The 144,179-nt window shown below is 37.9% G+C and overlaps 4 protein-coding genes across 5 annotated transcripts; 1 reads left to right on the top strand and 3 right to left on the bottom strand.

The window, feature by feature from the left end:
- The first annotated feature begins 46,044 nt into the window (after positions 1-46,044).
- Positions 46,045-66,848, top strand: LOC107794919 (vacuolar protein sorting-associated protein 35A). The gene is made up of 22 exons (XM_075249994.1): positions 46,045-46,271; positions 46,352-46,448; positions 46,551-46,674; positions 55,237-55,422; positions 55,593-55,680; positions 55,879-55,935; positions 56,035-56,124; positions 56,218-56,340; positions 56,825-56,899; positions 56,974-57,033; positions 57,709-57,825; positions 58,101-58,340; positions 58,426-58,491; positions 58,638-58,727; positions 64,591-64,680; positions 64,966-65,055; positions 65,230-65,298; positions 65,378-65,458; positions 65,569-65,676; positions 65,768-65,871; positions 66,009-66,122; positions 66,214-66,848. The coding sequence occupies exons 1-22, from the start codon at positions 46,179-46,181 to the stop codon at positions 66,437-66,439; spliced, it is 2,388 nt and encodes a 795-aa protein (XP_075106095.1). The 5' UTR covers positions 46,045-46,178; the 3' UTR covers positions 66,440-66,848.
- A 2,955-nt stretch (positions 66,849-69,803) lies between these two features.
- Positions 69,804-71,272, bottom strand: LOC107787848 (ubiquitin-conjugating enzyme E2 10). Its single transcript, XM_016609457.2, has 4 exons — positions 71,073-71,272; positions 70,630-70,757; positions 70,414-70,518; positions 69,804-70,123 (listed from the first exon to the last, which is right to left on the bottom strand). The coding sequence occupies exons 1-4, from the start codon at positions 71,140-71,142 to the stop codon at positions 69,980-69,982; spliced, it is 447 nt and encodes a 148-aa protein (XP_016464943.1). The 5' UTR covers positions 71,143-71,272; the 3' UTR covers positions 69,804-69,979.
- Positions 71,273-75,592: 4,320 nt separating this feature from the next.
- Positions 75,593-78,460, bottom strand: LOC107787847 (rac-like GTP-binding protein RHO1). 2 transcript variants are annotated; one of them, XM_016609455.2, is made up of 7 exons: positions 77,970-78,460; positions 77,188-77,275; positions 76,931-77,040; positions 76,785-76,848; positions 76,223-76,287; positions 76,054-76,119; positions 75,593-75,962 (listed from the first exon to the last, which is right to left on the bottom strand). In XM_016609455.2, the coding sequence occupies exons 1-7, from the start codon at positions 78,066-78,068 to the stop codon at positions 75,861-75,863; spliced, it is 594 nt and encodes a 197-aa protein (XP_016464941.1). In that variant the 5' UTR covers positions 78,069-78,460; the 3' UTR covers positions 75,593-75,860. The 2 variants fall into 2 exon arrangements, with proteins under 2 accessions (XP_016464941.1, XP_075106094.1); XM_075249993.1 differs by lacking the exon at positions 77,970-78,460 and adding an exon at positions 77,752-77,881.
- A 12,064-nt stretch (positions 78,461-90,524) lies between these two features.
- LOC107787846 (3-dehydroquinate synthase, chloroplastic) lies at positions 90,525-96,127 on the bottom strand. Its single transcript, XM_016609454.2, has 8 exons — positions 95,626-96,127; positions 93,274-93,424; positions 93,017-93,184; positions 92,503-92,729; positions 91,876-91,999; positions 91,434-91,496; positions 91,136-91,279; positions 90,525-91,055 (listed from the first exon to the last, which is right to left on the bottom strand). The coding sequence occupies exons 1-8, from the start codon at positions 95,943-95,945 to the stop codon at positions 90,924-90,926; spliced, it is 1,329 nt and encodes a 442-aa protein (XP_016464940.2). The 5' UTR covers positions 95,946-96,127; the 3' UTR covers positions 90,525-90,923.
- Between the last annotated feature and the right edge of the window lie 48,052 nt (positions 96,128-144,179).

Below are 144,179 nucleotides of genomic sequence, written 5' to 3'. Positions count from 1 at the left end.
TTTAGTCCGAAACACGTCATATGACGTCCATTTTTAGCCAAACTTTACAGATAGTGCTTAACACATATTTAAGACTTGTACCGGGCATCGGAACCAAAATACGAGCCCGATACCTATATTTTCTAACCCCTTTTTAATTTCAAATTTTCATATCAAATTTCAGAAAAATAATTTCTTTCAAAAATTTATTTCTCGGGCTTGGGACCTCAGAATTTGATTCTGGGCACACGCCCAAGTCCCATATTTTTCTATGGACCCTCTGGGACCGTCGAATCACAGGTCCGGGTCCATTTACCCAAAATGTTGACCGAAGTCAACATTATGCATATTAATACCAAAATTCATCAAATGTTTCACATAATTCACATATTCTAACATCAAAACTTTCCGGCTACACGCCCGAACTGTGCACGCCAATCGAGGCAACTAAAAGCGAGGTTTTCAAGGCCTCGAAAGTGCGGAACAAGGAAGAACTACGGTGATGACCTTTCGGGTCGTCACAATTTGAAATTTCTAAACTGAATGATCTATAACTTATTCCAAACTCAAGCTTAACGAACACATATTTTTTCTCTCTTTTGGAAACAAATACTCTATGGGAATTATTAAGGGAAAATCGTAGAAGAGAAAAATATTTTTTTTTATTCTGGTTTTTAGGAAGAAAATCTAAAGAATAAACCACAGAAAAATATTTTGAATTTTCATTTGATATCTTGACGCAAGATTTCGAAACAAGCAAAAAAAATATTTTTGATTTCAATTTTGATTGCCTAAAAGAGAAACTCCGAAAATAAATCAAAGGTAAAGTATGTTGTCTTTTTTTCTCTTCTATGTACAATATCCTAAAGAAAATAAAAAAATAAAAAAAATCATTTTTCTCTAATTTCCCAAAGAAACTTCTCAAAAGAAAATCTTTTTAGATTTTGAATTAACACCTTAAATAAAGCTTTTAAAGAAGTACTAAAAGAAAATTCTCTTCCTTTTTTTTTTTGAATTTTGATCCTACTATACTTAAAGGAAACATAAAAACAATTCATTTTAACTCCTAGATATTTATTGCCTAAAGAAAAACAACCTCAGAAATTTTTCTTTTTTTTCATTTCTAGAATTAGTAATCTAAAGAAAACTTATAACGGAAATATAAAACGCAATATCTCTTTTTTTTGGACTTGAGTTACAAAAAATAGTAGCTTAAGTCTGAAAAATGTTCTCATCATTCCTAATATAAAAAAATATTTACTCTCTGTTGGACAATTGACTCATGATAACCCTTGTTCGGTTGAATTATTTGCTGATATTTTTTTGGTTAAGTCTCAACGGGGCAGGATACTTGTTAAAGGATGCAAAAAGAGAGGACTTTATGCTCTTGGAGAAATAAATGAACAAGCTCTCCTCGCCTTTAAGAATAAAGCTTCGCAAAATATTTGGCACCAAAGGATTTCAAATATAAAGAAGAAAATACAATAACAAAAGACTTGACATTACTGTACAAAACTAGAAAGTAAACGACGACATAAAATGAAGAACAGACTCAAAACATAAAAATAAAACAAATCTCCTTAAGCAACTCCTAATTGAGTGATCCTGGCTGGATGGTCACGGGGTGTCAGTCATGCTCAAACTCCGGTAAATAAATCCACACCTTTATGAGAAAATTTTAAACCAACACTATGTGAGACAATAACACTCCCTACTGGACACATGCAAGACATGATTGAGGTTATTTTTGCAAAATGGCTTATTTGGCCAAAAGGTGGCTAGAAGTGCAAAATTTGGCTAAGACCACGCAAAGCCAAGAACATAATATTTACTAGTAAGACCAGACCCTATGTGGGTTGCCTACGTATCCCGCCCCGAGAGACGAGAATCAGGTTCGTGTAGTTCGGGCAGATTGGATACGGGCGAGAAACAACTAATTTAAGGAAAATAATTAATTTTTTTTGTTTTTTCTTGAAAAATGATGAAACATGGAAAATCATTTATTTTTTTTTTGGATTTTCTTTTTCCCTTTTTTTGATTTTCTTTTTTTTTTTTTTTGAAAAATGATAAAAAGTGCAAAATCTTTTGAAGTTTCCATGCTCTTTTTTTTCCTTAATAAAATGTAACAAAAATATAATTGGGTCCTACTCGCTTCATCCTCATACTTCAGCCTCTTTTTTTTCTTTTTCATCTGCCCTCAACTATCATTGGTCCACCAAATGACCTTTTTACCCTTGAATAAATGCAACATGTAGCACATAGGATGCATCAAGATGGTCTGTTATTTCGAGTGCACCTGTCCTAGACGGACCCAACCCCTGTGTTGAGTCCCCAAAGTCAAAATGCACATGATGCAAGCAAGCCCTCCTACTAGGGATCCGGCATGAGGTCTTGTTATACTAGGTTTAAAACCTAGGTTTATTTGTTCTAGACCTGGCTTACCCGAACGGACAACTCGAGCTGGAGGGGGGCTGCGTACCGGTAACCAAAAGATCATCCGATTTTGCAACTTGTCTGAACCTCGTTCTATTTGGAATAGGACACTAATAGAAAGAAGTCACGACCAGCGTGCACTCCTCAAGAGAGAGAAGAGAGGGATTTCGTAGCAGTTTATATATACAGTTCAGATAATATCAAAGCGGTAAAAGCAACATTTAGCACATTAGGCCCAAACATGTAATAAAATCAGATAATAAATAAAGCCAGATATAACAATTATTATAAGCTCGAATTCTGAACCCTGAACCAAAAGTTCTGGGTTCTTATCCCCAGCAGAGTCGCCAGAGCTGTCACACCTCCTTTTTACCTACACCCGAAGGTGATATAAGAGAGTTTTTCCAATTAAAGGACAATCGAAAGGAGATTTATTATTAAAGATTTAGAGTCGCCACTTGGGAGATTTATGGTGTCCCAAGTCACCGGTTGAATCCCGAATCGAGGAAAAGATTTGACTCTGTATTACAGTCCGCGAACCAGAAATCTGAGTAATGAATTTTGTTAACCCGGGAGAAGGTGTTAGGCATTCCCGAGTTCTGTGGTTCTAGCACAGTCGCTCAACTGTTATATTTGGCTTAAATTATCTGATTTTAACAATTATGAACCTATGTGCAAATTTTAACCTTAACCGCTTTTATTCATTTTTAAAGAAAATTGCAACGTCATTAAAACAAGTCTTGAACCACGTCACATAAATGCACCCATGGTTTTTGGACATACTTTAACATCGTTGGGATTTGGATTTGGGTCACATAAATGTGCACCCGAGTTTAGGGAGGTAATGTTATTAAAATACGCGCCTAAAGAGACTAACGCGTTATTATTTTGGGGAAGGCCTGAAATTCGCTAAACGGCCCGTCCCGAAATCTAAGTATTTTAATATATACAATTATCGAGGGCCCCGCAATCTAGGTGCTTTATTTGGCGAGGCTCATCTCGTTCATTATTTAAAGGGCAAACCTAAGAGCAACTATGATTTTCTACTTTATTTGTCTCTAAAATAAAAGAAAGAGTCCTAGTTAATTATGTATTGAATTATAATACATTGAACTATGAATTGAATTCTTCCAGCCAAGTCCAAATAATGAATTTGCTTGTGCACGATTGCAGCAACCCGGCATTTCAGCCACCAGCGTTTGGGCTCAAAGTCGTAGATCAGTTCTAGAGCCCAACGTTCTTTTAATCTCCCCAAGGAGACCTTTCTGTGGGTTGGAAATCTTTGGGCTTGTTTGCCATGCATTCAAGCCCAATCTCCATGGTCCAAAAATTTCAGACTTTAACCAAACGAACTTACACTAATGCCTCAATCCTTTCCTTCAATATGCAATTAGTGGGCGAATCATAATAACTCAATATCGAAGCTAGAAGAGATGCAACTTCTGAACTATGACTACATGATATCCAGGCTAGGGTTATTGACACTAAACAATGAAGTATAAACCATTTCTACTATCTATTATACATGGAATTACTGGTACGAACATAGACATTCTTCCTAACCTTTTAGGCTCCATCATATTCCAGTTTTAATACTTTATAGAACAGGGTGCCATACTTGGACTATACTAAAATTGAATCACACTAAAGTCGATTCTATTGAAAAGAATAGGCATAGGCTAATAGTCCATATACACAATATCTCAAGTATTCAATTAACTTTACATACCACAAATATTCAGATAAGAAAGAAAGAGCAACATGGTTCCCAGAATACACTACTTGTACTAGGATGAAACAGACTAAACTAACTACTTTCACATTATGCTACTGGATTCCAAACAAGTTGTTATTGAAGACTGAAGGCCAAAGATCATTCATTCATCAAGCTTCATGTAATTACAACTTTACATATTTCTGTATCTCATCTTCTATGGATTCAAGGGATACCTGGAAATGGCAATACAATGAGAAGAGAAGGAGGTCAGCAACAGGCTAGTAGCAGTCAATACAACAGCAATACACCAGCAGCAGCGACTCAATCAATACTCCAGAAAAACCCAGAAAGGTTGTAAACCCACAGCAACAGCAAATACCAAGACAAACAGACTCAACAAAGCTTGTAGTAAACCCAAAACTGAACCAGTAGACCACTGAACCACTTAAGCAATCAAAAGGAATGAGAATCACTGTCTAGAATTCGAATTACACCTATGAATACAATGAAACAATATCTTCTTTTGGTTTTCTGTTCTTAAACTCTCTAGCACTCTCTAAAAGAAACTAATTGTTTAAAACTCGCAAAAACTGGCCACAACTCTTCTCAAAGATTCTTTTAAATTTAACCTCTGAAAACTGATCCTAAAAGCCCTCAAATAAAACTGATCTTTTGGACCCTCAAAACTGCTCTCTAAGACTGATCAGAGAGGAACCAAAAGCAGAACCTCTCTCAAACTCCTAAGGTCTCAAAATTCAGAACCTTTTGAACTATTGTAACTCTCTAAAAAAAACTAATCAAAGATTGATCTCCGTTCTCTCAAAATCAGCCCCTAACTATGTCCTAAGTCCCTCCATTTATACCCAAACACTGACCCTGCCAGCTCGTAAGAGCACTCAGGCAGAATTAAGAAACTAATTCTGCCCATGATATTCTTTAGAACTCCACTAAAGTATGTTTTGTTCCCCATTAACCCTTGTCTTTTCTTTATTTAATTCACTTGTTCCCCACTAACCCTTGTCTTTTCTTTATTTAGAGTTTAAGCAGGTATGGGCAACATATTTTAATCAATTCCTTTTAAGCCTCCCCATACCATTATGTTTTGTTCCTCACTAACACATTAGATTAATGGTTAATTAAGTACTTTACTGACATCCCACTTAGCAAGACCATTTGCCAAACTTTTAAACCCCCAAAATACCCCTGAAGACCCTGTGACTGCAGCTATAACCAATTCTCCTAAGTTCTGAATGCAACCTTATAACTCACTACTATCTAATTAACATTATCATACCAACACTGAATTCAAACCAATGTAAGATTCATTTCAGACCCTAAACAATAGGATTCAATTCGTCAAACTCAACAACAGTTTAAGCTTGAACCAAGTTGAATCAAATAGCAACAAAATAAAGGCCAAGGATTTTAATGATTCAGAACACCCTTACATGGAATGACACAGTAGGTTCAGGTGACAACCAAAACAACAGTTCATGTATTTTCAAAGCATTTCAACTAACCAAGCAATTCAAAACAACGTGACGACCGACTAAGCGATTCAAACATTGTGATGAACTAATCCTTAATTTTAGCAAACGGACAAACTTAATTTATCGATTGCAAAATCAGAAATATTCTAACAAATCGACAAATTGACTAGCTTCAACAATTGACTAAAATTAACGAGTCAACACCAATTACCAAACCAAAACAAATTGACGTGACAGGAAATTAATCCGAAAAGACACATATCGAATGAAGCCTAAAAAATGAGATGAAACAGAGAATAGAGAAAAAAAATGAGGAAAATGAAAGCTAAATGACAAACTCCAAATGGAAATGGGAAATACCTAAGATGAACGACCAGCTCGGCTTGAACAAAATCCGACATCTTTTGATTTTGGTCAGAATAGGTCTTAATCACGAGTTCTCAAACGAGAACACACGAATAAAACCTATTTCGGCCTCAAATCTTCAATACAGGCTCTTGATTTGAAAACTCAACGTTCGTTCATTCGAATTAAGATTCGACAAACTCTGGTTTGATTTGAGGGGAACTAGGGGTGGTTTAGGGACGAGGGAAGTCAGGTGTACGTTGGGTGTTAGCCTGGAATCGATTGGATTAGTTAGGATTTTTTGGTCGATCTTTGATTGAAGATTCGAAGGCCCTGATCAGGATTCGAGGGGAATGATTAGAGGGGTTAGGTTTAGGAGGTCGTGGGGAGGCTGGGGTGTGAATTTGGTGGTGAACAGAGCACTGGCCGCCGGGTTTCAGGCGGTGGAGTATGGTGGCGGCTATTAGGGTTTTTGGTTGTTTGGTCTCTCTGAAAGAGACGACTGAACGGGGGGGGGGGGTTTGGAAATGAGAGGGGGTAATGGGTCTGTGGTATTTTGGTATATTAGATTGAAGGGATTAATGTGAGCCGTTGGATTACAAAAAATCCAACGGCTGTGATCAAGCCCAAGCGAAACGGGGTCGTTTTGTTTAAGTGTTGGGGCGGGTTTGGGCTGGATCGGGTACAGGGACGGGATTGGGCTGGATTTGGTGTGTTCTGGTTTGGGCCTAAAGAAATTTGGCCTGGTTCCGATTCCTCCTCTCTTTCTTTCATTTTCTTTTCTTTTATTTCCTTTTTTTTAATTCCTAATTACCAAAAATTCTAAATTAAATTGTAAAACCAAAATAAACTTAAAAATACTAATTAACCCTTAATAATAATTATCATACAAAATTAAATATCAATTAAAAATAAAATCACACAATTTGACATTAAATGCTAAAAATGCAAAGTAAATTATTTTTTTGTGATTTTTTCATTTTTGTAAAACAAACTTGATTACTTCTAATTGTAAAATTAAATCCTAAATACAAATGCGACATATTTTTGTATTTTTTATTAATTTAACGGATAAAACATGCTCAGACAAATGCAAACAATACAAGAAAAATAACACAAAATTCACAAAAATTGCAAACAACACAAAACTATTTTATTTTAAATTTTGGGAGTAATTCTCATATAGGGCAAAAATCACATGCTCACACGAGGTTGTTGCATGAATTAACTTAAATGATATACCGCAAAAGATAGATCTGGTCGAGCATGAGTCAAGTAGTTCAATTTTCCAAGATTCCTCTGATATGAAGTTAGATCCTTTAATAATTCTCGAGACTCTACACTCAATTTGCATGAAGGATCCAAAGGTGATGAAACCATTGAGAGATGACTGTAATTATACCCATTCAAGAGTTCCAAGGTAAACTTTCTCTGACTAACTATCATTCCATGCATTTCTCTGAGTATTTCTAAACCTAAAAAATAATGCAGATCCCTTAGATCTTTGATTTTGAATTCGGAGTCTAGAAACCCCTTTAATTCAGACAATTCCTCAAGATTGTTCCTTGTTAGGATGATATCGTCTACATCGACTATTGCAATAGAAATAGAAGTGCCCGTCCTTTTAAAAAATAATGAATAATCATTCATAGAAAAGATAAAACCTTTGAAGTTCAAAGATGTTGTAAGCCTTATATACCACTGTCATGATGCATGTGTTAGTCCATACAAAGTCTTTTTGAGTTTACATACATGATTTGAACTGGGGCAAGTCATACCTGCATGAAATCTCAGGTAGACCTCTTATTCCAACTCACAATGCAAAAATACATTATTTACATCTAGTTGTGAAATTCTCCAACCTTTTTTGACTGATATTATGAGAATGCATCTAATAGTGGTGATTTTTACCACAAGGCTAATATTTTATTGAAATCAATCTCTTACCTTTGAATGTACCCTCTAATTATTAATTTTGCCTTCAATCCTTATATGCTCCCATCTAACTTATGTTTTACCTTATACACCCACATACAAGGTAAAGCCTTTTTTCCTTTTGGAAAAATTTCACATAAGAACAACTGGACTCCCTACTTTTTAATTTTATAGCCTATATTTCAATTTACAACCAACTAGTCCAAAAATAATAAGCTAATACTCAACAACTCCAATAGGTTCTCAAAATTATTATTTAATTTTTAAAAAATATTGCTCAAGCTTTTAAGTTAACTTTTGAATTAGTACCTATGACTCAAATATTAGTTCAACAAACCAAATCCACTTGGATAGTGAAAATTAGATTTTTAACAAGCTTAAATATATGGGCTTCAATTTCAAATTTGATTTCGTGAGAATTTTGGAGTGGGTATTATTTAAACTTATTAGAAATAATATAAGGAGGTTGTATATAAAATTTAAAGTCATTTAATGGAGATTTGGACTAGTTTTGAACAAGAATTGCAACTGAAAATCATGGAAGAAGTTCTTCTATAGACATTTGTATAAAGGTGTATAAAAGTGTATAATAGTGTATAAGATGTGTTTATACACTCATATACACTATTATACAAGATTATACAAAAAATTGACTTCGTCTTCTTCCTTGCGTTTTTTCTGAAATTCAACTCAAATCTTGCTCAAATATACTCCAAATCACTTCAAGTTTAAATCTTGAACTCCTTTTGATATTTGCAATCAATTGGAACAACACCCAATCCAAACAATTAACAAACTCAAAAATCATATTTTCGAAAACAAAGCTTTGAATGACCTTCAATGGTGGACTTCTACTTTTTAATTTTTTTACATTACAACCAGGTGACACAGGGGGAGAAGCAAAAAATACTCAGCCCCTTGAAGCATATGTAGAATATGTGAGAAGAAGAGAGAGTGAAAGCAATGGTTGTGAGAATACATATTTAACTTCATAGCTTTTAGAAGCAATGATTGTAACAACACAGATTTTAAATTTGCGAGTGCTTTCAAAATATGTACAATATAGGCTAGGTAGGGTAAAACTTAAAAACATAGGCCATTTTTTGTTATGGTGTGAAGTCATGTGTATTTTCTTGTAATTCTTTCTTTTCTTTTACAATTCAACAACCTCCCAAGTCTGATTATCAGTTAGAGCTTGAATTTCAGATTTCATTGTATGTTTCCATCCTGGATGCAAGAATGATTGATAGAAACTAGTTGGTTTAATGATATTAGAAGTGGAGTTTACAACCTATTGGTTGGTAGTTGATAAAGCAGGGAAAGAGTATGTTGGGGGCTAATGGGTTGCCTAAATCAAGAGTCTGTCAAATCAGTAAGATAAAACTGAATTGCATATATAATCATTTAAATATCCTGGCGTTTGTGGCCTTTCTGATCTTCTTAAATTATTTTCATAAACTTGTGTAGGACTCTGTCTGATTGGTGAGACAGGAGAAGAAGAAGGATACGATAGGAGCTATGGACCCTCTTTAGCTGGTGAAATGGGATGAGAAGAATAGTCAGATGTGAGATGAGGGTTTGATATAACTATTGGATGAGAAGGGACATTACTGATGTCTTTGATAATTGAGGGTGTGAATTCAGATTGGTCCGAAATATTTATTTGTTGGTGAAAAAGAATTAGAAAATGGATAAATATCACTGTGTTTTGTAATTTTTTGTTGTCTGAATACAGTCAAATTGAATACGGTGAATTAAATACAATATATAATAGTGAATAATGAATATATGTGAATTGAATATAATGTATATAGTCGAATTAAATAGAACGAAATAGTATACATACTATTTCTTGATTATCTCATTGTATTTATAAATACAATCACGCGAATATATGGAATACAACACAATAGCAACGAAATTTATGTAGAATTGATTTTGTTGAGTTAAATTAGGAGTGATACATGCTAATTGATCCTCTTTCCGTTATTAATCAAAAAAAAGAGAAACTTTCAGAAACCACTATGTTTTAGTGGTTATTAGCTAGTTGTAGCTATCATTTACTATATTACTTCCTATAGCTATGTTTTCAGTTTTTAGAGTGTATTCGATGTATTTAAGCTACTGTATTCATGAATACAGTAGCATTTCTATGCGTGAAATATAGGATTACAGCTAGACAGATTTTTGTATTCGACTGTATTCACGGCGTGAAACGGGGGATTACAACTGTTGTTAAATGGAAAGTGAATCAATTAACATAATAGACTCCTAATATAACTCAACAAACTCAATTATAACACACAAATTTTGTAGTTCCAGTTATAAAAAAGATTCTCAACCGAAAAACACCCCAAAAACATAGCAATCTTCAGAGAAAATATGCTGAATATTTTTCCCAACCGATAAATACAACAAAAACAAAGCAATTTGAATACATATATACATCTAAATACATAAATTATATTAATTGAAACAATATATGAATACATTCATAGAATACAACGAGACAATGAATACAATGAAATACATGGAATACAACGGGATACATTGAAATACAATAAAAAAAAAAGATAATGAATACAATGAAATACATGGAAATACAGCGAGATACATTGAAATATATTAACAGAGTCTTCAAGTTGCTTAGCCCCAAACTCCATCGTTTTTGTTCAAGAACAACCCTAATGTCGTCTCGTCGAGAGGGCCGCGATTCTGACTCGAAATGCCACTATTCCTGTTACCATAATACCCTCACGTGCGCTTGGATATCTCACGTTGCAAAGCCCTAAGAAGGACATGGGGGCTTGACGATGACGGCGACAGTAGAATCTGAAATGAAGTTGCTTTTGGGTCAATTGTATATCCTATTTGAATAGAGACAAACGGTGAAACACAAGAGGTGATAATGTTTGATCAGATTTGTTTCTCTTAATTTTTGAGGGCACAATATTTTATGATTTCGCCTGCTTTTTCTAGTAAGAACTTTAATTTTGCCCATCTTTATCATTGATTCTCCAAAATTCTCGAAGAAAGTGGATGCAAAAAAATTCTTGTTGACTACTCAGAAGAACGATCGACGGAGGAAATGATGAGAGAGAATCAATGAGTTTGTATTCATGGAGAAAATTGGCGTTGAGAGAGATGATTGAGAAAGAGAGGGCAACATATTTTATGAGAGAGAGAGCAACGTATTTTATGGCTTAAGGGTAGGGGTGACCATAAATAGATATTTAGCTATAAAAATCAAAAGGTAGCTATGAAATATTTAAAATAAATAAGGTATCAACCTTTGCTACAGGAGATAAAAATTACTTAAAAAATACCATCCAATGTAAATATTTACTTTCCTGGACGGGTAATAGGTCCATCCAAGCCCTTAGCTTAGTGGGTTTGCACCTTTACCTAAAGGGATTTTTTCCTTCCTATACCATATATGAAACTTTATTACTAAATATGTGCATAGTATCTAAATTACCCGCCTAGTCCACATTTTTCCTACAATTCATGTACCATTCATCTATTATGAATAATTAGGGCAGAATATTCCATAAAAAACGTGCTAAAAATCAGGAAAGAATCTTGGGATAGATTGATTCTACATTAACTTCAAGTTTTGAAAAGGAAAGGAGATTTCGCATCTGCGTAATTTACTCTTAGAATACAATTCGAAAATTTTAAACAAAAAAATACGACCAGCTTCAACAAACTACGAACAGCTTCAACAAACTGAATTCAAATTGTAGAATTCAAATCTTCGAGATTCAACAACTCAACATTGGTATATTCTGTTCTTCGTTCGTTTTCAGAAAACAAATTGGCGATCATAAATCTGTTCTTCATCTTTTTTTCTCTCAATCTAGAAATACAAAAAAACGAAAAAATTTAGAATAATACATCAGCAATCATGTCCAAAATCGCAATCATGCTACAATTGAATGGGAATTGGGATAACTATGGCAGATTTAGAGATTTTGAAGTTGATGCCATTGTGGTAGATGAGAATGCAAGCTACAATATTCTGATTTCTACAATTGCAGAACAACTATCGATTGATACTTCAGAAAAAATTGTAGAAATCAAATACATGGTAAACGACAATTGTCCTCCAATGGAGATTAGGAATGATATGGGGGTTCGTGTGTATATGGAGACCAAAAAGGAGAATAAAAACTTAGGTTCATATCCGTTATGTATAAGTGTACGAGATTTCAATATGGAATTGGCAATCACCAACGATAACACAAGTGCAGGTTTGTATAGTTGTAAATTGCATAGATTTATGTTTTTACGGTATTATCTTCAAATTACTACAACTACCTACAATTAAACTACAAATTTGTTTAATGATATAATAAAGCAATGTTGTTTTCAAAATTACCTACAAAGTTAGTACATTTATAAAACAACATAAACTACAATTATGATTAGAAATTGTTGATTTCAAAATGTTGTCTTCAAATAAAACTACAATTGCAACAGTTATAGTAGAAATTAACTATAATGGCTGACATCCTAAAAATGGATGACTACAAAATTTTCACTATATCTACAAATTCTCTACAAATATTCTACAAAATTATAAGTACACTGTTTATCTTTATTTTGATGCAGGTTCATCTGGATCCATAAAGTTACTTGATATGCCATCATCTCCAGCTATAGAGGAATATCAAAGTGAAATAATAACATAATCTACGCAAACTACTATTGAAGAAGGACAAGTGTATCAGGACAAACAAATTGTAGCTGCTGCAATGAAGCACTTTTCTGTGATGCACAAGTTCTAGTTCAGAGTTAAAAGATCTAGTCGTAGAAGGTATGGAGATATTTGTGGAGAAAAGACCAATAAAAGCAGTGTTATACTCAAGATATGTGTAATGTAAACATTGTAGATAAATTGTAGTTACATTGTAGTTTATATTAGTTTATGTTAAAACAGTCCGTTTGTTGCATCTACATTTATAATCTGTATTAAATATTGTATTTCTTTTTGTAGCTACTGGCTTGTATGCGTTGGTGAAAACTGTAAATGGCACTTCAAGGCAACGTCAATTAATGATTTCTCAATGTTCAAGATAAGGAGTTTCAACCGACAACACACATGCTGCCTAATGGACGAAACATTCATACAACGCAAACATACTGCAGATGTAGTTGGTAGCATGGTAATTCCAAAGTATTGTGATCCTAAGACTGTTTACACACCAAAGGACATACAGACTGACATGTTATCCGAACACGGAATGAACCTAAGCTACATGCAAGCATGGAGAGCAAAGGAAAAGGCTTTACAGTTTTTGAGAGGGAATCCGGCTGACTCCTACAGCAAATTACCCAAATATTTTTATATTCTTGAGGAGACTTATCCTGGTTCGGTTGTTAAATTGAAAAAAAACAGCAGATGAATGCTTCTTATACGCATTTGTTGCTCTTTGTACATCAATAAGTGGTTGGCAACATTGTAGGCCAGTAATAGTAGTTGATGGGACATTCTTAAAGTCAGCCTACAGGGGGGATTATGCTGACAACAAGCACCATGGATGCATCAGGTAAAAAGTGTAAAAATTTTGTAGTCATTTTGTAGGCAGTCTATAAAATGTAGATATATTGTAGTAATTTGTAATTATTTTGTAGCTATTACATGTAATGTAGATAAAATGAATATATTATGAATTTATATTGTAGTTGTTATGTATTTATATTTTTATATAAATTTTCAAAGCTGCCAATTAATATTTTATGAATTAATAATGTAGGAACAATATTGCCCTTGGCATATGTTGTGGTTGACTCTGAAAACGACGCATCTTGGAAGTGGTTCTTTGAGCAATTCAAGCAGGCATATGGTGAAAGACTTTCAATGTGTGTTGTTTCAGATAGGAATGAGAGTATACTGAAGGCAACATCAATTGTCTATCCGGGCATCCCACACTACTCTTGCATGTGGCATATTTGGACAAATACAACAACAACAACAACAACAACAACAACAACAACAACAACAACAACAACGACCCAGTATAATCCCACAAGTGGGGTCTGGGGAAGGTAATATGTACGCAGACCTTACCCCTACCCCGAAGGGTAGAGAGGCTGTTTCCAGGAGACCCTCGGCTCAAAAAAGCAATAGGAGATGATATATTAGTACCATAAAAATGCATAATAAAAATAACAACAATATATAAGAGATATGAAATACAGAATACGAAATACGAAATACGAAATAGATGGCTGGTATAGCACAACTAAAAGGTAAAGCCCTGCATCAATAGACGACCAATGACATTCCTAGTCTAACTCCTAACTGGATAGTCTCACTCTATTGTGCTGTAGAAATATTCACACTCTCCCCTAACCTACAACCTTAATGCTCGACCTCCATAATTCCTTATCAAGGGCCATGTCCTCAGTAATCCTAAGTCGTGCCATGTCCTGTCTGATCACCTCTCCCCAATACTTCTTAGGTCTCCCTCTACCTCTCCGCGTGCCCACTACAGCCAGTCGCTCACACCTCCTCACCGGTGCATCAGTGCTCCTCCTCTGAATGTGCCCAAACCATCTGAGTCTTACTTCCCGCATCTTGTCCTCCATGGGGGCCACACCCACCTTCTCTCGAATATCTTCATTCCTAATCTTATCCATCCTTGTATGCCCGCACATCCACCTCAACATCCTCATCTCCACTACTTTCATCTTCTGGATGTGTGAGTTCTTTACCGGCCAACATTTAGTTCCATATAACATGGCAGGCCTAACCACTGCTCTATAAAACTTACCTTTTAGTAACGGTGGCATTTTCTTGTCACACAAGACCCCCGACGCTAACCTCCATTTCATCCACCCCACCCCTATACGGTGTGTGACATCCTCGTCAATCTCCCCGATCCCCTTAATAACCGATCCAAGGTACTTGAAACTACCTCTCTTGGGAATGACTTGAGAGTCAAGCCTCACTTCAACTCCCGCTTCCGTTGGCTCAACTCCAAATTTGCACTCGAGGTATTCCGTCTTCGTCCTACTCAACTTGAAACCTTTAGACTCAAGAGCATGTCTCCAAATCTCTATCCTCTCGTTGACGCCGCCTCTTGTCTCGTCAATTAGAATAATATCATCAGCAAATTGCATGCAACAGTGAAATCTTTGCTACAGCACGGTCATACACTCTGGATGAATTTAATGAAAGGATGTCGAAGATTGAAGAGGTAGACTCGCGTGTGAAATCTTACCTATATGATATTGGTTATCATAGATGGTCAAGAGTACATGCAACAGTGAATAGAACGTGGACAATGACATCAAATATTGCAGAGTCGTTGAATGCAGTAACAAAAGATGCAAGAGAGCTGTCGATATTTGACCTTTTAGAGTATATGCGGACACTGCTAGAACGTTGGACCAATGAGAAGTTATTGAAGGCGAAGGGTACTTTCACATTTCTTGGGGCCAAATTCAACAAAGAATTAGATGACAACAGAACATTATCTCAGAAACTTAGGGTAAGATCTGTTTATTTGGTGCAGAAAAAATGAATTACTTAATATGCAGTGTTTCCAGATTGTATATAAAATGTAGTCAAAATTGTAGATAATTGTAGATTGTATATAAGGTGTAGAATATTTGTAGATGATTTGTATATAAGTTGTAGATAATAAATTTTTATGATTGAGATAATATTTTTTATGTTTGTTCTGCAATTGTAGGTGAGGGCTTCAACAGATCATATACATACTGTGTTAGATGGTGTGAAGCGGTACATTGTGTGTCTAGAAAACAAGAAATATAGTTGTGGCCAATTCCAACTTGAAGAACTTCCATGTGCGCATGCTTTGGCAGCATTAAGGCACAGGAATAAAACATATGAAAATTATTGCTCTCCGTATTACACAAGGGAGAGCCTTCTGCGTACGTATGAAATGCCAGTAAATCATCTTCCTGATGAAAGCAAATGGAATGTGCCACAACATATTTTGGATGAGGTAGTAAAACCACCGACGGGAGATAGAAGACAGCCAGGGAGACCTCAAAAGGAAAGATATAAAACCTATGATGAAATAAAGTCAAAGAAGTACAAGGTGTCATGTGGAAATTGTAGAGGTGAAGGGCATAACAAAAGATCTTGCAAGAATGCGCCCAAGAAGAAATGAATATCATGTAGTTAGAATAGTTATTCAAAATAACTGTTAGTGAGTTAAAGTTAGCAGATTTTTTGTGTAATAGTTTAAGTTTTTAAATATCATTATGAAGTAGACTAAAATTTGTTTATGTTTGTTTAATATGCTACATTTGTTTTTAAAGGTCAGACATCTAAATTTGTCTTTGATAGAGTGTAATTAAATTTAAATATTTATTATTTACAATACAACTGATATTAAAAAAAAAAACTTTAATGTAAAGTGTTTCCAGATTGTAGGTAAAATATAAGTTAACTGTATTTAAATTGTAGTCTTAGTAATAATTTGTAGATGATTTGTAGATAAATTGTGGGTAATATATTTCTATGATTGGAGTAATTATTTATTCTGTTTGTTGTGTAATTTAACTTCATCTGACAGTTATATACAGATATCACCTAGAACTTGAAGGTGTTTCATAAAAATTATGAACATATACAACTACAAAATTATATACAATTACTACATTGAGTATTGCCAAAATGTAGATATTGTGGAGAATATTTGTAGGCAAATTGTATTCTAAGATGAAAGATAAAATTACAAAACAAAAAGGTATGTTGCAATAAAAAATATTTGTTCATAAAGTAGTGTATTCTCCTTCAACTACAAATTGGCATCAACTAAACTAGGAAAACAGGACACTATTTCTTCTTTCTCTGGACTCTAGTCTTCTCATTCAATGCAGAAGCACCATTCCTCCTTGCTAGCCTGCCTGTAACCTCACTTTCACTGATTGACCCATCTTCTTGCTTCTTTATAGCATAGTCTCATATGAGAGCTTCATAGCGTCTACGGTGTTGGTCGATATCCGAAAGGTCTTTTGAAGGGATTGACAAATCTCCAATACAAACATACTCCGCAAAAGCAGCCACAAATACACCACAATCGCTGCATAAGATAAAAAAATTTAATTATTTAACAAATGATTATAAAAAAAATAATTAAACATCCAGAAAGAGAGAATGGTTTTTTTACAGTGATCCTTCCTTTTGTTGTGGAATCTCTGCAACCATCCACTGTATGTTGAGAGGGTCTGTAACTGGTTTCTCAATGTATGCCTTTGTGGTCTTGAAGTCAATATCTTTACGATTCCCCTAGAAATCAGTGCAAGACAAATACAGAGGGATAATGATTGAAAACTTATCAACACATGATTCAACAGTATTATGATGGTGTGAAGACACCATGTAATCATACACATAAAGTTGCCTGTCCACTATGTCGAAAACGATCAACAGCCAATGGAAATTCTCTACAATGTTCACGGGCATGATGACATAGTCAACTTCATCCCAGGCAACATTAGCAAGGAGTCTATACCCAAGAATATATTCTGCAACATCATCATCAGGTTTAATAACCGAATACTTTTTTTCTAGCGGAGAACTTATGAACTTGTCATAGATTTATACAATCTTTGACTTGAACAAGCAATCGGTTGTTGTAAACCTAGTGTTGTTAGGGTTGGGGCCATATTTGCCTCTTTTTCTCAGGTAATACATAATAACATCAATGTGCTGCAAAATAAAATGAAATCTTGTAACGACCCGACCGGTCGTTTTGAGCTCTAGCGCGTTGTGCAGCCGTTGGAAGTCATGAACAGTTTCATTTCAGGTATATTGACTTGTACGTATGGTCAGAGTTGAATTTCGGGAAATTCAGAGTCAAATTGGAAAGAAACTTTTCATTGCGGCAACCTTAAGTTGAAGAAAATGACTAAGATTGGAATTTTGAGTAAACGACCTCGAAATTGGGATCTGAAAGTTCCAGCATGTTCGTATGATGATTTCGGACTTGGGCGTAAGTCCGGATTTGGTTTTGGATAACCCGTGAGCATTTTAACGTATATTGTGGAAGTTAGTATTTTAGAAGAATTGCATAAATTTGGGTTGGAAGGCATTTCAGTGTTATAGATATCCATTTGGGATTCCGAGTCTGGGAATAGCTCCGTATGGTGATTCTGGAGTTGGGAGCGCGATCGGAAGTGAATTCGGATGTCCGGAGGTCATTTTGAAGTCATTTGGCTAAATATAGAAATTTGAAGGTTTTTGAGAAAATACGACCAGAAGTGAAAATTTTGATATCGGGGTCGGAATGCGGTTCCGAAAGATGGGGCAAGTCCGTAATGTCGAATGTGACTTGTGTGCAAAATTTGAAGTTATTCCGGAATGATTTTGGTAAGGTTTGAGACACTTAGTCTCTTTTAAGGAAGCTTAAGTTAGAAAAGTCAACCGGATATTGACTTATTTGTTAGAGCACTCAAAATGCGAATTTTATGGTTCGGATAGCTTCATTAGGTGATTTGGGACTTAGGAGTGTATCCGGAATATTTTTGTGATGACCGGTGTAGAATTAAGCTTGAATTGGCAAAGTTAGTATTTTGGCGAATTCCAGTTGATATGTGAGATTTTTATCCGAGGGTCGGAATGGAATTCTGAGAGTTGCTATAGCTTTATGTCATTTTGGACTTGTCTGCAAAATTTGAGGTCATTCGGACTAGTTTTGACGTGTTTCGGCATCGGATGTGAAAGTTAGAAGTTTCATTCATAGGCTTGAATCCGAGGTGAATTTAGTATTTTTGCATTGTTTTTTGGTGATTCGAAGGAACAACTAAGTTTGTGTCATATTATGGGACTTGTTAGTATACTTTGTTGGGATCCCATGAGGCTCGGATAAGTTTTGGAAGAGTTTTTGGAAGATTTTTACCGTTTTAAGCATAAGCATGTAATGATCTAAAGGTTCATTTTTAGTTCTAGAGATCCAAATTTGATTTCGAGACTTCCAGAATTTTGATAATGAATTATAGGACTGATCTGGAAATTTTGGTCTAGTTTCATCAAGTCGCGATTGAGTTTTTGACGCGAAACATGAGTTAATTATTTAACGAGCGAAATGGGTATTGAACTGGGAAAACGAGCTTCGAATTGAGTTTCGATTGAAGGACTATGTTCGTATTATTATTTGTGACTCATACGAACAAGAATCATCAAATTCCGAGTTCGTATGATGGAGTTAGAGCCATTTTAATGAAAAATAAAAGTGCTGCAATTTTCTGTGGCTGCTGCTGTATTTTTTTTAGCAGCGTGAACAGTAACCCCGCGCGTGAACAGCAACCGCGCGGGTGAACAGTGACCATGCACGTGAACAGTACCGTATGGGTGAACAGTAATTCCGAAAAATTTGGGCAATGAGTTTATATCCGCGATTTTTGGGTCATTTTCCTCCATCTTTAGCATCTTGAGAGCTTTTTGGGAGCAAATGAAGAGGGTTTCGAAGAGGATTGATTGGAGGTAATATCTTTGAACTTAAAACTCGATTATATTGTGAAATTGGTCTAGAAATTCATGGAAATTAAGCCTAAAATTGATGAACTAGGGCTTGAGTTTTTGATATTTCAAATTGGTATTTGATAGGTCATTTGAGCTCGGATTTGGGAGTTCTTGGTATGTATGGACTCGTCGCGAGACGAGGAATCTGGTAATGTGAGTTTTGTAATTTTTCGAGAAGCGGGCCCGGGGCTCGGGTTTTTGCTAATTTCGAGAATTTTTTGCTATTTCTCGATTGTTTTCGATTGGGTATTGTTCCCTTATCATATTGTGATGTATTCGCTCTAATTTTGGATAGATTCGACGCACGTGGAGGCCGATTTGAAGAGCAAAGGCATCGCGGGCTAGAGATTTCACCGGTTCGAGGTGAGTAATGCTTGTAAATGATATCCTGGGGGTTTGAAACCCCGGAATTTCACATCGTAACGCTATATTGAGGTGACTTGCACGCCGGATAACGGGCATGGGGTAGAGCACCATTGGGGATTGTGACTTAGTCCGTCCCGAGAGATGTTTTTACCGTGTTTTCTACTTGAACTAAATTGAAAATCATCCTTACTTGGATTTAATTGTTACATTTGGGCTTCTTGCCAATTATTTGAATCCTTCATGGATTGACATCACTGTTTTCGCATACATGCATATCATTTGATCTCAGTCCAAGGTTTTAAATACTATTTTGCAAACTCAGTCATCTTTCTAAGATTTGAAAACTTAAATGATATTTCTAAATGATATTTCGGGCTGAGAACTACTGTTTTACAAATGCCCAAGGGGCTTATTATGATTTTTGGACTGAGCATGGATCGGGCTGCACGCCGCAGCAATGATTTGAAATAGTGGTAACAATGACATTGTATGATGTGACTTGAAACAGTGGTAACAATGGCACTGTGTGATATAAATTGGTCAGGTAACAATGACTGACCAGGACTTGATTGATGCCACGAGATGGCTTGTTATTGCGCTTGGGCTATAGGAGCCCCTCCGGAGTCTGTACACACCCCCAGTGAGCGCCGTCGACGATAAATAAATATGGATGGCTTGGGCTGCACGCTGCAGTGGGTACCAGAGGGTACCGTCATATACATTGCATTGCACTCATGCATTTATTCCTCATCTGCATTATCCGCCATAATAATTATGTGCTCTTATTTCATTGACCGGTTGCTTCATACTGTTCTGAGCCAGAGGGGCTGATACTGTTCTGAGATACTGAGCTCGAGGGGCTGATACTTTTCTGAGATACTGAGCTCGAGGGGCTGATATTTTTCTGAGATACTGAGCCCGAGGGGCTGATACTGTTCTGAGATACTGAGCCCGAGGGGTTGATACTATTATGAGATATTGAGCCCGAGGGGCTGATACTGTTCTGAGATACTGAGCCCGAGGGGCAGATTTCTACTTATTATTTTGATACTGAGCCCGAGGGGCAGATTTCTACTTATTATTTTGATGCTGAGCCCGAGGGGAAGATTTCTACTTATTATTTTGATACTGAGCCCGAGGGACAGATTTCTACTTGTTGTTTTGATATTGAGCCCGAGAGGCAGATTTTTACTCGTCATTTTACTGCCAAATTATCTGTTTTTACTGGTTTAAAAGAAATTTCACATGATGTTTCACTGAATTGTTATTTTAAATGATTCCACTGCTTCTGTGTAGAGTGTTGTGTGCCTTAACGTGTTTTCTTACCTTCAGTTATTATTTATATTTATTACTCACTAGGTCGGAGTACTCACATTACTCCTTGCACCATGTGTGCAGGTACAGGTATTCCTGAGGCATAGAGCGAGTTTTCTGCTGTTCAGTTTCATCGGAGTTATCGAGGTAGCTGCATGGCGTTCGCAGACCCGATTTCTCCCTTATTTCTGTATTTATGATATCTTCAGATGTCGTACTTTGTAGAATTTTAGTAAACTCTGTAGTAGCTCATGACTTGTGGCACCCCGGTTAGGGCTGAGTTCGGTTGGATTTCCGTATTTTTATCTATACTTTCCGCTATTGGATATTATTAAACCAAGTTTATACTATAATTGTGTTAATTAATTGTCTTAAAAGGTTGAATTAGGTTGAATGGTTGGCCTTGTCTTCATGAGAGGCGCCATCACGACCATGTTCGGGAATTGGGTCGTGACAAATCTACTGTTAGCTACAATGTAACTACAATTATCAACAAAGTAGCTATACCTTAAAATACAAAGTCAGAATTCAAATAATCTAACAAATAACTACACTTTAACTACTATACACAGCAACACATGGAACAACAACTACCACAAAAGGCCTCAATAATATCTACATGCAAACTAAAGTTAATATTATAAGTCTTCAACTGGCTCTACAATTTTACTACAAATTAACTACAACCATGAAATATAGATATACCAATTCTGTCCAAATTAATAAATATACAATTTTTACATACAATTCATCATCAAATATGATACATAAGGTTCAACCTAAATACAATCACACTATAATAAATAAGAGCATCATTTATAAGAAATGTATACATTATATCTACAATTTATAATAAAGGGCATGGTCATATATATTTCATATCTACAATATAACTACAAAACAGAAGTGAAAATATATCTTGTGAATTTATTCTTATATACTTACTGAGTCATATCTACAATTAAAATGCTGAAATGAAAGTGTCAAATTAAGCATTCATACCTCTTAGATACTTTGTCAGTACGGTGGTATAACCACTTGTTGAACTTATCTAACATATCAGAATCTACATTTTCACCTATAAGAGTTGTGAATGGGTGCTTGAGGTAGAAAAATTTAGGTCCAATAGAGTTGCTGCCTCCAGAACTATATAGCGGTATGAAAGGTGATCGTGCATGTTTCCCCGATTGCCTTGTTCTCCCCAGATGAATAGGGGTTTCTTCATCTGATATGGACTCGCCATACTTAACCAATTGTGTTAAGTTGTCTGGCAACTCAAAGTCATCCAATGTCACACGTTTCTTATCAATGTCTGAACCTTCAGAAACAACTTAATCCACATGATGTACATCTTCACCTTCATTTAGCTATTTCTCAATGACTTGTTCTGTCTGAGCTGCTACAGTCACTCCGTGAATTGGGGACTATGCATTGATATCTTCAATATCTGTTACAAAAAACAATACTTACTTAACAGGGAATGTAAAATTGTATAAAGAACAATTATTTATTCTGAATGACAGTATGATATTATACCTGCTTGTTCTACCTCAGCTGCTTCTTGAAATTCTCCATATAAGTCAACATGTACTGGAACATGTTCTGGACAAACTGCAGCTTCAATTTATAAAAACAAAATAGGTAAAAAATACTAGATAATGCTGCCTTGAAAGTTGCAGATACATGTAGGAAGTTGTAGATAAATTGTGAATAATAAAACTCAGTTCTATAAAGTTTTATAATAAGTGTATATATTTGTATGTATTTTGTAGATACCTGTTTTGCTTGTGCTTGCATGCATTTGATCACCAAGATTGAACGGAAATTGCTGGTGGTTCACTCCTTGTTTTTGGTCATTGTTTTTGGTTGAACTACCAGCAAACTAAAGATTTTATGTTAGTTTGATTATATTTTTTAAAATGTCATAATTTGTTTTGGCATATAAATATACATCAACTCTTACCTTTGCCTCATCCACATCATATCTCCTGTTTATCAAATTCAAAACCCTCTTCATAGAATCATCTATAAACACTCGAAGGTCATGGAGTTCCTTAAATACATCCTTCCTAAAATCCTCTAACTTTCCATCAACCTAAAAGTTAAAAATATAGTTAGTTGGTAATTTTATTCAAATAAATTACAATTTAGTTTAATTATATACGAGGCAGTATTGTTTATACAATTGTCTCCAAATTGATACAGTTATACTACAATTTAACAACAGTGTTATGCAATGTAGATAAATTGTAGCAAATATGTAAATATATTGTAGTTAATAATTTTACTTGCTTAATTCCCTTTTCTAGCTTCCTGAGCTTCATAGCCACAGATTCCTTGTCCTCTTGACAGTCTGTATGTTTGGGTTCCAATGTTGGAGAATCAGCATTTGGAACCTCTGATGATTGTGCACCTTGTTCATCTTCATACTCAATCTTGTTTGGCAGAGTAAGCACTCCAATCTCTTCTCCAGATTCAGTCATGCTTGTGAACTGAATCATGAAAAAAACAGTTAGTTCCACTAAGACAAAAAAATGTAGTCTAAATGTAGATATTATGAAGGTAAATGTAGAAACATACAAAAATGAAAAAAAATACCTTAATCTACTCAGGCTTGATCATCTTCTCTTCAAAAGCAGTTAACCAAATCTGCCCCTTAGTAGCTGACCATCTTAATATGCGAGGTATTGAGTTAGAACACCTCGTAGCAAGCTCTGTGCTGACGGTCGAGCAACACTCATAAAGCCACACTTGCAAGGCTAATGAGCATCCTCATATGAGAGAAGAATGTACACGGGGATTTAGACGATGCCTAACAGATTCCATAACCTGATTGAACGATTTAATACCCCATGGGTATGACTCAAAATTACCAGACTCTACCAAATAGAACCTAAAATGGTCTATAAAAGACACATGATCTTTGTCAGAAGGGCAAACAAAAAATTTCAAAAGATAAAGAATGCACAACTTGACTGCATCCTCATCGTTTACCCAAGATCTATTTGTTACTATGTTTTTCAAATACCACTTCTCTACTCTTTTTTTGTTAGGAAAATAGCTATTCGTTAACTTGCTAACATAACTAGAAGTATATCCATAATCTGTAAACTTATTCACACAATTTAAACTGGTAATGAAACCAAACTCTCTCAAGGCAAAATTCAATTTTTCCCCCTTGAAGTGAACTGAAAAAAATGATTCATTAGACTTAGACAGTTCATACTTCATCAGAAGATGAATAGCTTGATTTTGTATGCAAATGGAGGGGAGAGACAGTAAGTAACCAAAACAAGTGTTTTAAAAAAGCTTTAAAGCATTTGGAGACAATAACTCTTTTATCTGGCTAGGAATGCTAGGATCACACAAAGCGTGGAATCTAAGCACACCATAATCCACATTATGTGGGGCAAAATAATGTCCATTCTGCACAAAATGATAAATTATTTCACATTAGTAGACTGCATAGAAATTAAGCATTAATATAAATAATATCTACATATAACTACATAATCACTACACTTATTGCTAAAAAAAATCAGGGAGAAAAAATACATACAAATCTGCTTCAACAAAATACAGCCAACCCACACATATAACTACAAAAACATACAAGACATCTACACATATAAACATTATCTACAAAAATGCAGGAAGAAAAAAGTAGCTACAACTCTGTTTCAAAATTAAAAAGCTAAGGATAATATAACTACAACATGACTACAAAATAACTACAATTATATCCGTGTTTTAAACCACAACTACAAAAAATCTAGAAAATTAAGACAACTAATCTACAATTTACCAAAACACTTAAAACAGAGATTTTTACATCCAAAACAAATCTAAAAAAATGGAAACGAAAATACTAAATGTTTACCTTCACCAAAAAAAAATTCTGAACCAATTTTGGGAGCTCTTTGGACTGTTTCTTCATTTTTTGTTTTGTGGAAGCAGGAGGCAACTTGGGTTTTTTAACTGTTGAAATTTTAGGGACATCTTTAACAAAGTCGTCATCTACACATACCTCTTTCCCCTTTCTTTTGAGTTGTTTGCCGCCTGGTGTAGCACTTCCTCCAACATCTACATCGTGCATTTTCTTTATTCGCATTTCGGCACGGATTTGTCTAGGAGATGAACTGTGAGTAGTAGGTTCCATTGCATGTGTAGATTTTACTTGTTTTGTGGTGATTTTGGTGTTAAAACACCCAAATCGAAAGAGGAGATATCACCTACTGTAGATTTTTATGTATTTTTTTGGGAGATTTGATGTTCTTCATGGTTTAACTTCAATATTTGGTGAAATTAAATTGAGAAAAATGAAGAACGTGGGTAGCTTTTGTTCTGTATAGAAGAAAACTGAAGAAAACGTGGGGGAGTGAAGGGTAAAGGTAAAACGTGTGGAGGGGAGTGAAGGGTAAAGGTAAAACGTGGGGGGGAGTTACGGTAAAAGTAAAAGGTGGGGAGGGGGGTTGAGCTGAAAGGAAAGAGAAACGTGAGAATATACGGTCCTATAATTATACTTAAAATAAATGTCCCATTAATTATATCCATGTTTTAAATTATGGTATATAAATGGTAATCTAGTATATTAAATGTAATTATCTCTAACCTTAAACATGGAGGGTAATAAGGTTTGATATGTGGCATATGAAGGTAAAAATTCCCTTATTTAATCATGAAAAGAGCATAAAAATTAGAGTCGTCAATATGGGCTTGGTCGGTTGTGCCAGCCATCTCAGCCCGTGATTTAATAGGGTTAGGCTAGAGTTTTTGGAACCCATTTAAAACGAGACTTTTAAGTCCGGTCCGAGTAACTCCGTGGCCCGTGAGGCTTGACCGAGGCTAGGTTGGGCCAATCCGAGGGCCTAATAAAATTATATATTTAAAATATAGAAATATAAAAAGAATACTGCCTCTAGCGATGGAAAGTCAGAATTGGATCTTTACTTAGAAGAACCAAAGCTTGATCTTGAGAAGTTCCAAGAGATGGATGTTGTCATGTATTGGAAGGACCCATTCCAGAAATATTCCGATCTTTCAGTGATGGTGTGTGATATACTTAGTATTCCTATTACCACTGTAGCATCAAAATTAGCATTTAGCAGCGGTGGACGTGTTTTGACAAAGTACAGAAATTGCATCCATCGTGAAAAAGCCCACGAGGCTTGGGCTAGGCTGGGCTGGGCTGGCCCATTTTGACAGCTCTACTTGTTACTACTCAAAATTGGTTGCACGGCTTTTCCCAAACTCAATCTGGTAATAACTTTTTATGTGAATTGGAATATTATTAGTTTTTAAAATGTAATTATTCTTAATATTTAACTAATTAATATAGCATATGGATTGTAGATGTAAATAAAAGTGAAGATGTTAAGACAACCTTCTCACATGCAGATTCAAATGTTTTTGATGAAAATGATGTGTTGGATTTCCCATAAGCGTCATGGATGTTCTCTTGAATAGTTTGTTTTGAATTTTGACTTTTAGTGAATGAAATATAGTCTTGTCTTTTAATTTTTTGTGTTTATTGTGATATATTAGAATAGTATAAAATGTTATTAAGTTTTGCGAAATTTTTTCCAATAAGATATTTTTTAACCTTTAAATATTTATATTTTTTAGGTTAGAACTTAAAGAAAAAATATAAAATTATATTTTAAAAAATGATGGGTCGGCCCGTGGGGGCCCACAACGCATATAGGACTAGGTTAAGTTGACCATTATAAGGCATATCAAAATGATGGGCTAGCCCAGTCTAGCCTGCCAATTGCTAAAGCTTAACCCGGCTTGACCCATATTGACAATTCTAATAAGAATGTAAGCTTCAGTCACGATTTTGTTCCACAATAATGAGAACTGAGTGACAAACTGATACTTTATCAAGTTTTATGCACAATAAGTACTAAAGAAAAACTTTTTTTTAATAACTTGTGAAATATTACCAGTACTTACAAATAATACACCTAAAGAGCACTGGAGTTACTACAACCTCTGTAGTTGAGATGTAATCTCTTAGGGCATTTCCAACTCTTCCCCATTTCTCCATAATGGAGCCATTTTTTGGCAAAATGCATCTCCAACCCTCTCCCATTTTTGCCCCCAAAATGGGGGATGAATAGTGTTACTCCAAATATGGAGTGACACTATTCATCTCCTTTATTACTATTCACCTTTATTTTTTTTTATTTTTTTATTTATCTCTTTTAATTTATCTCTTTATATATACCTAATTATGTTTATGTAATATTTTCATAATATTAATTTTATATCTTAACTTTGGCGTATAATTTTGATAAATTAATTTTCGTACATTTATTATTTTTATGCAAAATTGTAAGTTAGTTTTATTATAAGTTATAATTGTACATGAAAATCATATAGGCATCTCAAAAATGAATGGTGCAAATATAAAATATTAGATGTTGCTAAAGTTGAAAGGTGCAAATATAAAATTTACATGTTGCTAAAATTGAAAAGTGAAAATTAAAAATGCATTAAATGAAAATATATTAAAATTGGAAATATATGAAAATCGAAAATACATTAAATTAAAAATTTATGGTATAAAATAATTTTATATTAAATTATATGTGATGAATATATGTAAATAAAAGATAATAATACAATATTAAAAAGAGATAAGAATATAAAATAGATGTTATGAATAGTTTGTACATTGGATACTACTTTGGATACTACATTGGATGCTACATTGGATGCCCATGTTGTGAATAACTTAAAAATTAAATTTCCTACTTTATGTCCATCATCTTTACTTTTTATGCCTATAAAAGGCCATGTAATTGCAATGGAAAAATACACCAAAGTGAAAGAAGAAAACACTTCTCCCTTCTTTCTGTCTCTTCTTATTTACATTTTACTGCATTACTTTTATTTTATTACACGTTATCAGCACGAAGCTCTAATTTTATTCTTAACTCCCGCTAAGTTGAGCCATATTTTATTAAGGTATGTATCATTATAATCATCTTATTTATGGCAGTACATATCATATGCTCATTGTTTGCAGATTACTTGTGCGCTTGACCATCTTAAATAGTTTAAGTACATTGCAGTGATTAAATAACTATTTCTTTTCGTGCTCAACTTTTAGAGGACCTCAAAGTCATCAAACTAGCTATGCACTAATGTCATGGACTCCCTGGATCAAAATATATCTTTAAGGCATTTTGAAGAACTATGAGAAATGAATTGACAAGCAATAATTTTTTAATTACTTTATATTTATTGGAACATATAAATAATGTTAGTCACGTTCAATTCTATTAACACATATATATCAATAATATAAAGGAAAATGAAACAAGTATGTGATTTCTACTTTATGACAAGAATAAAATGAAATAGTAGATTGTTAACATGATATAGCTCTATTTTCATTTCTTTTACCTTAATCGTTTTGTTTTCATTAATTGTTTATTATTATAATTATTTATCTAACTTATTCATCTTTTATGATAGTTTTCACTATGTTAAATTTATCAAAACTTGAATTTGTGGCACTTGACATCACCGGAAGGAACTATTTATCATGGGTTCTTGATGCTGAAATTTACCTTGACGCTAAAGGTCTTGGAAATACTATTATACAAGGAAATGAAGCATTAAATTAGGATAAAGCGAAGGCCATGATTTTCTTTCGTCATCATCTACATAAAGGGTTAAAAACTGAATATTTAACCGTAAAAGATCCACTTGAATTATGGATTAATTTGAAGGATCGATATGACCACCTAAAACTTACGGTATTACCGAAAGCTCGGTATGAGTGGATACATTTAAGGTTGCAAGACTTTAAAACCGTAAGTGAGTATAATTCTGATATCTTTAAAGTAAGTTCTCTATTAAAATTATGTGGAGACACTATCACAGATGAGGACTTATTGGAAAAAACATTTTCTACTTTTTACGCTTCAAATGTGGTGCTACAACAACAATACCGTGAAAAAGGTTTTAAGAAATATTCTGAGTTAATCACATGTCTACTTGTGGCTGAGCAGAATAATACTCTATAAATGAAAAATCATGAAACTCGTCCCACCGGGTCAGCTCCATTTCCGGAAGTGAATGCTGTAGCAACATATGATAAGTTTGAAAGAAAATAAAATAATTACCGTGGTCGTGGACATGGTCATAAAAGTGGACGTGGCAGGGGGCGAAACAATTATCGTCATTATGGTGGAAATAAATTGGAGAACAATAAGGGTTCTCAAATTAATCATTCAAAAGGTAAAGCTAGTATGTGTCACTGATGTGGTATAAGAGGTCATTGGGTACGCATTTGTCGTACACCAGAACATTTTGTCAAACTTTATCAAGCCTCCCTCAAGAAAAAAGAAAATAATGTGGAGGCACACTTGACCTTTCAAAATAAGGATGATGAAGCAGGTCCCTCAAATAAATATGATTCTAAGGCACATCTTGCATATAAAGATGATGATTTTGAAGGTCTAACAAATATTACTTATTTAGAAGTTGGAGACTTCTTTGAGGATATTGACTGAAGAACTAATCATCTTACTGGGGAATGAAGCTATAAAAGTTGTTATTTTTATGTTTGCAACTAGTTTATTTTTCTTGAGTGTATTTTCCTAATGCATCATGTGTTGCTAGTTTCTACATTCCTAATGTATTTATTAATGTTTTTTTTCCGTTTGTCTTTCATATTTCTTATGATGTATTATTTGTTTTTTTTATGAAGAATATAAAAATTCCCCAGTCTTCAGTTGGACTCAAGATTAATAAAGATGATATATGTCTTCTGGATAGTGCTACAACACACACTATTTTACAAGATAAGAGATATTTCTCTTATTTGGTAATGAAAGAAGAGAATGTTAATACAATATCCGGTAGTACAAGATTAATTGAAGAATCTGGAAAAGCCAATTTATTACTACCAAGAGAAACAAATTTGGCTATTGATGAAGCACTATATTGTAGTAAATCTCAAAGAAACTTATTAAGTTTCAAAGATATTCGCCAAAATGGCTATCATATTGAGACTACAAATGATGAAAAGATTGAATATCTTTATATTACTACAATAATGTCCGGTAAGAAATATGTGCTTGAAATATTACCTGCTCTTTCCTCCGGCTTATACTACACAAGTATTAGCAGGATTGAAATACATGCCATAGTAAACGAGAAGATTACTAATCAAGATAATTTTATTATTTGGCATGACCAGTTGGGCCATCCCAGTTCTAATATGATGCGTAAAATAATTGAGAATTCACATGGACATGCAATGAAGAATCAGAAGATTCTTCAATTTAAGGAATTCTCTTGTGCTGCATGTTCTCAAGGAAAACTAACTATTAGACCATCAACTATTAAAGTTAGGATGGAATCCCCTGCATTTCTGGAACGTATACAGGGTGATATATGTGGGTCCATTCACCCTCCATGTGGACCATTCAAATATTATATGGTTTTGGTAGATGCATCTATAAGATGGTCACATGTGTGCTTACTATCAACTCGCAATATGGTATTTGTGAGATTGTTGGCTCAAATAATAAAGCTAAGAGCAGAATTTCCAGATTATGCAATTAAGACAATTCGTCTTGATAATGCTGGTAAGTTTACATCCCAAGCCTTTAATGATTATTGTATTTCAACTGGGATAATAATTATGTATCCGGTTGCTCATGTTCATACACAAAATGTCTAGCAGAATCATTGATCAAACGCCTCCAATTAATTGCTAGACCAATGCTTATTAGAACAAAACCTCTCATTTCAGTATGGGGTTATGCTATTTTGCACGCAGCAGCACTTGTGCAGATAAAGCCCACAAGTTATTATAAAGTCTCCCCATTGCAATTGGCTTTTGGTCAGGAGCCAAATATTTCCCATCTTAGAATCTTTGGTTGTGCGATATATGTTCCAATTGCTCCACCACAACGCACAAAGATGGGTCCTCAAAGAAGGTTGGGGATATGTGTTGGATATGAATCTCCTTCTATTATAAAATATCTAGAGCCGATGACTGGAGATTTATTTGCGGCAAGATTTTCTGATTGCCATTTTGATGAATCAGTATATCCAACATTAGGGGGAGAAAATAAGCAACTGAAAAAGAAGATAGATTGGAATGCATTATGACTGTCTCATTTAGATCCTCGAACAAATCAATGTGAACAAGAGGTTCAAAAGATTATTCATTTAAAAATATTACAAATCAATTGTCAGATGCATTCACTGACCTACCAAGGGTGACTAAGTCACATATTCCAGCTGCTAATGCTCCAATTCGAGTTGATATCCCGGCAGGACAATTAATTAAAGCAAATGAGTCTAAGCCATGCTTGAAACATGGTAGACCAATCGGTTCTAAAGATAAAAATTCTCGAAGAAGAAAAGAAGCAAGTGATCAAAGTAAACATAACACAGAGGTAGTGGCTCAAGAAGAGCCCCAAGACGTAACAAATGATAAGACCTTATGAGAGGTCCAGGTGATATCAATAAGTTATGTCTCAACCGGAAAAAGATGGAACCGAAATAATATTGTTATCGATAACATTTTTGCTTATAATGTTGCTGTTGAAATAATGCAACAAGATGAGGATCTTGAACCAAAATCTGTCAATGAATGTAGACAGAGAAATGATTGGCCAAAATGGAAAGACGCTATCCAGGCAGAGTTAACTTCACTTGGAAAACGTGAAGTCTTCGGACCCATAGTTCGAACACCTGAAGGCATAAAGCCAGTAGGGTATAAATGGGTTTTTGTGCGAAAACGAAATGATAAAAATGAAGTCGTTAGATATAAAGCGCGACTTGTGGCACAAGGGTTTTCCCAAAGGCCTGGAATTGATTATATGGAGACATATTCTCCTGTAGTGGATGCTATCACCTTCAGGTATCTCATAAATATGGCAGTGCAAGAAAAACTTGATATGCATTTAATGGACGTTGTTACAACCTATTTGTATGGATCATTAGACAACGAAATTTTTATGAAAGTACCTGAGGGATTTAAAGTGCCAGAAGCATAGTTTTCGAGAAACTTGTTCAATAAAGCTTCAGAAATCTTTATACGAATTGAAACAATCAGGTCGATGTGGTACAATCGCCTGAGTGAATACCTATTGAAAGAAGGGTACAAGAATGATCAAATTTGTCCTTGTATCTTTATAAAAAGGTCTGGATTTGAATTTGTTATAATCGTTATGTATGTTGATGATTTAAATATCATTAGAACTCCTGGGGAGCTTTCAAAAACAGTAGATTGTTTGAAGAAAGAATTTGAAATGAAAGATCTTGGAAAGACAAAATTTTGTCTTGGTCTACAAATTGAGTATATGAAAGATGGAATATTTGTCCATCAATCAACATACACCGAAAAGATTTTAAAGCGATTCTATATGGATAAATCACATCCATTGAGTACCTTGATGGTTGTGAGATCACTTGATATAAAGAAAGATCCATTCCGACCTCATGAAAATGAAGAAGAGCTTCTTGGTTCCGAAGTACCATATCTTAGTGCAATTGAGGCATTAATGTATCTTGCCAATAATTCCCGACCAGATATAGCTTTCTCAGTAAGCTTATTGGCAAGATTTAGTACTTCGCCAACATAAAGACACTGGAATGGTATTAAACATATATTCAGATACCTCCAAGGGACCATTGATATGGGTTTATTTTATTCAAATGAATCCAAGCCATCATTGATTGGTTATGCAGATGCAGGATATTTGTCTGATCCATACAAAGGTCGATCTCAAACAGGCTATTTATTTATAAGTGGAGGTACAGCCATATCATGGCGTTCGACAAAACAAACTATGGTTGCTACTTCTTCAAATCATGCAGAGATAATAGCCATTCACGAAGCAAGTCGAGAATGTGTTTGGTTAAGATTTATAACTCAACACATTCAGCAAACATGTGGTCTTTCTTCGAAAGAGAATATTCCAACAATATTGTATGAAGATAATGTTGCATACATAGCTCAATTGAAAGGAGGATATATCAAAGGAGATAGAACAAAACACATTTCACCGAAATTCTTTTTCACTCATGATCTTCAGAATAATGGTGAAATAGATGTACAACAAGTCCGTTCAAGTGATAATTTGGCTGATCTGTTCACTAAGGCGTTACCAACCTCAATATTTGAAAAGCTGATATATAAGATTGGAATGTGTCGTCTTCGAGACATTAAGTGATTTTTCATCAGGGGGAGTAACTACACGCTGCACTCTTTTCCTTAAACAAGGTTTTGTTCCACTGGGTTTTCCTGGTAAGGTTTTGTCACGACCCAATTCCCGAACCTGGTCGTGATGGCGCCTCTCATGAAGACAAGGCCAGCCATTCAACCCAATTCATCCTTTTAAGATAATTAATTAACACAATTATAGTATAAACATGGTTTAATAATATCCAGTAGCGGAAAGTATAGATAAAATACGGAAATCCAACCCAACTAAGCCCTAACCGGGGTGTCACAAGTCATGAGCTACTACAGAGTTTACTAAAATTCTACAAAGTATAGAATTAGGAACCAAGTCTGAAGATATCATAAATAACAGAAGATAAGGGAGAAAACGGGTCTGCGAACGCCATGCATCTACCTCGATAACTCCGATGAAAACTGAACCGCAAAAAACTCGCTCTATGCCTCAGGAATACCTGTACCTGCACACATGGTGCAGGGAGTAATGTGAGTACTCCGACCCAGTGAGTAATAAATATAAATAATGACTGAAGGTAAGAAAACACGTTAAGGCACACAACATTCTATACAGAAGCAGTGAAATCATTTAAAATAACAATTCAGTGAAACATCATGTGAAATTTCTTTTAAACCAGTAAAACAGGTAATTTGACAGTAAAATGACGAGTAGAAATCTGCCCCTCGGGCTCAATATCAAAACAACAAGTAGAAATCTGCCCCTCGGGCTCAGTATCAAAATAATAACTAGAAATCTGCCCCTCGAGCTCAGTATCAAAATAATAAGTAGAAATCTGCCCCTCGGGCTCAGTATCAAAATAATAATTAGAAATCTGCCCCTCGGGCTCAGTATCAAAATAATAAGTAGAAATCTGCCCCTCGGGCTCAGTATCTCAGAACAGTATCAGCCCCTCAGGATCAGAACAGTATAAAGCAACCAGTCAATGAAATAAGAGCAAATAATTATTATGGAAGGTAATGCAGATAAAGAATAAATGCATGAGTGCAATGCAATGCATATGACGGTACCCTCTAGTACCCACTGCGCCGTGCAGCCCGAGCCATCCATATTTATTTATCGTCGACGGCACTCACTGGGGGTGTGTACAGACTTCGGAGAGGCTCCTACAGCCCAAGCGCAATATCAAGCCATCTCGTGGCATCAAATCTAGGCCCTCGGCCTCATATCAATCTCAGTATAATCACCCAGGCTCTCAGCCTCAATATCAATGTAATCAACCAGGCTCTCGGCCTCAATATCAATGTAACCAACCAGGCTCTCGGCCTCAATATCAATATAACACTGCTGCGGTGCGCAGCCCGATCCATGCTCAGTCCAAAAATCATCATAAGCCCCTTGGGCATTTGTAAAACAGTAGTTCTCAGCCCGAAATATCATTTAAGTTTTCAAATCTTAGAAAGATGGCTGAGTTTGCAAAACAGTATTTAAAACCTTGGACTGAGGTCAAATGATATGCAAAATATGCGAAAGTAGTGATATCAATCCCTGAAGGATTCAAATAATTGGCAAGAAGCCTACAATTGGAAACATGATTGAGGATATAAATTCTTTAAAAAAATAAGTGAGGAAAGCCAGTCAAAAATCCCCTAAAGGTTCTACAGGTCGGCACAAGGCCCCAAGCATGGCAACAAGCCCAATTCACAATAATAAAGTATACGTCTCAACCAAAAATATAGTAAAATATCTCTCAGGACGGACCAAGTCACAATCCCCAACGGTGCTCTACCCCACGTCCATTATCCGGCGTGCAAGTCACCTCAATATAGCGTTACGATGTGAAATTCCGGGGTTTCAAACCCTCAGGACATCATTTACATCTATTACTCACCTCTAGCCGGCCAAATACTACTCCGCGATGCCCTTTCCTTTCGTATCGACCTCCTCGCGCGTCGAATCTGGCCAAAACCACAACGAATACATCACAATAGGCTAAGGGAATATAACCCAATCGAAAAGATTCGAAAATATCAAAAATCACGAAATTTGCAAAACCCGAGCCCCGGGCCCACGTCTTAAAATCCAGAATTTTTTACATCAAAATGTTCCTTATCTCGCCACGAGTCTATACATACCAAATTCACAAGAATCGGAGTCCATTTGACCCCTCAAATCCCAAATTTAGAATTTCAATCTCAAACCCTAATTTCTTATAATTTGGCTATGTTTTCATGGATTTCTAGGATGATTCTTCAATAAAATCATGTATTTAACTCATAAAACTTACCTCCAATCGATCTTAGTTGAAACTCCCTTCAATCCCCGTCCAAAAGCTCTCAAAATGACTAAAAATGGTGGAGAAATGGGGTGTTTTTCGCGAATGAAATGTAAACATTCTGCCTAGAATTTTTCGGAATTACTGTTCACCCCGTGTTACTGTTCACCCGTATTACTGTTCACGGATACTGTTATGGGGTACTGTTTACGGCACTATTCACGGATACTGTTACGGGGTACTGCTCACGGCACTATTCACGGATACTGTTACGGGGCACTGTTCATAACTATTGTTCACAGTGCTGTAAAAAAAATGCACCAGCTTTATTTTTTTCATGCCTAAATCGATCCGTTAACCTTCCGAAATACACCTGAGGCCCTCGAGACCTCAACTAAAAGCACCAACATGTCTTAAAACATTATCCAAACTTGCTTCAATCGTCAAAACACCTCAACTAACGCCAAAATCATCAAATTATATCGAATTCAAGCCTAAGTTCTTTTAAAACTTCTAAAACACACATTCGATCAAAAACCCGATCAAACGATGTCCGAATGACCTGAAATTTTGCACACATATCCCAAATGACACAATGAAGCTACAACAACTCTCGGAATTTCATTCCGACACCCGAATCAAAATCTCACCTATCAACCGGAATTCGCCAAAATACTAACTTCGCCAATTCAAGCCTAATTCAACACCGGACCTCCAAAATTACTTCCGGTCCTGCTCCTAAGTCACAAATCACCTCCCGGAACTAACTGAACCGTCGAAATTCACATCCGAGCCCTCTAACTCATAAGTCAACGTCCAGTTAACTTTTTCAACTTAAACTTTCTTAAAAGAGACTAAATGTCTCATTTCTTATCAAAATCGCTCCAAATAAATTCTAATGCACCCAATACCGATAATGAAATATGAGGAAGCAGAAAATGGGACGAACGAGACAGTAACTCGTGAGACGACGGGTCGGGTCGTCACATTTTCCCCAACTTAAATAGACGCTCGTCCTCGAGCGTACCCAGAGTTGTCCTAGAAGCCACCAAAAGCTGAATGACCTTATCAAGCATAAACACGGGGATGATCCCACGTCACCCTATCTCACATGGGTCCGATAACGCGTTGTAACTAAGATCACACAATCTAGTCTAGCCCATAAATCATAGAGCCACATTTCACCTTTTCGGAATCATACACAAGATCAGAACCTCACACCTACATTCAGAATAAGTTTGAACCAGCTATAATAGACCATGCCTGCAACCTTAGGTGCAATTGTATGATATACCAATAACTCAAATAAATGCAGCAATAACTTCCATTCACAACAGCTGCCCACAATAACCAAATACCGATAGAAATCTCTTATTAGCCAATGTCTCATTCCAACACTCTCATATACTGCCAATGATAATTGAAACACGCAATAAATCATAACCATTGCTCAGATCAACCATTCATGAGGCCATTTCTCCTTTAGCAATTATAGTAACAATTTTTTATTAAAAATCGAACCTCGATATTTACCCATCAAATATGCTGAAATCAAATCCGTTCGTATTCATCAATGACCCCAATGATCACCTCGAATCCAACAACACCACTCTGGTGATATGACACATCAATACAGGCCTAAGCCACAACTTTCATAATACGCGCACCAATAAGAAATGACCTGAACATACTCAAGTCATGAAAAATGACTCAAACGAAAGAGTCGTACCTCAAGCTCATCAGTACCATCAGCGGACCCAACAAGAACATGCCGCAATACTACCGAAATATCATTAATTTAATAACATTACCTTTTTATGAGACATATACTCTCGTCAAGTCACTTTCAATTAGCAATACTATTTCCCCAATCATCCGAAGATCATTCGCCCTAATCATCTGAAGCTTTTTTTTCTCTAATCACCTAGAAGAAAATCGCTACACATCTCATGTTCTGCATGATGTACATAGGTATTGTTCTAACTCTTATAATATTGACATGACGAATGAGGTATGCATAAATTCATGACCACTGTCGAGACAACGATTCGTTGGTTCTATACTCCTGGCAAGAACTATCACCTCATTTTGAGCAAAATCATGGTCTTAGCTCCTTAATTTACTTCATATATCAGATTGCACTAATCTCAAATTCAATGATCTCGTCTCACCTAGTACGAACTGCTCAGGCAATAAGCCACCCCAGACATAATCAAAAGTCGCATATGATGCCTCAATATGCCAATAAGCTACCAATTCGAACGCGGTACAAAAGGAAAACAAACTTTGGAAGGAATTACCAATCTCACACACTAATACAGACTTTCCTTAGAAAACAGGAAGTAAGGCATACAAAATAGCATATAGAAAACTATACTCAACATCACACTGTTGTGATGTGCAACCCGATCCAGATAACATACCCATGGCGGCGTGCCACCCGATCCACACATAGATCTCACATAAGGAGATGCACATCAAGCCAAATTTGCTCATTACAACAAAATACCGAGTATCAGTTGTAAGCATGCTAAGTGCATAATAATATCTCTGAGGGACATATAGCGTTATAAGCTACAAAACTCAAGCACAACTGAGGTGCGATGTACAATATGAATTTCAAGAGCCAAGATGCTCATATAACGTCATTCCTACACAGATTCTCAACACACAGCAATTTCTCAAGTCGTCTCACAACTCACACGGCGCAATGTATCACTACGCGAAATATCTTACAATGAAACACCAACCTAACTACTCCTCCATGAGGACCGCGTTACTAAAATGAACACATCTGGCCTGATATAGGGCCATTATTCACATTAAATCTATCCATCGACTTCAAGCCGATTCTGATCACACTGAACTAGTCTGATAACCTTCCAAAGGTCCATAATAACTCCCATTTTTCTCATAACACACAAGAACAACCATCACAATCGGGGTAATCCTCCCCAGTTCACAACCCAATATGTCAAGTGCCCTCCAGGCATGAATCTTTAATTTAACAACACCATCACAAACTTCATACTTGGTTTACATCTTTAATCAATCAAGTGATCACATGCCACACTTATATAATCTTCCTGTGGGACACACTCCCACAACCTACCACAACAATATCTGGAGCGTACCTCCAAACCATCGATCGCACTAACGCTGAAGAGCGATCAAAAGTCATTAACCGGGACGCAAAACCCTTTTTACAAAACACCGATCTTAGGTGACGCTGAAGACAATTCCAACTTACCGTAAACATCGAAACTTATATCCTGCTCATCCGAGCTCATGACATCTTGTCAAAAAATAATTCCTTTACTCATGCCATTCTCGGCCTAATTTCCACAACCAGAACTGATTCACCAGCATGCATCAAATCGGAACTAACATAGTACATAACCGTACAATCCGCTAACCAATAGCAAGCTCCCCAACTTGGCTCGAAGCCATAGATCACAACACATATACTCTATTGCTGTCGTAATACCATGGTGAGATTAAACTCACTCCTTCATAAGCTTGTGGAAACATGAATCATCGGAAATTTTAACTCTTCTGCAATTTTTGCATTCACTCACACAACAGTTAAGCCCACTTTTTAGGCGACAATTTTTTTTTACTAAGTCCCAAATTTTTCAAAAATTTCGGCAGAGTTTCCTTTGTAATTGGGCCTATCCACCTGCCAGAGAATCACCAAAACCATCCTAACAACACGTCCACAACTTGACAAAGCATCACAATGTATATCAACAACATTAATCTCAATATTACATGTATTATATTATCAAAATTGATATATGGACATGCGTTGCACCTATTTGAATCATAACACATAGAAAATACCTTTCAATCCTCCATTATTGGGCTATTCAACCGAGTAAGAACATATTCTTTCTTTAATGTTTTCGACCCTCAAGGTGGTCTCCTTGACTCAACGATTTCGTCATAATACATTTACAGAAGCGATCTCAGCTCCCAGACTTATCTAACTAGTATGACAAATAGATTCCCCTCATAAGCCAATTACCCACTAGTTTTACCTTTAGTTAATATTTTTTGTATACCTTCCACTGCCATACACATTACACAATCACTTAATCTTCCTGAGTCTAAACTCATACTATAACATGAAATTTACTTCACTCCAAATAGGAGATATAAAAAGATTCTTCACGCACCCATAACTTGGGACTACACATCCTATCACAATGGAAATCATACACTCAATAGTTCATCTATCATCCAGTAGACCTTCCTCGTCACTTCCAAGTCATATAGATATATCTCGTAGTACTATCATACTCCTCACGTAGCTATCCAGCCATGATTCCCACTAATAGGGACAATACCGAACATAAAGGTTCAAAACACTTGCTCGCACAATCATCACCTCAGTGCTCAAGCCATAGGCAAGATCTGGCCTCAAGTCCTCCAGACTGGCCTAACATCAAACTCACCGAGATCACGTCTCGCCCTTCTATCGGGAAATTACAAGCCATCAAGGTAAATCGAATACTGAGTGCTCGTTCGCGCATACGAACATGTGGAAGGAATCGTAAGAGTTACTTTTCAAGATGAATCAAGGACGTACGATAAGAATTCAAGAATGTGAAGTTTTCCTAAAGGTTCTGCAGCCTCTCGAGGATAAATACAGACGTCTCCGTACCGATCCGCGAGACTCTACTAAACCGGCTCATGACTCGCGAGACCAATTAACCTAGGCTCTGATACCAACTTGTCACGACCCAATTCCCGAACCTGGTCGTGATGGCGCCTCTCATGAAGACAAGGCCAGCCATTCAACCCAATTAATCCTTTTAAGATAATTAATTAACACAATTATAGTATAAATATGGTTTAATAATATCCAGTAGCGGAAAGTATAGATAAAATACGGAAATCCAACCCAACTAAGCCCTAACCGGGGTGTCACAAGTCATGAGCTACTACAGAGTTTACTAAAATTCTACAAAGTATGGAATTAGGAACCAAGTCTGAAGATATCATAAATAACAGAAGATAAGGGAGAAAACGGGTCTGCGAACGCCATGCATCTACCTCGATAACTCCGATGAAAACTGAACCGCAAAAAACTCGCTCTATGCCTCAGGAATACCTGTACCTGCACACATGGTGCAGGGAGTAATGTGAGTACTCCGACCCAGTGAGTAATAAATATAAATAATGACTGAAGGTAAGAAAACACGTTAAGGCACACAACATTCTATACAGAAGCAGTGAAATCATTTAAAATAACAATTCAGTGAAACATCATGTGAAATTTCTTTTAAACCAGTAAAACAGGTAATTTGACAGTAAAATGACGAGTAGAAATCTGCCCCTCGGGCTCAATATCAAAACAACAAGTAGAAATCTGCCCCTCGGGCTCAGTATCAAAATAATAACTAGAAACCTGCCCCTCGAGCTCAGTATCAAAATAATAAGTAGAAATCTGCCCTTCGGGCTCAGTATCAAAATAATAATTAGAAATCTGCCCCTCGGGCTCAGTATCAAAATAATAAGTAGAAATCTGCCCCTCGGGCTCAGTATCTCATAACAGTATCAACCCCTCACGCTCAGAACAGTATAAAGCAACCAGTCAATGAAATAAGAGCACATAATTATTATGGCAGATAATGCAGATAAAGAATAAATACATGAGTGCAATGCAATGTATATGACGGTACCCTCTGGTACCCACTGCGGCGTGCAACCCGAGCCATCCATATTTATTTATCGTCGACGATGCTCACTGGGGGTATGTACAGACTCCGGAGGGGCTCCTACAACCCAAACACAATATCAAGACATCTCGTGGCATCAAATCTAGGCCATCAGCCTCATATCAATCTCAGTATAATCACCCAGCCTCTCAGCCTCAATATCAATGTAATCAACCAGGCTCTCGGCCTCAATATCAATGTAATCAACCAGGCTCTCGGCCTTAATATCAATATAACACTATTGCGGCGCGCATCCCGATCCATGCTCAGTCCAGAAATCATCATAAGCCCCTTGGGCATTTGTAAAACAGTAGTTCTCAGCCCGAAATATCATTTAAGTTTTCAAATCTTAGAAAGATGTCTGAGTTTGCAAAACAGTATTTAAAACCTTGGACTGAGGTCAAATGATATGCAAAATATGCGAAAGTAGTGATATCAATCCCTGAAGGATTCAAATAATTGGCAAGAAGCCTACAATTGGAAACATGACTGAGGATATAAATTCTTTAACAAAATAAGTGAGGAAAATCAGTCAAAAATCCCCTAAGGGTTCTACAGGTTGGCACAAGCCCCCAAGCATGACAACAAGCCCAATTCACAATAATAAAGTATACGTCTCAACTAAAAATGTAGTAAAATATCTCTCGGGACGGACCAAGTCACAATGTCCAACGGTGGTCTACCCCACGCCCATTATCCGGCGTGCAAGTCACCTCAATATAGCGTTACGATATGAAATTCCGGGGTTTCAAACCCTCAGGACATCATTTACATCTATTACTCACCTCTAGCCGGCCAAATACTACTCCGCGATGCCTTTTCCTTTCGTATCGATCTCATCGCGCGTCGAATCTGGCCAAAACCACAATGAATACATCACAATAGGCTAAGGGAATATAACCCAATCAAAAAGACTCGAAAAATATCAAAAATCACGAAATTTGCAAAATCCGAGCCCCGGGCCCACGTCTTGAAATCCAGAAATTTTTACATTAAAATGTTCCTTATCTCTCCACGAGTCTATACATACCAAATTCACAAGAATCTGAGTCCATTTGACCCCTCAAATCCCAAATTTATAATTTCAATCTCAAGCCCTAATTTCTTATAATTTGGCTATGTTTTCATGGATTTTTAGGATGATTCTTCAACAAAATCATGTATTTAACTCATAAAACTTACCTCCAATCGATCTTAGTTGAAACTCCCTTCAATCCCCATCCAAAAACTCTCAAAATGACTAAAAATGGTGGAGAAATGGGGTGTTTTTCGCGAATGAAATGTAAACATTCTGCCCAGAATTTTTCGGAATTATTGTTCACCCCGTGTTACTGTTCACCCGTGTTACTGTTCACGGGGTACTGTTCATGGATACTGTTACCGGTACTGTTCACGGATACTGTTACGGGGTACTGTTTACGGCACTGTTCACGGATACTGTTACGGAGTACTGTTCACGACACTATTCACGGACGCTGTTACGGGGCACTGTTCATGGACACTATTCATAAATACTGTTATGGGGCACTGTTTATGGGCATTGTTCATAACTACTGTTCACAATGCTGTAAAAAATGCAGCAGCTTTATTTTTTCGTGCCTAAATCGATCCGTTAACCTTCCGAAATACACCCGAGGCCCCCGAGACCTCAACTAAAAGCATCAACATGTCTTAAAATATTATCCAAACTTGCTCCAAACGTCAAAACACCTCAACTAACGCCAAAATCATCAAATTATATCGAATTCAAGCCTAAGTTCTTTTAAAACTTCTAAAACACACATTCGATAAAAAACCCGACCAAACGATGTCCGAATGACCTGAAATTTTGCACACATATCCCAAATGACACAATGAAGCTACAACAACTCTCGGAATTTTATTCCGACACCCGGATCAAAATCTCACCTATCAACCGGAATTCGCCAAAATACTAACTTCGCCAATTCAAGCCTAATTCAACACCGAACCTCCAAAATTACTTCCGGTCCTGCTCCTAAGTCACAAATCACCTCCCGGAACTAACCGAACCGTCGAAATTCACATCCGATCCCTCTAACTCATAAGTCAACGTCCGGTTGACTTTTCCAACTTAAACCTTCTTAAAAGAGACTAAATGTCTCATTTCTTATCAAAATCGCTCCAAATAAATTCTAATGCACCCAATACCGATAATGAAACATGAGGAAGCAGAAAATGGGACGAACGAGACAGTAACTCATGAGACGACGGGTCGGGTCGTCACAGGTTTTTAATGAGGCAGCAAGCAATGCATATTATAAATAACTATGTACATCCCAATATTTTTTTGTAAGTTTTTAATGAGGCACATTATCTTACATGGACATCCAAGGGGGAGTGTTATGAATAGTTTGTACATTGGATACTACTTTGGATACTACATTGAATGCTACATTGGATGCCCATGTTGTGAATAACTTAAAAATTAAATTTCCTACTTTATGTCCATCATCTTTACTTTTTATGCCTATAAAAGGCCATGTAATTGCAATGGAAAAATACACCAAAGTGAAAGAAGAAAACACTTCTCCCTTCTTTCTATCTCTTCTTATTTACATTTTACTGCATTACTTTTATTTTATTACAATAGAATATTTTTTTGGACTAAAAAAATGGAGTAATGGTTGGAGTAACTTTACTCCATTTTGGAGGAGAAAATGGAGGCAAGGGTTGGAGATGAACTTAGAGCCTCAAAAACCAAAGCGACTAATTACAAAATCTTTGCAGTAAAGAACTACACCTACGTGCTCTTTTTGAGCTCTTACTAAGTTCTATCCTTTCCTGAAGTTCCTTTTATATATGTGTGCTCGTGACCTCTATCTTTACAGTTGTCGCCTTAAAATATTTTCAGTTTCTAGCTTTTCACACATGATATATCTCAGCTCCAAGAATTGCTGCTGCTGTCTCTTTTTTGAATTACCTCTAATGTCTTCTTTTGATCCACCGTATTGATTGCAGTACTTCTTTCCCTTGTATTTTGACGCCTAACCATGTTTCCATCTTGTCTTTCAGCTCTATTGTCCATCCATATTCATAGAACCAATGTCTCTGTATTTCCTCCTGCAAATCATCACATAATTCACATATTGTGAAGTCTAATTGTATCTGCAATCTGCTCAACCTTTCCTTCGTTAGTAATCTTTTGTGACTTGCTAACCACAAAATGAGCTTGTGTCTAGGCAGCATCTATGAGCTCCATATCATATTTGCCTCGTTCCATCATGTACATTGTTCAGTAATGCTTGATAGTTAGTTGACATTGAATAATAAATGGATTTAGAGAATTGTTTCAACAAAATTAAAATAAGGGAGGTATGTGTAATATCGTAAACCTCAAGGGAAGTGACCTTAACGAGGCCAAACCCGAGGAGATGTCTTTAAAATTAACCCAATTCTTTAAATATTTTTGCTAATGCACCTTCATTTGATCCTGATCCTCATGTGTGGATCGAATGGTAGACTAGACTAGACTAACAGTTGCGTGACCACATACAATGAAGGTTGATAAGTTAAACATCCTTCATCAAAAAATTATACCGTGTATATAAAAAATTATACTAAGTATATAAATCAAAAAATTACTTTTTACACATGTATATAGGGATGTACATGGACTGGGTTGATTCGATTTTTTATCAAAATCAAACCAAACCACCTATATCAGTTTGGATTGGTTCGATTTTGTCGGGTTTTCGGATTTTTTTATTCTGTAAATATTATTTCAATCTTATTTTTGTTAAATTTTTTTATAAGTAAATATATGTTTAGTAAAAATTGAAAAAAATGACAAATATATGATCTATTAGAACATTCTTATTGAAGAATTTTCATAGTAACACATGATAGTTATTTTTTAGTCATCTAACAATAATTTTACGTTGATGTACACTTTCAAGGTTAGCCGAATTTAATAGTACATAAAAATAAATATGAACCTATATAATGATATGTTCTATTTAATTTTAAATTATCTAAATAACATTTCAAACTCGAAAAAGATATAAGAATTTAATAGATCTTAACATATAAATATGGAAGAACAAAGATATTGACTCATTTCACTAACACTTGATAAGAAAGTGATCATACAACCTATTATTTAAAGTTCCTTCATATTTAACTAAATATTACATCCCATAAGAGAATCACAAATATTTCTAGATATTTTTGAAGAAAAACTCTATAAAAAAGCTTAAAAGTATATATAAAAATTATACATTTATATGTCGGTTTGGTTTGGATTTTTTTACTCAATACCAAACCAAATCAAACCAAACCTGATTGAGTTTTTTAATCGATTTAATTTAACTTTTCGTTTTGGTGCGATTTTTCGGTTCGGTTTGTACACCCCTACATGTATATATTAAATCTTGAACACTCTTTGCGAAATTTCTGACTTCGCCATTTACTTTAAATATGTATCTCGATTATTTAGATCGACTATGAGTGGATGTCATTTCAAAGTGTAATGGAAGCCATCAACTTAAGCAACAGATCTAATTCATAGCATCGACCCTCTAGATAATTATAGTTTTGTATCTAAACTTAGGCATGGACAAATAAATTGACTATTACTAAAGTGTACAAATTTACTTTGTGATATCGAGAAACTAATACTTCTTCAATCCCTTTTATCTTATATATTATTTGACATTATTACTATTTAAAGAATTAAACAATATTTTTTCTATGTATTTTACAGACTTATAAATATCTTTATTTTCAAAATTAATACTTTGATGTAATTTTGCTTTTGACCCCTGACCCGGTGGAAGGGAAAATTGGAAATGGGATTTTAACGTTTAATAGAGTTCCAATCAACTTCGAATTGCACGACCACTCCAAAAAAAGAGAAGGAAACAAACACGAAGGTCCCCCAAATTTGCTAGGAACAATCCAATATGATACCTAACGGAGTTGAAGACGAAGAGAAGTGGCTTGCCGCTGGGATCGCCGGCCTTCAGCAGAACGCTTTTTACATGCATCGCGCTCTTGTATTTCCCCCAAGCCTCTATTTTTTACTTGTAAAATTTGAGCTTTTTGATATTCAAAACCCCTAATTTGGAGTTTCCAGGACTCGAGCAATCTGAAAGATGCATTGAAATACTCGGCTCAGATGCTCTCGGAGCTCCGAACTTCCAAGCTTTCTCCTCACAAATACTACGAGCTATGTAAGTGATTTTCACTGATCTAGATGCATATTTTGCCTCTTAGTGTGTAAGTTAGAATTTGAAGATCCTTTAACCAGCAGTATTGGAATTGTGCTTTGTTAGATATGCGGGCATTTGATGAATTGAGGAAGCTAGAGATTTTCTTCAAGGAGGAGAGTAAGCGTGGTTGCTCTATTGTTGACTTGTATGAGCTCGTGCAGCACGCTGGCAACATTTTGCCCAGATTGTAAGTTGTTATGGCGATCCAGTCCTTATTCTGAATCCTTAATTGTGTTAACTGGAGTATGCAAATAAGGCTGAACTTTGTAAGATACTATAGAGTCCTTATTAAGACAGGCTAAGATATATCAATTTTCTGTTTCTGCTTTTTAATCCTATTGTAAATATTACATAGTGCTGTTTGGTCGTTAATGGCATATTAGTTTACTGATAAGAAAAGCATTTGCTCAAACTTTGCAGTCTTATTCTGTTTAAATATTTCAAATGCTAAATACTCAAATAAGTAGTAAAGCACACACTATCTGATAACTCTAAAATGGGTTAGATCCAATTGGGCTTCACCCTATATGAATCAAGGAAAAGGCTACCAGTTGGATTTTTGGGTCTTACAAACTCAGTGTCTAATTAGAATAGCAGGAAAAGCCTAGTCCACAAACAACACTTCCACAATTAGCAAAGAAGTTACCACATTTGACTAAACCTCTTAAGGTGTTTGTCACAAGGAGGACCTGGTCAAGTGATTGCTTCACCACAACTTGGGAAGCAAGCACCGTTGGCTAAGTAATACTAATCATGTGCTCGCGAACGTGCACTACCCCACCTATACTTGATCATGCCCAAGTTATTGGGATAAAATTTGGAGCAACAACAACAATAACATACCTAGTGTATTTCCACAAGTGGGGTTTGAGAGGGTAGGGTGTAGGCGGCCTAACCCTACCTGAAGCAGGTAGAGAGGCTGTTTCCGGTAGACTTTCAGTTTATGGCACGCATAATCAAAGCAGTAAGAAGGAAATATAGTAGTGAAAAATTCATGAAAAAGAACAGGAACAACAGCAAGATAGCAACAAATCATAATTTGGAGCATATCAGATAATAATTTGGGAATAGGAAAGGTCCAACCTTTCTTGTATTACTAGCACACCCTTGTACAATGATGGATATAATCCATTTTACACGCAATAGTCAATCCAATCCAATTCACTTCACTTCCATGTTCTCTTTATTAATTTAGCCATTATAAGATTTATTTACAGCACCTTCAGCTGAAGCTGCAGTGACATGTGCTTTGACTTGGGAAATGTGCCGCCTATATTTTTTCGTTTCTAACTTTTTTCCGATGATTCTTTTCACCGGTGATTTTTCTTCTTACCACGGGAAGGAAATCTTTTTTCATAGTTGGCAATAAATCTTTCGAACTTATTGAAGAATGTGAGGGACTTGACAGATGGTATGTTTGGATTGAGCGTGGCCATAGATTCACTAGTCAGATTAAGATCGATGAAAACAATTTGAGATGGGTATGCGAACAAATGCAGCATGCTTCACGGGGCTATAGTAATCTTTACAGAAGATGGGGGAGGAAGATTCAAGCGTACATCTACAGAGTCTATCAAAACTATAACATTCATGACATATATCTTAGAATTGAAACATGGGTTGGGGAAAGGAAAAAATCAATCATCATACCGGAAGCTGATTACAATAAGGGTTGGGGTGACATAGCAGGGAAGTTATTACAATTTTTGGGGAAGCGTCAAACTACAAATACAAGGAAATTACAGACCTGCGAAAAAGATCCTTCTTGACGGCTGCAACAATCACAAAATGGCCTACACAGCAAGAAGATGGTGAAACCTCCTATAAAGCTACTGTAGAGAGCTCCCAATTTCTAGCAAAATGCTTGGTTGGCTGTTTCAACGATCCTTTCCACTCCAGCCCTATTCCTGACGTCATCCAGAAATGGTTCATCACAAGATGGCAGGTGACGACAGGTCTTAGAATCACTCCTATAGCACACAATCAATTCCTCTTTGAGCTCCCATCCAGTCAAGAGGCAGCCAGAGTTAAAGTAGGGGATTGGTATTGGAATGGTAGGCAGTTATCTTTAGAGTGGTGGTCACCGGAGGCAGGGTCGTCTTCGGCGAAGAATGAAGCTGATCAGAAATGGGGTGAAGGCATTTGGTATTCCATTGCATGGATGCACAATGAACACCTTTCGTTACATCGGTGACCTATGTGGTGGCTTTGTTGGGATAGATGAAGATACAAAGCACGGATCTAATCTTTTTGGGCCCGAATCTGTGTCCATGGCAGGGAAGTTGACCCCCCAAAGGAATTGGATCTGGTGATTGACAAATTGAAATACAGAATATCATTTCTAGAGGACCAAACAACCAAGATAATCCAAGATGAAACAAAATTGTTGGGGTGGAGAAAAGGAAGACGGCGGTAAGAAAACAGAAGGAGACGCTGATGGAGGCTTCCTCGAGCTTCTCGAAGATGACAGGGGAAGAACCGATGGGTAATAGTACTATGCTCAGACATTAGAGCCCCGTTAATTCAAATGTAATTAATGTGACCCAAATCAAAACGGGTGGCCCGCCACGTATGAATCTCCCAAATCTTAATAATAGACGTGGTAAAGAAGTGGAAAAGAAATTGGGCCGCAATCTGGACCAGTCATACTATACAAAAGGCCCAAAGGGTAAACAACAAAGGAAAGGCAGCTTCTATAGACAAAAATGGCTGGCTATTGGGCCACTCTTTGACCCATGTTCTAAACGTAATAGCCTTCTCCCACAGTCAAATAGATTTGACCCTCTCTTTGTTGAAATAGAAGCAGCAAAAGACCAGATAACAGAGCAGCAGATTCCGCCCTTTGCATGCGATTCTCCATTGGATGCAGATGACGAGGCAGAACCAATGAATCAGATTATTCCAAGACCTCCGTTGATGAAGCAATTTGAAACTGTAAGCAGCTCTGAAGCCGATATTTCTTCTTGAGATCTCTATCTCTTCCATGGTATGGTATGGGTCATTCGGATTCGCAAGATATCGGTGCACCAACAGTTATTGAAACCTCAAGATGGACCAAGTCGGTGATGCTCAAAGCTTGCAAGGTTTTTGGGGTAAATGTTGTGAGGTTCGAACATGAAATATTTGCCATGGTCCTTCGAATGGAACAAAAAAGACAAGAGCATATTCAGAACCAGAAAACATCAATCAAGGCCATCACAAAAGGGAAGAAGAAGCGGTCATTAGAATTGGAATGGTTGAGATAGGGAATGAATTATGATGGTAAGAAGCAATGTTATTAAAAGCGCTCGCTTTTTGGTTTAAGCGCTGAAGCGACGCGGCGCAGGGCTATCGCTTTTCTGCTACAAAAGTGACTCACATTTAAAAAGCGCTCGATTCTCGCGCTTAAGCGAGAAGCCCCTCAATGGAAAAGCGATAAAAAGGCGTGCTTAAGCGAGCAAAAGGCATCTGCTAGGGTTTTTTTAAAATTTTTTGGCAAATAAGCCATCTGTTAACAAATAAACATACGCTCTTCAACGACTTCTTCTCCAGCGAACTCCAGCGACGTCGAAGGTTTCTTCAACTTCTTCTTCTTCTTCTTCTGTTTTTGTTCTTCTTCTTCTGTTCTTCTTCTCTTCTTCTTTTTTGGTTCTTCTTTCAATTTTTTTCACTTTTTAAGCGCTGATTTTGTGCCCTAAACGACTTCTTCTTCTTCTATTCTACTTTGTGCTCTGTTTTCTGCTTTATCATCTGCTTTATGCTCTGTTTTCTGGTTCGTGTGAATTAACTGTTGTTTTTTTTTTGGTTGTTGATTGTAGTATCTATTATTTACTTCTTGATTCAAGAATTGAAACATTTGCTTAATATGTTATTTTTAATGAGTTCTTAGCCAGTTATCTATGCCTATTTTTTTTTATTTATGTGTTAAATTGCGCTTCACATGAAAAAAAAGCGCGCTTTGCTTCTCGCTTCGGTGAAGCGAGGCGTCGTCGCTTTTTTGCACTTAACGCTTTCCAAAACACTGGTAAGAAGACGGGGGAAAGGGACAGGCACTACAAAGCCTTTTCTGGATGAAGATCAAAATCCTAACCTGGAATGTACGGGGTCTAAATGAAGCGGAAAAAAGCACAATAAAATCATTGATTCATAAATGGAAAGCAGATATAGTTTGCCTCCAAGAAACAAAAATAGAAGAGTGGTCACCATACTGGATTAGGCAAGTTTGGGGCAATAGATGGATCGACCGGGCAGAACTCAATTCAATTGGAAGAAGTGGTGGTATCATTGTTCTTTAGGACAAAAGACAGTGGCTTAACAGAGGGGTACATCAAGGCTCTTATACAATTTCATGCATGTTTGAAAGCACCCAAGAGAACTTTAGATGGTGCTTCACAGGGGTTTATGGGCCTCACACTAACCCAGAGAGAGAGAGACTCTGGCATGAGCTTGCAGCCATCAGAGGAACATGGGAAGATCAATGGGTCATAGGGGGTGACTTTAATGTTTGTAGGTATGAGAGTGAAAGATATAATTCTATAAGGAGATCCAGGGCCATGAAATCCTTCACTGACACCATACAAGATCTGGGTATCATAGATTTGCCTCTTTAGAGGGCTCATTACACTTGGTTTAGAGGTGAAGAGTCTTTGCAGGCATCCAGAATAGATAGGTTCCTCATTATCCCCAAGTGGAATGACAACTTTAAAGCAATCAAGCAACTAGCCCTTCCTAGAGTTGTCTCAGATCACAGACCTTGTTATTAGAATGTGGTGATTGGGCAGCCAACCCCTCATATTTTAAGTTTGAAAATATGTGGCTTCAGGCTGAAGGCTTCATGGACAAGGTTAAGGAATGATGGCTTAGTTATGCAGTTGATGGTAATCCAGACTTCATTCTACTGTAGAAACTAAGATGTCCGAAAAAAGACATCACAGGATGGAATAAGGAGTCCTTTGGTCAGCTGGAAGCAAGGAAGACTACCGGAAGATCTAGCTCTACTGGAACTAGCAACTGAAAACAAACCGATGACACAAGCAGGAAAAGAGGAATCAATGCACATGAAGCTTGAGCTATAGCAGATGGCAAAGGCAGAAGAGGTTTCATGGAGGCAAAAGTCTAGGTGTCTATGGCTCAAAGAAGGAGACAGAAACACCAAATTTTTTCAGAAAATGGTCAACTCTCATAGAAGAAATAACTGCATAGACAAACTGATGATTAGGGAGGAAATTAGTGAAGATAGTGAGGAAATTAAAGCTGAAATCCTGACTTTCTATCAAGATTTGTACACTGAAAATGAAGCATGGAAGCCTAATGCTAACTTTGAAAATCTAGCTACCTTAACAACAGACGAGAAGGTATGGCTAGAAAGAGCATTTGAAGAAGAGGAGGTGAAGGCAACAATTAACTCTTGTGCACCGGACAAAAGTCCAGGTCCTGATGGATACACAATGGCTTTCTATCAAGGAGCTTGGGATATAATTAAAACTAACATAATGGGTGCTCTTAACCACTTTCACCAGCATTGCTACATGGTCAGATCTAGTAATGCTTCTTTTATCACACTAGTCCTCAAAAAGAAAGGTGCAATTGAACTCAGAGACTTCAGGCCCATTAGTCTCATTGAAAGTGTATACAAGATCATAGCTAAACTCTTAGCAGAAAGGTTGAAGTCAGTCATTTGGAAGTTGGTCTCAAAAGAACAAAATGCATTTCTGAAAAAAAGTAAACATATCACAGATGCTTCACTTGTAGCAAATGAGTTGCTGGATGGGAGATTAAAGAATGGGGCCCAGGCATTCTCCGCAAGCTTGATGTAGAGAAAGCATTTGATAAAGTCAATTGGTCATACTTACTCTCTATGTTGAAAGATATGGGATTTGGTGATAGATGGATTAGATAGATTAAATTTAGCCTGTCGACTGTTAAATACTCCATTCTAGTCAACAGAACTCCAGTTGGTTTTTTCTCTCCACAAAAAGGGATAAGGCAAGGAGATCCCCTATCTTCCTTTTTATCATCTTAGCCATGGAGAGATTGAGCAGATTGACAAGGCAAAACAAAGGCAGTGGATTGAAGGGTTCAAGGTGCGCAACAGTGCATCTACCTCAGTCATAGTATCTCATTTACTGTATGCAGATGACACTATAATATTTTGTGGGGCAGAGAAGCTACAAGTTCAATATCTAAACCTGACACTACTTTTTGAAGCCATCTCAGGGCTGCACATTGATATGGAGAAAAGTTTAATTTACCCGGTGAATGAGGTGCCTAATCTGGAGGAATTGGCTGGAATTATGGGTTGTGGCATCTGCTCTTTCCCAACAACATATCTAGGCCTTCCTTTAGGAGCAAAGTACAAAGCAACTGAATTTTGGAATGGAGTCATTGAAAAGGTAGAGAAAAGACTGACAACATGGAAAATGCAGTATTTGTCAATGGGAGGGAGATTGACACTGATCAATAGTGTTCTGGAAGTTCAAAAGCAACTGGACAAAATTAGAAGATCTTTTCTATGGGAGGGCAACAATGAAGGACATAAATTCCACCTGGTTAAGTGGTCCAAAGCAATCATGCCAATGAACTAAGGTGGACTGGGTATTAGAGATTTACAAAAGCACAACAAGAGCCTTCTATTGAAGTGGTGATGGAGGTATGCACAAGAAACCACGAGCATATGGAAGAAGGTGGTAACAACAAAGTATGGGAAGCTGGACACTTGGAGCACAAAGCAAAGCAGAGCTCCATATGGAGTAGGGCCATGGAAACATATTAACAATCTGAAAGAGGAATTCTTTCAAGAGGTATCTTTCAGAGTAGGGATTGACAGCTCTGTCAATTCTGGAAGGATAGGTGGCTCCAAAATCAACCTCTAAAAGCCTTACACCCTGGCATATATCAGTAACTAGTATATTTTGATATATGGAGATGTCTGTTTATTGATGTCCTGGGGAAGGGGAGTAATGAAATCTCGTAAACCATCTCTTCTAGTTGAAATGTGCTTCTGTTTACTTATGCAGAATCAGTAAACCATCTCTTCTTGCACTGTCCAGTGGCAACAGATATATGGAATATTTTTTTAGCAGTTTTTGGTCTCAGTTAGTCTATTCCTCAGGATATCAAGGAAGCAGTTGAAGGCTGGTGCTCGTGGAAAGTTGGCAAAACCATCAAGAAGACCTGACAAATAATCCCAACATGTATCTGTTGGTGTATTTGGACAGAGAGGAACACCAGATGTTTTGATGGCATTTCAACTTCCATCAACCTATTGAAATCTAAGTGTCTAATGAACCTGTTTAGTTGGAGTAACCTTTCCCCTGTAAATGATGTTATTCCCTTCTTAGATTTCGTTAGCTCTCTTACTATGGTTTAATAGTGATACTTTTGGTTCTTGGTCTTGGTCAACTCCCAGCTTTATAGGTTTTTGTATTAGGAGTTAACCAAGGGCTTTCACTTTGTACTTTTTCTGCATCTTCTTAATGCCTTTAATGAAAAACTTTACTTCATAAAAAAAAAAGATTTATTTACAGCTTTCCCAGTCTAAATTTTATCAAATGCTAGTGTAGATACAAAGTTCCACATAAAGCTTCAGCACTTGACTTGTACAATTATGATGCTTTCGTTACTAAGACTGAGAGCCTATAGAGGAGAAGCATTGTCCCCCCTTCACCGTGATAAATTATCTGATCACAAACTTGGAATCATGTGGTAGTGAAAATTGGGTTACTTTTTAGTCCGGTCCTGGATGGTCTGTCTCTTTTGGGGAGAAGATTTTCTATCCCGCCTGCCTATGAAGAACTACAAGACTATTGACAATAAAATCTGTCACCTGTAATACTGTTGAATCAGAATGTTTGGATGCTGTTCCATTTGACCTGTAACACTAAAGTTCTTTTAAAATTTTGTTCATATTCTCTTAAACTGCTCACTGACATCACTCTCCATGTTTTGTTTAGCACTCAGTTGAATAAACCTTTTAACTCACGTGAATGCAAGTTTCACAGTTCTAGCAGTTTGGAAACTGGGAATCTGCTGACATTGCATTTAGAGTATTTGAAGCAGGAAAATGTCCAATATAGATATGTGAATTTATAGGAAAGCAAAGCCATCCTGGGTAATTAGCAATAGGCCGGTATCCTTTTATGAAGTGAACTTCCCAAATCTTTTGTGAACTGGTGATTGCTTTTCAAACAGGGAGGGATTGTCACAAGTATAGCTGAAGCTCAAAGTTCCTATCCAGGAATGCTGAGATACCAAGTTCAATTTGTCTCAGATTTGCATTAACTAGTATACTAGTATATTTTGATAAGGTAATGATTTATTGATGTCCTGGGGAAGGGGAGTAATGAAATCTCGTACACAAATTGTGTGTCAAAAGTAGGGAACCTTGTACACACAACGCTGAATGGTGGAACAGTTATAAGGACTCTTGATTCCATTGTTCCTTTGCTCTTCAGTTATGTCCCTTTTGATAAGAAAACAAAATTAATAGTCTTCGGTTATGTACCTTGAGTAAAAAGAAATGTTAATGCTGTTATAACGTACCTGATTTCATTTTCCTCTGCCCTTCAGTAATGTACCTTATACTAAAAAGAAATGCTAATACGGTTATAAGGACACTTGATTTCATTTTCAGTCAAGAGAAATGTAATGCATTCAGATTTCTATTACTAGTATATAAGCCACTGATTGCCTTCTTAAGCATATGCTAATTCTGCTCTTATATCAATTGCATGTCAGTATCTTCATGGTTTTTATCCCTTCTTTTTCTTAGGTATCTCCTTTGTACAGTGGGATCGGTGTACATCAAATCAAAGGAGGCTCCTGCCAAGGATATTCTCAAAGATCTGGTGGAAATGTGCCGTAGCATACAGCATCCGTTACGTGGGCTCTTCCTAAGGAGTTACCTTTCCCAAGTCAGTAGGGATAAACTGCCTGATATAGGATCTGAATATGAAGGGTAAGGGCATCACCTAGCTGCATTACCAGCGATTTAGGTACATTATTGTGTCAGATGCCCAAATTAGCTGGGTTACCTTAGCAATGGTCTAATTGCAAGGTTTACGCACACTGGAAGAAAATTTACAAAATGAACGTTTAGTTGGATACCCTGACATGCTGTTCCCACAGGGATGCTGACACTGCCATGGATGCTGTAGAATTCGTGCTCCAAAATTTCACAGAAATGAACAAACTTTGGGTGCGAATGCAACATCAGGTTGGTTCAATTGTCTGTGAATGCTGTAACTGCTCTCGTACTTTGACATGAATAATGCCACAACACCTGCATGTCATGAAGGTAAAAGAAATCATGAGGACATACTTTGTGGTCATGCAGGTGTTTTAATGCTTCTGAATGATACATACTCTTTGCTGATCATGAGTTGAGGGTTGCGTCGGGCTTTCTGGTCTGCAGGGACCTGCACGGGAAAAGGAAAAACGTGAAAAAGAAAGGAGCGAGCTTCGCGATCTTGTAATGAGCTGTTACTTAGGCATGATTACTAGCAATTGAAATATGCCACGGATGTGCACACTTATGTGAGGATTTTCGTTTTGCTCTTATTATTGGTAGGTGGGGAAAAACCTGCATGTTCTAAGTCAAATTGAGGGCATTGACCTTGATTTGTACAAAGATATGGTGCTTCCAAGAGTTCTAGAGCAGGTAATTTGCCTCTGGTGGCCTTCCCTATCGTAATTATTTAAGCCAAAATCTTTACAATATTCTCACTCATAGTGTACCGCATGTTATGTTTAGGTTGTCAACTGTAAAGATGAGATTGCACAGGGATATTTGATGGATTGCATCATCCAAGTCTTCCCTGATGAGTACCACTTACAAACTCTTGAAACATTACTAGATGCTTGCCCCCAGTTTCAGGTATGTCAGTATTGTTCAATCATAGATTGGGATTTTCTTTAACTGCAATAGCAAAATGTAGAAGCAAAACTGTCATACCTGGTGGGACACCACGGGCGTGAGGTTGATTTACTGTCTGCAAGAATGTTTAAGATAAACTCGGCGTTATAAATTCAAAAATTAGGTTATGGAGGCCAATGAATAATGCAGTTCGTGTCTAATGCTAGAAGATAGGCTGGGAAACTTAAGAGATTAGGTATGCTTTTGTTCGATAATTTTTATACCTGATCAAAAAAAATCTTGGACCAAATCTACATCACTTATGAAGTCATTGTTGTAAAGTAAATTCTTGCCACTTGTTTGTTTTAAACTATCTCTTTGACAGTTCTAGACAGTGGACAATCAGTGGTCCTTTTTTATCAGAACTTAACTTACCAAGCATTATTTGCTATGTCATTTGTGTTTTTAGATCATTTGCTATGTCATTTATGTCTTGTGTCTTCAGCCATCTGTTGATATCAAGACAGTGCTTGCTCGTCTGATGGAAAGGCTTTCAAACTATGCTGCTTTAAGTGCAGAAGTTAGTAACAAATTCAATCTTCTTCAGAATTAGAGATTTACACCTTGCAGTTTCTGAATAATTTCTTCCTGCAGGTCTTACCTGAGTTTTTCCAGGTTGAAGCTTTCACAAAACTAAACAATGCCATAGGCAAGGTAATTGAGATTACTGTTCTTAAATATATTAAAACTGCTATATGGATTCTAGAATGCTTTGGGGAGAAACCTTTTTTATATCCTGGATTTCTACCTCAACCGAGTAGGGATTTAGTGGATATTGCTGATGTTTTGGAATTTCATAAAGAGATACTTATTGACCAGCAATTTTTGTGTTTGTTGGAGATTCAGATAAATCTTAGAAATAAAGTAGCAGAAAGATTCATTCAGGGTGATTATCGCTTGTGAAAATATAGATGGTAACATTGTACTGTAATCATGACCTGATGATTCTGATCTGTTCTCCATTTGAGAAATTGGACCAGAAAACTTTCCAAGATGTTCTTGGTTGTTTCGTTTCCTAGAATAAACAACAATTACTGTTGTTTTCTGGAAAGGAATTATTTTGGTTTTCGAAAAAATAAACCTTAACGAAAAGGCTGTTAGTAATCCACAGTAAACCGATACTTGCAGAATCATATCGAATGACAGGTATTTTTCCAGAGAAAACAAAACAAAAGCAAACAAAACAGACATCCCAAAAATGAACCAAATAACACGACTTTAAAATCCTTGCACTACGGTTTTTTCCTGATCAGTAATGAATTTTAGTTATGTATACTTTCTTTGATTATGATGATGCGCTTCGTTATGCATGTCTCTCTGTTGATGCAGGTGATAGAGACTCAAGAAGACATGCCTATTGCTGGAGTGGTGACTTTGTATGCATCTCTTTTGACATTTACTCTTCATGTCCACCCTGATCGCCTTGATTATGTAGATCAGATTCTGGTAGGTTCTGTTTCTCTCTCTCAATAAGTAGTTGCCATACACACTACGGTTCTAGGTTTTATGTTTCTGGGTAAGTTTATTAGTCTGTTGTGTTTTCTGGATATATAATGAACATGTGAAATTTGTAGAACAGAAACACAATAAGTTGAACGCAAAAACAAGATAAGTTGAACGTGAAACTTTTCAAACTTTGAAGGCTATGTCAATTTAGACGGCTTTCTGGCCTGCCTGGTTTGCGTGGAGCCTGTAATGATCACACTCTTTTTCACATGCAGGGTGCATGTGTTCAGAAACTTTCTGGGAAAGGAAAGCTCAAAGACAATAAAGCAACAAAACAGATTGTGGCCCTACTAAGTGCTCCCCTGGGGAAGTATAAGGATATAGATACTGTGCTAAAGCTGTCAAATTATCCTCATCTTATGGAGTATCTTGATGATGCAACTAGTAAAGTGATGGCTAATGTTTTGGTTCAAAATATTCTGAAAAATAAGACTTGCATTTCAACTGCTGAAAAGGTTTGATGTTAGTTAATTGTGTGTACTTGAATTTATTGCTTACAAGTGTTTCCCATTTGTTACTTGAAATTGCTGGTCTTGTCAGGTTGAGGCACTTTTTGAGTTAATGAAAGCACTGATTAGAGATTTGGGTGAGGATGTTAATGATGAGGTGGACTGGAAACTCTACTTGCTTTAACATTTACCTTAGTTCTTAATCTTATATTTCCCTTGTATCCTCACTGGCATCTATTTTTAAATTAGTTTGTCAATGCAGTATGCAATTGTGTCTTAGTTTCTTCATCCTCCAATTTTCAGCTTGATGAAGATGATTTCAAGGAAGAGCAGAATTCTGTTGCACGGCTTATTCAAATGCTTCACAATGATGATCCTGAAGAGATGCTGAAGGTAATTATGATTTACTTTCTTTTAAATTACTTATATACTCCTTTGAGGGACAGCCTCTGTACTTGTTATTGCTGAAAAATCATGCCCTTGTAGCATAATGCCTTTTCGGATTGAGGTTGGTCAAGTGTACTCTTATGCATGTTCCTGGTGGACATGTGTACTTACTTTCTTCCCTTTTCCTGGTCAAGGTAAGGTCGCTTGAGATGGTTTGGTTATGTCCTGTGTTGACCTACATATGCACCGGTCCGTAGGTGTGAAACTATGGTTGGGGAAGGTGTTAAAAGGGGACGGCATAGACCTAAAATCACATGGAAGATAGTTGTCTCAAAAGACGTACAAATCCTTGGAATCAATGCAGACTTAGCTAAAGATGCACAATGGAAGAGAAAAATCCATATAGGTGATACATGCTAGTTGGGAATAGGTTTTGGACTTGCTAGAGGAATTCTTTTGTTGATTTCTATTATTATGTTACTACTACTACTACTATCATTTATATATATATATCTTCTTTTTACTTGCACTTTTATTTTATTTTGGTAATGATGTTGATATGAGTTGAGCTAATTGAAAGGAATGAGTATTCATATCGCCGACCCCAACTTGTTTGGGATTGAGACATAGTTGTTGTTGATTGCCCTTAGCTTATCGTCAGCATCTAGATTCAGGAAACATTACAAAGGTACTTGTTTTCTAATAGAATGATAGTTTCTAATCCCTTCACCAAAAGTTGAACGTGGTGGTTTGATTGGCAGAAAATAAAGTAAGAAAGCCGTTAGTTGTTTCCATTTGTATTTCTTTTGTTTCTCTGGGTAAATGGTGTAAAAGTAGGTTGGCCACAGCCTTTCATATTATAGAATATTCAAACAATAGTCTGTACAGTGTCAAATATATATTTTCCAGGATGTGGTCATGGTTGTTTTGACATCCCAAAGAAGTAACCAGGAGTATGAACTTGGGATAGAATACCATGTATTATCTTTTTTTTAAGTCATTTTCTTCTATCAAGTAATCACTACCTCTTGCAAGAGAAGATACTGATATTCCCTATTATCCTCTAAGTTTCTAACCAGAGAGATGGATGGGAATGAGCTATAGAGTCTTAACATCAGGTTCAACTTGCAGGTGATGAGTTGGATGTCCTGATATTGATGTATAATTCCATTCTCAAAAAACGATATTGATGTATATATGATGATCTACTGCGAAGAGTGTTGATGTTTCACTTTGTTATTAAGAAGGGGGAAAAAGGAAAATGATGAGAAACCCAATGACTGCCAACACTGGAAGAGAACTTTAAGATGACCATGTACAAGCCCAGCTTGTAACCAAAATGAGCAGTTCATGCCTCGTGGCTCTGTGGTTCACTTTTTTTTTATATGATCGTTTATGCTCAAGACAAGGCATGCATCTGATGATAATGTTGTATGGTTTGCTTCTATGTGGCTGCAATGTTTGTTTTCCTAGTTGTAAGTGTTGTTTTCTTGCTTCCGAGAGTTGTTACCGTTAGATATGTACATAATGTAGTCTTGTCCCACATTGGAATATGAGTAGTATGTCCTTGTATAGAATAACTATAAATAAGGACCTCTTGTATTGTATTGAACACACAATATCAATATATCATATTTTCTCCCGTGCCTTCCACATGGTATCCGAGCTATCGTGAGAGATTTATCGCTGTGCATAAATTCCAGCGATTCCGGGAAGTGAATTCAGTCATCGGAACCCTTTTTTTCCGGTGACTTTTCAAAGTTGTTTTGCATCTGCTTTGTCTCGGTTAGTGTTGTGCAAAATCCAACACTACCACAAGAGTAGTCACTGTCCGGCGACCAAACCCCAGTGAAAATCTCCGGCAGTAGTATAGCGGTCGGAAGAAAATTTTCCGGTGAAGTTCTGACGTCGCGTGGGCCACCTTGCGGCCATTTTTTGGTGAAGATTCTTCCGGATAGATTGTTTCCCTTGCAATTCCGAGCCTACCCATCCAGGTTACACTAAATTCCGACACTTTTATATTTTTCCGGTGTGAACAGTGATTTTAAAAGTGGACTTCCGGCCATTTTTTGAAAAAGTTTCTTCAGATCAGTTGGGTCGTCTAGTAATTCCGATCCTCCCTACTGTTTTTATTTCATTCCGACCACTTTGAATTCTTTCCGGCTGCTACAGTAATATTCCGAGAGCTACAGTATTTCGGAGTGAACACTGTTTTCCGGCGCAGAACAATGTTCTGTTTTCCTGCTGTAAACAGTATTTTCTCAGCGATTTCTTCAGTTTTCCCAAAGGAGTTACTAATTTTCACTATTTCAAGTTAACCTTACTACTATTAATTGTAGCGACATGGGAACCGATACTTCGAATAGTCGGATGGTTTCTTTAGTAGATTATTTTGAGTTTCTTCAGTACAAAGCAGGTAAGCAGACATCTTCTGAGATAGCTTCCGTTGTTCAAACAGGTAATAGCGTGACTTGTGTCTCTCAATCTTCATCCTCTGAGTCTTGGGTCATTGATTCAGGTGCATCGGATCATATTTCTGGTAACAAATCTCTTTTCACTATTTTGTATTCTCAATCTCTTCCAAGAGTCACAATGGCCACTGGGTCTCAAACCATGGCAACTGCAATAGGTCAAGCAAGCCCAATTCCTTCCTTACCTTTAGATTCAGTTCTTTATGTCCCTAATAGTCCTTTTAATCTCATAGCTGTTAGTCGCCTGGCCAAATCACTTAAATGTGTCGTTTTATTTCTTGATGACCAGTTTTATACAGGAATGCAGTATAGGGCGGATCATTGGTACCGGGCGTGAATCAAATGGACTTTATTACCTTATCCTTGCTAAATCACATGGACTCACATCTTGTCTTCCTTCAACAACTTGTTTTGTTACTGATTCACCAGATTTATTACATAAACGGTTGGGACATCCTAGTTTGTCAAAACTTCAGAAAATGGTACCTGGTTTATCTCACTTGTCAGCTCTAGAATGTGAGTCTTGTCAGCTCGGTAAGCATACTCGCTCTCATTTTCCTCGACGTATTGATAATCGAGCAGTCACCTTTTACTTTAGTCCATTCAGATGTTTGGGGTCCTAGTTGGGTCAGTTCTACCTTAGGATTCCGCTACTTTGTTAGTTTCATTGATGACTATTCTAGGTGCACCTGGATATTTTTGATAAAAAATTGATCTGAGTTGTTTTCTATTTTCCAGACCTTTCACGCTGAAATTCAAAATCAATTTGGGGTTTCTATTCTCACATTTCGTAGTGATAATGCCCGATAGTATTTGTCTTTCCCATTTCAGCAGTTTATGAAATCTCATGGGATTATTCATCAAACATCTTGTCCGTACACATCTCAACATAATGGGGTAGCTGAAAGAAAGAATAAGACATCTTATTGAAACTGCTCGTACCCTACTCATACAATCTCATGCTCCGTTGCGTTTTTGGGGGAATGCAGTTCTTACATCTTGCTATCTTATTAATCGTATGCCATCTTCAGCTATCCAGAACCAAGTTCCATTCTCTGTTATGTTTCCCCACTTACCTTTGTTCCCTCTTCCACCCCGTGTCTTTGGAAGCACTTGTTTTGTCCATAATCTTACTCCAGGAACAGATAAATTAGCTCCCCGTGCTCTTAAGTGCGTATTTTTTGGTTTCTCGAGAACGCAAAATGGGTATCGATGCTATTCTCCTGACCTCCAGCGGTACCTTATGTCCGCTGATGTTACCTTCTTTGAAACCCAATCATACTTCACAGGTCCAGGTAATCACTTAGATATTTCTGAGGTACTACCAGTCTCTTCTTTTGGAGATTCAGTCACTATCTCCCATCCATCTTCCTCTACATCTCCAGCTCCACCACCTATAGGTCCAATTCCTCCACATAATCTAGTTCAACCTTCTGCAGCTCCGCCACTCTTGACTTATCATCGCCGTCCACATCTAGCATCAGGCCCAGGTGATTCACGTCTTGCATCAGATTCTGCACCTACTGCGGACTTGTCTCATCTTAGTCAACCAATTGCACTTCGCAAAGGTGTACGGCCACACTTAATCCTAATCCCCACTATGTTGGTCTAAGTTATCATCGTCTGTCGTCACCTCATTATGCTTTTATATCTTCTTTGTCCACTGTTTTTATTCCTAAGTCTACAGGTGATGCACTATCTCATCCTGGATGGCGACAGACTATGATTAACGAGATGTCTGTTTTACATGCGAGTGGCACTTGGGAGCTTGTTCCTCTTCCTACAGGTAAGTCTACTGTTGGTTGTCGTTGGGTTTATGCAGTCAAAGTCTTCCCGGATGGCCAGGTTGATCGGCTTAAGGCTCGTCTTGTTGCAAAAGGATATACTCAGATTTTTGGGTTTGATTATAGTGATACTTTCTCTCCCATGGCTAAAGTAGCATCTGTTTGTCTTTTTTTGTCCATGGCTGCTGTAGTCATTGGCCTCTTTATCAGTTAGACATTCAGAATGCTTTTCTCCACGGTGATCTTGGCGAGGAAGTTTATATGGAGCAACTACCTGGTTTTGTTGCTCAGGGGGAGTTTAGTGGTTGTGTATGCAGATTGCGCATGTCACTATATGGTTTGAAACAGTCCCCTCGAGCCTGGTTTGGTAAGTTCAGCACAATTATTCAGGAGTTTGGCATGGCTCGTAGTGAGACTGATCACTTTGTGTTTTATCAGCATTCTGCTCCGAATCTGTGTATTTATCTGGTAGTTTATGTTGATGATATTGTTATTACTGGCAACGATCAGGATGATATTACTAATCTGAAGCAACATCTCTTTCAGCACTTCCAAACTAAGGATCTGGGCAGACTGAAGTATTTTCTAGGTATTGAGGTCGCTCAGTCTAGCTCAGGTATTGTTATTTCACAGCGGAAGTATGCCTTAGACATTCTCGAGGAGACTGGAATGATGGGTTGCAGACCTATTGACCCTCCTATGGATCCGAATGCTAAGCTTCTGCCTGGACAGGGGGAGCCTCTTAGAGACCCTACGAGATATAGGAGGTTGGTTGGAAAATTGAATTACCTCACAGTGACTAGACTTGACATTTCTTTTCCGGTGAGTGTTGTAAGTCAGTTTATGGATTCTCCCTGTGATAGTCACTAGGATGCAGTTGTTTGTATTCTTCGGTATATAAAGTCAGCTCCGGGCAAAGGATTACTATTCGAGGATTGAGGCCACGAGCAGATTGTTGGGTACACAGATGCTGATTGGGCAGGATCACCTTCTGATAGACGATCTACATCTGGATATTGTGTTCTAGTATGAGGTAATTTGGTCTCGTGGAAGAGCAAGAAACAAAATGTAGTTACTCGATCTAGCGCCGAAGCGGAATATCGGGCCATGGCTATGGCAACGTGTGAGTTAGTTTGGGTCAAGCAGTTGCTCAAGGAGTTAAAGTTCGGAGAAATCAACAGGATGGAACTAGTGTGTGATAACCAAGCTGCTTTTCATATTGCGTCAAATCCGGTGTTCCATGAGAGGACTAAACACATTGAGATCAACTGTCACTTTGTTAGAGAAAAAATACTTTCAGGAGATATTGTTACAAAGTTTGTAAAGTTGAATGATCAACTAGCAGATATTTTCACTAAGTCTCTTACTGGTTCTCGTATTAGTTACATGCGTAACAAGCTCGGTACATATGACGTGTATGCACCGGCTTGAGGGGGAGTGTTAGATATGTACATAATGTAGTCTTGTCCCACATTGGAATAGGAGTAGTATGTCCTTGTATAGTATAGCTATAAATAAGGACCTCTTGTATTGTATTGAACACACAATATCAATATATCATATTTTCTCCCATGCCTTCTCACAGTTACAATTTGCTATTTCATTGTATTGCAGATGATTTGTGCCGTGCATAAACACATTTTGACAGGAGGACCAAAGAGGCTTCCTTGTACCATCCCTCCCCTTATTTTTAACTCTCTTAAGGTTTGAATCTGCAACTTAAGGACTATTAGAGGAGTTTGGTGCTCAATATTCCTTGTTTTCCCTCTGTGCTAAGCTAAATGAAGCAGACTTGTGAATATGTAGCGTGTCAGCATGATCCTTCACCTATGGAACTACTCGTTCTAAGAAGAGAACATAAAAAATAGTATATTACCCCCTACCCCCACCCCATGTTCCCCATTAAAGAGAAGAAAGAGAGGAGAGTTCCTTCACAAATAGATTGACCTACTTTGTTGTACCACTGATGTATTTTCCCTTTGTTTCTAGTTTGTTAGGCAACTGCATAGTCATGATGAAAATGCTCCTGAGGATGAGGCATCTGCTATGCCTGAGAAATTTTTTCAGATTCTCAATCAGGTATTATAACAGAATGGGGATGTTATTAGTGTAAATCTTGTTTTATGAGTTGTGTTCTTCTATTCCTTCTTTCTTTAGCTTGTCTTCCTTCATTTGCAGTCATTCTTACAATTTTACCATTCTTATGAATGTCCTGAGGTAATTCTGTTACTTATGAGCTACACCTTGTTCTAGATTATTGAGGCTCTCTCAATTGTTCCAGTACCGGAACTAGCGTTGAAGTTGTACTTGGAGTGTGCTGAGGTACATGATTTCCGTTCAAACTTGTGGAAGATAGCTCGCATCTGTTTTTTACTGACAAGCAGTTGTCTCTGTTGCTCAGGCTGCTAATGACTCTGGCCTAGAGCCTGTTGCCTATGAATTTTTCACTCAAGCTTATATGCTATATGAAGAAGAAATCTCGGTAGTATCTGCTTTTTTGTCTCAATTTTATATTCTGGAATTCCTGGCATGCTATATGTTTGCGTGGAAGCTTTAGTTGATTTTTCTAATGTTAATTCAATTGTTTGGCAGGACTCCAAAGCACAGGTGACTGCAATACACTTGATAATAGGGACTCTTCAGAGAACGCACATCTTTGGTGTTGAGAACAGGGATACATTAACGCACAAGGCCACGGGGGTAATTGTTTTAGCATCTCCTATTTGCTTTTGCTGATTTTAATATCATTACAAATAGATTCTAACTGCTCTGTCCCCTTTGTATCCTCAAGTACTCTGCAAAGCTCCTTAAGAAGCCTGATCAATGTAGGGCTGTATATGCTTGTTCACATCTTTTCTGGGTTGACGATCAGGACAATATCAAGGATGGAGAAAGGTTCATAGCTATCCCATGCATATTTAGGGGATAAATTATAAATTTAATTTAAACTTACTAAGGCTCTTTTGAGTTCCTTTTGGTTTCATGCTTTTGTGTTGCCTTCTTCTCATGTGTTACTTTTTTTTTTAATCCAGGGTTTTGCTTTGCTTAAAGCGGGCCTTAAGGATTGCAAATGCTGCTCAACAAATGTCCACTGCAACCCGAGGAAGCAGTGGATCGGTCTTGCTCTTTATAGAAATTCTAAACAAGTAAAACCAACTCTTCATTCCTGCTCTTTTTCCTTCTCAAATACTGTTCTTTTGGAAGTCATTAACAACAGAACCATTTGTATGTTAACAGGTATCTATATTTCTTTGAGAAAGGGGTCTCGCAGATTAATGTTGCCTCCATCCAGAGCCTGATTGAACTAATCACAACTGAAATGCAAAGCGAAAATACAACAGCAGATCCTGCAGCAGATACCTACTTTGCAAGCACCCTGCGATATATCCAGTTCCAGAAGGATAAAGGTGGTGCAGTTGGTGAGAAATTCGAGCCCATCAGGCACCAAGTCATAATCAAATAGACATTCTCCCAAGGATTTTGAATTTTTGGTGTCAGAGAAAGCAACACATTTTTGTTCAAGTACAAAATTGATTCATTTTCAACTTGCTCTAGAGAAAAATGTATTCGAAACCGGGCTAGCAGAAGCAGCTGCAGAGACGTGTATATCCTGATCACGCCTTCACGGCATATCCTAATAAAGATTGTGAGTGATTGTTGTAATAATTTGCTCTCCAGTTATGACTTTGAGCGCTTGCCACCGGTAATTGTTTTAGATTTTTTTGGAGGTTTTAGACTTTTCTTTTGAGGTGGAGAAAGGTGGGGAGATAGTTCGTGAATATCTAGTTCAAATATGTGATTATGATAAGCACTGGAATAATTTGTCCTGTATTTTTGTATAACATGCCCTATCCCATTTGAATTTGCCTAAACATTTCTCAAATTACCAATGACTTTTAATCAAATATTACTCTTGAAGCAACTCTGTTGGTGGAAAATGTGATATCATAAGGAAGCCAATCAATTTTGTATCAGGCTATTGCGGCCGATTAATTATAAATAAGCTAATATTCAGAAATTTTAAAGTAGGCTTTTCATAAACTATGGCCTTTTACTGGCCTAACATTAACACTAATATTCCATATCTCGTTGATAACCAATGAACCCAAATAAATCAATCAGGGTAATTGCCGACCCGTATGTTCCATCAGCAATGAAATGATCATGAATACCAAAATGTGTTGTGCTTGATTCTAGCCCTTCGGGTGCGAATTACATGTGGTGGTCCTTCTATGGCCAAAGGTTTAAACTCGACAATTTGAATTGGCAGTGCTTGATGTATAATACGGGGGTTCAAGTATGAAGAGTGTGGTTTGGGATTTTGACAAATAGTTGCTCAACTTTTACAAGCATGCCAACAGGGGTCTGGGCCATGGCACATGAGTTGTGTAAAAATTGCACGGGCCGCCTATTTGGTCGCCCCCATTTAACATATACCCATTTTTTAAAATTTTTTTAACTTGTACCCACTTTTTAAATAATTTCAGCCCTCTTTCTCCTGCTCTTTCCCCTTTCTCCTCCTCTTAACTTTTACCTTTTATGTAGTACGTATTTATTTTTGGTGCTCAGCACACATTAAAACAATTTATGTTTGCTTTAAATGTACATCTGTATTCTGTAATATAACACCTTTGAAGTTGTTGTTCTACTCATAATAAGAATTTATGCTGAATACACTTGTATATTGATAGTTCTTTATCTTTATCAGGTAGGTTTAGAAGGGAACTTGTTTAAAATAAAATTTGAATTCAAGAGTATTAATAATTCAGCAAGCAAGAAATAACTGGAGTTTAAAATTACAAAACGAAAGACAAAAAAGCGGAAGTTGAAGAAGAAAGAAAAGAACTGGAACACACAAGCACTAGAAAGAAAAGAGAACTAAATAACTTCAGCTCTAGAGCTGAAGTTCGACAGTTACAAAACAAAAACTTCAGCTCTAGAGCTGAAGTTATTTAGTTCTCTTTTCTTTCTAGTTGATCAACCGCGAAACACCAAAAACAGTAGTGATTGCCTCAGACTTCAGCTCTAGAGCTGAAGTTTCCCAGTTACAATACAAAAACTTCAGCTCTAGAGCTGAAGTTTCCCAGTTACAACACAAAAACTTCAGCTCTAGAGCTGAAGCTTACAAACAAAAATTTCAGCTCTAGAGCTGAAGCTTACAAACAAAAACTTCAGCTCTAGAGCTGAAATTCAACAGTTACAAAACAAAAACTTCAGCTCTAGAGCTAAACTTCAGGCCCGACTACTAGAATGCTGAAGTTTTGGGTGATTGTCTATGCAACTTCAGCCCCGTATGCTGAAGTTATGCGAAAAAGCGGGTACTCTTGTAATATTTTTTGTAAAGCGGGCACAAGTTAAAACGTGACACAAAAAGCGGGTATAGATGCAAATGCCCCATGAGTTGTCCATTCAGAAATTTTTATAAAACACTATCTCTTAGTGGTAATTAGTTATCTATAGATATCATTTGCTATATTACGGATTGTAGATACGTTTTCTGTTGTTATAAGATGTATTAGATGTATTTAAGCTACTGTATCCATGAATACAGTAGCAAAAATAGGCGTGAATCAGGGAAGTCCGGCTAATTAGTTGACTGTATTCATGGCATGAAATATGGGATTACAGCTGGACAAATTATTGTATTCGACTGTATTCACGGCGTGAAACAAGGGATTACACTATTTTTAAACGGAAAGTGAATCAATTAACATAGTAGACTTATAATATAACTCAACAAACTCAATTATAACACACAAATTTTGTATTTCCAGTTATAAAAAAGATTCTCAACCGAAAAATACCCCAAAAATATAGCAATCTTCAGAGAAATTATATAATACATCTGAATGCATAAATTATATTAGTTAAAAAACATATGAATACATTCATGGCATATAGCGAGACAGTGAATACAATGAAATAAATGGAATACAGCGAGATACATTGAATTACAATGGGAAAAAAACAATGAATACAATGAAATACATGAAAATACAACGTGATACGTTGAAAATATATTGAAATACATCGTGATACGTTGACAGAGTAAACGACAAAAATCTGTTGTGTTTACTTTGTTAAGAAGAAGAGATATTGATTGAGAAAATCCATTTACAGTTAACAACTCCACCTACCAATATCCAAAAATAAACGACAAAACGCCGTCGTTTTAATCTTCTCCGGTCACTGTTACACTGGTGAACGGTTACATGTAATTGCTAACTGGGTTGTTGAATAAACTCATTAAACAAAGTCTCTATTTGAAAAGTTGAATTTTTCAGTTGTTTGGTGGAAGCAAAAATCTTGAATTGCTTATCCTAACTAATTTTGAATTGAGGTTTAGTTTGTTTGTAGGAGCAGAAAACGTTGAAGCTTTGTAGGGTTTAAGCAATTGGGGCTGGCAGAAAAAAAGGATGAATCCAAATTGGGAACTTAGGGATTGTTGTAACCATGATCAAAAGATCTTTCTTGCTACCATTGGTGTCTTCACCGTCGTCATTCTTGTCGTTCGTCTCTCTTTCTATACGTTTTTTTGGTTTTTTACGGGAAGAGAATGACATGTATCAAAATAGAGAGAGAAAGAAAATAGTGTAACTGAATAGCGTATTTAGTGGCTTAGGGGTAGGAGGTAACCAAAATTAGATATTTTGCTATAAACATTAAAAGGTATCTATAGAATATAATTTTTTTAAATGGTATTTATTTAAAATAAATAAGGTGTTAACCTTTGCTATAGGAGTTAAAAATTCCTTATCCACATGGCTTGAAGGAAGGATTACAATTTACATCATCAAACTTAATCACAATTCTCTTGTTTAATATGAAGACAGTAAAATCTCCCTTTTATTTAAAACAAATCCCGAGATTTAAATACATCCAACTGTCACTCAGTCTCATTTTTTCATAAGAGTACCAGTTTTCCTGAACATTTTATATATTGCTCGATAGCAAGAAATTCATGTTTGTCACAAACTAGAGTTTTTTCTTGATGTCTTCAGACTCAGTTCATAGCATACTTTTGAGTCCAACTACGAGCCATTGATTCATACTTGTTCCTATCAGTCTTGCACATATGAGCAATCTCTGGAACCAATGGATCATCTGGATTTGGATCTGTTAGCAGTGAACATATGGAGAGCAAAACCTGTATCGACAAAACCAACAGCAAATGCATCAAAATTGTTAGAACTATAAAAGCGTATACTGTATTATGCTCAAGACTATTGTCGCTTGTTTAAATGTCGGTAATTAAAGAATGAATTTAGCATATATATACTGACAGTCTAAATAATTTTTACTTAGCAAATTAACCCGTTTTAACAAGTTACTTGCCTTATGTCCAAGGATCATTTCACCCTTTTGATTCATGTAGTAAATCATTAATACAATATACTATATGGGAGTTGAGGAGAAATAGGTAGAAACCAATAGTACCTTGGATATGGTGAGGGCAGGACTCCACTGATCCTTAAGAATGTCCAAACAAATATTTCCATTATTGTTTATATTTGGATGGAAAACTCTTGTCCTAAAAGCCACCTGCCAATATATATATGAAACTTAATATCATCTAGTCGTTTGTTATTTCCCCTTCTTTAATTTTCTTTCTTTGGGGGGATATGATTGTGTGAGATTAATTGAAAACCATACCTTGGGAGGTTTGAAAGGGTAATCAGGGGGGAAATGGATGGTGACTTGAAAAACACCACCAGCATAAGGGCTATCATTTGGACCAATTATAGTTGCTTGCCAATGGAACATATCCTGAGCTACTGGACCTGAAAAATTTACAAAAAATCTTGAAAATAAGTTTCTACTTGAAACTATCTTTAAATTTGGCAAGAACTTCTTACAATACTAGTTTGACTTGGCTAATACCACTACTAAATATTTTTTTTTGGTTTCCCATCCGGTGTTCAGTATCCACATTGGGGCCCGACTAAATCCGGATTCTCCGGTAAATTCCATGTTGGTAAGTAAAACGCTCCCTAACAGAAGCGACTTCATACCCAAGGCTCGACCTCTGGTTAAGAATGAAGGAGTACTTATTACTCTACCACAACCCTGGTTGATTACTGCCAATATGTTTATACCTGCACTGCATGAAGTGGGAGGGTCTCTTTGCAAGTCCCTTAGCTCCTTGAGAATTCTCCTGGATGCCATTAATTAATACCACCACTTAGTTCAAAGAAGAATGAAGATGACAAGATTATAGAAGTTATGAGGAGAGGAGAGAAGAGATAAACTTGATGAAAGATGTTGATTTTTTGAGTTTTTGATATCCTCATAATAAGTGGAATGGTAGTGTTTATATAAAGGAGCAAAGAGTAGAAAGAAAAACTTTCTTTTTGTTATGTGGTCACACATTGACATTGATATTAGATTCTGTAGCAGAAAGCAATGCATCCACTCTTCAACTTTAAAAAGAACGATAGAATGATTTTCAGCCGTGTGAAGAAACACAAAAAGATTATTCTTCCGCATAATTTTTCTTGGTTTCCCAAACAGACTTTCCAATTTGACAAGGATAAAACTTTGATTAGTATTTCCCACTTTAAGGCTTCATTTTATACATTCGCAATATGCTGTATCCACTTCTCAAGAAACTGCTATACTGGCTCCTATTTTTATTTTTATTTTTAAATTTTTTTTTTTTTTGTGGGGGCGGGGGGTGGTTACATTAAACTTAGTATTGCACTAAATCGAAAATTTTAAGTGAAAAATCGAACCAAATTGAACCGTGAAAGTACATTTTATACATTAGCAATATGCTGCATCCAGCTTGTTTTCTTCCCCTTTTTCACAGGAGGTCCCAATTATGGAGTAGTATTTTTCCCCTTAATTTTCTTGCATTTTTAAAATTTCCTTTCAAGTGGAGGATGTGCAGTGGCAAAAGAAAGATTTCTTGATGCATGATAACGTTAAACCTATTACAGCGTACTCCAATTCAGATCTTAACTATTTCACTTACAAAGATTTAGTCCAATATAAGATATTTTAATTGATATTCTTTTAGAAAGGGAGTGGGTGGGGGAGGCATAATTTGGTTAATGGACGGTATACATTATTCAATTAATGTGAGGCTAGAAAAATTTCACACCATTTGAGTGAATATACACCTTTTCCCACCTTTTTGTCTCATTGCCTTTTGATTTTGATAAAAAAGAAACCATAATGTTACAGAGATCAATCAAACTTAGCTCATCTTTGACCAAAAATGAGCTCCAACTTGCCCTTTGTAACAGTATTACAGCATCCAAATGTTGAATATTGACTGTAAAGATCATTGAAATCAATAATGTAATCTTGTGATAGCATTCTAATCCTATATTGACTAGGTTACCAATACTTATTATAGATATTTATTTGTAATTATGTTATAAGTGATATTATTATAAATATCTTTATATTGCCAACCGCATTGAATTTAGAGGAAACTACACTTTATACCCACAAAAACCAAAATATTTACTCGCTTTTACCCATTTTGAAAATAGTTACAGTATTTACCTGCCCCACCTATATTAATTACCCGGCCTCCCTATCACTGTTTCTGTTTAAAATTTTCTTATATGTTCCCCTGTTTTTCTCCCTATTTTCTCTTTCTTCCTTTTACAACATTAATTCTCATATTCTTCCAATAAGCAATTCCTTTTATTCTTAAATTCTCTCTTCCATATATCATTAGCAAGAAAGTTAAGTAGGAAAAAGCTTTCAGTGAGTCTTATCCTTTATCCAATAGAGAAATATTACAAAGTAGTGGATCCAAATTTAGATCTGAAGAAAAAAAATTGGAACTTTATGTGTATGAGTTCAAACTTTTAGGTTTGAATCTTCAATAGATCGATCTTCATTAAGATGTTCAACCCAAGCTTTCCTTATGATTTTTGTGTGTATGAAGACCCACCATTGTTGAGCTTGAAGCTTCTAAAACGGAAATTTTATTTTGAAGATTTATTGTTTAATTTGATGTGGGTGCTATAAAATATTGCTTAAAGTACCTTCGTGTAGCTTCCCAAATCTGAATTTTTATGTGTGTTTGAAGATCCACCATTGTTGGCTTGAAGCTCAATTTTTGTTTTTGAAGATTTCTTATTTTATTCAAAGTGGGTGTTATTAAATATTGCACATAGTATCTTCTAGAAATTCATACTGAAATTTGATCATATTTGAAGTTGATTTGAGATGATTAAGATCGAATATTTTCACTGAAAATAGAAGAAGAACACAGTTACTTAATAGTATACTGCTACGGTATACAATATGTTGTAGGGGTATATAGCTATATTGTAACAATATACTGTATTGTATACCCAAATAGTATACAAATATACCATTTTAGTATACAATTCATTTCAACTATATACCCTATTAGTATAGCTATATACTATATTGGTATCATATGCTAGTTGAATTATTTTTTGGTTGTGTTAGCTGTATTTAATTGGTACAATATTTGATGTTCTTTTAATAATAGTAATATAGTACAATATCTTGAAATACCTTATTATATTAATATGTGATACCCTATTTTTTTTCTCTTTATGCATGTGTGTTATGTAATAGTAGTATAGTTATATAGTTGCCGAAAATTAACTAGTAAAAAGGTATACTATGTTGGTATAGTTATATGCCATATTGGTATCATATGGTAGTTTGAACATTGTTTTGGTTGTTTTAACTGCATTTTAAGTGAATTGTATTATGAAATTATTTATATCAACATGAGTTGCAATAATGCTAGATTTTTTGTGTGCCGATGGACATAAATTATGTGTATTAATAGTTTTTATAGTTATAGGCAATTGTTGGAACGACCCCATACAACTATATACCCTCTTAGTATACGAAATGAACAAGTTGTTTTGTGAATATTTAGCTTGCAATACGAGCATGTAATTTTCTCATACTTTTATTGTGTCCTTTAATGTTTTGGTAGAGTAGTATAGTCGCAGATAGTTGTAGCAATATTCTAGAGTAATCATATGCTCCGTTGGTATACATATATACCATATTGGTATCACATGGTACTAGAAGTATTTTTCGCTACTTATACTTTTGTTCTATTTTTAAATATTTTATTATCATTTTTATTCTAACGAGTATATACGGAGATTTGGTTGTCGTAGATTATGTTTTCTTGCTCTATAACTGATTGTATTACTGCTAATGATAGAGTGTGTACTGATATTTATAGGGAAGGATATCAAGGTTTGCATGGCAATCACGTGTTGATTCTTAAAATCTAATTATGTAATTTATGGTGCTCAACAGCAGTCAATGTGATACTTAAAATATTAGATCAAGTGACAACTGATATTATTTCAGTTTAATAATTAAATTTAAAAAATGAGAAAGAAAAATAAAATAAAAGGTATATTGTACTAGTTATATTTTAAAAAATGTGAAAAATATTTACTAAATATTTCTTATTGTATAAAAAAACAATAATAAAAAATAATAAAAACGGTAAATAAAATTAGATTATGAAGAAAAAAGCAATATAAAAAAATTAAATAAGTTAGAAAAGGCAAAAAAAGAAAAAAAAAGAAGAAAACTAGAAAAAAGAAAAGCAGAAAAGAAAAGAAAAAAGAAAAAGAAGAAGAAAAGAAGCATAGAAATAAAAAAGAATTGAAGAATAAAGAAAAAATTCCCTACAAAAACTAGTATGGATAGAAAATGTAATTAGTTTATGGGTAGAAAAACAAATGGGTAGACAAGGGTAAATAGTTTTATTTTTGTGGGTAATTGTGTCAAAACCCCCTTGAATTTATACTCTATCAATAGTAGCAAGAATCTCTTATTCCGTTATAAAATATTAAAAGGTCATAGGATGGACATATTCTCTTAATTAGAATAGGAATTGTACCTCGCCAGCTGAGATATGACAAAGGAGAATCTAATCAAACTGCAATTTTGATATCTGGCAATCAAGTTGCCACTTCATCTCATGTTTGTAGAGCCGTCATTCCCCATTTAATTTAGATTAAGAAATGAAAATTATCATAGACTAGGGTCAAGTCAACTGCTAGTATGCAATTTATTTGTTGTCCACCACCATTATAGAAAGAGGACCTTAGTAGTGGATCACCTCGAATGAATTCTGCTATCTTATCTTTTTAGCTTTTTCAACTTCACAAACTTTATTCCTTTTCCCTTCTTTTTTTCAAAATAAGAAGAAAGCCGAGAAGAGCAACTAGGAATTCAAATGACAGGTAGAAGAGTAGCTTCATCATCAGGCCAAGAAAATAAAGTAGAGTCATAACATTTAAATTCAGAAAAACATTCAAACATTTGTTTTTCCTAACTTCAATTTCTTTTTCGCTACCAGATACACTATGAACTTAAAGAAGCAACTGAAAAGAAAATGTAGAAGAAAGGGTGGAACAGCTTGAGAGAGTATTAGGTTAACTGTAATATCAAAGAAGGTTTATGATGTTCAAAGTTTTAAAAAGTAACAACAACAACCCAGTGAGATCTCGCAAGTAAGGTCTGGGGAGGGTAATGTGTACGCAGACGTTAAGGCAAAGAGGTCGTTTTCAAAAGACCCTCAGAGGAAGAAAAATTTTAAAAAGCAAATTCAAAGAAATATGAAGTCAACATTGCGGGAAAATTTCTTTTTTCTAACTGGATCTTTCAATCATTAATACATAAAGCAAATGAAAACAGAGAGGGCACAATACAGTGGCCTACAACAAGGTGCTGTGACTCAACAATTAGAGATGACAGCAATACAAAAAACAGAGCCACCTGACAATTCAAGAGATCACAAGTAAATTTAATGAGACATACATGGACCTCCTACTATCTCCGAGACAAAGGAATATTAGGGAGATTACAAGGAGAACTGTGACCCGTAATATCGTTGGACCTACTGTTGATCACAAAATCGAACATGCCTTTTGGGCCTTCCCCTTCTTTTTCTTCTGCTTGGGTGGCTGGAGCACGACCTTAATAGCAGCATCAAAGACTGCTTTCACATTCTGCAACAAGGACATTTCAATCATACGCTTAACAAGAAGCATCTCAAAAGAACTTCAGGGCAAAGAATAAGATGCTCCACAGAAAACTTACCTGTTGTGTTTTTGAACTACATTCAATGTAAGCAGGTGCTCCAATCGTTTTCCTCAGCTCCTCACCCTAAAAATTGAAATAGGGGAAGTCAAAATAATAGCAAAAAGAGAGAGCAAGGTATAATATCCAGCAGAACATCAAAGGGAGGAAGGGTGCGGGTGATTCTTACCTGAGCAGTAGTAATTGGCACAGCACCAGGATGGTCTATGAAGAACTGCTTATCATCTCGAAGATCTGCGTCCAAAACAGGTGGAAAGTAGATAACACAACGTCAGAACATATGAGCAAAAGCAACAAGATACCCCAACTACTACCCACCAATCATTCACCAGCTCCACAGGATCAAATGCCCACCATTCTCTTTGGTTGCTCTTCGGCAGTTTACTTGAAACTTTATCAGTTACTAAGATCAGTTAGATCAATCAATCAAAAAACTACAACTTAATCCCTAATCCATCGGGTATCTCTGCTATATGAATCATCTAGATCCGTTCCACTGTACTAGGTTCATTTACGACTACAAACAATCAAAGCTCACTTAATCAAGCAAGTTAGGTCATAGGTTGCTGCAACATCCTTCTATTACCACGGCAATTTTCTCTCTGATTTAGTTCTTTTTACCACCCAGAATTGAACAACAAATAGTAAAGATTGAAGAGATAACTTGATCACCACCATGCGTAGATATATGAAACAAAACAAGATCAGATCATGTTTAATGGAATTCTCACCAAGTTTTGTTCCAACAAGCACTATTGGAACACCGGGGGCATAATGCTTCAACTCAGGAATCCACTGGAAACATATAAACAAAACAAACTTAATATTGGATAATCAGAAAACTCAGTAATGCAAACAAACAGAATCAGAAGCGCACCTTCTTGGAAACATTTTCATAGCTGGCTTTACTAATGAGAGAGAATGCCAAGATGAAAACATCAGCTCCACGGTAACTCAGAGGTCTTAACCTATTGTAATCCTCTTGTCCTGCAATCCGTATAAACTCATCAGGGTCAATAAATGTGGACAGCAAGTTTTTCATGGTAGAGATATATGCATCAAAATACATTAATATGTCATAGTAATCAGAAGCTCAGTAGCAAATGCATACTAAATGGCATCTCAAATATTTACCAGCTGTATCCCACAACCCTAGATTGACAGTACTCCCATTGACGACCACATTTGCACTGAAATTATCGAACACAGTAGGCACATAATCCTGTCAAATATTTCAATAACCATGGGAAAACGATTGATATCAGTCTCAGAATACAGAAAACATATGAAATCCTGATGATATGATAATACCACAACTTTCTCCAAAGACAACAATGATGTAAATGCAGCAGAGAGTGAATATTAATTGAAGCAATCCAAAAATCATCAAGTTAACGTTACAGAGCATTATATTCCTCAGTTTTCTCACATTTACAGCTAATTATCACCGCCAGACTGTAAAAGGGGCATGTAAACTTCGTAATAATGGAATAACTCAATATATAATTACAAAGGTGGCCTGAAGCAAACAAATGGTGGGAACCAAAAACTTTCTCCAAGAGAATAAAGAAGATGCAATTTTTATTAACATAACAATGATTTGTAATAAGGCATTAATTAGTATGCATTAAAAGGTGGCTTGAAGCAAACAAATTTGTGAACTCAGAACTCTCCAAGAGAACAAACAAGATAGAGTACCATTTTTATACACCATATAGAACCTAAATTACAAAATAAAGAAACCACAGCCCATTTCATTTTCATTACTCAATAAGAGGAAAAACTAGAAACCGCAATAATTTTACAATGGCTACCGTATAAATAGAAATGCTACTACTTTTTTTATCAATCTATTGGTAAAACAACAGCCACATTAAGGGAAAAGATGCAAAATGAAAAAAAAAAAAAGGACAAACCGTGGGAAAGGTGTTGCTGGTGTAAGAAATCAAGAGACACGTTTTTCCAACGGCACCATCACCTACCGTCACACATTTTATAAACCTCGAAGCACTCATTTTTCTTCTCAGATCTTCTTGAGAAGACCTGATTCCCAGAAAAAAATTAAAAACAAAAAAAGAAGATGGAAATGTGGTATGTGGGGAGAGCTACTTGTTTTTCTTTTTAGTCTCTGAAATTGCTTTCAGTGGCGTTGTACATATATAATGGCATGAAAACCCAGCAGAGAAAACCGAGACATGTCAAAATGCTGTTTCTTTTTTCTGTTGGCCAAACCCTAACCCTAATTCTACGAAGAGGGGGAATTCAGAGAGAAATGTAGAAGAGGGGAAAGGGGAAAGGGAGTAGGGTGGTGAAATGAAAATGAGAAAAAGGGGAGAAATGGTAAAAGAGAGAATGGGGAGAAATCGAAATTTGGGGATCCCAGATCTAGACAGAGAAAATTAGAGGTAGAGAGAGAGAAATGGGTCTTTTCTTTGTTATAAGTAGCCCTTTCTTTTAGCCGGGAAATAATGCCGTTGAAGTGTTCATTCAATTGGAGTATCATTTTGGCTATTTCTGCAAAATAGAGAGAGAAAAATAACAATGTTTAGTATAAAAGCATATTAATTTATTTACTATAATTAAATGACAAAGTAACATTAAAAAAAGTATACTACATTAACTGCTGTGAGGTGATAAGAATATATGCAAAAGACATTATAGCATGTATTTCAATTAAATTGGTGTAATTAGGTTTCTAAGTAATTCTTACATTCACATTAAAGTTGACTAAACAAGTTTAGATAATACTTAGGGACAACTTCAGCTCCATTGCTATAATATCAAATTTTGGATTTATGGCAAGTCTTTTCTGTCGTAAATTTACAAGGTGTATTAAATTTTAGCTGTCTTACTACCTTATCTCCATCGGATAAAAGTAAATGGAGTATACTATTTAAGAGTACTATAATTATCATTTTTTAATTAGAATAAAAGCAAAAAAAAAAATATTCTTTGTGTTGCTAAATATTCTTTTTAGACTTTAGCTGGGCCATGATCGTTGTTTCCTCTTTTTTAAACGTTTGCCTCTTTCAATTTTCAAAATTGAGTGAAGTGTCTCTCACTTGAAAAATATGTCTAAACTAAAGTTTTTGTTTCTTAATTCTTACATAGCGAGGTGGGCCACGAAGGAAAAGTTCTACTATATTCTTAATTCTTACTGACCAACATGAATTCCTGAAATGAGGAAAAAACAGATCTCACCCTATACATCTTTTTAAACAAAATTACAATACATATTGAACAGTGTTATAGGTAATTACTATCGACTAGTTTAGTAGCCTTGTATCATAGTAGCAAGCTGGAAACTGTATTACCCAGCATTATGTAGCTAATATGGACTATATAAGATCTATTATATAATAAAACAAATCTTAGTTGGAAATTTATAGTTGGCCTCCAAACTACGTCAATGATTGGAGTCAGAAAGTACCTGAAAATCCAAAAATAATTATTGCAATATTATGAAATTGATTCGCACAACCTAACCATAGTTACTGGTAGAAATTGGAGTTCAGTGGCGTAAAATTTCGGAAAAGACATGCACCTATCTTTTCTTTTTTGTTCCTCCTTGGCTATTCTTCCATTAAAAAGGATTTGATATGAAAGTAACAAAAAATTATCTAAAATTTAGTAACTTCTTGTAGAATTATCATTTATATATTAGGTGGAATTTCAGAAAGCAGTGCATTAAGCAACAACTCTATATCTAAACATTTTTGAATTATCAAAACATGCTTATTAATGGCATATAGTTAAAAGTTGATGATTAACAGAAACAAATGACCAAATATTGATGTGTACAAATGATCTGATAAGAGATGTGGTGACGTGGGTGATAAAATGACGGAGTCGAAACTTTTTTTGTTTTTTTTTGGACAAAAAACACGTTTCTAATGCAAAAAAAAAAAGTATGTACTGCGTATTATTAAAACGCAAACAACATTTTTTTTTGCAGTTAAAGTAAAACGCAGTATAGTACTGCGTATTATTTAAAAAAATTTTTTTTTTACTAATTCGCAGTACTATACTGCGTTTTACTTAAACGCAATACAGTACTGTATTTCATTTAGGAATGCAGACAACATTTGTTTTTTTTACACTGAAACGTACTATTATACTGCGTTTTACTCTGATTTTTGGCCCCACCAATTAACTGACATACCAATAATTTAAATACATAAAACGTAGTATTGTACTGCGTTTTACATAGAAAAATTCTACGCCCCAAGCTCGGACTTGCCTTATTTAAAGGCGTTTCAATTTTATGAAAATCCATTCAATACTTTATTCAAACTTACGTTCATACTTCTCTCTTCTTCTTATCATTCATTTTTTTACAATGTCTGAAGTGCCAAAAATAAGGGTTTCACTATATTGAGGGGTGAGGTTGTGCTGGAGAATAACTCTATGAGGTATAGCTCACCTCCACAGTGTCATGTTAAATTGCCGCTTACTATGGAGTACGATAAATTGGTATCGTTGTTACGTAAAAAATGAGTGATAGGAGGCGTTCGGTTAACCTTAAAGTAACCGGTAGATTTTTGTATTCAGTGACTCCGCAGGGGTTTGCTTATTATTCTGAGTTTAACATCGAGGATGATGAAACTCTTAGAGATTTTTTGCGGAGTCCGAATAAATACAGGGAATTTATTGATAAAATTATTGGAAATGTACGTCAAGGTGGAAGACGTTCCCAATAATGAGGGCGTGCATAGTAGGGATAACCCCCAGTCATCGGGTGGTTATTCTGGAGCAGTTTTTGCCGGACAGATTGTTGATGAAAGAGCTTGCCTTGATTTAAACTTGTCACCATCGGCGAATGAGCAGCCACAAAATAATTTTTCGACTTTATATAATCAACAAGACGACTGGTAAACTTCAATTTTACTATGCTTTAGCGATGTTTATTTTATGTTTTAATTGAATTTGTATTAACACTCATATTATTCATAGGGGGTACTGTCCGGATATGAATTTTACAAGTTATGACCCCGCCCCTAGTTGGAATATGTGTAGTTCTGGAGTATTGGATCACGGTGGTCCATACGGGAGTCATCACCAACAAGAAAATATCCATCATGAAATGTCAAGACAGTACGACTTGTAAGTAAAGTGATATAGCTATATCTATAGTATTTATCTAGTTGGGTAACTTATGATTTTGTTCTTTTTGTGCAGTGAAAACGAGCTTCTTGAAGCTCCTGACCTCACACAGTTGTCCATAGACGACGTATTTACTCGTGATTTGGCAGATGCGCAGAGTCAAGAAGATGATAGTGATTATGACAACAATGTGGATGGGTTTGGGGATGACACACTTTTCCATAATGAGGGTGATGATGAGGAGGAAGTGAATGTTGAACCTGAGCTAACGAGGGAGCATGTTCCTCCACCTCCCGCTAGACCAAGAGTGTATGAGTCCCACGTGCTATTTCATGAGCGGAATATTCCCTACCTTGATAATTTGCAAGCATGCTGAACGTGGATTCCCTCACAAGAGATGATGATGAATTTCGGTCAACGATGTAGGATGAGTCTAGACTAGCTGTTCTAACAAAGGGCATGTATTTCCCCAATAAAGCTCGCCTAATTAGGGCTGTAAAAATTTATAGTATAAGAGAGTGTCGTGAGATAACGGTAAGTGAGTCAACTATGGAGAAATACAAGGTTGTATACCGTAGAGACTTTATAGGTTGTCACTGGATGTTGCGTGCCACCAAGCAAAAATTAGGTTTGTGGAAAGTGGGTAAATTTATTAGCGAGCATAGATGTGAAATGGACACATACAATGAAAATCACTTCAACTTGGATGTGGACTTGATTTTTCTTGTCTTGATTCCATATTTGGAAGTGTCCATTAGGTTCAAGATTAAAGAGTGTATTACAGTCGTCCACCAGGAGTATGGTTGTACTATAACCAAAAGAAAGTCATATCTCGGTCGCAAACGTGCCTTTGAACTTATTTATGGCGACTAGGATAAGTCTTTTTCAAATCTGCCCAGGTACATGGCTGCACTGCAACACTTTAACCCTGGGACTGTTGTTGAATGGAGGCGTGAGCGGAGTCCGGACAGACCCGAATATATTTTCAACTATGTGTTCTGGTTATTTAAACCAGCAATTGATGGTTTTGTGCATTGTCGTCCTGTTATTTCCATAGATGGTACTCATGTCTATGGAAAGTATGATATTAAGCTTTTGATTGCAGTTGCAGTAGATGCCAACGGGCAAATATTTCCACTAGCTTTTGCCATATGTGCCAACGAAAGTGAAGAGACATGGACGATTTTTTTGAACCACTTGAAGCAGCACGTTGTCAAACAACGTTCAGGTATTTGTCTAATATCTGATCGGCATGGTGGTATTTTAAGTTCTGTACGTCACTTGCCTGAATGACAGGAACCATATGCATACCACCGTTACTGTGTGCGTCACCTAAAGGCCAATTTCTAGAAGAAATATCCTGACAAGGCCTTGCAGGACTTAATGTGGATGGATGCAACTGAGCACCAGCAGTGCAAATTCACGAGGCACATGGAAGCGATCCGGTAGTTAGAACCACGAGCCTATACTTGGTTGATGGGGCATGAGCTTCATATGTGGACATTGCATGTTGATGGTAGCAGACGATGGGGAGCCCTCACTACAAACGTGCCGGAGTCATTCAACGGCTTATTGAAGTCTGCCCGTGGACTGTCTGTCACTGCCATGGTCCGCATGACATTCAAACAGAGCGCGGAGAGGTTTGTTGAAAGGCATGCAGCTGCATCAACATTGATAGACATGGGTGTTCAATTTATGCCAATACCCATGAGAAGATTTAAAAGGTCCAGGAGGCGAGCATAGTGGCATTCATTTCTTCAGTACGATCATGAACGGGGTGTTTTTGAAGTTAAGACTGCTATCCGCGGACACCGTGGGAATAATCTACAGATGGTGAATGAAAATAGAAGGTTATGTTCATGTGAAAAATGGATCATCTACCACATGTCATGCGCACATGCGTTGAAGTGTTTTCAACAAGTTGTATATGGGGCAACAAACTATATTTATAGGCAATATAGTGTTGCTGCATACGTAGACACGTATAGTGGGAAGTTGCAGCCATTAGGTGCTGAGCATTATTGGCCGCCGGAAACTTTTAAGATGGTATGTAACAAGGACTATTTGCGCAAGCTGCAAGTGCAAAAGAGAACGCGTATACAGAACCAAATGGATATTGGTGACACCGTTTATGTACGTAAATGTGGCATATGTTCGCAAACAGGACACGGCCGTCGTAAATGTTCTTCAGGTGGTGTGCGTGGCGGTGGTAATCCGGCTCCTGGTGCAAGTTCATCGAATGTACCCAACTATCAAGGATACCCCTAGTCTTTTGTTTTGGTATTGTTTTTTGTAATACGTGTTTGTACTTGTGTATGTTGCAATATATATCAAATAAAATTATGTTCCACAATCTGGAATGAGTGAAGAAAAAGCTGTTTAATTATAGGAAAATGTAATATGTAAAGCATGGTTTGATAGTTTCATATAACAACACAAGCACCTAAACTTAACTTTCACTTCAATGAAAATAAAATTTAGGACACATACATGCCAATACATGCCACTTCAATACATGCCATACATGCCACTTCAAATAAAATAAAACATTACTACAACACAAACACAAACATAACAGGCCAACATAATAAAAATACATGAAATATGAAAAATACACTAAACATATACACGCCAATGTTTAGTCCCGGTTGCCATTTATTCTCCATTCCAACTACTTAAATCGTTCTTCCATTTGTTCTTTTTCTTCTTCTACCTCTTTCAGTTTCGCCTTCACCTCCGCAAGTTCCCGTTTATATTTTTTTGTACGTTCCTTTTGTGCTTCACAATTCCATTGTGCTTTCCATTTTTCTTCTCCCACCTCCTTCAGTTTCGCCCTCATTTCTACAATAATTCTATCGCTTTCTCTTTGTGTTTCCGGTTGGCATAAACACATATTATGAAGAAACTGCAGTTGTTCTCTGTAGCATTCCTGATAACATGGTTCATCAACCCATTCCTCAAAATCACAAATAGGTTTGTCGGGAACCTTGTATAACTGGTTCATACAGCACCAGTAGCGGCGTCCAACTTCACCACCGTCCCAACAATTTTGCATCGAGCATTCTTTTCCACAGTTGCACTTTGGTGGACGAAGAGGTTGAGCCATTTAATGAAATATTTGCTTTTAGTAAAAAAAAACCTTACTTTTAATAAATATTTGCTTTTACTAATTTTTGAGCACACAAAATAACTACAATGAGGCCGTTATTTATAGGCGAGACAAAATACATAAAGCGTGGTATAGTACTGCATTTTATGGAGTTGTCTTGTCGTTCTGAAAAAGATAAAAACCATGTGAAAAAGCTGCTTTATTGCAGAAAAATTTAATATATAAAGCGAGGTATAGTACTGCATTTTATGGAGTTGTCTTATCGTTCTGAAAAAGATAAAAATCATGTGAAAAAGATGCTTTATTGCAGAAAAATTTAATATATAAAGCGTGGTATAGTACTGCATTTTATGGTTTAAGTTATCCTTTGTGCAGTGATGGTTTTAGTTCTACTATTTATTTTTGTGTTATGTTTGCAATGTTTGTGTTTCTTGTATACTGTTTAAGTAAAATTGTTGTTCAAATGCAATTAAAATAAAAATGTTGTTAAAAGATAGTTGTTACCATTATTTACATAATGCACTATTTACAAAAAGTAAAAACATAAGTAAATCAGTGAGTCCCGCAGCCTGTGTGCTTCAGTGCTGCTGCTGGCCTAAGTCGCATCCCCTGCCGCCTGGGTACACTATCTGGATCATCATCATCAAGCCGCCTTTTTATGTGAGGATGTGCAGCAGCATCGACACCATAGTTGGCAGGATCAGAAGAATATGTCGTCAAGCAGTCAGCAACCTACAAAACAAGTAGTAATCTTAGCATGTGAAAAAGTATATTTGTATTGTACGTGTTGAGTCAAAAAACATTTTCTCAACGTGGTCTCGTCGGCCGCCTGAGTATATGCATCTGTGGTGTCCTCATCAAAGCATGTAGTGGCCTCAAAGATGGGCTGGGACAAAACCTACATAAGAAAGTTAAAAATTAATTAATGTCAGCTCATTAAGGAAAATAAAACAAATTGAGATTTTAAAGTAATACAAACATACTTGCGCCTGTGGTAGATCAGCATCAACCGCCGGGGATGAGGCATAACTCAACCTGTGCCCGCCATCCACGTCCCGGATGGGCCGATCCTCAACTGCAGTAGATGGGCATGTAAAGTACTGGTCTACATCCCCGTCGAATGTACCCGTGATCGACAATGCTCCTGACGGGGTGACCTTCGATGCTGGCAGAGATAACTGAAGGTTGTACGAAGGCATGCTGCTGGAAGGCTCATCTACCCGAGGTATATAACCTGGATGATCATCTCCAAGCACCTCAACTTCAAAGTCCTCATCATGTCCCTCAACAGGTGGGTCGACAGGTGCCTCAACGCCCCCTTGCTGGGGACCACCTCCTCACCGTCCTCCGCAACCCCCGTGACCCTGTGGGTCACCCCTGCCTAGTGGGGCACCTCTCCCTTGTGCCCTACCTCTGCCTCGTGGGACACCCCTACCCCGATGGTAGTCCTCTGGCGCCGCATACTGAGCCTCGTGGTCCAACCTCGCGGTATCTCTCGCCTGAAACAGGGTCCGACGAGCCAACTGTGCCACCCGCCGGCCATAGTCAACGACTGCAGAGATGTCGGTATGCTGCTGCATCTCCTGTCCCAACTGGTAGAGGTGATGATGCCCAATAGCATGTGAAACATTTAAAATATTAATTAAATAATGCTATATCACAATTATACGATATTAATAAACCAAAAAATATACCAGTGCCTCGTGCCTCCCGACGTATGGTCTGTAGTGCTCGCCAAGTACATGAATGGGGTTCCCGATAATCAGTTGGGTGTGACAGCGGTACCATGACGCATACAGATGAATAGTGGCCTCCTGGGTAAATGTAGGTGCTGGCGGAATACGGTCAGCTCGCTCCTCCCAAATATGGACCTGCTGCTCTAGCCATCCTATATATATATCGTCCAGCCTGGCCCGGTCATCCCGCTGATAGTGTGTAGCCACCCATCCAGGCTCCCCCGGTATAGGCTAGGGACGGTGAAACTGGCGAAGCACATGCTCTGTGGCATGATACTCAACCATATCGAAGAAGATCATCGGGACGAAGGTGCTCCAAAGCAGTCGATCGACTGAGCAATAAACGGGCAGCTGAGCTAGCAACTCATCGCTGTAAGGAGTCCAGATGAACTACCAAATAATAACATAAAAGTGAGTATGCGCAACACAACTCAATTTAAAACAAGTAAGTGTAGGTACATATTTACCTGTCCGTCCACCAGCATATCTAGCACATCCCTGACAAGTGGGAGATTATGATGAACATCGGTCCCTCAGTAGTTCCCACGCCGGAGAATCCACCTAGAAGCTAGAGGGAGAAACGGATAAGCCTCACCGGACGCAAGTGGTGGTAGAGGTGGCTGCAACGGCATGATCCACTGCCAGGCCCAAACCTAAGATAAAAGATTGATGTAAAATTTATGAGTCATTTCGACCATATAGAATTCGGAATAATGAATAGAGTATTCGAAAATGTTGTCACCTGTAGGAGGGGCAGAAAATCACATATGTCCATTGCTAGGCCCATGCTCGACCGGCCCATGCTCCTATACATGTATGCGAGAACAGCAGCACCTCAGCTGTACTGTGGTAAATCATCCAGCTACTGAAGATGATGGAGAAAACGCATACTCAAGAGACTCCCCGAAGTGTTCGGGAACAAGACACACCCGAAAAACAGGAGCAGCGCCAACCACGTGTACCTCTCAATATGGAGATCCTCCGTCTCACCGGTAATGTCTGGGTGCAAAACAACCATATTATCTTTGATGACTGACAAAGCAACGCGACTGCCCCCAGCGTCGCCCTGAGGTCTATAACCAGTAAACTGCCCCATCATATCCAAAAATTGTGCACGCGTCATGGATCTAATGTACTGGGGCAGTGCCACGGCCCTTCCATCTACGCGCAGCCCGTACAAAACCGGAACATCCTCCATCGTGATGGTGGCCTCTCTAGTGGGAAAGTGAAAAGTGTGTGTCTACGGTCTCCACCGCTCTACCAAGGCCGTGATGAGAGACCAATCAAGCTGCATCCGTCCAAGCTCAAAAATCGTATAGAAGCCCGTAGCCTGTAGGCGCGCGACTACGCGGGCATGGAAATGATGCTCTACGATGAACTCCCACAAATCGTCGGGTCTCCAAGGGTGGAGAGCCTGCATCGATAGCTATCCCTCCCATACAAAGGAGGACCTATGGTCGCCCTGCAACACTAGCAGCTGATCCTTGGCAGGTCCAGGATGCGCAGGCGGAGGAAAGTCCCTGTCGTCTACTATAATTTAAACAAAATTAATTGTGTGTGTTAGTTTAAGGAATTAAATAATTAATTATGTTTAATATTGGACTGAATAATTATGTATGGGTTCCAGGCTCGATATTTGAGGCCCGGTAGCACCAAGTTATCCTTAATTATTATGCGTGTCAATTTCAACATTTTTAGAATTTTGTTATCTTAATAAATTAAATAATTAATTATGTTTAAAATTGGACTGAATAATTATGTTTGGGTTCCAGGCTTGATTTTTGAGGCTCGGTAGTACCGAGTTATTTTTAATTATTATGCGTGTCAATTTCAACATTTTTAGAATTTTGCTAGTTTAAGGAATTAAATTAAAAATTATTGAATTGGACTGAATAATTATGTATGGGTTTCAGGCTCGATATTTGAGGCCCGGTAGCACCGAGTTATTTTTAATTATTATGCGTGTCAATTTCAACATTTTTAGAATTTTGCTAGTTTAAGGAATTAAATTAAAATTATTGAATTGGACTGAATAATTATGTATGAGTTCCAGGCTCGATATTTGAGGCCCGGTAGCACCAAGTTATCCTTAATTATTATGTGTGTCAATTTCAACATTTTTAGAATTTTGTTAGCTTAATAAATTAAATAATTAATTATGTTTAATATTGGACTGAATAATTATGTATGGGTTCCAAGCTCGATATTTGAGGTCCGGTAGCACCAAGTTATCCTTAATTATTATGTGTGTCAATTTCAACATTTTTAGAATTTTGTTAGCTTAATAAATTAAATAATTAATTATGTTTAATATTGGACTGAATAATTATGTATGGGTTCCAGGCTCGATATTTGAGGCCCGGTAGCACCAAGTTATCCTTAATTATTATGTATGTCAATTTCAACATTTTTAGAATTTCGTTAGGTTAATAAATAAAATAATTAATTATGTTTAATATTGGACTGAATAATTATGTATGGGTTCCAGGCTCGATATTTGAGGCCCGGTAGCACCAAGTTATCCTTAATTATTATGCGTGTCAATTTCAACATTTTTAGAATTTTGTTAGCTTAATAAATTAAATAATTAATTATGTTTAAAATTGGACTGAATAATTATGTATGGGTTCCAGGCTTGATTTTTGAGGCCCGGTAGCACCGAGTTATCCTTAATTATTATGCGTGTCAATTTCAACATTTTTAGAATTTTGTTAGTTTAAGGAATTAAATTAAAAATTATTGAATTGGATTGAATAATTATGTATGAGTTCCAGGCTCGATATTGGAGTTAATTTTACAACATATATTAATTTGTTACTTTTGTAAGTTTATTGTTATAAATTAAATAATTAATTTTGTAAAGTGTAATTGGATAAAGTTTGCAGTTACTACATACTTAAACTACATAGACTCTACGCTAAAAGGTTATACATTTTACTACGCTAAAAGGCTCTATATTTTACTACACTAAAAGGCTCTATATTTTACTACACTAAAAGGCTCTATATTTTACTACGCTAAAAGACTATTTATTTTACTACGCTAAAAAGTCACTATTACATATAAAAACAACTAACATAAAATATAAATATGAACAACAAACAAAATAAATAATATTCATTTTTTAACAATACAAATAATTTATCAAATTTTAATATTTTTTTGTACCAAAGCTAATAAATCAATCCGGGTATAAATAAGATACAAATTTAAACACAAACATAACACAAATTAACATGGAAACACATTAAACAATACAAATATGCATGTACTATACGAGTTTCGACATAAACAAAATCGAAATACCTCGATTTAAGTTTTTTGAATTTGATTGAAATCGAATTTTTGCACCTGAAAGAAGGAATCCAAAGCTTGTCTTGTGTGTGGGACCTACACTCCTTGCTCTTTAGGTGACGGGTGGGGCCCAATTTTTTTTTTTTTAAGTTTGACGGGGGGGGGGGACCAACAGTGCTCGAAATTTTTTTAATGGGGGAGGGTTCTGTCGTTGTCCAAGGAGGAAGAAAAGGCTTTATTTTATTAAAGCAATTCGCAGTATTATACTGTGTTTTAGTTAAACGCAGTATAGTACTGCGAATTGCTTTAATAAAATATAGCTGGGCCCAAATTATAAGTAAAACGCAGTATAGTACTGCGAATTAGTAAAAAAATTTTTTTTAAATAATACGCAGTACTATACTGCGTTTTACTTTAACGGCTAATTTTCTGTTAAAGTAAAACACAGTATAGTACTGCGTTTTACCTAATTATGTAATTTTTTTTTTTTTTTTTTTTTTTTTTTTGCATTAGAAACGTGCTCTTCTTGTCCAAAAAAAAGCATAAAAAAAGAACTCATAAAATGACAAAACGCTTTTATGACGATTGCGACCACTGCAACAATATTAAAAATTGACGCTACAAGTAGGTATCCACAAATTTATTAACTTTTGTTAGGTACAAACATTTTAGAATGAAATTTGGTACAACTACTACAACCATGTTCCCACCGATTTGTTTGCTTAATTTAATGGCCAAATTCCAGCTGTTTTAGAGGGGGTTATATAGCAGGTGGATATTGGCTCGCAAAACTTCCCAACATAGAGGTATTAATTGAAAAGGAATAAAGGAGCCGCCCAGTGCAAGTAGATCTCACGTTCACGGATTAAGGGTAAGGGCCGCATTTCAAGAGGTGTGATGTGGACAGCCTACTCTGATATCGGTGGCTGATTTCACAGCCCAAAATCGTAACCTATAAGTCACTTAGAGACAACTTTACCATTGCTACAAGACTCTACTTTTAATTGAAAAAGAATCAGTCATTAAATTCAAGTCAGTTATCTAATTGAAGTGGCCAAAATTGCAAACTCATGCACAAACGATATTATTCCCACGTCTCGAGCTGACCCCCTCCATAATTGGCTGTGTTAGCTGTAGGAGCAATAAGTTTACATGTTTGACCAGAAATATAAGTACATGGGACTAGTTTTATCATCATTTCTGGAATAAACAGCTAAAGAAAAGCATCATTTGATTCAGAAAGTATATTGATTGAAGAGACAACTCATCCATTATGAATATTCTTAGTACAACAGTTAATGGGGCTCCACTATTAAGCTATTAAGCCAATATCCAACAAGATAATGCCCTACAAGTATAATGAACAATTGACGGCATAGAAATACACACACAAATGCTGTATACAAAGATTTGAAAGCCGGACAAAATATTACACTAACCAAGGGTAAAAACTAGCAAAAAGGCATCTAGTATTTCATGGAGGGCCTGCGCATACCTCCAAGTGAAACCAGAGCTGCCTACAACCTTGAGCAACCTTTTCAGAGAAAGGACTAACGGTTGTTTGTAGCAGATCACTAGGGCTTCGTTTTTTAACCGAGCATTTACTTGTATGTTACATCCGCGACTGTTTAAGATTTGGAAAATGCACGCAGTGTTTCATCGAGGGCCTTCTGGTCATAATCACCGGTAAAGACACAGTTACCTAGCGGACCTTTTAGAAGGATGAGTCTTAGCTTCCCATCTGCCACTTTTTTATCAACCTGACACCAAAAACAACAGAATTAATGGTTGAAGCAATGACTTCTAGCTATTAGGAGCTCAACAAACTATTGACTCTTACAGCCATGATAGACTTGAACATCTCTACAGTCATAGTTTCTGGAGGTGCAGTCGGCAGCTTTGCCTGTTGTAAGATATTGTGCACTCGCTGTACCAGTGAATCATCAATCCAACCAAGGCGGCGTGACATGTCAACAGCCATGACCTAAAAAAATAGCACCTAGTTTATGCATCACATATAGAAATTGATCCCTAATTATTTTCTTATGTTTTCTCCTTCTTTCACATTTCTCTAAGGAGCTGTCCAATAGGGGAAGGGGCCACTTGCATATGAGGTGACAAAAGTATGAGACCTATACCGTGCCAGCAGCAACTGCTTCTCCGTGAAGCCACTGCCCATAGCCAAAGCCAGTCTCAACTGCCTGCAAATAATAGCTCTTCCAGTGAGAGGATATTAACTCATAACACGACTTTACGAAAAGAATACGTAAAATTTGATATTTTCCTTAAGATACGAAGATTCGCTTGTTTGCGCATAAAAAAAAAGCATTCTTTTCCAGACGAGGAAGTAGAGACTTCCAGAAGCGTCAAAGTCCCTCGAGCGTTTTAAGATGAAGACAAATAAACAAGATTGAAACTTACAAACTAGCATAAAGTTGTAATGACACAAAGCTAGTTTCCCTAAACTATGAGAGTCTTAAGAGGCAAACAAACTATTAAATGATGAGACACCAAGAGATGGTCATCGAGCTCCCGTAATACAGCAGCAAAAGGATTGTGCAACAACTGTCAAGCACTTACATGACCAAAGGTATGACCCAAGTTCAAAGTTGCCCTCAGTCCGCTTTCCTTCTCATCTAAAGAAACAACCTCTGCTTTGTTTTCACAGGAACGCTTGATAGCATAGGTAAATGCAGTAGGGTCCCTGGAAAAAGGATAACCATTTTCAATAACGTGTGAAATAGCATCAGATAGCTAGCTTACATTAGTCTTAGAAAGTACGAAGCTTAAGGTTATGACATGGATCACTCAGTTCGAATGATACAAAGCTTAGATGCACATACTTTTGAAACCAGCTTGGCCATTAGAATGACAATTTCAATTTATCGAGAAAAGGTTATGATATGGGAGAATAATGCCATTTATATTTATCAAGTGAATGCTAACAACAAAAAGAAGACTAACTTCCAATTGAAGCCCAATATAAAGCTCAAAGGCTTTAATATGTTTCCAAAAAAATGGGCGGGACCCTTAACTCCTCCTCTTAGATTCCCCAATTTCTCATCAGGGTACTCTTACATTCTTAATGGGCCAAATAAGATGGTAGAAAAATTAAATTTTGTGCCTATGTAAGTCCTTTCTAGAGATGAAAGCTGGACAAAGTAAAAGTTGACAATTCAACTACTCAATACCATACTATTCTTTTACCTTGCTAATAATAATGGCATATTCTGCTCTTGCCACTCAAAGAACTCAGCGTCTCTAATGAGTCCATATTTTATCACCTCTGCGAGGCCGGATGCTAATTCTCTATCTGGTAATGTATCCAGGGTGTCCGTGTCTACAAGCACACACTGTGGTTGGTAGAATGCTCCAATCATATTTTTACCAAGCGGATGGTTTATTCCAGTTTTGCCTCCAACTGAAGAATCTACCTAAAGACAGTGGACCAAAAGAACAGGATACAAATTTTAGCATCACTAAAGAGCAGAATCCATAGTCATATCAAACTAGAAAAGATAATGTGTAATTAATGCACATCTCATGTCGCATGGAATTGATTATTTAAAAGAGAAAACCTCAGATAACTATGGCCAAAGAACAGGATACGCAAGTTAGCATCACTAAGTGAAAAATTCATACCCATATCAAACTAGATATGATAGTGCACATTTCAAGTCACATGTAAAATGATTATAGAAAAGGGAAAAATTCAAAGAACCTGTGCCATAACAGTCGTAGGAATCTGAATAAAATTAACTCCACGGAGGTAGGAAGCGGCAGCATATCCACACATGTCACCTATGACTCCACCACCGAGGGCGACGAATGTACAACGACGGTCCAGCCTTGATTCGATGGCTTTATCAAAGACTTTCATAAGAGTATCCTGAGATAGCATATTGACAACGCCACATAAACATTAAAGATAAAATGTTTCTCTTGAAACTCATATTCTTGGAACCCATTGCTGCTTACCATGTTTTTAAATTGCTCACCATCTGGCAAAATGACACTTTCTACAGTAACATTAGGGTTTCCGTCTGTCAAAGCACTTATTGTTTTATCAAGATATAGAGGGGCAACTGTAGTGTTAGTCACTACAAGGACTCTCTTCCCATGAATATGTCTGCAAAAAAGACAGGGAAGAAATTAAACACGGGAATTCACAAGAAGCCGTAAACGAATATAAAGACAGACACACACACACAATAAAAAAAAAGTTTCCTAAACAGAACTGGAAACAACTCCAAGTTAGGCAAAAAAAAAAAATTATAATGATCAATCAAATTGATTTCTTAATTTCCTTTGAACAAGTAAAAGCAACCAACCAACAGATGAATGAAACCAAAATTCTAAGGTTATCATATTTCTTTCTGAAACCTTATCAATTTACTAGTGCAGCTACTCAATACCCACAAATCAGCAAATGAAACCACAACCTTGAGAGTGAGAAATATCTTATATTGGTGTTGAGCAACCCCGACTAGCATAATCCAATCTCACTTGGCTCTCCAAACCAGTTTGGACCTCTTTTAAAGGAAAGTCGTGCTCACAGTGACTAGCAGCAGTAACATTTGTTCACCTCACTGCCTTTCCATTTTGTTATTTTTTGTGTTCATTTATACTTAGGCACTTACTACAGGAAACAAAACCTATTGCTGTAAGTCTGTAACATCATCCTAGGTTTTGCTGCTTGGATGTCAATAAGTTGATTTGAATACATCTCATGTTGCAAGCTGGCAGATTAACTAATTGTGACTCACTTTTGATCCGTAATAGCTTGTAGTGGACTATGTTTTCATGAAAATCTTTAGCTCAAATAGAAAAGGTTTGTCGAGAAATGGTTAATGTGCATTTACATGCACCTTCACCAACTATTATTACATGCATCATAAATAAATACTTTATGAGCACATTGTTGTCTGCTTTTACATACAAGGAAGACTATTGATAAGTGAAGCTAACCCATCATTTGTAACTTGCGTTCGCATGTACACTTTACCAATCTCTGCTCACTTTTTGTTACATAATAGCACAGGAATCCAATATTCATGAGTTTTGATAAGACTACCATTAAATTGTGAAAATGCATCTAGTTAGCTTACTCAATTAAGAAGTAGCTAAAGTTCCAGTTGAATCCAAACTACAGGAGCAGGAATGAAGAACTTTTAGTAGGCACTGGACTCATTGCACGGCAAGTAAGCATTTCTCTCTCCTGCTTAAATGTAAGCTGGTGTTGCAGGTGCAGGGAATACACGGAGGATGGTGATCAGTTGCTGTCACACTGTAATGTGTCCTTACAGTTTTGGGGGGTCGTGTTCTCTTTGTTTGACATCGAGTGAGTGCACAGATAGGCCGTGTTAGAAGCTATGACAAGTTGAAGGTTAAGGGTGTTTGGGGAAAGAATCTTGGAAAACTAGTCCACTATGCCTTTTTGGACTAAATGAAATGAAAGAAAATGGAAGGATATTTTGAGGCAATGGGAGAAGCTTAAATAACACCTTCTTGTATAATGTATACTTTGGTGTGGAAAGAATACCATTTCGTATAAATTGTTGCATAGGCTTGATAGGAGATCACAATTAGCCTACATTTCTACTTTGTACTTGTTTCTTTTATTTACTGCGCAACCATCTTGGTCAATTAGTCAAGGGTATTTCACTCATCAAAAAAAAGAAACTTCTGCACACTCAACCACAACCACCAAAAGGGAACTTCCCTCTTTACAGACTATGAAAACTGAAAGATATCGGCAATGACGAGTTAACTCCTAAAAGCATAAGACATGTTGCATATTACCGAACATTAGAATTGAGCCAGACATATGATTATACCCTCTATACCACCTAGGACATCATGGGAATGGCAATTGAGAACGTCATAAAAACCTGTCATTATGCCTTTAGAAACAACCAGACTCAGAAACAATCAAATATTCTTATCCCGTACTCAATCCTGATTCAGCAGCTTCATTTTCCTTCATAAGATGTTTAAGAATTCTCCTTCTTTCTCACGGGATTTTCAGCTAAAGAATTATATTTCTAACTTCACTTAACATCATCCACATATTTAATTAGAAATAGTTATCGTCTCTCTATCAATTAAACTGATACTAAAGAATGCAAAACTTTCTTTCCTTTTGTATTAAAGAAGAGTTTTTAACTCAAATGTTAAGCTTGAGGCCTCTATCTAGTTTCATCCTTCTTATATACTCGATTTAAGTTTACTAAACGGTGCAACTCGGTCGCCGAATGGATATCATTAAACGTTCGAATGCATAACGAGTAAAAGCTAAGCAATAGGAAGCAGATAGGACAAGTAAAGTACCTTTGAAGGAGGTCAGGTTGATCAAGAAGTCCAGACCCAATATAAATCGGGTAGCTCCGATTACCCAGATCCACTTCAACAACTGTAGGAGCCTCAGAACTCGCTTTACTCGGCGACTGATCCATCACTTTCGTCGCAGAAGTTGCCAGCACCTTAAATCGTGCGGCACTCGACTTCACCCCACACCTGGAAGAAGAAGGTAAAGAGCCAGAAGAAGGGAAACGCACGTGGATGTCACGTGGAATTGCTCTGGATTGGTGAAGTTGGTGGGCTGAACTGGTGAAAGATAAAGCCTGTTTTGGGCAGAAAGACGACGCCATCGAGGTTTGGTTTGGCGGAGGGGAAGGAGAAAAGTTGTGGCGTCGACAATTTGTGGATGGTTTGGTGGTTAAGGGACTTCCAATTTCGTAGTGTTTGTTATAAGATTGTTTAGGTGGGAATAGCGATGGAAGGCGTGGTAGGTGGAAATTTGGAAAATGCTTTTCTGGTGCAAGATTTTTGAGGCCCCACTACTGTCTTCCCTCTTCTCACATTAAAATGTTTTGCACCATCAATTAAGTTGATCTATAGATACTAAGTAATAAGTTCTAGAAATAAAGTAATAATTTGCTCTTATTGGTTAAATAAAATTAATTTGTAGAAATAATTTATATTTTTTATAATAAGCCTAGTTGCACGCATTCTCACTTACAAATACTTCTCATCAAACACCTGCGTTAAAGTAAGTCTTCTTTCTTCTTGAAATGACAGCCTTTTGTTAGGAAAATGCATGTGTACTTCCCACCAACATAAGTATTTGAATACAAGAATTAAGGTACCTAATTTTCAACGTAAGTATTTGAGTTCTTTGCATTTTGAATCCTTAATATATTTTATCTTTTGCGATTTGCACTATATCCTATTATTTTTAATGGTTTAAACTTGTCTTAATTTTATGTAAAAAGTAATTTATAATTTATTAATTTGGAAATCAGGGTGGACTTATATTTTATATTTAAGAAAAATAAAAAAACACTCCTTTAAAAGTTGTATACTGTAATTTCAGTTAATTCCCTGGATGGTCACCTAGGTTTTAGGAATTGCCTACAAAAATCATCTTTGTTTCTTTTAGAATAATAAAATCACTCTATTCTCACTATTTTCCTCAAATTATGCTAAACACCGTAAGATCCTCCTTCTCTCCTAGTTGGCATGCCATGTCATCAAAGCCCTCTAAAAATAAATTTCGTTCCTTTGCCGCTTTTTAACCGGGTCATATTTGATCGGACATGAGACATGAGAGAATAGGCTTATTATAACTAGCACGCAATGTAAATGAATTTGAATTAAAAGATGAAGTTTTTAAATCTGTAGGTAAAATTTTAAAATTAAATTTAAAATACAAAAAAAAACTTGAGTTTGAGTTACTTTAGGGCTTCAGATTAACATATAGCCAAATATTAATATGACAAATGGGAATATCTGTATCTTAACATGAAATAGACTAACAATATATTATATTTCATATAAGACTTAATAATATAATATTTCAAAATAAAATATAGGAGTAATAATATAATATTTTAAAATATATATTATACTAATGGAAATTCTATAAATTCAACATGAGAAATAAAAAGATCTTGATGGCACGAAAATAGAAATACGAAAAATTACACACTACTGTATACGGTCAAAATCGGGCCTACCCGATTTTACTATTTGATCGAGACAAGGGGGTTGCATCGGGGGTAGCCTCGTAATGAATTAGGCCCAAACTCGGAGACGAGGCATCGAGTCTAAAGATCGAAGTATCCGCTGAGACCCGAGACCAGCAGCAATCGGGATTAAGCATAACCGACGTCGAGTGAAGTGCAATAACGGAAAGGCGAGATATCCGTAACCGGTCGAAGATCACGGCGAAAATCTCGCAACAGATCAAATCAAGGGCGGTTATTTGTACCAATCATGAAATTTACTTCCGTAATTAGGATTCCTCGAGTATATAAAAGGGGGTCTCCATCATCTCTAAACACCTTACATTCACGAATATCAAGGCAATATAATATTTCTTTCTTCTGCTCATCAACTTACTACTCTTTAACTATTCTTACTTCAATACTCTCGAGAGTTCATCAGCTCGAGGCATTGTCCAAGCATTGATTTGTTTTACATTCTTGTCAATCCCCATCATTTATCTCTGAGTTAATCAATTGGTATTAAGTGAAATCACGTATCCTTAAAACCACATTACAAGTTTAATTGTTATTCAATTTTTAGGGTAAACAATTTGGCGCCCACTGTGGGGATAAGGATAATAGTGATTGCTTAATATTTTAACCTTCATAACGTACACTGCTTTTACGCTTGTTCTTGTGAGTATTTTTTTTATTTCAGGAACCAACATGTCGAACTCTCAAGCAGTACCCACTCACACTGATACCGGCCTTATCTTCATGGCGAAAACGAGCACGTAGTCGTCCTGGGAAACAGAGTACCTCCAATCAATCCCGACGCACCACAAGCCGTAGATCCAGTTGATATCAGTTCTCGTGTCACCATTCGTGGAGATTTAGGTGTCGACCCTGAAAATAGCATCCACAGAGATGCTCGGGCAGCCAATCAAAACGCCCAAAATGGTGAAGAAGGTGAAATTAGCCTTTGAATGATATTTGATATGCTACAAACTCAGCAGGCTGCAATAGCGCAACTCCAGAATCAGGCACCAAGAAGAATCGAACGCGATACGTCACAGGAAGTTGTTCATACGGTCGAGCCTGTATATGAGAAACTGAACGATAATGTATTAGGAACTGACCCCGCCATCATGAGGATGCTCGAGGAGCTCACTAAATGGATAGAATCAGGTGAAAAGAAAATCGAGGCCAATAAAAAAAAGGTAGAGACGTACAACTCACGATTTGACCAAATATCGGGGGCACCCCCGATCCTAAAAGGTTTGGATTCGAAAAAGTTCGTGCAGAAGCCTTTTCTTCAAAGTGCGACTCCGAAATCCATTCCTAAGAAGTTCTGTATGCCGGACATCCCCAAGTATAATGGGACCACCGATCCTAATGAATACATCACTTCGTACACATGCAGAATAAAGGGAAATTACTTAGAAGATGATGGGATTGAATCTGTTTATTTGAAACAATTTGGAGAAACTTTATCGAAGGGGGCAATGATATGGTACCACAATTTGCCGCCCAATTTCATCGATTCTTTTGCCATGCTCGCCGATTCATTCTTACAGGCACATGCCAGAGCAATAAAGGTCGCGACCAGGAAGTCGAACCTCTTCAAAGTGAGACAAAAGGACAATGAAATGCTAAGGGAATTTGTATCTTTATTTCAGATGGAATGTATGGACATACCCCCGGTTACCGACAATTGGGTTGTCTAAGCCTTTACTCAGGCTTTGAACGAGCGAAGTTCAGTAGCATCACGTCAACTAAAGCAGAATTTGATTAAATATCCAATGGTGACCTGGGCCGATGTGCATAATCGATACCAGTCAAAGATCATAGTGGAGTGATAACTAGGGATTCTAGTCTATTTTATGCTCCTTTTTGCTTGAGTTTTGGATTAAAGTGTGTACACATATTTTCAAAAGCTAACTTATTGTGCTTGTTTACAGTGTTTGGTAAAAAAGAGACAAGAAAGTCAAAAGCAGCTCAAAAAGGAGTGAAACCTGCATAAGTTAAAGTTGAGTCACTTGAGCACTGACATCAGAAAATCAACCGCAGACGCGGAGGATCCACTGCTGAGGAGGTCTTGATCTCGCGGTCTGCGGTGGCAAATATCAGAGAGTTTTAATTATGGGCTTATCAAGTCACCGCTAACCGCGGTGGAATTACGCGGCAATGGTAGCTTTAGCGCGGTCGTGGTGCATTTACCGCCCTCAGCGGTAGCCAAATTCAAAGAACTAAGTATGGAGCTAAAAGTTGAAGACTGCGGTCCGCGCTTGATTTTATACGGCCGCGGTAGTCCAAGCGACGCAGCGGTCCATTTTTCGCTGTCAGTGGTACCTTCGTAGGGGCATTTTTGTTCGAAAAATTTAGCTGTGTATAAATACTTCTTTTTTAGATTTTTAGGTCATCTTTTGTTTAGCTGAGCACGTGAAACCGCCATTTTTACTTTTTAAGTAATCTTAGAGCTTGTTTAACAATTAATCTCAGACTTTTATCTTGTAATTAATTTTTATGGCTTCTATTTCATCTCAATCTATGATTTCTTCTTTAATTATGAGTAGCTAAACCCATTAGCTAGGGTTGTGGCTCAACCCTAGTGTGGGTATTTAATGGGTCTCCTATTTTAAGGTTTAGATGTTTATGAGTGATTGATATTTGGCCTGATGTGTACTTTTTATGTTGAATTGGTGGTTGCAAATACTAATTTGTACCTTTTTGACTTAGGCTCTTCTTGAGAAAGAGAGCTTAAGTCTAGGAATTCAGGCCAACAAGGAATTAGGGTGTATTCAAGAGATTGATAGCCCCAATTAAAGGGTTAAACCTAGAGATAGTAATACCCGAATTGAGCCAACTTTGCTTGCACAAATTGAACACCCAATTGGGCTTGAGAAAGCTAATTAGGGGAAAGTCACTCAAACTACCAAGAGGTATAGAGTGAGTAGCTACATGCATTGGCTATATCACGATCCCAACTATAACATTATTGCCCTACGTTTTAGATTTTGTTAGATACTCACCTAGGAGTAAGTCACTTTCCTAGTGCCTTTTTACCAATTTAGAAAACCCTACAAAAATATCTACTTAGCTTAATTTCGTGCATCATTAGTATTAAATTAGAAGTAGCAAGCAAACCAAGAATGATTGGAAGTGCAATCAAGAACACTGCACATTGCTAGATTAGATAGGAATCCAACTCCAAACATATCTTAGCTCCTTGTGGATTCGGTCCCAACCTTTTTGGGTAAAAGCTGTATCAATCGCTCTTGCCACACTATAGTGGTGTTGGGTTGGAGCCGATCACTTTTTGGCACTGTTGCCGGGGAGGTAAATGGTTTTGGCTATCTATCTGACTAGTTTTGTGTCTTGTTTTTCTTTCCTTCTGTGTTACTAACTTGTGTGTGTCATCAATTAAGTAACAAAATGGCAAACAATGATCCTCTTGGAAATGTTCTACCGGGGGAGGAGGTAGATGATAATGGTGAGAATGAGGTGCCTATAGTACCTCAAGGTCAAAGACGAGGCCGCCAGGCCAATGATAATGTTCCAGACCCCCTTTCTCCCGCCACCTCCAAGAGTGTCTCCTCGGGTGCTTCCAAATGAAGGATACGCAAGTGCAATTGTCCCACCCTGAATACGGGCGGGAAATTTTCAAATTACAAATGTGATGTTGACTTTATTGGAGTAGCGAGGGTATTTCACAGGTGCTCCCCATCAGAATGCATATAAATATCTTAAGGGCTTTGTGGATACCTGTTGGGGAAGCAAGCAAACAATGTGTCAGAGGATGCATTGATATTGAGATTATTCCTTTTCTTACTTAGAGGGAAAGCTTTGGACTGGCTTGAAAGGCTTCCCAACCATTCCAGCACTACGTGGGATGAGTTGGCAGACAAGTTTATAGCTAAGTTTTTCTCGCTAAGGCATATGACGACTTTGAGAGATGAGATTTTGGCCTTCAAACAGGAACCTAATGAACCACTTCATGAGATCCGGGAGATATATCGGACAATGGTGAAAGAATGTCCGAATAATGACATGACCGAAGCAATGATCCAGCAAACATTCTACCGTGGCATTAAAACCAATCATTGTGTATTGAACCAGCTAGCAGGGGGAAATTTTATGAACACACCTTATGCTGAGGCGTGTGAGATATTGGATGAGATGGCAGATACTTCCTCATCTTGGCAAAGTCGAGCCAATGTGCCACAGGGTGACCCCACTGTCATCCACTTGCACAAAGAGCTCTATGATCATGGTCAGGCAATAGTAGAGTTAACTACAACAATGAACCAGTTGGCAAAAGCTTAATTGCAACAAGTTCAAACTCCTAGACAAGTAAATGCTATGGAAGGTATCAACATGTTGGTCAACAAGAGGCGACAAAGAGGTCAACAAGGTCAAGGTAGTCAGGATCAATATGAGCAAGGTAGTGGTGGTTTCAATCAAGATGATGGCTATGATAAGCAAAGTAAAGAAGTGCAGTACATGAACAATTACCAAGGACAAAAGGGCAATGCTCCTAACCAACAACAATAATGGAGATCTCAAAGAAATTGAGGGAATCAAAACTAACAAGGCAATACCAACTAGGGGAACAACAATCAGAATTGGGGCAACTAGAATAACCAGGGCAAGTGGAGTGGCAACAACAACAATTGGGGAGGAAACAACAACCAATTGGTTGGAACAATGACAATCAAGGGAATTAGGGGCAAGGCTTCAAAGGTCTCCAATGTATCAACAACCAAACAAGACCTCCACTTCCGTCCCAAGGTCCTGGCTCATCAAATAATGAGATAGGAAGGATCGAGATGATGTTTGAACAAATGATGAAGAATAACGCTGACCCTGATGCCCAGTTGGCATCCCACAATACTTAAATCTGAAATTTGGAGGTTCAACTTGGCCAGATTTCGCAATCTTTGAATACTCGCCCTAAGGGGGCTCTACCTAGTGATACGGTAGTAAATCTGAAGGGTGGGAACAATATCGGGCATGCAATGGCGGTGATTACTAGAAGCGATCGAGGTGGTGATGTGAATACCTCCAAGCAAAAGGAAATTGTGAGTGATGAGGTTAAAGTACAAGATGATGATGTTCCTATAGTTGATGAGCAAGTGAGTGAAGAGAATTTGAATGCGGAAGTGAGAATTGATATTAATGATAATGAGGGGGAGACTCAAGATGACGTGAACCCGTCTAGGAAACACGTAATAGACATACCGAAAACGGTAGTGCCCAAGGGTAAGGCTCCCTTGCCAAGGCCTCCTCCACCTTACCCTTAGAGGCTTGCAAAGCAAAAGAATGAGAACCAATTTAGGAACTTTATTGACATAATGAAGAGCTTATCAATCAATGTTCCTTTGGTGGAAGCTCTTGAGCAAATGCCGGGTTACGCCAACTTCATGAAAGACTTGGTGACTAAAAAGAGATCCATGGATTGTGAGGCCATCAAAATGACTCATCAAATAAGTGCAATTGTGCACTAAATGGCTCCAAAACTTGAAGATCTCGGTGCTTTCACCATTTCATGTACCATTGGGAGTGCGAATTTTGCAAGGCATTGTGTGATTTGGGATCAAGTATCAATTTGATGCCTTACTCTATGTTCAAAACTTTGGGTATTGGTCAACCGAGAGCTACTTCAATGAGGTTGCAAATGGCAGATAGAATAATGAAGAGGTTGTTTGGTATTATTGATGATGTTCTTGTTCGGGTGGACAAGTTTATTTTGCATGCTAACTTTGTGATTCTGGATTACGAGGTCGATTATGAGGTTCCGATAATATTGGGAAGATTTTCCTTGCAACTGGGAAGGCATTGGTTGATGTGTAAACAGGGGAGTTCACCTTCCGAGTGGGTAATGAAAAAGTGGTCTTTCATATGTGCAAATCAATGAAGGATCCGAATAGTACTGAAGTGTGCTCTTTTGTGGATCTTGTCACGGAGGTGATAGTTGATGATACTAGTGCAATGATCAATGTGGATGATCCTCTGGAAGCGGTCTTGTTGAACCTTGATGTAAATGAGGATGAAGGTCGGGTGGAGTGTGTCAATGCTTTGCATGGAGTGGGCTCTTACTCTTTTGAGCCTCGAAAGCTCTCTTTGGATCTTGAGAACAGAAAGACTCCACCAACAAAGCCCTCAATTGAGGAACCTCCTGTTCTGGAGTTGAAGCCTTTGCCTTCATACCTTAGGTATGAATTCCTAGGCCCTAGTTCAACTTTATCTGTTATTCTTTCATCTTGTCTTACTAACATGTAGGTAGATGCAACACCAAAGGTGCTCCAAAGAAGGAAAAAAGGCAATTGGATGGACTCTAGCTGATATTCAGGGAATAAGCCACGTCTTTTTCATGCACATGATTATACTTGAAGATGATGCCAAGCCCTCCGTGGAACATCAAAGGAGGTTGAACGAGGCTATGCAAGAGGTTGTCAAAAAGGAGGTGATCAAGTGGTTAAATGTAGGGGTTGTGTACCCCATCTCGGATAGTTCTTAGAATTCACCAGTGCAATGTGTACCGAAGAAGGGTGGTATGACTGTGGTTACCAATGAGGAAAATGAGTTGATTCCCACCAGGACTGTCACCAGATGGAGGGTGTGCATGGACTACCGCAAGATGAATAAAGTGAGTCGCAAGGATCACTTTCCATTTCCCTTTCTTGACCAGATGCTAGATAGACTTGCTGGGCGTGCCTTCTACTATTTTTGGATGGGTATTCAGGTTACAACCAGATTTTGATTGCTCCGAAAGATCAGGAGAAAACCACCTTCATGTGTCCGTATGACACCTTTGCATTTTCTAGGATGCATTTTGATTTATGTAATGCCAGGCTACCTTCCAGCGGTGTATGATGGATATATTTATCGACATGGTGGATGACTTCTTGGAAGTGTTCATGGATGATTTCAGTGTTTTGGGTGACTCTTTTGATGAATGTTTGAAGAATCTTGACAAGGTGTTGGCCCAGTGTGAAGAGAGCAATCTTGTGCTTAACTGGGAAATATGCCACTTTATGGTCTAAGAGGGCATTATCCTCGGCCATAAAATCTTAAAGCATGTTATAGAGGTGGACAAGGCTAAAATTGAAGTGATATCAAAGCTTCCTCCTCCTACTTCAGTCAAGGGGGTTAGGAGTTTTCTTGGGCATGCAGGGTTCTACCGAAGATTCATTAAAGACTTTTCTAAGTTAGTGAATCCTTTGTGCAAGTTATTAGAAAAGGATGCCAAGTTTGTGTTTAATAAGGAATGTATGAAAGCTTTTGAACTTCTCAAGTACAAATTGACAACCACTCCCATTATTACCGCACCCAATTGGAGCTTACCTTTTGAGCTCATGTATGATGCAAGAGATGTTGCGATAGGAGCAGTTTTGGGTCAAAGAGTGAATAAGATATTTCACGCGGTGTATTGTACTGGCAAATTAATGAATGATGCTCAAGTAAATTACACGATGACAGAAAAAGAGTTGCTAGCAATTGTGTTTGCAATGGAGAAGTTTAGGCCTTATCTTATGGGTGCCAAGGTGATAGTTCACACTGACCATGCAACACTCCGCTACTTGATGACAAAGAAAGATTCTAAGGCTCGGTTGATGAGATGGGTTCTATTGCTTCAAGAGTTTGACCTTGAGATTGTTGATAGAAAGGGAAGTGAAAACCAAGTGGCGGACCACTTATCCCGCTTGGAGGAGGAGGGGAAGCCCCGTGATGGCCTCAAAATTAATGATTCATTCCCTGATAAGCAACTCCTCTCTGTATCTGTGAATAGTATGCCTTGGTTCGTGGATGTTGCCAACTTTCTTATGATCGGTATTGTTCCGTGTGAGCTCTCTTCTAACCAAAGGAAGAAGCTTAAACGGGATAGCTTGGACTACTACTGGGATGAGACCTACTTGTTCAAATCTGTAATGATAGTGTGATCTGGAGATGTGTTCCGGAAGATGAGCAAATGAGTATTCTGGATGCTTGTCATTCCTCTCCCTACGGTGGTCATCATGGTGGAGCAAGGACAATTTCAAAGGTGCCTAGTTGTAGTTTTTATTGGCCTACATTGTACAAGGATGCGGTTGAGCTTGTGAAGAGATGTGATGAGTATCAAAGAGTAGGTGGAATTTCAAAGAAGGATGAGATGCCTCTCACCACTATTCTTGAGGTTGATATATTTGATGTGTGGGACATTGACTTCATGAGACCTTTTGTGAGTTCATGTGGCAACACATACATTCTGGTGGCCGTTGATTATGTTTCAAAGTGGGTTAAGGCCATGTCTTTACCCAACAATAAGGCCCGGAGTGTTGTGGATTTTCTCAAAAAGAGTATATTTACTCGGTTTGGCACTCCTAGAGCAATCATCAGTGATAGAGGGTCTCATTTATGCAATAAGGCATCTGACACTTTGCTTGCAAAGTATGGTATCAATCACAAGGTTTCTACCCCTTACCATCCTCAAGCTAGTAGGCAAGTGGAGGTCTCCAACAGGGAGATCAAGAGCATATTGTCAAAGACGGTTAATGCAAATAGGACTGACTGGTCAAAGAAACTGGATGATGCTTTGTGGGCATACATGACTGTTTACAAAACTCCGATTGGTATGTCTCCGTACCGGTTGGTGTTTGGGAAAGCTTGCCATCTTCCAATTGAGTTAGAGCAAAAAGCCATGTGGGCCTTGAGGAAGTTGAATATTGAATGGGATGTTGCACCAAATCTCCGGGTGGAGCAACTCAATGAGCTTGATGAGTTCCGGTTTCATGCCTATTCCAGCTCATCCTCGTATAAGGACAAGATGTACTTACATGACAAGTATGTATGTAACAAGGAATTCAAAGTGGGTGATTTGGTTCTTTTGTCCAACTCCCGGTTACGACTGTTTCCGGGAAAGCTTAAGTCAAAATGAAGTGACCTTTTGAGGTGGTGCTTGTGACTCCGTTTGGTGCTCTTGATTTGAAAAACAAAAATGGTGAGATATTCAGAGTTAATGGGAACAAAGTGAAGCACTATCTTAGCAAATTTGATGACAGCCACGTGGTGGCAATGATCATCTCAAGTGATTGATGGTAATTTGCATCATGTCGCGACGTTAAATCAGGCGCTTCTTGGGAGGCAACCCATGTATTTTTCTTCTTTTTTAATTTTCTTTGTAGTCAGGATTTGTTGGTGAACTAACTGGTTGTGAGATGTGTGTAGGGATGTTTGATACAGTGCAGATCAAGTTGGAAAAACTTTGCTCTCTGAAGTTGGACCGCTGACAGTGGTCCTATTTTTTGCTGCAGCGGTGGCCCTATCGCGGGGGCGGAATTTGATGGCGGACGCGGGATTGAAAAGTCCAAAATGAGACTTCTCTGAAGTTTCAACTGCATCCGTGGTGCTTTTATTGCGGTCAGCGATGCCTCATCGTGACCACGATCGATTTTTTGCGGTCTGCGATCATTTCAATCGGGCAACCCTTCTGTACTTCACAAGCGCGGACCGCGGTGATTTATCGCGGCCGCGCTAGGTAAGATTGTGTGGATCCCAGCGTTTGTCTATAAATAGAACCTCAGGGCCCCTTTTATATTTTTCGCTCATTTCACTCTCAAACAACATACACCACTGTTCATCCACGCCCTAGTTTGCACAGACACAAGCACTAGCCTTCATTTTTCACCACTCATCTCACATCTGGTAATTCTACGCATTTCTTAGTCTTTAATTTTGTACTTATTTTCTTTTAATTGATAGTTTTTATTTTTTTCTTCTTCTTTTTTCTTTTAATTTTGACTTAGGTTTCCTTAGTGTTAATCAAAATTAGATTTAGAATGTTAAAATTGGTTAATGAATACCTAGTGTGGCTTAAAACTGCGTAAATACATGAACAACTGAAACCCTAGGTTTGCTGGGCCTGATTTTGACTTCCACGGCCGCGGTTGATTTTTCGTGGTCAGCGGTGCACCTACCACGATAGCGATGGATTTTTCGTGGTCCGCGATGATCAATTTCAGAGAGATAATAGATGAGGGTTTGCGGCCACTGTTGATTTTTCGCGGACAGCGGTGCAACTACTGCGGTCGCGGTCCTTTTTTCGCGATCCATGATGCAATAGAATTAGAGGGTGGGCAGTCTGATCCCCACAACTCCGCGGTCGTGATACATTTTCCGTGGTCTGCGGTGCAGGCTTCGCGGCCATGCTCCCTTTTCCGCGGTCCGCGATCTGTTGTTTTGTTCAAGCACTATCAACTGCTCTACTAATTTTCTGCACTGCTTCTTCTAGTATTCGTACTAACAATTTTCAAATCATTATACTTACAGACAATGGTTAAATCTAGAGGAGGAGGTGAAAAACAAAAAGGGAAAGTGGAGTCCTCTCGGGGTAGGGGACGAGGACAGATTAAATTGACCCTAGCAGTTCAAAAATCAATTGGGGAAATGAGGAAGAGCATCAGAGCTACAGATAGAGCTGCTTCCCATTTCGAGAGTAGTGAGTATTTGCCCTCTCGAGAGGCCTCAGAGTTTGATTCAATGCCAGCAGATGTACCCGACTTCCCGGAGAGACATAGGTTGAGAGATGAACCTATACCCCCAACCTCTCCTACTTCTCCCAGTTCCTCTTATGTTGAGTCGTCTGATGGCTCAGTAGAGGGTAGTGAGTCTACAGCTTCAACCTCATCTACAACTTCATCGCCTGGACAGGATCCCGTAGATGATGAGGTACCAGATGACGAGGGAGGGGGTGCCACCCAAACCGGGGGTGTGGAAAAGACAAGAACCCTGAAGTATGGCAAATGAGGTTTGTCAGTGAGCTGGCATATCACAAGTTCAGGGAGTGGTGGCCTCAAAAATCACTTATTCTTGAGTGCCAGTTCATGGAGCAGGATCTTTTGCCTCACAATCCCAACGTGAAGCAACACTTTAATGAGCGAGTTGGATGAGATTACTTCACTAGTAAGGTGTCAGAGGCTAATGAGCACCTAGTCAAGGAATTCTATGCTAATGCCTCCTATATCAAAAAGGACACAAAAGTGACTAAGGTGCGAAACCTAAAAGTCAAGTTTGATGGGAAAGCAATCAATGAATACCTGGGCTTCAATGATGAAGATGAGACATTGTACTTGGAGAATGTGGCGATGGATGAGGCATCCTGCCCGTGGTTGGCAACATACCTGGCTCTCCCGGATACCACTCCAGTATGGTTGACAACAGGGGTTCCTATCTTGAGGAACACCCTGAACTTTGAGGCAAAGGGTTGGGAGACCTTTGTATGCAGCAGACTAGACCCCACTGCTCACGAAAACACCTTGTCGGTCTCTCGGGCGATTATAGTGGAGGCTATTATGGTGGGGTTCCCGATCAATATCGGGAATATCATGTCTAGGGTGATCACCAGAGTGGTCAATGAGGGTGATAGATCGTACCCCTTCCCGAACTTCCTCACCATGTACTTGGAAGATTTGGAGGTGGAGAAAAGAAATTTTGATGTCAAGGTAAAACCCAAGATGCCCTTTTCATGGTACAGCCTTAAGGGTCCAGACAACCCCAAATCCAAGGGATCCAAGGGCAAACCTACTATTTCTACTGGCCAATCTGAAGAGCCAGTAGTGATATTCACTACTTCATAGCCTCCCACTACCATACCAGATCCTGTCTCCGGACCATCTACTTCCATGCCTTCAGAAATTCCATCCTCCTCAGCATACCCCATTGACTGCCCATATATTGAGCCAAACACTCTCTAGTATTAACAACTGGATGCAGGAAACAACTTCTAAGCTGTGTGTGCTATCTAGTTCAGTGACAGCCCAGTTAGTGCTCGCACAACCCCAGGTTCTAGCTTCGGTAGAGGAGTCTCTCAAGGAGCTTCTGGACAACCAGAAGAAGCTCCTGGACAACCAGAAGAAGCTCCTGGAGAACCAAAATATTATCATGGATTCTATTGCAGATCAAGGAAAACACTAAAGGAGCTGAGCAAGCATACAAGGAAACTAAAAAAGACTCGAGCCTCAAAGGAGTATGTGAAGGAATTGAGGGGGGAGGTGGAGAAGATGAAGGCATCAGATCACTTACCATTAGAGCTACTATTACATGACCAGCCTCCAGTAGCTCAGACAGAGCAGGTTCAGGAGCAGGAGATTGAGAGAGAGCCCAAAAAGAGGAGAGTGATGCCCCAGGTTGATGATGCAGAGATTGAGCTGGTGGAAACTGGGGAGTTGCTTCTGGCCAGCCACAGGCCCCGGAGACAGGTGATCCAAGCATCCAGACATAGGACCCCACCCAGCCACAGGACCCCATGCAGCCGCAGAACCCAATGCAGATGAAGGACCCATAGGGAGCTTCCTTTACCCTCTACCCTTCTTTTTGAGCTTATTTTTGGTTAGTTAGCATTGAGGACAGTGCTAGCTTTCATTTGAGGGGGTGGCCCTACTTTGGTGATTTGGTAGTTGGTTTGTAATGATACTATCTTCTTTCTTTATGCTTATTTTTAACTTTTGGTATGTATAAGACTTTACCATTTATTTCACTTTTCATTATTTTTCGATCTTGGTCTATATATAAAGTTACTCTCTCATGTATATAGTCATTCCCTCTTATGTATATTCATCTAAGCCCCCTATTGTACATATTTAGTTTACTTTCCACATTTTATTTCATAGCTTCTTTTGCAATTTTCCTTAATAGTATAGCTTCTTACTTCATTTAATAGTTTCTTTTTCGGTTCATAGCTTCTTATTTTACAAGTTTCAATGATCAATAAGTCTTTGGGTTTCTTAATGCCATGGTTCTTTCCAAAGGTGGAGTTTGTGTGAACCGGGTGGCTCTTCCCAATAATGGATGGCATGACAACCTTCTTAAGGGTTTGAGTATGTTTTTTTTTCTTTTCATTTTTGTGTAAATAGTTGTTAGTGAGAAATGGTGCCTCAAGCAAAGTTTCACTTGGGCCTAACACATTTACCTTTGACCTTATGGTGAAAAACAAATTGGTGTGTATATAATGGTGATAATTGTGACCTTGAGACTCTTGTGTTGACTAATCAAAAGATGCTACTCCAGCATGGTTGACAATAGGGGTTCCTATCTTGAGGAACACCCTGAACTTTGAGGCAAAGGGTTGGAGACCTTTGTATGCAGCAGATTAGACCCCACTACTCACGAAAACACCTTGCCGATCTCCCGAGCAATTATAGTGGTGGCTATTATAGCGGGGTAACCGATCAATATCGGGAATATCACGTCTAGGGTGATCACCAGTGGTCAATAAGGATGATAGATCGTACCCCTTCCCGAACATCCTCACTATGTACTTGGAAGATCAAGAGGTGGAAAAAAGAAATGTTGATGTCAAGGTAAAACCCAAGATGCCCTTTTCATGGTATAGCCTTAAGGGTCCAGATAACCCCAAAGCCAAGGGATCCAAGGGCAAAACTACTACTTCTATTAGCCAGTCTGAAGAGCCAGTAGTGGTAGTCACTACTTCATGGCCTCCCACTATCATACCAAATCCTACCTCTGGACCATCTACTTCTATGCCTTCAGAAATTCCATCCTCCTCAGCATACCCATTGACTGCCCATAAATTTAGCCAAATACTCTCCAGTATCAGCAACTAGATGCAGGCAACAACTTTTAAGTTGTCTGTGCTATCTAGTTCAGTGGCAGCCCAATCAGTGCCCGCAGAGCACCAAGTGTCAGCTTTGACGTAGGAGTCTCTCAAGGAACTTCTGGACATCCAAAAGAAGCTCCTGGAGAACCAAAAGATTATCATGGATTCTATTCCAGATCAAGGAAAAACACTAAATGAGTCGAGCAAGTAGACAAGGAAGCTGAAAAAGACTCGGCCCTCAAAAAAGTCTGTGAAGGAATTAAGGGGGGAGGTGGAGAAGATGAAGGCAACAGATCACTTACCATTGGAGCTACTATTACATAACCGAATATAAAGGCAGTATATCACTTACCATTGGACCTACTATTACATGACCAGCCTCCAGCAACTCAGACAGAGCAGGTTCATGAGCAGGAGATTGAGAGAGAGAGCCCAAGAGGAGGAGAGTGATGCCTCGGGTTGATGATGTAGAGATTGAGCTGGCGGAGGCTGAGGGAGTTGCTTCTGGCCAACCACAAGCCCCCGAGATAGATGATCCAAGCATCCAGCCACAGGACCCCATCCAGCCACAGGACCCCATGCAGCCGTAGGACCCCATGCAGACAGAGGACCCATAGGGAGTTTCCTTTACCCTCTACCCTTCTTTTTGAGCTTATTTTTAGTTAGTTAGCATTGAAGACAATACTAGATTTCATTTGAGGGGATGACCCTACTTTGATGATTTGGTAGTTGGTTTTTAATTATGATACTATTTTCTTTCTTTATGCTTAATTTTTTTACTTTTGGTATGTATATGACATTACCATTTATTTCACTTTTCGTTATTTTTCGATCTTGGTCTGTATATAAAGCTAGTCTCTCATGTATATATTCATTACCTCTTATGTATATTCATCTAAACCCCCTATTGTACATATTTAGTTTACTTTCTGCATTTTACTTCATAGCTTCTTTTGCAATTTCCCTTAATAGTATAGTTTCTTACTTCATTTAATAGCTTCTTTTTTTGGTTCGTATCTTATTATTTTACAAATTTCAATGATCAATAAACCTTTGGTTTTATTAATGCACAGTTCTTTCCAATGGTGGAGTTTGTGTGAACCGGGTGGCTCTTCCCGATGATGGATGGTATGATAATCTTCTTAAAGGTTTGAGTCTATTATTTTTTCTTTTTGTTTTTGTGTAAATAGTAGTTAGTGAGCAATGATGCCTCACGTAAAACTTTACTTGGGCCTAACATATTTACCTTTGACCTTATGGTTAAAACAAATTGGTGTGTATAGGATGGTGATAGTTGTGACCTTGAGACTCTTGTGTTGACTAAACAAAAGATGTCACTCCAACATGGTTGACAACATGGGTTCCTATCTTGAGGAACACCCTGAACTTTGAGGCAAAGGTTTGGGAGACCTTTGTATGTAGCAAATTAGACCCCACTACTCATGCAAACACCTTGCCGATCTCTCGGGCGACTATAGTGGCGGCTATTATGGCAGGGTTCCAGATCAATGTCGGAAATATCATGTCTAGGATTATTGCCAGAGTGGTCAATGAGGGTGATATATCGTACCCCTTCCCGAACTTCCTCACCATGCACTTTGAAGATTAGGAGGTGGAGAAAAGAAATTTTGATGTCAAGGTAAAACCCAAGATGCCCTTTCATGGTATAGCCTTAGGGGTCCAGACAACCCCAAAGACAAGGGATCCAAGGGTAAAGCTAATACTTCTACTGGCCAGTCTGAAGAGCCAGTAGTGGTAGTCACTACTATACAACCTCCCACTGACATACTAGATCCTGCCTTCGGACCATTTATTTTCATGCCTTCAAAAATTCCATCCTCCTCAGCATACCCATTGACTGCTCACAGATTGAGCCAAACACTCTCCAAATTCAACAACTGGATGTAGGCAGCAACTTCTATGCTATATGTGTTATCTACTTTAATGGCAGCCCAGTCAGTGCCCGCACAGCCCCAGGTACCAGCTTCGGTGGAGGAGTCTCTCAAGGAGCTTCTGGTAAACCAAAAGAAGCTCCTAGAGAACCAAAAGATTATCATGGATTCTATTCCAGATCAAGGAAAAACACTAAATGAGTTGATCAAGCAGACAAGGAAGCTGAAAAAGACTCGGCCCTCAAAAAGGTCTGTGAAGGAATTAAGGGGGGGGGTGGAGAAGATGAAGGCAACAGATCACTTACCATTGGACCTACTATTACATGACCAGCCTCCAGTAGCTCAGACAGAGTAGGTTCAGGAGCAGGAGATTGAGAGAGAGCCCAAGAGGAGGAGAGTGATGCCCCAGGTTGATGATGTAGAGATTGAGCTGGCGGAGGCTGAGGGAGTTGCTTCTGGCCAACCACAAGCCCCCGAGACAGGTGATCCAAGCATCCAGCCACAGGACCCCATGTAGCTGCAGGACCCAATGCAGACATAGGACCTATAGGGAGTTTCCTTTACCCTCTACCCTTCTTTTTGAACTTATTTTTGGTTAGTTAGCATTGAGTACAATGCTAGCTTTCATTTGAGGAGGTGGCCTTACTTTGATGATTTGGTAGTTGGTTTGTAATTATGATACTATTTTCTTTCTTTATGCTTATTTTACACTTTTGGTATGTATATGACTTTACCATTTATTTTACTTTTCATTATTTTTCGATCTTGGTCTGTATATAAAGTTACTCTCTCATGTATATATTCATTACCTCTTATGTATATTCATCTAAACCCCCTATTCTACATATTTAGTTTACTTCCCTCATTTTACTTCATAACTTCTTTTGCAATTTCCCTTAATAGTATAGCTTCTTACTTTATTTAATAGCTTATATTTCGGTTTATTTTACAAGTGTCAATGATCAATAAGCCTTTGATTTTCTTAATGTCACGGTTCTTTCCAAAGGTGGACTTTGTGTGAACCGGGTGGCTTTTCCCGATAATGGATGGCATGACAACCTTCTTAAGGGTTTGAGTCTATTTTTTTTCTTTTCGTTTTTGTGTAAATAGTAGTTAGTGAAAAATGGTGCCTCAGGCAAAACTTCACTTGGGCCTAACACATTTACCTTTGACCTTATGGTTAAAAATAAATTGGTGTGTATAGGATGGTGATAGTTGTGACCTTGAGACTCTTGGTGTGTATCGAGTGGTTCCTCAGAACCGTTTGTGTTGATCAAATCTTAGATAAGGTTGTTGTGGGATCCCGACTCTATTTCTTTAGCAATCTTATAGTTTGTGTGGTGAGATATTGATTTGCAAGTCCAAGTCCCGTGCCAATGAGTCTAGTACTTGCCCTGAATGTTTGTCTAGGCGAAATCCTAAGCGAAGCTCGACTTGAGAAATGATTATAGGCTTTCCTTGATCCTAATTGAGACTTGAAAACATCCATAGCCTACCAATGATGATATCCCTAGTCAACCCCGTTGAGCCATAGACCTTATTCTTTTAATAACCCTAATACAAGCCTTTATCCGTTCTAAAATGATCCTCTCTTAGCACCCTATCTTTCCTTAGCACAAGGCAAACGCATAAGTTTGGGGAGAGAGATGAGGAACGCAAAAGTGATAAAAGATACAAAATGAAGAAAAGGAAAGGCAAAAAGAAAAAGAAAGAAAAGCCAAAAATTCAAAAAGAAAGTGAACAATATAGAAGAAATGAAGGGAGTAAATAAAAGCAAAAGATTAAAGGCATGGAAAGATTGGAAAGGAGAAAAAGGATTGAAATGAACAAGAAAGAGTGATAGTGTGTCTCTCTAGCCCCTAAAGAAGAAGTAAATGACTCAAAGAGTCAAGAAAATATCTGCCAAAATGAAACAAATGAAGTGCTTAAGGGAAGTGAAACCCTCTTAGACCAATATATCCTACCCTGAACCAAAAGCCTTCATTATATCACCACAAAATCCCTCTATGATCTTGAGTTGGGTGAGCTTACATTAGTGGTAACTCACATAAGGGGCAAGCTTATGGTACTTAGAACCAGACATATGATCTTCCTTTAAGAGACATAAGTGTGTTTTCTACAATCCTCGTTCTGAGTGCTACAATTTAAAAGTGGGAGCATGAGTTTGGATTCCACAACGACCAATGTAACATAAAGAGTTTCCCTGATGAGTTGAGTCAACTCTTGATGCTTTTGTGTTACACTATAGCTATGGTGCTAAAAGATTGTGTATTGTTGATAATGAATTTGAGTTGAGGGTAATTGTTAGTCCCAATTGATTCTTGATGAGGTTTGTCACACCTCCTTTTTCCTACACCTGAAAGGGTATAAGGGAGTTTTTCCAATTTAAAGTGACAATCGAAACGGGATTTATTAAGATTCAGAGTCTCCACTTGGGATAATTTATGGAGTCCCAAGTCACTGGTTCAAATCCCGAATCGAGGAAAAGATTGATTCTGTTTTACAGTCCACGAACACAGAAATCCGGGTAAGGAATTCTGTTAACCCGGGAGAAGGTGTTAGGCATTCCCAGGTTCCGTGGTTTTAGCATGGTCGCTCAACTGTTATTATTGGCCTATTATCTAATTTTAATACATGTTTTAGCCTATGATATATTTTAACTTGTTAGCCGCTTTTAATTTTTTTGGGAAGATTCAACGTTATTTAAAACAAGCCTTGAACCACGCCACATGAAATGCACCCGCAGTCCACGACGCATTTAATTTAACGTTGTTGAGATTTGGATTTGGGTCACATGAAATGCACACCCGAGTTTAGGAAGGTAATATTATTAGAATAACGCGCCTAAAGCAATTACGCGTTTTAGACTTTGCGAGGGCCATGGAAAATTTGCTAAATGGCACGCCTCGAATGCTAAGGATTTTAAAAGAAATAATTAAATGAGGGCCACACATTTGAGATTTTGTTTGGCATGGTACGCCTCGATTCCAATTTTAAAAGGGAATTTAAGCTAACTTTGGAGGGCCATGAACTATTTGTGTCACCTAATATGACTCACCTCCAATTCATTTTAGGGAATCTAATTAATTGAAGAGGAAGATTTATCAAAGCTTTGGACTAACAAGTTGAACTAATTCTAAATTAACAGATCAATCGGAAGAACGGATGCTCTTGGGCTCGAGCCACTAGCCCTATACATAAAGAGATGCAAATGATTTCCAACTCAGGCCCAATCCTGAGCCCAAATCCATGGGGAAGCTGGGCATCAGCGGGAAGCAGGACTCCGGATCGAATCCTTGAGCTTGCAAACGTCAGATTATTTAAAGCAAAAGGAGTGGGTCCAATTCCTAAGTTTCATGAGCCAATTCAAAGCCCACTATGCCTTTACCTGACCAATGATCCATTTGGCCCAAACGATACTGACCACACGACTTAATTCGCAATTACCCAGACGAACTCAATGGTTAATCCACGCAATTCAAATGACCTCAAGTTAATTTAAAACAAACCATGGCTTCTGCTTGATACAAAATCAGATTGATAATGTAAACATGAATGGGCAAACTAAACAAGCATGAAAAGCAAACTTGATTTAATTTATGACTCCTACCACAAGGATTTGTATACTTTTAATTCACCCTTATAACCAGACCTTTGCATGTTTAGCCAAGCCAACTTCATTTTTCAAGCAAATACAGGTGATCAATTATATTAAGTATCCATAGATTTGCACTAATTAATATAGCAATCATAAAACTTCAATTTCAGGACTAAGTAATCGACCTTTTCAATCAAATACACCCCAAATTTTAAGAATCAAAGTGATAAGTTAAGAGTTGAAAAAACAACAGATGCTTAAACCAAATTTGTAAAGTAACCACACGGATGAATACATTCATACTAAGCATGGATTATCTCCTAAACCAAATGCATCTGGACAAGTAAGGGCAACAAGTGTTTTTCTTGCAAACCCATCCAACATGAAAATATAAATGAACTCATACCATTCTCAATGACATACAAGAAAATAATAGACTACGGATAGGCCATATCAATACAATATTCTCCAGAAAACACAATTATTATTTAATATCAAAACTAATATGCATCTTGAGCTTCCGATTGATTTCAAGGCCTCAAACTCCCATGTCATACATTCATGAGTCTAAGAAAGTACCTAGATTTCAAAACAAAAACAGAAATTGATGGTTCAACAGTAGAAACAACAACATCAATATGGCAGGATTCAATACCAACAACCCATTTCAACTAGAAAATAAGATTAAGTAGTCCAAATCAACTCCCAACCAAATAGTAACCAAGGCAGATCTTCAAACCCAACTTTTAAACCAAACTCAGTCCATTTTAACCCTACATGAATAAGAAGACTATTTCAAAAATTCAAAACCTCAAAATTCCAAACAAGATTCAATGGAACAGTGTTGTTATCAAAAAAATCTCAGCCGTTTATGATTTTTCTGGATTTTCTCCTTTTCTTTTTCCCCCTCTTTTCTGCCTTGCTAGTGAAGCAAAGATGCCTTTATAGGCAGGATATTAGGGCTGCAGAAATGAGCTAAATTTGCACCTTAAACCTTTTTAAATTTTCATTTTTGCCTGGATACCCTTAGTGTAAAAATTAAATTTTCAGTTAAGTCTCCACCCCAGCTTCTAAGAAGCTTCCTCAATTAGTTAATCAGAGATTCTCTATCTAGACTTCCTAAACTACCCTTACAACCCCTGTTATTTACTCCTCCAACTTAAAACCAACTCTGGGTCAATTCTGAATCAATGGTTCAAACCCAAATGAATGGGTCAGAATTGAACCCAAGGCCCAACCCAAAAGATCATAACTTCAACTGACTAATTCGAGCGAGAAGCAGAAAGGGAAACAAATGAACAACTACAAAGGCCCAAAATCTAAACTAACCATTGATTTTCTTTTAAGCCAAATACCAAACCAGAACTAAACAAATTAACAAAATCCATCTCAAGCTAATTAACATAACATGCCATAACCTAAAATAAGATTAAGAAAGTGGAGGACAGTAATTAAAAACTTGAAAAGAGAAACTGAAAAACTAACAAAATGAACCCTAAATTAATCTAAAGGGAAAAGCGTGGTTCAAAACTCTTTAACAAATTTAGACAGAGGACATGCCATTTGAACAATCATAAAAGAATAAGAGGAGGGAGATAAAAGACGAGCGAAAATGGACAAAGAAAGAAACAAAACTCACCCAACACTCGAACTTGCGACTGACTTCCGATTTACACCGCAAAATAATATTAATCACTTATTCTTTGTCGAGAACAAGCGAATAACATTGTTTCGCGGTAAAATCGGCCTTGAACGCTTATAAACACTGGAGAGATGATCTTGCATGAATGAACTTGGTTTTGGCTTCTAAGGCTTGAACCCTAGATTCGAAATTCGAAGAGTTGTGGCGATGTTCGAGGGGAACGAAGTGGGGATTTGGAAAGAAGGCAGTGAGGGGGTCATAGGGTGTTAATTTAGGGTTGTTTGGTAACAGCGCCGCCGGGCTCGAGGTGGGGAAAAAAGGGCGGGAGATTAGGGTTTTTGCTCAGTTCTCTGAGAAAGAAAATGAGAGAGATGAGATGGGGGGGGGGGTGCAAGGGTTCAGACAGATATATACGTATGGAACTCCAGTTCCTGGCCGTCTGATCATATAGGATCAATGGCCCAAATCGAGAGCCTGGGAAACGGGGTCGTTTAATCAGCTGGACGGGCAAACCGGGTATTGGGATGGGGTTGGGCCAGGTTTGAGTGGGTATGGGGGAAGACAATCATTTGGGCCTGGGATTTTTAATGAAACTATCCCAAAATCTAATTCTTTTCACATCTTTTCTTTTCCCTTTTCAAAAATCTTTTTAATTCCTTTTTTTTACCTAAAAATAAAAATATAACAAAACCTAACTTAATTACTATCCCAAATTATTCTAGCAAATTAAATTAATTAACCCTAATAATTACTACAACTAATACAATACCAAATTAAAGGAAAACCACCAAAATTCAAGACTAAATTTAAAAGTGTAAAACTAAGTTATTTTTGTGATTTTTCCATTTTTATAAAACAACTAATTACCGATTAATCCTAAAATGTAAAAATAAAGCCTCAATGTCATGCGTGATATTTTTGGTATTTTTCATTAATTAAAATAACATTAACATACGCAGACAAATGCAAACAATTAACTAAAATGCTACAAAAATCTACGAAATTTGCAAATAATGAAAGAAATTATTTTGTTTTGAATTTGTGGGAGTAATTCATATAGGGCAAAAATCACGTGCTCACAACTGCCCCTCTTTGCTCGGAAACACGAAGAGTTTTCGTGCAAAGATAAAGTGAGCGAATACGAGCGATTTTGCCCTTTTGAATACTCCATGAGAAGCATTTTTTGAAAGATTTGACCGCACCCTGCTTTCGAGGTTGCCTACATATCCTTGGCTATAAAGGAATCAGGTTAGTGTAGTTCGGGAAGGTTTATTAGCTGGGACTACTATGAAGCTGTGATTTCACTGTTGTTGCTGCTGCTACTGCTTACTGAACCCCTTATTACACCATGTTAAAATTAAAAAGAAACTAGACTAGACTATGATCTATGCATTACAAAATCCTATCTACATCTTCAAACTTGCTCTTGTGGTTCTCGTTGCCTTGTTGACTTGTATTCTCCCAGTGAAATCCCATTTTTGCCGACTTGAATTGTAATCTGAGATGCTTTTCCTTTCTCCAGGTGGACACCTGATTGCTGAACTCGAATTGTACTCTGAGATGCTTTCCCTTTCTCCAGGTGGATGCATGACTGCTAAACTTGAATTATATTCCCGTGCTCTCCAGGTGGGCGCCTGATTGCTGAACTTGAATTGTATTCCCGTGTTCTCCAGGTGGGCACCTGACTGCTGAACTTGAGTTGTATTACCGTGCTCTCCAGGTGGGCGCCTGATTGCTAAACTTGAAATGTATTCCTATGCTCTCCAGGTGGGCGCCTGACTGCTAAACTTGAATTGTATTCTCGTGCTCTCCAGGTGGGCGCCTGATTGCTAAACTTGAACTGTATTCCCGTGCTCTCCAAGTGGGCGCCTGATTGTCAAAACTTTAACTGTATTCCCGTGCTCTCCAGGTGGGCGCTTGATTGCCAAAACTTTAACTATATTCCCGTGCTCTCCAGGTGGGCACCTGATTACCAAACTTAAACTGTATTCCCGTGCTCTCTAGGTGGGCGCCTGATTGCTGAACTTGAACTATATTCCCATGCTCTCCAGGTGGGCGCCTGGCTACTGAGCTTGAATTGTATTCCCGTGCTCTCCAGGTGGGTGCCTGACTGCTGAACTTGAATTGTATTCTCCCTGTTCTCCAAGTGGGTACCTGATTTCAACAAAAATAGACAAAACAAAGAAAATTTTCTGCCCCAGTTTGGTAGCTGGGCACATATGTGAGTGTTAAACTGAATCATGTTACCAAATATTACTAAGAATTTGAAAGCTAGGTCCCATTATCCAGGAGGGCCCTGACAACTCTTGACAAAACGACAATTTTAAATCTAAGTTATGTCTTCTGAAGGTATATCTTATGCTAAGTCTTGTTATCCAAGCAAGAATTAAAACTACATCCCATTATTCAGGAGGGTCCTAAAAACTCTTAATTGAACACTATCTCAAACATGCAAACTTTGAAGCCAACTTATATTCCTTGGGGTTACATTTATGCTAGATTATGCTACTCCTGATTGTTTTGAATTTTAAACAAGGTCCCATTTTCTAGGAGGGTCCTGAAAATCAAAATCAAACCTGTCTGGTGCTTGCTTTTCCCCTACGGAGGGTTTCCCCGAACAATAGAAAACTTTCTGCCCCTGTTTCAATCAAAGAAAAATCTTGTCAGTTTAAAATGTGGTGGTTACTTTGTGGCATTTTTGCTGAAAGTGGCCTCCCCACTATCGTGCTTTGTTTTGACTGACTTCCCCTGAACTGGCCAAGAACCAGTTGACTTCCCGATTGACTTTCAAAACCCCATGACCTTGGATGACCCAAGTGTTCTATACCCAATCCGTTGTGTTACATCTCTGACCCATCTGTTTGAACCTCTGCATTTCCCATGAAATTACTAAACCGTTTCACCGATAGAACTTCCACTGACCTTTTATAACCCATTTCACACCGTACTATTTCTGGAAATGCCTTGACCGCCCTGTGCCTTATACAACTTTGGAAGTTGGAAGTAAGCTTTGAAATCCCTTCTTATTTGCTTAAACAAAACTGACATTGAAACATCTTAGAGAAATAAACCTAAAAGAAATAAAATGCAATGACTTTGAGAGTGAAGGGTAAGAAAAATCTAGAATTAGAAGACTATCTGAAGGGGAAATATAAAAGAGACTCATTTGAGTGGAGCAGCTGACACCAATGATCATGACATGCATTTCAGATTAGTCGGCCCAGTCTGTCCAACCAACCAACTTTCAGTTGTCGTACTTTGTGCCCCGAGACCTTCGAAACCTAATTTCTTTGCCAAAACCTTGACCTTGTTCGACCTGTGGTGCCCTGAAGGGTTTTCACCAATAGAACTCTCCCATTTGTTCATCTCTCAACTCACTTTTGCCTCAAGGTGCCCGTGAAGGTTTTCACCAACAAGACTCTCTCATTTTGATTTTTCTCAGCTCCCGTCACCTTACGGTGCCCGTGAGGGTTTTCACCAATAAGACTCTCTCATTTTTCATTTTACTACTTGGACCAGAGTGTTGCCCCTGATATGAATCACTTCTACTTGCTCGGCTTGGCATCTCTCGAAGACTGATCAGAAGGTCTTTCTTCGGACCGTACGTGGGCTTTTAGATAGGGTTAGAAAGAAAGGGTATCATAAGGCTCAAAACAATTCAAATGGGTTCAAAATTACAACTTTCGGAATCAAATTTCTTACAACAACCACAACTTCTGCCCCAGTTTCTTTGTTTGGGGACTTTTGGATTTTTGTTTTGATGGGACCGAACCATGAGGTTGCCTATGTATCCTTAAAAAGAATCAGGTCGAACGTAGTTCATGTCGTAGAAATTGCTTTGTTGTTGTGATTTTTCTTTTCTTTTTTTTTCTTTTCTTCTTCTTGTTTATCTTTTTGTTGCTTTTTCCTCTTTCCTCTTTTCTTTTCTTTTTTTTTTCATTCGTTTCTTTCTCTTTTCATTCTTTTCTTTTACTTATCTTTCACGCTTGTGTTTCTGATCTCTGCTACTGATTCTGAAAGAGGGATATGAAATGAAATAAATAAGGCTCAAAGGGGGTAACAAAGGATAAAGTGTTTAGATAGCAGAACAAAATGTCTTCGTCATTCCAATCTTCAAAATATGGCAAGTACAAACAAATACAATTTAACCAAAGAAAATCATACACAGTATCTCTTGACCGCATCAGAATTGATGGCCATATCTACACACTTGCATTCTATATTTGTTAAATACAAAGCACCATTTGACAGCACTCTAGTTACGATAAACGGCCCCTGCCAATTTGGGGCGAACTTGCCTTTGACCTCAGCCTGATGTGGAAGGATACGTCTCAACACTTGCTGACCCACTTCGAACTTCCGCGGACGCACCTTTTTATTATATGCTCTTGCCATTCTCTGTTGATACAACTGGCCATGACACACTGCTGCCAATCTTTTCTCATCGATCAGGCTCAGTTGTTCCAGGCGGGTTTTGACCTACTCATCATCATCGATTTCAGCCTCCGCGACAATTAGAAGGGATAGGATTTCCACTTCTGTGGGTATCACTGCTTCGGTGCCATACACCAACAAATAAGGAGTCGCTCCTATTGAAGTACGAATAGTAGTGCGATTACCCAGCAATGCAAAAGGCAGCTTTTCATGCCACTATCTAGAACCCTCCACCATTGATGACACCGATAAGCAATCAAGTCTTCGTGTATTTGACATTGATGACACTTGTGCACAAAACTGATACAATCCCGCTCCATAGTGAGCCAATAATAACCTGATCGGAGAATCTTCTTTGCCAGAACGTACCCACTCATATGCGGCCCACAGACTCCAGAATGTACTTCGGTCATGATAGCCGTGGCCTGTCTAGCATCTATGCATCTTAACAATCCCAAATCTGGGGTTCTTTTGTACAACACTCCTCCACTGAAGAAAATCCACTTGCCAAACGACGAATTGTTCTCTTTTGATCACCCGTGGCTTGTACTGGATACACCCCCATCCTGATATATTCCTTGATATCATGAAACCAAGGCTCACCATCAAATTCTTCTTCCACCACATTACAGCAAACATGCTGATCATGGACCTGAATATGCAACGAGTCAACATAAGCCTTATCTGGGTGATGTAACATTAACGCTAGAGTAGCCAAAGCATCGGCAAGCTCATTATAAATCCTTGGAATATGCCGGAACTCTATTGATTGAAACTGTTGACAAAGATCATGCAAATATTGTCGGTATAGTATGAGTTTCAAATTCTATGTTTCCCATTCTCCCTGAATCTGGTGCACCAGAAGATCCGAGTCACCTAAGACCAAGACTTCCTGGACACCCATGTCTACAGCTAACCTCAAACCCAAGATGCATGCCTCATACTTAGCCATGTTGTTAGTACAGTAGAAACGAAGCTGAGCCGTAACAGGGTAGTGATGTCCTGTTTCAAAAATCAATACAGCTCCTATCCCAACGCCTTTCATGTTAGCAACTCCATCAAAGAAAAGTTTCCAACCTGACTCTCCAACTTGTTCCAACTCATCAATGTGCATTACCTCTTCATCAGGGAAGTAAGTGTTCAAAGGCTCATATTCTTCATCTACTGGGTTCTCAGCCAAATGGTCGGCCAATGCCTGAACTTTTATCGCAGTCCGGGTCACATAGATGATGTCAAATTCTGTGAGCAAAATCTGCCACTTTGCGAGCCTCCCTGTGTGCATAGGCTTCTGAAAGATATACTTTAATGGATCCAAACGAGAGATGAGGTAAGTAGTGTAAGATGACAAATAATGCTTCAGCTTCTGTGCCACCCAAGTTAGGGCACAACATGTCCTTTCCAGGTGAGTGTACTTAACCTCGTAAGATGTGAACTTCTTGTTGAGATAATAGATGGCCTGCTCTTTCCTGCCGGTGATATCATGCTGACCCAACACGCAACCAAACGAATTATCCAAAATCGTCAAATACAGAATCAAAGGTCTCTCCGGTTCTGGTGGCACCAACACAGGTGGGTTTGACAAATACCCCTTTATCTTTTCAAATGCTTCTTGACACTCATCTGTCCACTTGACCGCAACATCTTTCTTCAACAGTTTGAAGATAGGCTCAGAAGTTGTCGTAAGTTAAGCAATAAACCTGTTGATGTAATTCAACCTCCCTAATAGACTCATCATTTCAGTCTTGTTACTTGGAGGTGGCAATTCTTAGATAGCTTTAATCTTTGACAGGTCCAATTCAATACCTCGGCGGCTGACTATGAATCCCAACAATTTTCCAGATGGCACACCGAATGCACATTTTGCAGGATTGAGCTTAAGATTGTACCTGCGAAGCCTTTGAAAGAACTTTCTCAAATCCCTAACATGGTCAGACTGCTTTCTAGACTTTATGATCACATCATCCACATAAACCTCGATTTCCTTGTGTATCATGTCGTGGAATATGGTCGTCATTGCCCTCATGTAAGTTGCCCCAGCATTTTTCAAACTGAAAGGCATGACCCTGTAGCAGTATGTTCCCCATGGCGTGATGAATGTCGTCTTTTCTGCATCTTCCTCATCCATTAAGATCTGATGATAGCCCGCATAGCAGTCCACAAAAGACCCAAGCTCATGTTTGTCGCAATTGTCAATCAGAATGTGGATATTTGGCAGTGGGAAGTTGTCCTTGGGACTCGTCTTGTTGAGATCACGATAATCAACACACACCCTGGTCTTGCCATCCTTCTACGGCATAGGTACTACGTTGGCTAACCAAGTGGGATACCGAGTGACCCGAATGACCTTTGCCTCAAACTACTTTGTGACCTCTTCTTTAATTTTTACACTCATGTCTGTTTTAAACTTCCTCAACTTCTGCTTGACAGGAGGGAATGCTGGGTCAGTGGGCAATTTGTGAACCACCAAGTCAGTGCTTAAACCCGGCATGCCATTATATGACCATGCAAATACGTTTTTGTACTCAAGTAATGCTTTAATTATCTCCTCCCTGAGTTGAGGTTCAAGATGGACACTTATCTTAGTTTCTCTGATATTATCTGGGTTCCCTAAATTGATTGCTTCTGTATCACTCAGGTTAGGCTTAGGTTTTTCTTCAAAATGGCTTAATTCTTTACTAATCTCTTCAAAGGCCTCATCCTCATCATATTCTGATTCATCATCACACTCTATTTCTTGAATTACTATTTCGGAATTAGATTGGCTTTTAAGACTGGGCCGAAGATTCCTCATGCATGTCATGTTATTGAAACCAGCATAAAAAGAACTGTACAAGAAAGCAAAGAAAACAAAAATAAAACTGTCAGGAATGAGGAAAAAGGGAAATTGCATTTCATTAAAATTAAGAGATAACAAGGCTTATACATCCAAACGGACGGAACATAGAATCTGAATTACAACCTGGAATAATCCAGATAAACTAAAAGAAAATCAAAGCAAACTACCAAAACTCCTTCCTAGTGGGGAGAGAAGTAGCTTCCCAATTGTTAATCTTTGCACTGGGCCCAACAAATTGCACATCTGCCTTGCTACAACCCTTTCCAGCTTCCACCAAGTTCACATCATCGAATAACTTCTCGAACCTTTCAATCAACTCTTTATCAGGACCAATCACAGAACTAGGAACTGTTGTTACTGGGCGTTTCTTGGTGCTAGGCCTGACAAATGATCTGGAGAGCCGTGGGATGGGCTTTGGGAGGACCCAGGCCCTCTGTTTCAACTTTCTAGCTCTTTTCACGTCCGCAACCATGGGATTGAACCCCAAACCAAATGTATCCAAGTTTTTGGGGAGAGACACCAGTTGTACGATACCTTGCAGAGATGCACCCAAACCTTTGCCCAATACAAAACCATTTTTCAACATTTCAACGACTACCATAACTGATGCAGCAGCTACCCTCGGAGTTGGAACGCACTTCCCTTCTGGAATTTTCTCTACCGATACCGTGTCAAAAACCTGATAAACCCATGGCCTCTTGTCGTCTTCAAATTCTATGAATGGAACAATGTCATCGCTAGGAACACACAAATTATCTTCGCCGTGCACAACAATTTCCTATCTATCCCATTCAAACTTGACCATTTGATGCAGAGTAGACGGGACTGCTTTGGCAGCATGAATCCAGGGTCGACCCAACAGTAGATTGTAAGAAACAACCACATCAAGCACCTGGAACTCCATGGTAAATTCCACTGGCCCTATTGTAAGCTCAAGCACTATGTCCTCGACTGAATCTTTCCCTCCACCGTCGAATCCCCGAATGCAGATACTATTCTTGTGAATTCTTTCATCATCCACCTTCAACTTGTTCAGAGTGGAGAGAGGGCAAACATTTGCACTAGAACCATTGTCGACCAGTACCCCAAGTAACCATGGAATCTTCGCATTTCACCGTGAGATAGAGGGTTCTATTATGCTCAATACCCTCCACGGGCAACTCATCATCAGAAAAAGTGACTCTGTTTACCTCAAATATCTTGTTAGCTATCTTTTCCAAGTGGTTTACTGAGATTTTGTCAGGAATGTGGGCCTCATTCAAGATCTTCATCAAAGCCCAACGGTGCTCGTCTGAATGGATCAATAATGACAATAGCGAAATCTGAGCTGGTGTCTTCCTCAATTGCTCCACAATGGAATAGTCCTGCACTTTCATCTTTCTCAAAAGTTCCTCTACTTCTTCCTTGGTCACATCTTTCTTCACTAGCACCGGGTTATCTTTGGAGATCTTGGCTTTTCTCAACTCTTCGGGGGCAAAGCATCTCCCCGATTGAGTCAAACCATGGGTCTCACAAACTTTTTCTTTAAATTCTTTCCCCTTGTAAGTCACTGTCACTCATTCATAATTCCACAGGACCACCCTTGCTGTTGACTATCCGTAATTGTGTTACCGGCTTGATAATGATAGGATCTATGCGGGCACCCTCCACAATTACAACAGGCTTGTTCGCTACTCCTGGCACAACCACTTTTGCTCTTTCTTGTTTTACTGCCACATCACTTGGGGTCCCCTTCTTGATTACTGCAGATGGTTCACTGTTTGCCTCGCTCAACCTGATCACTGATTTCTCACTTGTTGGCTTTTCAACCGGCCTCACTTCACTAGAACGAATCATCATGACAGTCTGTGAAGGCTTCTTAGTCTCCCCTCCCCTATGCACTATCTCGATCATATTTGTCTCATGATGGGCCGGCAACGGATTCTGGCTGATATTGGGCGCCTCCGGAGCTCGGGCCTCAATCTGATTAGTATCAATGAGCTCTTGAATAACTATTTTCAATTGCCAGCATTTCTCTGTGTCATGCCCCGGATTACCAGAACAATATTCGCAACTCATAGAGTGATCAAGATTCCTCGGGGGAGGATTTGACAGTTTTGGCTCGATTGGACTTAGCATACCCAATTGTTGCAACATGTGGAACAAACTAGTATAGGATTCTCTCAATGGAGTGAAGGTTTTCTTCTTCTTCAACCTCTCGTTCTTAAATGCTTGGTTGGGCCGGAAACCTGATCTAGGAGGGTGTCGGTAGGCTCTTGGGGGTGGATAAGCATTTTGTGGAGCTGGGTATGTATTTTGTGGGACTGGCACACGCTATTGTGCGTGGGCCGGAGGTTGGCTATATGTTTGGGCATGGTGGACAGAAAAATGGGGGTCTGGTGGTGGGTAGTAGTGTTGGGGTGGATTATACGGGGTATGGGGATAGGTTTGGTGGTAGGGACGAGGCTGATGATAGTGGTGAGGTGAACTCCTGGGCCCGAACCAAGCTCCTGATTCAACTGTTGTGACATCCTCTTTCTTCTTCTTTCCAATTACTCCCCCAGTTCCGCTTTGAATGGCCTGGGTGGTTGCCTTAATAGCCGAATAACTCATGATTTTGTTTGTCTTGAGCCCTTCTTCTACCATACCGCCCATATTTACCACTTCATTGAAGGACTTGCTTATAACTGATACCAGATGACCATAATAAGTAGGTTCTAAGGCCTACAGAAAATAATCCACCATTTCACTTTCTTTCATTGGAGGGTCAATCCTTGCTACCTGCTCTCTCCACCTAAAACCATACTTCCTAAAACTTTAATTGTGCTTTTTCTCAAGTTTCGTCAAAGACAGACGATCCGGAATAATTTCGATATTGTACTGGAAGTGACAAGAAAATGCCTGGGCTAGATCATCCCACGTGTACCATCTTCCGTGATCTTGCCAAGTATACCATTCAAGCACTGATCCACTCAGACTCTAACTGAAATACGCCATTAGCAACTTGTATTTCCCGCCAGCTCCCCTCATTTTGCTATAAAAACCTCTCAAATGCGCCACTGGATCACCGTGCGCATCATACAAATCAAACTTGGGCATCTTAAACCCTGCTGGCAATTGTACATCTGGAAACAGACATAGGTCTTTGTAGGCCACACTTACTTGACCTCCCAACCCTCGCATCTCTCTGAATGACTGTTCCAGGCTTTTAACTTTCCTAAACATCTCCTCCTCTTCGGGATTTTTAGATGGTTTTTTGGTTTCCGTAGAGAGGTCAAAATGAGGAGTGTAAGAATAGGGTTCGGGAACCTTGAAAGTGGGCTTCAAGGGGTAATACTGGTTGTCGTGAGTCTGGAATAGAGGCTCACTAGAGGATTGGTGTAATGCAGTAGGTGGGGGTGCCACAAAAATAGGAGTGACTGGTGGTGGATGGTACGAGACTTGTTTGGGTGGTAGAGCTTGTAATGTATGGGAAGTGGTGCCGTGGCATTGTTGGTAGAGGGGAAAGGCCGGAGATGAGTTCACAGTGGGAGGTTCCTGAGGATGAGCCAATGGCGGGATAAAAGCAGGGTTGGCGGGGTAAACTGGCGGTGGGTACCCTTTTGCCTATGCTTGGTACATTTTAGCCATCTGCTGCTTCAGCTTATACAACTCATCTTTTAGATTAACCTCCAATTCTTCCACCTCTTTTGACGGATCGACAATACTTGCCTCAAGTTCTTGGTTGGCCATGTTTAGCTTGTTTTAGACCGGGTGTTGTAGGAGTGAGTTGCCAGAATGCCAATCAAACTAACCACCTACCTGAACTGAAATTTCATCAATAACAAACTTGTTAACGATTAGTGCTTTAACAGATAGGCAACCACACATTTGAGGAGTGAATGCACCTAAGCAGTTAACCATTTCTATTATGCATTTGATCGGTTACTTGCGTCATCCCGGCTTTTCCTTATTTCTAATTGCAACTTCTTCTGTTTGATTTCTCTTTGTTTTTATCCTCTCATTTCTCTCTCTCTTGTTTTGTCATTGTTTCCTCCCCATGGTTTCTTTTTTTTTCTTTTCTCTCTTATTTATCCTCTCTTTTTTTAACTCTTTTTCTTTCTTTTAGTTATGGTCGAATCCTATGGAGATTGCTTACGTATCATGACCCCGCATGAATCAGACAGAGCATAGTTCTGGGGGATAAAAATAAATAATAAAACATTTTGGGATTTTAAATTTTTTCATAAAATAAAATAGTTTTGATTACAACCACTCATTCTACCAAATTATAAAATTAACAGACTCGAAAAGGGAAATTAACAGACTTTGACTCAAAACAAGACCGATAGACTCTGACAAAAAGTTGAAAATAATAGACTCGAAAACCAACTAACAAACTCTAATAAAAGAAAATATGGACTCGCAAACAGACTAACAGACTCCAATGAAAATCATGAATACATTAATGCCTCAAATGCTCTTGGGGCCCGCGGGACATCATTCGGTCTCGCCACGAGCCTATATGCAAGCTCCCTTTGAAGCCTCTCCAAGTCACTCATTATCTGCCGGACAAATGTCATTACTGCCGCGAAGAAGGTGGTGCGAGTCATATCCTCACATGCTTGGCATTTCACAACAATGTAGTCGACAATGGTTCTGATCCTCTCTCGGATTCTACCCTTTTCTTAAAGCAGACGTCCGACCTATTGATTCCGGGCTTCTAACACCTGAGTGTCATGGAGATATTGATTTTGCAACTGTTGCATTTCTTCCTCCATCCGAGCCATCAAATCATAACTATGTTCCCTATCAGCTTTAAAGTCCTTGGCCTGCTTAGCTGCCTCATTCTCGAGGGTATTCATTTTTCTTTTCAGGCTAGTGATTGTCCCTTCATACTTTCTTTTCATTCATCGCACAAACTGTGCCCGCCCTTTTGCATTTTCCGCCAATTGAGCCGGACTTTTTCCAGAATGGCCTCAGACTTTTCTAAGTCATCTTGACACTCAAGGGCTTTCTTTTTCAGACTGCTTATGAGCCTTTCATCCGCTCGGCTTCTTCCCAGGTTTCTAACAGCTATTTTCATCTTTCGGATTTGAGCTTTGAGGGCTTAATTTTCCTGAGTTAGTTTTTTCTTCTCTCCCTCATCTGCGCCGGCTTGCAAACCATTTTTAAACTGAAGGTCCATGACTTTCCTTTCCAACTTGCTTATGGTAGCCATGTACTCGTTTTCTTTGAATAACCAGTCCCATTGCACCTGTGCTCCATCGGTAAACTCTTGGACATGGGGTCTCTTTGCGGGCCTTTCGGGCTCATGATGAACTCGAGATCTTTTACCATACCAAGCAGTGTAACTAGGCTCCACCTCGCCTCTAGATAGATCCCGTACTTAAGTTCTAGGCTCCAAGAATCTGCACTGATGCCAAATCCGACGCACTTTTTCTTCTGGAAAAGCGGTTTTTGGTTCTAACTCAATAACCTACTGACTCAAATCCTCATCGTGTGGGATGGTTTGGTATCGACCTAACTGATGTAGAACTCAGTGTGGAGCATAAGGCTAGATACTCCGAAGACCCATCAACAGCAGAAAACATACATCAGCCGACATATAAATTACTTCACTGACCGAGAGCCACCCGAATGTCCATTTGATCTTATTTGCAGTCAAAGATGTCAAATGGGCATGCCATGTTTCCATACCATCCGGGAACTCATAACCCTCTACCCGCTTTTCATGTTTTTCAATGCACTCGAGGCCAGTCATACCACAATTCAAGTATCCAGGATGGTGGCAAAGGTGTTCCTCCATCCATAATTGTACCAGCATATTGCACCCTTCAAAGAACTTTCCCCCTTCTTGACAAAGGGTCAGAGCTCGGTAAATTTCTGCCAAAATCATCGGCACTATGGTCCCATTTGCCTTTTTCATCATAAAGTCAGTTATCCCCACGAGTCTAACTCTATGTTCCCATCTTTTCTGGGGCAAATCAAAGTACCCAGGAACGCCATTATAAAAGCTAATCCTCTCTGAGCTTCCCACTTGTCTTGGTTTCCCGCGTGAGTAAGACCGGTATCTGGCGTCTCGAAGCCACGGGGATTCCCACTATAAAAAGTAGAAGGTACAGAATCCTTTGGCCAAATTTCTGTCTCGGATGTCCCGACTGATACTTAACAAGTCCAAATATTTGTGAGGGGTTACTGTTCTCGGTGCTACCGGGTATTGATTTCTAAGATTCCCCTCGAAATCGGCGTAGTTTGCTATCTCTTCCAGTGTAGGAGTTAACTCGAAATCAGCAAAGTGGAATACATTATGTGCTGGGTCCCAAAATGATATCAAGGCCTCAATTATGTCCTTTCTCGGCTTAACCTTCAAGAGCCCGACAAGACCACCCAACGCTTTTATCACAACTTTCCTGCTATTGTCCCCCAAATCATGTCACCACATATGTAGCTCCAACGGGATCTCTTCACGGACTAAGAAAGATTCATTTTGAATTGTGCTCATCCTGATTTATTAAGGTGATTTTAATTAAAAAAAAATTATGACTCATTTTGACACAAGAAAAATGACCATTTTTTCAAAATTTTCACAAAATATCCGGCTTTGCTAATACGGCCTTTCAGCACTCCAAAAACGAAGATTTTAAGGCTGTGTTCGCTAACTGGCAAAAACCTTGAAAAATGACCAAAGGTGGTTATTCTTGCAAAAACGGCCTTTCGGCGCCCTTTTGGGGACATTCGGCTATTTTAGACAATAATGGCATCACCTTACTTATTTACAATAAAATTATAATTTTTGTCCTTTTGGGCTATTTTTTGCAAAAAGAAAGTTGGACCCGATGTGGGCTGCCTACGTATCTCACACCCTGTGAGAATCAAACTGACGTAGTTCGGGCAAATAAAATAAAACCAACTATTTTTCAAAACAAAAGCGTTTTTTCTTTCTTTTTTCATTTTTCTCAAAAAATTCGGCAGAGTTTCAGTACCATTTGGACATTGATTTTCCCAAAACAGGTGATTTAACTCACTTAACCCTTACATTGCTATTCTCTTTTTTCAACTTTCTCCCATTATTCAAAAGCCGGTCAGCATGCAAATCCAAATCAAATAAATGCACAAGTTGCAAGTAAGATGCATCAGGATGGTCTTTTCATTTTTGGTACACCTGTCCTAGACAGACCCAACCCCTGTGTTGAGTCTCCAAAGTCAAATGCACATGTTGCAAGAAAACGTTCCTACTAGGGATCCGACATAAGGTTTTGCTATACTAGATTTAAAACCTGGGTTTATTGTTCTAGACCTGGCTTACCCGAGCGGACAACTCGAGCCAATGGGGGCAGCGTACCGGGAATACAGAAGCTTCACCGGCTTTGCAACTTGTCCAAACCTCGTTCTAAAATTTGGGATATGACTCTAACATAAGAGAAGTAACAGGAAGTGCACACTCCTCCATGATATAGAAGACTCAAAGAGAAGAAGGGTTTCGTAGCAGTTTATATACAGTTCACAGAATATCAAAGCGGTAAAAGCAACACGTAGCTCATTAGGCCCAAACATGTAACAAAATCAGATAATTAATAAAGCCAACTATAACAATTCATCTAAGCTCGAATTCTAAACCCTGAACTAAAGATTCTGGGTTCGATCCCCAGCAGAGTCGCCAGAGCTATCACACCTCTTTTTTCCTATCCCCTGAAGGGTATAAGGGAGTTTTTTCAATTTAATGTGACAATCGAAACGGGATTTATTAAGATTCAGAATTAAGATTCAGAGTCGCCACTTGGGATAATTTATGGTGTCCCAAGTCACGGGTTCAAATCCCGAATCGAGGAAAAGATTGACTCTATTTACAGTCCGCAAACACAGAAATCCGGGTAAGGAATTCTGTTAACCCGGGAGAAGGTGTTAGGCATTCCCGGGTTCCATGGTTTTAGCACGGTCGCTCAACTGTTACTATTGGCCTATTATCTGATTTTAATACATGTTTTAGCCTATGATATATTTTAACTTGTTAGCCGCTTTTAATTATTTTTAGGAAGATTCAACGTTATTTAAAACAAGCCTTGAACCAGCCCACATGAAATGCACCCGCAGTCCACGATGCATTTATTTAAAGTTGTTGAGATTTGGATTTGGGTCACATGAAATGCACACCCGAGTTTAGGAAGGTAATATTATTAAAATAATGTGCCTAAAGCAATTACGTGTTTTTAACTTTGCGAGGGTCATGGAAAATTTACTAAATGGCACGCCTCGAATGCTAAGGATTTTAAAAGAAATAATTAAATGAGAGCCACACATTTGAGATTTTGTTTGGCATGGAACGCCTCGATTCCAATTTTAAAAGGTAATTTAAGCTAACTTTGGAGGGCCATAAACTATTTGTGCCACCTAATATGGCTCACCTCCAATTCATTTTAGGGAATCTAATTAATTGAAGAGGAAGATTTATCAAAGCTTGTTGAACTAATTCTAAATTAATAGATCAATTGGAAGAACGGATGCTCTTGGGCTCGAGCCACTAACCATATACATAAAGATATGCAAATGATTTCCAACTCAGGCCCAATCCTGAGCCCAAATCCTTGGGGAAGCTGGGCATCAGCGGAAAGCAGGACTCCAGATCGAGTCCTTGAGCTTGCAAACATCGGATTATTTAAAGCAAAATGAGTGGGTCCAATTCCTAAGTTTCATGATCCAATTCAAAGCCCACTATGCCTTTACCTGACCAATGATCCATTTGGCCCAAACGACACTGAACACACAACTTAGTTCGCAATTACCCAAACGAACTCAATGCTTAATCCACCCAATTCAAATGACCTCAAGTTAATTTAAAACAAACTATGGCTTCTGCTTGATACGAAATCAGATTGATGATGTAAACATGAATGGGCAAACTAAAAAAGCATGAAAAACAAACTTGATTTAATTTATGACTCCTACCACAAGGATCCGTATACTTTTAATTCACCCTTATAACTAGATCTTTGCATGTTTAACCAAGCCAAACTTCATATTTCAAACAAATACAGGTGATCAATTATATTAAGTATCCACAGATTTGCACTAATTAAGATAGCAATCATAAAACTTCAATTTCAGGACTAAGTAATCGACCTTTTCAATCAAATACACCCCAAATTTTAAGAATCAAAGTGATAAGTTAAGAGTTGAAAAAACAACAAATGCTTAATCCAAATTTGTAAAGTAACCACATGGATGAATACATTCATACTAAGCATGGATTATCTCCTAAACCAAATGCATCTGGACAAGTAAGGGCAACAAGTGTTTTTCTTGCAAACTCATCCAACATGAAAATATAAATGAAATCATACCATTCTCAATGACATACAAGAAAATGATAGACTACGGATATGCCATATTAATACAATATTCTCCAGAAAACACAACTATTATTTAATATCAAAACTAATATGCATCTTGAGCTTCCGATTGATTTCAAGGTCTCAAACTCGCATGTCATACATTCATGAGTCTAAGAAAGTACCTGGATTTCATAACAAAAACAGAAATTGATGGTTCAGCAGTAGAAACAACAACAAAAATATGGGAGGATTCAATACCAACAGCCCATTTCAACCAGAAAATAAGATGAAGCAGTCCAAATCAACTCCCAATCAAACAGTAACCAAGGCAGATCTTCAAACCTAACTTTTAAAACCAAACTCAGTCCATTTTAACCCCACATGAATCAGAAGACTGTTTCAGAAATTCAAAACCTCAAAATTCCAAACAAGATTCAATGGAACAGTGTTGTTATCAAAAAAATCTCAGTCATATATGATTTTTCTGGATTTTCTCCTTTTCTTTTTTCCCCTCTTTTCTGCCTTGCTAGTGAAGCAAAGATGCCTTTATAGGCAGGGTATTAGGGCCGCAGAAATGAGCTATTTGCACCTTAAACCTTTTCAAATTTTCATTTTTGCTTAGATACCCTTAGTGTAAAAATCAAATTTTCAGTTAAGTCCCCACCCCAGCTTTCAAGAAGCTTCCTCAATCAGTTAATCAGAGATTCTCTACCTAGACTTCCTAAACTACCCTTACAACTCCTGTTATTTACTCCTTCAACTTAAAACCAACTCTGGGTCAATTCTGAATCAATGGTTCAAACCCAAATGAATGGGTCAGAATTGAACCCAAGGCCCAAACCAAAAGATCATAACTTCAACTAACTAATTCGAGCGAGAAGCAGAAAGGGAAACAAATAAACAACTACAAAGGCCCAAAATCTAAACTAACCATTGATTTTATTTTAAGCCAAATACCAAACTAGAACTAAACAAATTAACAAAATCCATCTCAATCTAATTAACAGAACATGCCATAACCTAAAATAAGATTAAGAAAACGGAGGACAGTAATTAAAAGCTTGAAAAGAGAAACTAAAAAACTAACAAAATGAACCCTAAATTAATCTAAAGGGAAAAGCGTGGTTCAAAATTCTTTAACAAATTCAAACAGAGGACATGCCATTTGAACAATCATAAAAGAAGAAGAGGAGGGAGAGAAAAGACGAGGGAAAATGGACAAAGAAAGAAACAGAACTCACCCAACACTCGAACTCGCGACTGACTTCTGATTTACACCGCAAAATAATATTAATCACTTATTCTTTGTCGAGAACAGGCGAATAACATTGTTTCGCGATACAATCAGCCTTGAACGCTTATAAATACCGGAGAGATGATCTTGCATGAATGAACTTGGTTTTGGCTTATAAGGCTCGAACCCTAGATTCGAAATTCGAAGAGTTCTGGCCATGTTCGAGGGGAACGGAGTGGGGATTTGGAAAGAAGGGAGTGAGGGGTCATGGGGTGTTAATTTAGTGTTGTTTGGTAACAACGTCGTCGGGCTCGAGGTGGGGAAAAAATTCGGCATATTAGGGTTTTCGCTCCGTTCTCTGAGAAAGGAAATGAGAGAGATGAGATGGGGGGTGCAAGGGTTCGGACAGATATATGCGTATGGAACTCTAGTTCCTGGCCGTCTGATCATATAGTATCAACGGCCCAGATCGAGAGCTTGGGAAACAGGGTCGTTTAATCAGCTGGACGAGCGAACTGGGTATTGGGATGGGGTTGGGCCGGGTTTGAGCGGGTATGGGGGAAGACAATCATTTAGGCCTGGGACTTTTAATGAAACTAGCCTAAAATCTAATTCTTTCCACTTCTTTTCTTTTCCCTTTTCAAAATCTTTTTAATTCCTTTTTTCCTAAAAATAAAAATATAACAAAACCCACTTAATTCCTAACCCAAATTATCCTAGAAAATTAAATTATTTAACCCTAATAATTACTACAACTAATTCAATACCAAATTAAAGGAAAACCATCAAAATTCAAGACTAAATTTAAAAGTGTAAAACTAAGTTATTTTTGTGATTTTTCCATTTTTATAAAACTACTAATTACCGATTAATCCTAAAATGTAAAAATAAAGCCTCAATGCCATGCATGATATTTTTGGTATTTTTCAATAATTAAAATAACATTAACATGCGCAGACAAATGCAAACAATTAACAAAAATGCTACAAAAATCTACGAAATTTGCAAATAATGAAAGAAATTATTTTGTTTTGAATTTGTGGGAGTAATTCATATAGGGCAAGAATCACGTGCTCACAAGGTTACTTTAGGACAACTGAATTTTTCTTTATTTTATCTTGAGGATGTGTCAATTACTTTGTTTGCTTGAGGACAAGCAAAAGCTTAAGTTTGGGGGAGTTGATAACTAGAGATTCTAGTCTATTTTATGCTCCTTTTTGCTTGAGTTTTGGATTAAAAGTGTGTACAAGTATCACTAAAAGCTAACTTATTAGAAGAAAAAAAAACTAACTTATTGTGCTTGTTTGTAGTGTTTGGTCAAAAAGAGCAGGAAAGTCAAAACCAGCTCAAAAAGGAGTAAAACCTGCACAAGTTAAAGCTGAGTCAACTGAGTGCTGACAGCGGAAAATCAACCACGGATGCGGAGGATCCACCGCTGAGGCAGTCTTGATCTCGCGGTCCGCGGTAGCAAAGATCAGAGAGTTTTAATTATGGGCTTATCAAGTCACCGCTGACCGCGGTGGAATTACGCGACAACGGTAGCTTTAGCGCGGCCGCGATGCATTTACCATCCTCAGCGGTAGCCAGATTCAGAGAACTAAGTATGGAACTAAAAGTTGAAGATCACAGTCCGCGCTTGATTTTATGCGGCCGCGGTAGTCCAAGCGCTGCAGCGGTCCATTTTCCGCTATAAGCGGTACTTCCGTAGGGGCATTTTTGTCTGGAAAAGTTTGGCTGTGTATAAATGCTTCTTTTATAGAACAGATTTTTAGGTCATCTTTTTTTTAACGCGGTACCTCAGCATTGATGCTTCGGGTATTGTGTCAGCCATTGGTCGGATCAAGGATACTAGGTGGCCTAGACCCCTGCAGATCGATCTAGCTCAAAGGAATCCAAATCAAATGTGCAAGTACCACGGAACCCATGGTTACAGAACCAAGGATTGCAGACAATTAAGGGAGGAGGTAGCTCGTTTATTCAATGAATGTCATCTTCGAGAGCTCTTGAGTGACCGAGCAAAAAATTACTTCAGAGACAGGGATGCAAACAGGAAAAATGAACAGGAGGAACCGCAACACGTGATTCTTATGATTTTCAGTGGGCTCGATATCCCTCAAGGTCCGACATTCAAACGCAGTAAAGTCACAATCATAAGGGACAAGCGTACCCGGGACTGTGAGCACATGATTTTTGCCCTAAATATGATTATTCCCAAAATCCCAAACAAAATAATTTTTCTTTATTTTTTTACAATTTTTGTGCATTTTGGTGTCATTTTCTGATAATTGTTGCATTCTATTTGCACATGTTAATTCTTATAAAATACAAAAATATGCATTTTTGCATTTTATGTTTTAGTTTTAGGTTTTTTTGTATCAATTAAGGTTAAATTTGTTTAGAACAAAACATGAAAATCACAAATTAGTGCATTTTTGCATTTTAATGATTTTTATTGGGAATTTGTCATGAAATAGTTTTTAAACAATTTTAGGAATTAATTAGTCTTTGTTTTGAAACAATCAGGATTTCATGTTAGTTTTACATCTTTATAAAAATTAGAAAAATTATAAAAATTGTAAAAGTAAGAAAAGAAGATAAAAAGAAAATAAGAGTAGAAAATTTGGTAATAATAGAAGACCCAAACTTGGGCCAAATCAATAAGAAATTCCCGGGCCCAAACACGGTTATATCCCTGCAAACCAGTCCAGCCCAAATCCCCAACCCGGTCTGGTCCCTAGTAAGTCCAAACGACATCGTTTCCCCAGCCTTCAATCACGACCGTTGGATCTCACCAATCCAACGGTCCAGATCTAACCAGGATGTTTGTATATAATTGTCCGAAAACTCCCCCTACCCCATTTGCCTCGTCTTCCTCACCCCACCTATCCTCTCAAACCCTAATCCGCGCCGCCCCTAAATCCCTCGCCGGCGATGAACGCCATTTACCCCGTTCAAACCCAGATTAACACCATAGATCCCCCATGAATCCCATTTTCCACTCCCGTTATTAGTTTTTCTCGAATGTTGCCGGAGCTCGTCGAATCTTCGATTGAAGTTTCAGGTCAGATCGCAGGTTTATCCAAACCAGCCCAAAGTCACACCACACAATCCCCGATCTTCCCTCAACACTAATCCATGATTATTTTCCTTCAAATCTCTGCGAAACGGCTCGAATCTCAGATCTAAGAATTTCTGGCCAAAACCCTAAACCAAAATCTTTATGATTTCGAACCGTAGTATCCTTAACCATGTGTTCTCTTGTAAGAACACATGGTTAGGGATGTTGCGTGTCAAAAATCTGAAAGGATTCGGATGTCAGTGACTGGCCGGAGTTCCTCGTGCTTCTGTGAGTTTTTCCTGTTTCTTTTTACTCGCATGGTTGAAGTTTTAGTTACAGTCTTGGTTTCATTAAGTGTTCTGTTAATTTTACGGTTTATTTTTGTGTATTAGTATAGTTCTGTCAATTGCTGTTAGTTCTGAGTTTGATATTTGAATGGTCGATTGTGAGTTTATTGGTTAAGAATTAGTTTAATTTCATTTAATGTTGATCATGTAGCTTAAGCTTTGCTTTGTTCGATCCTGGTTTCTGGTTTTTTCTTAGTTTGATTGAGTTGGTGTAATTGAATAATTGGGATTGGTTAGTTTGATTAGTTAATTTCTGAGTTCTAATTAATCAGTCTTAGATAGTTTTGGATTAATTTAGGGGATTGGTTATAGTTGTTGAGGATGAGGGTATAATTAGTAACTTTGAGAAGCCTTCAGGGGTAGTTTGGGCATGGAAAGGGGTAATTCTGATAGGAATAGTAATTTCAAAGTATATGGAAGGGCAGTATAGGTATTGTATGGGTAGAAGAATACCCTAGGGCCTTCTAGAATAGGATTTTAGTGCACATTTCAGCACAATAGGGGTGCTTACTTGTTTAGCAAGTCAAGAATAGGGGGACTAAACTGAAATAAGGGAAGGACTAAAAAAGAAGGCCTAAAATCTGATCTACTCTCTCTTGTTGCCTATAAAAGGGCATGAAATGCTTTAGGGAAGGGGTCTTCTTCTTCCTTCAGCTCTAAGCTCAAAAATCCCCACCAAAAGCTCTCCTCCCTGCTTTCAATTCCAGCTAGTATTTCCATTCCAGTATTCGAAAATAAAAACATCAAAAAATGAAGAAATCAAAAACAATTTTACAGTTTCATTACTAGTTTTGGATTTCAGTTGGGTTTTGAGTCTAGCAGGATTGCAGAGGTATTTAGGTTCAGCTGTGAGGGCTAGGAGTGCATTTCAAGTGTGTGTTGAATTGATCTGTGGAGTCTGCTTGTATTTCTAGTTTTCAAAAGCAGTTCCTGGCATGTTCTGTGGTGTATATTGTTGAGTTTGTTGCTGTTGCTGTTCAAAGTAGCTGACTCCTTTCCTTCTCATATTTTCCTTTATCCAGGTACACAATTGTACCCCTGATGAATGTGAGCTCAAATAGGTAGAAGTGAATTATGTGAAGAATGAATTTACATGCAGAATTGAGTTCTGATTTAGCTAATTTCCAGATCTACGTATTCAGTGTTCAATTCATGGATATTGTTTAAAGTTTTGCTTGCTTTAGTGCCAAATGGACTATATGAACTGTTATATTTTAGAGTCATGTGAGTACTATGAAGCGAACACCAGTGTTAGTTGATTACATGATAGATTGATAGTAATGTTGGCGTGAATTAATTCAGTAATAGCTAGTCTGCTTTATGTTATTGAGATTGTGTTTACAGCTTGGTTTTCACCTTGATGATATCTAAGAACTCACCAGAATGTCAATGGATGAATTATCATGTATATAAAACTGGAATTCAATTGACTAGTTTCCTTCTAATTCAAGTAGATGTGTATTATTTCCCCTATGCTGATTATTGAATACTTGAAATAGCTTAGAGGTAATTTCAAGGGGTGTTAGGGTAAGTTGGAATCAAAGCCTCGCTGGGCTCAACGATAAGCCATCTCAGGCTGTCACGCGAGCAACCTTCATGAGTTTGGGCTTCTTAAGGGATTTGATCCCAGGTGATGAGGTCTGTCGCCTGGGCTTCCCTTTCGTTTGCCATGACCAAATTTTGGGCCGTTTCTGAGGCCCATCAGTGGTCCAGCCCATTGTTGAGGTTGGACTACTGAACTTTATTTAGTTTACATATAATTAAGTTCCCTTTCTTCTTTTAGGGATATTTGATCACTAGAAAATTGTAGTTACTCTCAAATGGGTCTTTTTAAATGTTAGAAATGAACTTCGCCCAACAAAAATCATGTATGTTGGGCTGTCGATATTTGGTTACTAAAATGTTTAGAATTTGGGATGGTCATTTAGCGAACTCCACGGTCTTCCCCAAAATAATATTACGCTAGAATCTTTAGGCGCGATTTTAATTAAAGTACCTTCTTAAACTTGGGTGCGCATTGATGTGACCCAAATCCAAATCTCGACGAAGTCGAAATGTGTTGACAACCACGGGTGCATTGATTGTGACGTGGTTCGAAACGCGTTTTCACGAAATTGTAATTCTTTTAAAATAAATAATGATAAAAAGCGGTTTACGAATAAAAGGCACATAAGCTAGCATGTATTAAAATCAGATAAAATCAAATACAACAGTTAAGCGACCGTGCTAGAACCACGAAACCCAGGAATGCCTAACACCTTCTCCCGGATTAACAGAATTCCTTACTCGGATTTCTAGTGCACAAACTGTTAACAGAGTCATAAATTTCCTCGGTTCGGGATTCAATCGGTGACTTGGGACACCATTAATCTCTCAAGTGGCGACTCTGAATAATTAATAATTAAATCCCGTTCTGATTGTCCTTTAATTGGAAAAACTCCTTTGCGCTCTTACGAGGGTGTAGGTAGAAAAAGGAGGTGTGACAGCTCTGGCGACTCTACTGGGGACCGAACCCAGAATCTCTGGTTCAGGGTTTAGAATTCGAGCTTAGATAAATTGTTGTATTTAATTGTATCTGATTTTCCTACATGTTTTATGCTAAATGTTCTAAATGTTACCGCTTTGATATTATCTGAACTGTATATAAACTGTGTCGACGCCCTTCTCTCTTCACCTCCGTGGATGTGCTCACTAGTTGAGACTCCCTATTCAGTTAGTGTCATACCTTGAAATAAGAAAGAGGCCGGACAAGTTACGAAGGCGGATGGCCTTTTGGTTCCCGGTAAGTTGCCCCCTCCTCGACTCGAGTTGTCCGCTCGGGTACACAGTCTAGAACACCGACTCAGGTTTTTGAACATAGAATAACGTGACTTCATGCCGGATCCCTAGTAGGAACGCTTATTTGCATCACATTGCATTTGACTTAGGGGACTCAACACAGGGGTTGAGTCCGTCTAGGACTAGCAACCTGAAATGAAAAGACCATCCTGATGCATCCTACTTGCTCTGTACATATATTTGTTTCGAACCTGCATGTTGACCGGTTTCTGAATCTCGAGAATGTTGGGAAAAAGAAAAAAAAAGGAAGAGAGAGATAACAGTTAGGGATTTAAAAACCCAATGTCCAAAATACTGTCGGAACTCTGCCGAAATTTTAAGAAAATGAAAAGGAAAATGCTTTATCTGTTTTACTAAAAGCAAAAGCAAAAAAGGACGAGTCTTTTATTTTTGGAAAGTGTTTGTGAAAAAAAGAGTCTTTTATTCTTAGTTTGGAAAATAGGTTGTTTATTGTTCGTTGAAAAATTGAAAATGAAAAAGAGTTTTGTTTTAAAATAGTTCGGTTAATTTGCCCGAACTACGCCGGTTTGATTCTCACAGGGTGTGGGATACGTAGACAACCCTCATCGGGTCCAACCTCCCCTTTGCAACAATAACCAAAATATCAAAAGTTTAATTTTTGTCATAAATAAATTAGGTGATGCTGTTTTGTCAAAAAATAGCCAAGTGTTCCCAAACGGAATGCCGGAAGGCTAACCTTGCATACATAGCCACCTTTGGTCATGTTTTCATTTTTTTTAAACCTCACAGCCTTAAGTTTTCGTCCTCGAGGCGCTGAAAGGCCGTGTTGCAATACTGGGTATTTTTATCCTAAATAAAAAAGAGAAGTAAGAAGTGTGAATAAGTTAAGTAGAGCCGTCCCGCCTTAAATAGCCTTAAAATATTTGATCCCAAAGTACTGAAAAGCCATGTTTGAGAATCAAGTGCTTCGCTTGAAAATATATCGGTAATTTTGAGTCGAAATATAGATAGTTTTTTTGAGTCAAATAAAAGTTTTCTTTTTGCTTAAACGCTTTAATAAATGTGCAGGATGAGCACGATGATAAATGAGCCCTTTTCAATAATGACCAAAATCCCTTTTGAGCTGCAATTATGGTGGAATGATTTAGGCAAAGAGGGGCAAGACGAAGTGAAAAAATATTTGAAAGACCTTCCGGATTTATTTAACATTCAGCCTCGGGGGGATATTATCAGGGCATTGGTCGCCTATTGGGATTCGGCACATAATGTATTTCATTTCTCAAACTTTGAGCTCACCCCAACATTGGAAGAAATAGCAGGGTATATTGGAAGTGATCAAGCTCCATTGAGGTTCAAATACTTGGTGGCTCCTAGAGCCTTTACCATATACCGGTTCTTGGATTCCTTGAAAATACCCCGAACAGTTCATCATCCAGATTTTGCGAGGGGTTTCTGCAGTTTCCACTTCATATATGATAGATATGGCCATGTGGGTGGGTTCAACAATCCAGATTTTAAGCTATGCAGTAGAAATAACCGACAAAAATGGGAGGAACACAGACGGGTGGCATTTATGATAGCCTTTTTGGGCCTCATAATATTCCCAAGGAAAGATGGTAATATTGATTTGAAAGTAGCGGGAGTCGTCAGTACCTTGCAAACCATGGGGAAAAGCACTTTAGCACCTATGATCGTGGCTGACATCTTCCGGGCTCTCACTGCATGCAAAGCTGGGGGCAAATTTTTTGAGGGATGTAACTTGTTATTACAAATGTGGATGACTGAGCATTTGTGCCCACGCTCTCAGCTATTGAGTTATGGTTCGGTTGAGAAAACTTGTATAGGAGAATTTTATACGAGAATCAAAGGGGCTAGTCTACCTGAAGGAGTCACGGCCTGGACATTATTATTTCGGAACCTCAATGCCAGCCAGATACAATGGGTGCTTGGATGGTTGCCTGTCGAAGAAGTCATATATATGCCAGCAGCCCGGCCGCATTTTTTGTTGATGGGACTCAAAAGCATCCAGCCCTATGCACCATATCGGGTTCTGAGGCAACTCGGGAGGTATCAAGTAGTACCGAGAGATGAAGATTTGAGTACCCAGGTGGTCGAAATTAGTCCTGACGGTCGGTTCCCTGAGGAAGAGGTTCGCCAAATTTGGAGTGAGTG

This window comes from Nicotiana tabacum, chromosome 3, assembly GCF_000715075.1.
Source record: "Nicotiana tabacum cultivar K326 chromosome 3, ASM71507v2, whole genome shotgun sequence".
NCBI classification, from domain to species: Eukaryota; Viridiplantae; Streptophyta; class Magnoliopsida; order Solanales; family Solanaceae; genus Nicotiana; species Nicotiana tabacum.
Note: the sequence above shows the minus strand (reverse complement) of the source record. Positions and strands in the feature narration are given on the sequence as shown.

What these genes read in the sequence shown, in the direction of transcription:
- LOC107794919 (XM_075249994.1), top strand. Translation starts at nt 46,179, where the DNA reads ATGATACCTAACGGAGTTGAAGACGAAGAGAAGTGGCTTGCCGCTGGG. An exon ending in GGAGCGAGCTTCGCGATCTT is followed by an intron (nt 55,936 to 56,034) that starts GTAATGAGCTGT and finishes TATTATTGGTAG; the next exon opens with GTGGGGAAAAACCTGCATGT. An exon ending in TGTACTTGGAGTGTGCTGAG is followed by an intron (nt 65,299 to 65,377) that starts GTACATGATTTC and finishes TCTGTTGCTCAG; the next exon opens with GCTGCTAATGACTCTGGCCT.
- LOC107787848 (XM_016609457.2), bottom strand. Translation starts at nt 71,142, where the DNA reads ATGGCATCCAGGAGAATTCTCAAGGAGCTAAGGGACTTGCAAAGAGAC. An exon ending in TCCCACTTCATGCAGTGCAG is followed by an intron (nt 70,758 to 71,072) that starts GTATAAACATAT and finishes TAAATTTTTCAG; the next exon opens with GTCCAGTAGCTCAGGATATG. An exon ending in ACCCTTTCAAACCTCCCAAG is followed by an intron (nt 70,519 to 70,629) that starts GTATGGTTTTCA and finishes ATATATTGGCAG; the next exon opens with GTGGCTTTTAGGACAAGAGT.
- LOC107787846 (XM_016609454.2), bottom strand. Translation starts at nt 95,945, where the DNA reads ATGGCGTCGTCTTTCTGCCCAAAACAGGCTTTATCTTTCACCAGTTCA. An exon ending in GTGAGCAATTTAAAAACATG is followed by an intron (nt 93,185 to 93,273) that starts GTAAGCAGCAAT and finishes ATGCTATCTCAG; the next exon opens with GATACTCTTATGAAAGTCTT. An exon ending in ATGCCATTATTATTAGCAAG is followed by an intron (nt 92,000 to 92,502) that starts GTAAAAGAATAG and finishes TCCTTTTTCCAG; the next exon opens with GGACCCTACTGCATTTACCT.
- LOC107787847 (XM_016609455.2), bottom strand. Translation starts at nt 78,068, where the DNA reads ATGAGTGCTTCGAGGTTTATAAAATGTGTGACGGTAGGTGATGGTGCC. An exon ending in ATGAAAATGTTTCCAAGAAG is followed by an intron (nt 76,849 to 76,930) that starts GTGCGCTTCTGA and finishes ATATGTTTCCAG; the next exon opens with TGGATTCCTGAGTTGAAGCA. An exon ending in TGCCAATTACTACTGCTCAG is followed by an intron (nt 76,120 to 76,222) that starts GTAAGAATCACC and finishes TTCAATTTTTAG; the next exon opens with GGTGAGGAGCTGAGGAAAAC.